This window comes from Neovison vison, chromosome 10 (assembly GCF_020171115.1).
Source record: "Neovison vison isolate M4711 chromosome 10, ASM_NN_V1, whole genome shotgun sequence".
Lineage (NCBI taxonomy): Eukaryota > Metazoa > Chordata > Mammalia > Carnivora > Mustelidae > Neogale > Neogale vison.
Window position 1 is genome coordinate 59,490,226 of NC_058100.1, and position 104,945 is coordinate 59,595,170.

General features: G+C 55.1%; 1 protein-coding gene across 2 annotated transcripts; it reads left to right on the forward strand.

The window, feature by feature from the left end:
• The first annotated feature begins 6,647 nt into the window (after window positions 1-6,647).
• On the forward strand, window positions 6,648-94,544 carry ITPKB (inositol-trisphosphate 3-kinase B). Of its 2 annotated transcripts, XM_044267392.1 has the most exons (8): window positions 6,648-6,879; window positions 8,178-10,311; window positions 81,331-81,430; window positions 82,626-82,839; window positions 86,572-86,776; window positions 87,933-88,034; window positions 89,355-89,426; window positions 91,337-94,544. In XM_044267392.1, exons 2-8 carry the CDS (start codon window positions 8,386-8,388, stop codon window positions 91,550-91,552), a joined length of 2,835 nt encoding a protein of 944 aa, XP_044123327.1. In that variant the 5' UTR covers window positions 6,648-6,879; window positions 8,178-8,385; the 3' UTR covers window positions 91,553-94,544. The 2 variants fall into 2 exon arrangements, with proteins under 2 accessions (XP_044123327.1, XP_044123328.1); XM_044267393.1 differs by lacking the exons at window positions 81,331-81,430; window positions 82,626-82,839; window positions 86,572-86,776; ... (1 more) ...; window positions 89,355-89,426; window positions 91,337-94,544 and adding an exon at window positions 40,151-40,201.
• The last annotated feature ends 10,401 nt before the right edge of the window (window positions 94,545-104,945 follow it).

The following is a 104,945-nucleotide window of genomic DNA, read 5'->3' on the forward strand; positions in this document are numbered from 1 at the left end:
CGAGCTGCCTTCCCCACCCCTCCTTGGCAGCAACACCCAGGAGGGCATAGCCAGCTCTCGATGGGCTCAGGGTTCTCCCCATGGGCTGGGGGCAGGGAGGGGCCTCACCACCCCATCCCTAGGAGCCCACGGGACTGATGCACACTCAACAGGCCAGTACATGAAGGTAGTGATGAATTATTGGCTGCCTTACCCAGATCATGGGGAAGGTGAGGGAAAAGTGAAGACGTTTCCAGAGGGCTGGGCAGGGGTGAAAGGCGATATGAGGACCCTTCCTTGTGTGTGGCCTTGGTCACGTTTAGCCTGTGGTAGATGGGAGAAGGTGTGGTGACCTCTCTTAGGGACACAACTTGGTCACAGCCATGCTTTGGACTGATGGCCTTTTGGAAACTTTGGAACTAAGATTTCAAGCAAGGAGTACAGGTAAAGGGAAGACTCTTCCCCTGCCTGTTCCCACCAGCCAAGCTCCATGGTGGACAGGCCTTGGGCTGCTTTCCTGGTGGTGCTGATTCCTTGGTTTTGTTTGGTTGGTTGGTTCATTTTGTTGGGTTTTTGGGTTTTTTGCACAATAATTTGATTGACTGCTTGATTCATCTATTGTTTTGATTTGATAAATATGTATAGATCGACTCTGTGTCAGGCTAAAACCTAAGGCTGAAGAGATACATAGATTGAGGCCCTTTCCTTGAAAAGCTCACTGTCTGGAAGGGAACAAAGGTAGGGAGATGAAGATTATCACACAGTGCATCAGATAGTTTTACAGAGTTACAGATGATGGGGAAGTGGAACGCAGAGATAGTCCATAAAATTTTATGAGAGCATCATTAAATGAAGGATTTAACATTTTACTCACAAAGAATATTTTGTGCCTAACACTGTGCTTGGCACTAGAATGGGGCCCATAACAGCCAAATGGAGGGCTGTACCTATCCACAGCTATGTTTTTTAAGAACCAGACTGGTCGAGTTGTAATTCACATACCATCAAGTGCACACGATCAACACTGTAGGATCTGGTAGTTTTCACTTGTGAAATCACCCCCACCACCAACACGGTGAACCTGGCATCACCTCCCAAAGTTTCCTTGTGCCCCCCTGCCTTCCTCATCTCCCAATCTGCTTTCTGTTGGTGTTTTCTAGAATTTTCTACAGATGGAATTGTACAGAGGGTGCTCTATTTTATCTAGCTTCTTTTACTCACGTGACCCTGTTGAGACTCATCCCTGCTCTGTGTCTGTCTATGGCTGGTTTCTTTTTGTTGACAAGTAGGATTCCCTGCATAGAGGTACCACAATCTGTTCATCCATCCACGTGTTGATGGACATTTGGGTTGTTTCTCACTTTTTGGCCAATCCAAATAAAGCTGTTGTGAATACTTGTGTACAAACCTTTATATGGCTGTATGCTTTCTTTCTTTTTTTTTTTTTTAAGATTTTATTTTTAAGTAATTTCTACACCCAGTGTGGGGCTTCAACTTACAACCCCAAGATGGGGAGTTGCATACTCTACTGACTGAGCCAGCCAGGGGCCCCTGGACATATACTTTCATTTCTCTAGAGTAAATACCTAGGAGTGAAATAATATCTATTTAGCTTTTTATTTTTTTTAAGATTTTATTTATTTTGATAAAGAAAAAGCACACATGCACGCACGCAAGTTGGGAAAGGAGCAGAGGCAGAGAGAGAAAGAAAGAGACTCTCAAGCTGACTCTTGCTGAGCTCAGAGCCAGACGTGCGGCTTGATCTCACGACCCCAAGATCACAACCTGAGCAAAATCAAGAGTTGGATGCTTAACCAACTGAGCCACCCAGGTCCCTCTGTATGTTTAGCTTTTTAAGAAACTGTCCATCTGTATTCCAAAGTGGTGATGTCATTGATATTCCCATTAGCAGCATATGAGAACTCACTTCCCCTACATCATCACCAGATACATTTTTCAAATAGGTGTGTAAGGATATTTAGTTGTGGTTTAAATCACAGTTCCCTGCTGACTACTGATGCTGAGCATCTTTTCAATGTGTATTTGCCACTTTCATACACCCTTAAAGGCGTGTCAGCCCAAATTTCTGCCCATTTTTTACCTTCTCTGATTATTGAGTTTTAAGAGTTCTTTATATATTCTAAATACTACGCCTCTAATCAAAGTGCACACTCTGAAGGGCATGTGGGTGGCTCTGTCAGTTGCGCCGCTGACTCTCGATTTCAGCTCGGGTCCTTTGATCTCAGGGTCCTGGGCTGAAACCCTTGGCTGGGCTCCACTCACAGCGGAAGTGTGCTTGGGGATTCTCTCTCCCTCTATCTCTTTCCTTGTTCGTTCTCTTTCTCTCTCTCAAATAAATAAACAAATCTTGAAATATACACTTTGCATATATTGTTTCCCAGTCTGTAGCTTGTCTTTTCATTGGTCTCAGAAGAACATCTAATTTTAACGTGGTCCAACCTGTCAGCTTTTTTATTTTTTTAAGGAACATGTTTTGATATCACATCCAAGAAATATTTGTTCAACTGAAGGTCCCAAAGATTCTCTCTTATGTCCTTATAAAAGTTTTATGGTTTTAGGTTTTACACTTAGACCTATGAGTCAATTTGAGTCAATTTTTATAGATGGTACAAGATATGGATTGAATCTCATAGAGATATCCGGTTGTTATAGCGCTATTTGTCAAAAGATTCCTTTCTCCGGGGCGCCTGGGTGGCTCAGTGGGTTAAAGCCTCTGCCTTCGGCTCAGGTCATGATCCCGGGGTGCTGGGATCGAGCCCCGCGTCGGGCTCTCTGCTCCGCGGGGAGCCTGCTTCCCCTCCTTCTCTCTCTGCCTGCCTCTCTGCCTACTTGTGATCTCTGTCTGTCAAAATAAATAAATAAAAATCTTAAAAAAAAAAAAAGATTCCTTTCTCCACTTTTGTATACCTGTATCAAATATCAATCCTCCCTATACATATCCGTCTATTTCTGGACTGTGTATTTTGTCACGTTTATCTATTTGTCTAACTTTATGCCAATACCGTGCTGTCTTGGTAATTACAGCTTTATAGTAATTCCTGAAATGTGAGAGTGGGAGTCCTTTCACTCTGGTTTTTTCCAAAGCTGTTCCAGTGAATCTAGATCCTTTGTATTTCCCTCTGAAACCTAAAATCAGCTTGTCAGTTTTTACAACAATAAAAAAAAAAAAAACTCTCTGGAATGATATTGATCAGGATTGTACTGATTCTGCAGACTAATTTGGGGAAAACTGACATTGTAACAATACTGAGTCTTTGGCTGATGCATGTGGGGTTTCTTTCCATTTGAATTTCATCAGTGGTGTTCTGTTGATTTCATTCTACTGTCTTACACCCCTTCTCTTATGGTAACACCTGTGTATTTCATAGTTCCTGATGCTATTATAAATATTATTCTTTTAAATTTTGATTTCTGATCATTCATAGCTAATCTATAGACCTACAATTGATTTTGACCTATTGATCTTGTATCCCGCAACCTGGCTGTTATGGGGTGAATTATGTGCCCTCAAAATTTATGTGTTGAAATTAATGCATCCCTGCATGTCTGGGTGGCTCAGTCGGTTAAGCAACTGCCTTTAGCTCAGGTCATGATCCCAGGATCCTGGGATCTAGCCCCATGTCAGGCTCCCTGCTCAGCGGAGAGCCTGCTTCTCCCTCTCCCTCTGCCTGCTGCTCTGCCTCCTTGTGCTCTCTATCTCTCTGTCAAATAAACAAATGAATCTTTTTTAAAAAATTAAATGTTGATCTTCTAATTCCTAGTACCTCAGAATGTCTCTGTATTTGAAGGCAATTTACCTATAGAGGTAATTTAGTTAAAATTGGGTGGGCCCTAATCCAATATGACTGGCATCCTCATCAGAACGAGAGAGTGGGACATGGATACACGGAGAGGATGGCCAAGGAGGGAGGCCTCAGAAGAAGCCAGATCTGCCACCACCCTCATTCAGACTTCTTGCCTCCAGGATTGTGAACCAGTACATTTCTTTGTTCACACCACTCGGGCCCTGGTACTTTGCTACCACAGCCCTAGCAAACCAATACACTTGCTAACCTCACCTAAAGCTTTGCTGTGGACTCCATAGGATTTTCTGCATAGACAATCGTATCAACTGTACCTAGAGTTTTGCTTCTTTCTTTCCAATCTGAAGCGTTTTATTTCTATTTCTCATCTAACTGCTCTGATGAGGGCTCCCAGTACCATACTGGATAGCAGCGGCAAGCATGGACGCCCTTATCTGCTCCTGGATTTTTCCATAGATGCCCTTTGTCAAACTGACGAAATTGCCTTTCTGTTCTTAGTTTCATGGCTATGATTTTTAAAATTCCATTTCTGGTGCTCGCTTCGGCAGCGCTTCTACTAAAATTCCATTTCTGTACTCCTGAAACAAATAATACATTGTATGTTAATATAATTAATTAATTAATTAAACAAATAAGAATGCAAATAAATAAATAAATAAAATTCCATTTCAAATGTGGGAAGATGGAAACCCTAGACAGCTAGGCAAACTTTCCCTACCGATACCTACAATGGTGGGTATTTAGTATAGAATATGGAGAAATTAGTCACAAGCACGGATGCTAGATCCCAACTGCACAGGTTTGAATCCAAGCCTTTGCAACTTGCCAGCTATGGGATTTGGGGGGGGAGATTACTGTGCCTTAACTTCCTTCACCTGTAAAATAGGAATAATCATAGTATCTTGCTCATAGGATTGTTCTGAAGATTATAGTGTGAACAGTGCGTGACTTCTAAGACTTGCTGTATGGTTTTTTTTCTCCCCTACATTCATTTAAAATTGTGGAAGACAACCAGATTCTGCTTTGGGAAGCAAGCCAGCCATGCTGACTTCAGATACGGGTTTTGTTCCATCTTTTCCCCAGTCCATCATGCTCTTGGTAGCACAGTTAGAATTTTGGACCAGAAGAATTGTTGTCTGGCTCTACCTCCAGCCCAAAGCAGGAATTCCTTCTGCGTGCCACCCCTGACCAGCTGTTGGCTCCCTTTCGAGCAAAAATTCTTCAGGCTAATTGTAGGTCCTGGAAGCCCGAATTTCTCAGTTCTGGGAAAGACTGATGATATCTAGCCATGAGGTGACAGTGAGATTTCCCAGGGACTGGGAAGCTAAATTTCCATGTTCACAGTGTGCACTGCTAGGTCCTCCAGTCGCTTCCACCACGACACCAGACATGGTGTTTGCTTCTTGTAGAACAGTCAGGAACCAAGTCCATAGAATGGGTCTCCTGGGAACTAGCAGCTCCTCTGGGAACTAGCCACTAGGGAACCAAATTAGGGTCAAGGGTTGGCCTGGCACCTCTGCCTTAGCAACTGCCCAGATCCCAAGTCAACACATGAATACAGTCTAGGTTCCTTTTATTTAGCCCAGCTGTGGGTGGAAGAGTAACAAGGCTCCATACTTTCATGGTGTATTTGGAAAAAAATTAGAAAGGACTCGAAGCATCTGATTCCCAGAAGCTCTTAGCTAAAAGATCTCTTGGTTTCAGATTTGACATGAGTCTTTCCCTGATTGAGCAGCAGGCTGTTTTGCTCACTGGAAAGGTATTGTTCCATAAACAGGCAAGAGAGGCATTTGCTACAAACAAAGTCAAAGTTTCCATCTAAATTTTAGCTAATAGAAATATAAGGACCAATTCAGGTTCTAGATTTTTAAATCTCCTGAGCCTGGCAGCTGTGTTTTCCCTCTTTGTACTAAATGCTGCGGTTTAGGATTTAGGGAATTATGAAGAACACACCGGTAGCAACAGTGCTCAAATGGGGTGGGTTTCCCTGCCTGGGAGTACTGACTGAGGCACCTATCCCCCTCCCCTTTTTTTTTTGCTGATGGCTCTCAAAAATGATCCAGCTAGAAGAGACTGAGCAAAGCATCTCAGGCTTTCTTAGCTTCAGGACTATTCTTTTTCTTAAAATAACTGAGCATTACATGCAAAACTATGTCAGCGTCCCATTTGCTGTGCACCTTCAGTAACAGAGAAGCGTGCAAAGTCCAGGCATGTTTATATGACTAGTAATTGCTCTGCAAAACCATCAACAGCTCACAGCCCAACAATCTTCCAAAATACTATGTGATGCATATTTAAAATCTGCAGAGTTGGGAGGGGGCGCCCACAAACTACCTTCTTTGAATTTGCATATTTGTGTATGAGAACACACATCACATTGATATAGGATTTGAGCTAGTCTTCAATGCTAAAAAGGTCCCCACGATTTGCTTTGTCTAAGTGCACACTCAAAACTTTATTAAAAACATTTTTCAAAAATAAGCAAGACATCAGCAAGGCTGGGGGAAGGGTGGAAAATGGATCGTATATCTTTTAACCCGCAGAAGTCAAAAGGCTTTTTTTTTGTTGTTGTTAGCTAACAATGGAAACTTTTTTTTTTTTTTAAGTGTTTCCCTTTCTCGGTCTTGCCAAGCAATAGAAAAAAAAAAAAAAAAAAAAAAGAAAAGAAAAGAAAAACTTGTTCCGCTGAGTTCAACCCCAGACGGGCTCACAACTTCCTTCCTGCTTTCCTCCCCCAAACCCCCGCCTTTCTCCCTCCTCCCTCCTCCCCACCCCCCATTTTTTTTTTTTAATCACACATTGAACAAACACTGAAGTAGCCAGAGCAGACACTGACAGGGGTAGTGTCTGCACGGCCCAGAAGGGCGTGCAGGGCCGGCCGGCGGAGCCTCCGCGCGATCGCCGGCCCCAGCCCGGGAGCTCTCCCCCAGCGTTCGCGCTCCCCTTTTTTGTCTTCCAGAGCTCGTTGTGGAGGTCGATCCTGAGCTTTTTCACTTTTCAAGCCATCTTGTTCCTACGAGGTCTGCGTCCCTGGGCCATATAGTCTGCTCGGGTCCGGGCAGCTGAGAAATTGCAGGTAAGTTTGGCGGCTTTTTTACTGCTCTCGCCTCCGAGCCCTCCCTCCCCTCCACTGCCAGGGAGCCAACCTGGGCGTTCCGGGTTCTGGAAAGACTGAGAGGTGGGAAGCGGGGACGCGGACCGAGTGTGAGCCGGGAGGGCGGCGGGAGCCGAGGCGTGGGGAGCGGAGGAGGGAAGGGTTCGGGGCGTCCCACCCGCTCGCCTTCCGGGCCCCTGGCCCGGCCGCCTTCCACGCGAGCACCGGGCGTCCCCGGCTCGGGCAGCAAAGCCGCTGGGCTGGCGCCGGGCGAGGCTGCCCGGGATGCGGATGAGCCCGGCCCTCGGCCGCGGCGCCCGGCGTTCGGAGCGCGGGCCGGGGCGGGGTGCCGAGCCGGGCTGCAGGCGCGCGAGCCCCCGGGTGCCTCCGAGTGGGCGCGGGTCCCGGAGCCTCAGAGGCAGCCGCGTCTTGGGGCACAGGGGGTGCGGAGGCTTGGCTCCCCTGTACGGGCTCACACACACACGCCTCCGCGGGGGGCGACGACAGGGGCAATTAGTACTGGTTCCGGTACAGGGGACGTGCAGCGCCTCGGCTCCGGGCACGCGCAGGCGCGCCCACACTCACAAAACACACTTGTTTGGGGACAGGCGACAAGGCCAGTGCTGAAAAATCCCTCGGCTGCGGCTCCGCCGCGCGCCCAGGCCCTGGTAGGCCGAGGGACCCACCCCGAGCTCGGAATCGGGGAGGTAAACGGCCGACGCGCAGGCGTCCTCCCGCAGCCCGGCGCAGGTAGCCGCTGGGGAGGCAGGTCCCGCTCAGGTTTCCCCCGCCTGGGTGCCTGAGGCCAGAGAGGGTGGAGCGGCAGATGCTGCGGCTCAGGGGCGGGCTGCCCTTCCGCTTCGAGCAGGGTTTGCTCGGCCAGAGGAGACTCGCAGACGGTGGATGCGGTGTCCGCACCCTCGGGGAGATCCGACTCAGCCGCGCCTGCACGCAGCACACTTAGGAAGCAAGTAGCCGTACGTGGGCCCCCGCCCGCCGTGTGGCTTTAGGGAGGAATCTTACATTTTGGACTCTGCAGGGACCTTTAAGCGCATCACACCCTGGGGGTGAGGGGTGGGAACGCACTCGGGAAACGCACACCCGCCGCTGCGCTGGTGTCCGCGCGGAGCAGCGTACTCCGGTCCCGAGAGGTCCAGTGGTCCCGGACACCCGACGTAGGCGAGCGGGCCGCCCCGCCCCTACTCCCGCCACCCCCCGACCCCGGCCGTCCCCCTCCCCCGCCCTCCGGGGTCCTGACTCTCCTTCTTGTGTCTCCACAGCGGCGCTGTCGTGTATGGAGCTTTGGGCCGGGGCTGAGCCCTCGGTGTTGCCCCTCCGCCCGCAGCCCAGGCCATGCCACCGCCTCGGCGCGCCCAGCCGCGGCCGCCGGGTCTCCGGGGCTGAGCCGGGAGCCGCGCGAGGAGGAGGCGCCGGCGGCGGAGCCCGCTCGGGAGCCGCGGCGGCGGGCAGCGCGGCGGACCCAGTACTATGGCTGTGTACTGCTATGCCCTCAACAGCCTGGTGATCATGAATAGCGCCGAGCAGGTGAAGAGCGGCGGCCCCCGGCCCAGCAGCAGCGAGACGCCCCCGCCGCCGGGGAGGGCCGTGTTGAGTCCCGGCAGCGTTTTCAGCCCCGGGAGAGGCGCCTCTTTCCTCTTCCCCCCCGCCGAGTCGTTGTCGCCCGAGGAGCCCGGGAGCCCCGGGGGCTGGCGGGGCGGCCGGCGCAGGCTGAGCGGCGGCAGCGGCGGCGGCGGCGGCGGCGGCAGCAGCAGCGTGGGCAGCCCGAGTTGGGCCGGCCGCGCTCGAGGGGACGGGCAGCAGGTGGTGACCGCAGGATCCCTCTCCCCTCCGGGGCCGGAGGAGACCCAGAGGAAGCTTCGAATCCTGCAGCGCGAGTTGCAGAATGTGCAGGTGAACCAGAAAGTGGATATGTTCGAGGCGCACATCCAGGCGCAGAGCTCTGCCGTCCAAGTGCCCCGCAGCCCGCGCCTGGGCAGGGCTCGTTCTCCCTCTCCCTGCCCCCTCCGCAGCAGCAGTCAGCCCCCAGGGAGGGCCCTGGCTCAGAGTGGGGAACGGAGGACAAAGTCGTGGGGGGAGCAATGTCTACAGACTGCAGAGACCGGCTCCTCCCGCCTGAGAGGAAGGGCGCTGGGCCTGTGCCTCTCAGAGGGCGATGAGGGAGTGGCACCTTTCCCCGGCCCCGCGGCCCCATCAGGACCAGGGGCTCAGGGTGCAGCGGATTCTGCAAGAATGGAGAAGAGGACCCCTGCCAGACCCCACTGCTCGCCCAGAGCTGTGGAAATCGACAAGACAGTCTCTCTGCCTTCCCAAACGCGCAGCTGCCAAGCTTCCGCACTGGGGTTGATCCACGTGAACTTAGGGATGGCCACAGAGGGGACAGCAAGAGCCACATCCAGTGGGCCACACCATCCACACGACCCTGACCTCACTGAGCGGCCTGAGAGGGCCCGAGAACTCGGTGGTGTGCACCCCCAGGAGTCTCTGGTGCAGAGACAGGGGCAGCCTCTGGGCAGCGAGACAAGCCCAGCCCCAGAGAGGGAAGGGCCCCAAAACGGGGAGCCCTCTGGGGAGGTGGAGAAAGGAGATCTGCCTGGTGGCCTGGGGGGCCCTGGAGTGCCTGAAGCCAGAAGGCCAGAGGACAGGACTGTGAATCCGCAAAGCTCGGAGCTTTCTGAGGCCCCCAACCGGGTCAGGCCACCTCCAGACCTGGGCTCCGTAAAGCCCGAGGTGACCCAGGGTGGGGCCCCCATGGTCGGGGAGCCTCCGCCGAGCTCCAGAGGAGTGGATGAAGGGTCTCTGACAACACGAGGCTTGCTTGGGGGCAGTTGCTTAGCACAGCCAGGGACACAGGAGGTGAAGGCAGGAATTCCCTTCAGGGGAATGCTGGAGACTTTGCCTTCCTGGGAAGCGGTGAAAGAGCTGAAAGAACCACCGTGCCTTCCTGGGGACAGGCTGGGGGTGCAGCCTGGGAGCTCTGGGGCTTGGCTGGGCCCCATGGAGGCAGCCCAGCTGGCCTGGACGTGTGGCACAGGGGTGCAGTCAGAGGGCACTTGGGGAAGCCCCCAGCAGGACGGAGCTGCCCACCCCAGCCTGGAGCTGCTCTCCCCAGATCAGAAGGATAAGACTTCCCCGAGAGAGGCTTGCAGCCCTAGCAGTATACCAGCGGTCATCATCACAGACATGGGTGCCCAGGAGGATGGGACCATGGAGGAGGCCCAGGGGAGCCCTCGGGGTAGCCTGCCCCTGAGGAAACTGTCCTCTTCATCTGCCTCCTCCACCGGCTTCTCTTCCTCCTATGAAGATTCGGAGGAGGACATCTCCAGTGACCCTGAGCGCTGCTTGGACCCCAACTCCGCCTTCCTGCATACCTTGGACCAGCAGAAGCCCAGAGTGGTAAGTTTCATTCTGAGATTTTCCGTCAACTCGTTTGCATGCCCCTGTTGTTACTTTCTCCTGAGTCACGAAGACTCCGATCAGGGCCCTGGGCCGGTCATAACTTCACCATCCTCTCCAGGTGTGTTTGCTGGGGAGGTGGCCGAGCACTGGCTGTGTATTCGGTAGCTGGGATAGTGAGTCAGTCACTTCACTTGCTACTTCTATGTACATCTTAAAAAACAATATTTAAGGTACATTTCTGGCAGGTCACCACTCCTTTCTCAGGGAGACAGTGTTGATGAACGTTACCAGAAATTCTCCGAGTCCCCGAAGATAGTGAACAGAGTTGCTGAGTATAGCTTTTGTCTGATCAGGCGAAACACAATTCTGTGATACTTTGGGGCAGAAGAAGACTGACAAGATCATGGAATTACTTTGGCTTCTACTCATGGGCCAAGAAAACAAGCCATGGGATTCTAGGAAAGGCTCCGAATCCCAGGGCTGTGCTGGGGCTGGGTGTCCTGGGTGAAGAGGACAGCACGATATTTGTGGGATCCTTGTAACTTAGATACAGTTTGATGGTATGAATTAAAACAACACCATGCTTTGAGCTATGCAATTTTCAAAAATAATAGAACGTTATATTTGGTTATATTGCCCAAGCTAGAGTTCCCTATGTGTATGCTTGCTGGCTGGTGTAGGTACATTTCAGATATGTTTTCAAGTGCATTTGTTTTAAGACTTTTTATTTATTTATTTGAGAGAGAGAGAGAGAGCACACGAGCGGGGGGAGGGGTAGGAGCAGAGGGAGAGGGAGAAGCAGACTCCCCACTGAGCAGGGAATAGCAAGTGGGGTTTGATCCCAGGACTCCGAGCCCAGCCACCTGAGCCACATTTGTTTTGATTGATCATACTGACATCTTGCTCTGGCCCTGGCAGGAGATGGGAGTTTATTTCTGTTACACAGTTAATCTCAGTCCCAAGCTGTTTTCACTCTTAGGAGAATGAGAGTGTCTTACGGAAGACATTAAGAGTTGACGCTAACACTTCTGAAAAGGTCTGGACTTTCTCTTACTTTTCCAGAGTATGGGGAATTTCCTAGTTCAGTGTGCAAGGGGAGGGGTTCTGGTGCTACGCTGGGGGAAAGTCTGCATTTTATTACAGCAGGTTGCCTTCTGACTTCATCTTAAGTATCAAATACTATGCGACTTACCGCAGTAACTCCAACTGCAGGTGCTCAGAACTTTGTTTCTACTTGGCCTCCTTCTTGAAGGTATTTTGGACCTCAAAGCCTGTCCCTATCGGACTCCCACTTTAGTAATCACAGTCTGAATTTTTGAACACTGAGCATTCCTGTTCATGAGACTCTATTTTATGCCGATGAAGGAGAGGCAAATGTGTATGCAAAATCTGGCCCCGATCAGCCCGGTGTTTTGTGACGGGATAGGGCTGTAGGCACAGGCATACTGGGTTGGGGGGAGGAACGGTGCACCCGGGATGGGAGGGACAGGCTTCTGGATGCAGGTGTGGCTCCCGTCTCTCTGCCTTCGTGCCCACAATTACAGGCCTGCTGGAGAGGACAGTTCTCGGTTCCACGCTTCCCATTTGCTTTTAAATCCCTGGCGCGTCGCTGGCATGGCCAAGTGGCTTTAACTCCTTCTCCAGCTTTCCATTCGGCCTTTCTAGGGGCGGATTAGCTGCTTCTATTGGCTGTCTCTCAAAGCAGCTTCTGTGTCCCAACCTTTGAAAAGGGCTGTTGTCTGGAAGTCAGTTAAAGGGGAGATCAATAAGGACAGGTGCTATTTTTTTCTTTTTTCTTTTTTCATTTGCTGGAGGGATGCCAACTGAGAGGCCAGATGGCTGAGCGATGTTCTGTGAGCCAGCAGGTCCTCTGGTAGAAATGAGGGCTGCCGGGCACCTGGGGGGCTCAGCCAGTGAAACCTCTGGCTCTGGATCTCAGCTCAGGTCCTGATCTCAGGGTCCTGGGTTCAAGCTCCTTGTTTAAAAACAAATAAAAATAACAAAGAAATGAGGCCTGCCTGTTGTCCACCCTTCCTCTCCCCTTTACAGGTTTTCAGACACCCTCAGAGTAGAGCCAGGGAAAAATCCCGGGCAGCGTCACTCTGAGTCACGTGAGGCTGAGGGGGTGCGCCCGTGGGGGAAGGGTGGGTAACCAACTGGAAATTATGGGATCCTAGGGACTTTTCACTGTTGGTTGAGTGCTTGCATGATAAGCCAAGTTTTCTTTTTCTTGTACAGCTTGTTATGGTGGAGCCTTATCTGTGACACCAAAACTTCTGCTCATTGGGTCAAAAATCCCTTGGTTACCTGATAATGATATTTGGTCTACAGAAGGCCTGACATCTTGATTGACTCGGCCTTCTGGTTGCAGACCACTCTGCGCGGTGTGGCTGGGGGACGCCCCTGCCGCCGCCCCTGCTCTTCTCCCACCCGGCTGCTCCCGTGTGGGGCTGCGCTGCGCTGCGCTGCAGGTACGCACGGCCTCACTGGCTCATGCGCACATGGGCTCACACGTGCTCACACTCACACATGCCCCCACACGTTCAGTCTCACAAGTGCTCACATGCACACACGCCCTCACGTGTTCATGCTCACAGCACTCACACACACGTCCTCATTCTGTTCACGCTCACACGCACTCACACGCACACACCCTCAGCCACGCCATGCTCACACGTGCTTAAACACACACACACATCCCCATGTGTTCACCCTCAGAGCTCACACACACCCTCAGCTGTTCCACACTCACACACGCCCCACGTTTTCACGTTCACACGTGCTCACACGCACACGCCCTCACCCGGACTTGCATGTGCTCACACATGCTTATACTCACACATGCCCTCAGTTGTTTCACACTCGTGTGCTCACTCACACCCCCACTTGTTTGTGCTCACATGTGCTCACACTCACACCTTCACCGTTCACGCTCACACCACCTAGACACACTTACCTGCTCACACACTTGAGTTCACCCTTGCCCCCTCGTGTTCATGCTCACAAGCCTCACATGCTCACGTGCATACTCAAATTCTCACACTCACACATCCTCGGGTTCATGCTCATACATGATCACTCACACTCATTCACTCTTAGTGTTCGCACTCACAATGCACTCAAGTGCTCACACTCATACACACTCACCCTCACGTGCTTGCACACCCACTCACACCTACAGGTTTGATATTGCACATTCAGCCTTCCAGTCATGCAACCAATCCCTGGCCCTCAGCTCCACACTGAGATTTTTTTTTTTTAATTTTTCCTTTTTTTCCCCTGCATTGCCTTTCCCTAGAGTTAAGCCTTTTGTGCCTTGTGCAGCTCATTTTTTCCTCCCGCAGAGGAGTGGCTGTGGGTTATACTGTACGGGCAGAGGTGACAGCCCAGGGAAGCCTGAAACAGGCTGCTTTGTTCACTCTCCGGCTGTCGGGTCCCCCTGCTGCTGCTTGCTGGTGGAAGCCCCACAGCCCAGGGACCAGAATCCAGAAGCCCTCTCTGTGGTTAAAAACAAAGTGCAAAGCAAGTTTTTTGGGATTGCACTCTGAAAATCACTTAGCCATTTAGATGATGCAAATGAGCCGTGGCTTTTTTACCAGGCGGGAATGTGGTCGGAAGCCTGGTCTCCCCACTCCCCCACCCCGCCGCTTCCACATGCAGGAGCTGTGCAGAAGTCTCACATGCACGCACTGTGCCTCCGGCTTTCTGCTCCTGATGAGCCTGACACACAGGCCCGGCCCTGAAGTCGAGCGCTCCAAGGCTTTGCACCTGTCTGTTTATAAAGGCTCACATGTGTGCTCGCTTCGGCAGCACATATACTATAAAGGCTCACATGTTTGAAATTCACTCGGAAGCAACTGTATTGCACGCCTTATGTCTGGGGCTTAAATTCACACACCTTCACACTTACTGCTCTCTGCAGTCTGAACAGAAGTGAATTGCACTTGAGCAAAGCTGGTGTCCTTGCTTGTCGTTCTTGAAGAAGCTACAAATCCCATCAGCACTTCTTGCCTTCCCTCTGTCCCTCTGTTAAGAGTACGCGGGCCTTAGGAACACCAGGCTTCAAGGGTCTGTTAAAATATGCATGCATCTTACCTAAAAAATAGATTTTATTGATTTACTTCAGAATTGCATTATCAGTTATGCGTACAGAGGCTAAAACAAAATGCTGGCCTACTTCCCTGGGGAATTCTGTAAAGAAGTATCATATAGAATTCTGGCCTTCTTGGTACTTATGATTTCTTAGGGGCTTTTGGAATTTCGTTTCCTTTGCTTTAAAAAAAAAAAATAGTGACCAGTTCTGTGTTTGTTTTGGGGTGTGTGTGTGTGTGTGTGTGTGTTTGTGTGGAAAACGAACTCATACATAGAGTAAAAAATTCAAACAGTTTAAAATGCTTTTACGTGGGGGCGCCTGGCCGGCTCTGTCCATGGGGCACATGACTCTTGATCTCAGGGTCATTAATTTGAGCCCAACATTGGTCATGGAGCCTACTTAAAAAGAATTTTTTTTAAAAAAGTTAAAACGGTTTTATGTGGTTTTGAAAAGTGTCACACTTGTTTTGGGTAAACCAAATGAAAATATAAAAGCCTTAGAGGGATATGTACCAAAAAATGGACGTCATGGTGAGAACCTTTAAATAGAGAATTCTTTTCTGGATGAGAATCTCGAAGGCTTGGACTGGTGGGGTTTGGTGTTCAGGTTATACATGCTGTTTGCTTGAGACGGGGCCCACTTTTTTCCTCTCGGTCCGTGGAGAGGATCTTTCTGACGAGGCCTCCGCACCTTTGCAGTCTTGGAGGACCCTGAGCCATCTAGGTGAGATTTCGGCATTCCTCTGCTCAGTTTAGGGATAAGAAAACCAAGACTCAGAGGCACAGAGACCCAAGGACAACCTCTGTGCCTCAGTTTCCTCTTTTTAAAATGTGTGTATTGCGCGAAGATGATCTCCTGGAGGTCTAGTTAACTCAGTGGTTGTAAAATTCTAGACTTGAAGTAAAATCCGGCATCTGTGAAGTCCACATCATGGTGTCAGAACGTGTGGCCTCTCTGACCCGAGGCCCAAATTGGGCACATTTAATTTTGTGCTTTTGTTTACAACCCATGAATCGATCTACCTCCCTTTGCCGGAAGATGGGTTCTTTGTTACATCACATTTCAAAAAGCTTACTTTATTTTGGCAGGTTTCAACGTAGTTAGCTAAAGGCAGAATCATAAAGTATTGGATGGAAAGAGTTTTAGATCTTGGTAGAGAAAACTGCATAGACTTCTGGTAATCAACAGGCAACTGATTCAGAATTAACTCAGGAACTCCTAGCCTGTGTTGTGGCCACACCGTCGGGGTGGAAGGTTCTCTAGTTTTGACAAGAGACAGAACCTGAGCATGGCAGGTCGTGCACGCCGGACCCTCAAACCCAGGACAGAGTGTGCCTTGCAGGGGATTTTTTTTTTCCTAGCCAGGTAGAATTGGCCCCAGGGAAAGATGTATTTTTCACGAATCGGGGAGCACACTGTTGAGGAAATCAAACACAACCAAAAGGTGAGCTCTTTGCATCCTATGAAAAGCCATGTAGAGTGCCAACTGCCGTTTGAACAACTGGATGTTTGGGATTTTGTATGTCCCGTTCTCCCGAGACCACGTGTGCCCTCTCCTGGGTCGGGGTACTGTTGACTTGGCGCTATCAGTGGTCTCCGCACATGGAGCAGGAGCACCCAGCATCGTAGCTGTCCCTCAGACCAGTGGCCCCAGTGCACCTGGTGGTAGAGACCCCACAGAGGTCCGAAGAACCCATTGTCTTCGTCCCAGGACCCTCCAGTCACACGAAACTTGCTACAGTTCTGATGCCAACCTTGAGTCCCACTGCAGGCCTCCCAGAACCCTGGTCATGCTATTTTTCAGGAGACAACTATTATTTTAAGGACGGTTCACATAGGGGTGCCTGGGTGGCTCCGTTGGTCTAGCATCGGCCTCCTGCTCAGGTTATGATCTCAGGTCCTGGGATCAAGTCCCGTCGGGCTCCCTGCTCAGTGGGGAGCCTGCTTCTCCCTCTCCCTCTGATCCTTCTCCCTGCTTATGCTCTCTCTCATTCTCAAATAGATGGATAAAACGTGTGAAAAAATAAATAAATAAAGATGATTCGGGTCTCCTCAGCTGAAAGACACCATGCATATCTATGATCCCATTAGGCAGCCGAGCCTCTGTTCTTGGTGTTAAAAAAATAACAAGAACTTTTCTACAGTGTATGTAGTTGGCGTAATACAAAGCTGAGTCTGGGAGAGGCTTTAAAGCTCATTTCCTCCAACACCCACGTTTTAGAGACAAGGAACCCAAGGCCAGAGAAGGTTCAGTACAGTGACAAGACCCATGTTTACAATTCTTCTTTTCGCTTAAAAAACTTGATAAGTGGATAAGCTCCTTACTCCCCCCCTGGGAGGGCCTCCTTGGCTTTAAACACAGCTCATGCTTTTGAAAGGTTCATCAAGGGGAGGGAGGGATGAGTGACTGAGTGACCATATCTCTGCTGCCTTATCTACCCACCAAGGAGATGCTGAACCATCTAGAAGGTGGAGAACAAAGAAAGGGGAAAAAGAACGAGGAAGGCGAGCTCATGGCTTCTCCCTGTGACCTTGTTGGCTTGGGGGTGAGGGTGCCCGTCTGCAGCCGGCCCACAGGTCCCATGGGAGGTGGAGAGAGCAGGCGTGCCCTCATGGGCCGCTGAGTGCCCAGCACCTCGCCTGGCCCGTGGGAGAGGCTCGGTAGGTGTCGTGGAGGTGGGATTGCAATGTCTGCCTGGAAAATCCCCTCGGGCCCCTTGCAAGAAACCCTCTGTAGCAGTCCTCGGATTGCTTGCGTCCCAGTCTAGTCCTGGGCTGGAATACAATCAGTTTCTCAAAAACTGGATTCCCCGGGCCAGCTGTGAAGAGATCACAGGCAGTGGACGTGGTGGGACATCGGGCCCAAGGCCGGCTGCCCCTTCTGGGTCTGGTTCCTAGAGTGGGTGCCCCTGGTTCCGTCTCGAGGATGGGAGTCCGGGGGGAGACCACGCCCGTGCTCTCGTGGGGAGGCGGACCCGGCAGGCCCTCTCCGTCCAGGAGCGACTTGTCCTAAGTCAGCATGCAGGCCTTTGACCGACTAACTGGTCGGGCATGTTTCTTGACAGTTCCGTTTGGAGCTGGCTGTTAGAAGTCGGATCTTTCCCCGCTGCTGAGCTTTACTTGAGCGTTTGATTGACTTGGTATCACTTCGTGGAGGGCCATTCAGTAGAAGGTTCCTCTGCAAGGCTCTTGTCAATACTACACATTTTTTATTTCCTGAAACGTTTGCTTCTCTTTTGCACCAAAACAGCTAAGTTTTACAAGGAACTAGAAAGCGCATAGAATGAGCCTCCGCAGTTCATCTTAATGGGGGAGGGGGGAGATAGGCTGTGACCCCCACCCCACCTCAGGATCTGTCAGAAAACTCCTCACCTGGCCTGGGCTGGTGGTGGTGAATTTTCAAATCAAGAAGAGCCTCCCTCGTGAAGGTCACTGTTATCCTGTTCATCTAGCATTTTACTTTTGTGGTAAGGTTCGGATGGAAAGGGAAAATGAAATGATACAGCATCTTGAACAGAGGCCTGGAGATTATTTCCGTTGACCTGGTGATTAAGATTAGGGGCGGCCCAATTCAGAGGTGATATGGTGTGTTACTGGCGTGGGGTGCACACACAGACACCCACTGAGGCCCGGGGAGCTCCTCCCATGGGCTCTCCCTTTGCCCAGGTTTGCAAAGTTGATCTCTGTGCATCAGAGAGCAGGGATGGGAGACTTGTGCCTTCAGCATTGGGGGCTTCGAGAGCAGTTTACTTTCTTCACCCCTTTTAAAGGGTCCTCTGCCTTCTGCACACACACACACCCCACCCCCACTACTTCCAATCAGAACAAATAAACCGATGGTCCTGTTTTCCAGGGAGAAGCTGTAATACCTTCTCTCTGATTGGCCTTTACCACTTTCCTACTCTGTGGGCAGGGAAGGAGGGATATGGTGGCTGGCCATCCCCCAGCAAAATCTGCAGTCTCTCTTGGTAGGCTGCCAGCTGGTGGGGCCTGGGCAGTTCCAGGGGGAGGTCACTGCACCCCCCAGGCAGTTTCCAGCAAGTGCTTTTCCAAGTTCACGGACATTCTTTCCAGGCTCAGCTCAATTTGTTTTCTTCTTCTCTATGGCAATTGATGACTGAGTCAAGTGTGTGAGTCTGCAGGATCTCCCGTGAAGGGCTTCCTCCAGAGTTGCCTGGGAGCTGGCCTTTGTCTAAGCCTCTGCTATGCGTGGGTGTGTCTGGTTGTGTCGTGTTTTTACAGGTTCACTCCCAAAAGAGCAGATCTAATACAGTGCACCTCTTCACGATGGGGAGACGGGGGCCCTGGTTGGGGTAGGGAGAGGAACTTGGGAGTATCACTTCTCTAATGCTTAAAATGCTTATCTAACCTGAATCTGCCAGCAGGAAACTGAAAAGGCCTGTGTATGACAATGTCAGAGACAGTTTGATCTCTTAACAATGTCAAGTGGAAAATCCAACCACAGCCGGTAGCTTGAGAAATGGCTAGGACGTCTTGTTGGGACGGCCAAGCCTCACACCCAGGCTGCTGAGCTGAGGGTAGGAAATGGGGCTGCTGGGGGGGTTGGGGTTTGGGAAACTGTTGGAAAATCCTCACAGATGCAGAAATGGCTAATGTGGGGGACAGTCTGAATGCCCTATAGTTGGTGTTTTATTTTAAGATTTTTATTTCTTTATTTGAGAGAAAGCACACGCACGTGTGTGCACATGAGGGAGGAGGGGCAGAGGGAGAAGCAGGCTCCCTGCTGAGCAAGGAGCCCGTTGCGGGGCTCAATCTCAGGACCCTGAGGTCATGACCTGAGCCGAAGGCAGAAGTTGAACCAGTGGAGCCCCCCAGGCGTCCCTGTAGTTGGTACTGTTAGTCTAAGACGTTTTGAATGCTGTATAGTTGGTATCTTCACCTCCTCCACCTTCCCTGCCTCCATCACAATGGTCATTAGCTCATTAGCATTGAGCACTTGGCTCATTCCAGGTCATTTAGCAGGTTGCCGGCGCAGGGCCTCCTCTGGAAACTGTTGGGCACACTTTGGGGGTGCAGGGTGCTAGAAGAGCCAGCGCCTCTCAGATCCGCACTGACCCTCTTTGGGCTGCGGGATCTTCATCTGTGAAATGGGTATATTGATTAAAGCCTTCCTACTTCGGGCAGTCTTTGCAAGTCTCAGGGGAGAACATTCTGAGAGAGTAGGATTCTCTCCCGCCTAAACTAGTTTTAATCGTGAGCACCAGGACAGTGCTTTGAATGCTTTCCCAAAAGAGGATGGATAAGGTCAGGCACTGCATGCGTGCAAGATGCCCCACGTCAGTGTGACTGACCCAAGACGTTGCTTGTGCCAGCGTCTCGGCCAGAGTGGATGGCGGACGAAGCTTCCTGCCCTGGGCCTCACTGTCCCGTGCACAGGTGGGGTACAGATGGGATGTAAGTTCGAGAAGCCGAGTGGGTGTGGAGGGGGCTGTGAGGCAGGGGTCAGTGTTCCCCAGTGTTCCCCACACTGAATCTGCAGGCTCTGAGCTCCTGCATAACTGAGAGGCAACTGTGCTCTGTCTAGAGTTGGAGGGTACATAATGGGGGCATCGATTTTTTTCCAGTACCACGCAATGGTTTTCTCTTCTGTGTCCTGAAAAGTGAAAGGGCAGAATCCAGCAAAAGCTAGAATTTTTCGAGCAGATGCAATAGTCAGCAGATAGTAACTGGGCATTTCCCAAGTATGACTGGGCCCTGGGCTAGACCTGGAAACCTGGGCACACAGGGGGCCACCCATACTGAGAAGCAGACATTTGTCCCAGCTGTGCAGAGGTCGGGCAGCCACATTCGGGCTCTGTCTGCAGACCCCTGTGCTAAAGAGAATGGCCTGGTGGATGCTCTGCCTGTCCCTGGGATCCTGACCTGGGAGGCAAAGCCGATGCCAACAGATAAACTTGAGAGTAGCGAAACTCAAGAACAAGGTGTATGGCCATGAATACGAGCATGTTCATTAAAGAGGAGCTAATACGTAGAGTTGGTGTTGGTGTGGGACCCATGCAGGGGCCTTCTGTGTGTGCCGAGCAGCCTGAAGGCTGCTCTGGATCCAAAGGTTCCAGGAGGTTGGAAAGGAAGAGGGAACATGCCCCCTGTGCCTCCTCCCCAAGCCTTAACACCCTGCACTGAACTCCACGAAGACCTATGCAGTACGTGGAAATGTGCCTTGAAGGGGGCCTCAGGAGACCACCCCCCCCCCAACTGACCAGAGGAACATGATCAGGAAAGCTTGGCACGGAAAGCTTGACATGGAGGGACATCTGTGTTTACTGAACTTGAATCTAAGCAAGGGCCCTGGGGCAGGCTGGGGTGTGGCGAGCCCTGGTGTGGCCTCAGGGCAGAGTCCCCAGTTTAAGTGTGATCTTTGAGTGTGAGCTTTGTGACTCAAGAGAAATCCCTTCCTTTCTGCCCCTCCATTTCCATGTCTGTAAGGTGAGATGGACGGTGCCACCTTCAGGTTGTGGGGAGGGCTGCTCAGGTGAGCACAGAAGTAGGACGCCGGGGCAGGAGAGCCTGCAGATCCAAATTCACACCCTCCTTCAGTCCCAGAGTCTGTCTCTGGGGGTGTTTCACTTCTCTGGGCCTTCTGACTTGTTGAGAAGATGCGGTGACAGGCGTGGCCTGTGGGCCCGGCATTGGGCAGGCGTGGGTGGGGGTCACCTCCGCTAAGGTGGGGGAGCCCAACCCCATCCCAGGTACATCTCCTGCAGGATGACAAAAAGCATCAGGATTTACTTTCCCAGAGAGATTTCTCCATTGGGGGAGAGACCTGGCTTTGTTACCAGGGGCTCAGAACTTGAAGTTGAAAAAACAACCCACTGCATTCAGCTGCTGGCAAGGGGTGTCAGGTTACTCCCCTGGGACCAGTCTCTCTTTATTCTGTCCCCTGCTCTGTACAGCTGCGGCTCCTGGGGCCTGGGAGGTCTCTGAACAAAAGTGATTTACTTGGCCTCCCCTGTGCCTTCTCTGCCAGTGGGGTGGGCACCTGCTTGCCACAGTGGGCTCTTTCTTGTGCCGTGGACCCTGCTGAGGCCTTGAGGACCAGGCCGGCGGGTCTTGGGGCCACTCTGCACTATGCCCCCCCTCCTGCAACTGGAGCAGAGGACAGCCTTCCTGGCACCTCCCGAGTCACACGGCTGCTCTTGGCTGTTGTCTGGGCTGATTTGTGTGGAGCCTGCTGGACTGCTCCTTGGGGCTGGGGTGGCAGACAGTGGCATAGAGGGGTCAGGCGGACAGACCCCGAGTATACCAGCTCATGTCGGAGCCCCGGCAAAGCCCGGGGGACCCTGTGTTGGCTCTGGTGGGACCTGGGGCTGTGTGTTGACAGGTCCCACAGAATAGCATGGGCCGTCCCTTGACCAGGCGTGGGCACTGTCCCAGGGACCCCTCTTGCTGAACACGGACTTCTGCTTCACTCCACACTGAACGCAGGATGTGGAAATCTTTCCTTCCCCTATGGCTGTAGTGTGGGGTGGGCAGCCTGCTTGGCTAACCCTTGGGATCCCCATCTTTCCTGCCTGCTGTTGGTCCTATGAACCTCCACATGTTCCAAGACGGCCGTGAGGCCTCTGGGCAGAGTGTCCAGGCACTCAACTGTCAGCTCCTTCGAGACACACTGTGTCCCCTTCTGGAACAATGGGTCTCTGGCCTGGCTTAACATCTTCCCTGGGCCCCAGATTCCTGGCTTTTGCAGGGATCCAGAGGCTGGCGTCTGGGAGGAATGGAATCACTGAAAGAGTTTGTTAGCCTGTGGCAGCCTTGACTTCAGAGGCTGCATGCAGGACAGTAGCTCCCTTATTGCCCCGACCTGGAAATGTACACGGCATCGTAATTAAGTTCCATAGCAGCCTGAAGCCTTACGGAGCAACGTCTGGGACCCTGCTTGCCTTGCGTTCTCACACGGCACATTGAAAGTGATTCTGCTACCTTGGGAGAGCCACCTCCTGCCCCACTGCAGGCCTCGGTTTCCCCTTTGCCTCTGGTGGCCTCTGATACCACATCCCCGGGGCAGGGAGGGGTGGGGGAAGCAGGACAGGCTCACCCAGGAGCTGCACCAGCTGGGAGCCCTGGGGTCTGTATGGGTTAGCCCACAGGGAAGTGCCCTGAGTGTGTTCCTGCCTGGCCTTTGGGGACACATGACACTGACTTCGGAAAGAGGATTTTTAAGAACCTCAGGAAATAGTTCACTGTGACCCCATGACCAGGTGTTAGAGAAGAGAATGGGAGTCCTCAACAGAGGTTTCGAAAAGTCCTTCGCTTCGGGGCTCCTGGGTGGCTCTTGATCTTGATTCAGGCCTTGATTTCAGGGTTGTGAGTTCAAGCCTCATGTCGGGCTCCATGCTGGGCTTGAGCTTACTTAAAACAAAACAAAACAAAACAAAACGGCCCATTAAGGACAGGCTGGAGGCAATGTGGCTCTCGATACTTCTTGGGAAATTCACTGGGAGTGACAACATTATTACAAATTCATTGTAAACTGACTGTGTGGTTAAAAGTGCTGAGCTGTCTTGGGGGACACAGTAATAATAAAATAAGAGCGGCTATGACTCCTGGCCTATCAGTTCTGTGCCAGGCTCGGTCTATAAATTGCTTCATTGAATTTCTATAAGGTCTCTATTTTCCTTCTCCCACGGCAACTGGACTGCGGATCCCCAGCACAGCTAGTAAGTGGCAGGCCTCGGCCCCCAGCTCTTCCTCCCTGCCACCTGTGGTCTGTCACCAGAAGGACGGAGGAAGCTGGTGCCCTGTGCAAGGGGAGGGCTCGGTTCAGATCTGGGCCCTGGGCTGGAGGGGGATCGGCGCCTGGCTGTGTCGAGTGCGGAGGGAGACGGAAGGGTCTGAGCAGAAGCCTTAGAGATGGGTGGCTGAGGGCATTCGGTTGCCTGTGCCTTGGACAGACCCCATCTGTGGGGCAAGAGAGTTGACTTCGCGTCGCTGCCCTGGAGTCATGCTTCAGTCTGGTTCAAGATCAATTTTCTATTCTCAGAGGTGAAACTAAGAGAGGATTCTTTTCCTTTTCAATGAATGGGCCTTTGTGCAAGAAACACAGACTCAGTTGATGGAACGGCTGCAAAAGGGAGCTTCTGGAGTGGCCTCGAAGTTCCCAGGCCCGGTGGGGAGGGAAGCAGAGAAGCCCAGAGCCGGGGCAGCGACCCCTGATGGAGGAGCAGGGGAGGGCACCACAGCATTCCAGATCTTTCTCAGGGACACAGGTGAACACCTGTCGCGGAAGCTGCAGACGTGCCAGTAGCACCTAGGCTGGAACAGGCAGCATCACATGGTGCTTCCTGCCTGCGGACGTCACTTCTGTTAGGAGACACGGGACAACCAAAGAAGAGAAGGCCTGCTCCAGCGGGGCCAGTAGGCAGGACAGGGGGCCCGGTGCTGCCGTAGGTGGCCGTCCCTGGGTTCCTTCCCTGCCAGAAGAGACCTACTCTGCGTGGCTTCGGTGGGCAGAGCTGCGTCTGAGGTTGTGAGCTTCTGGATGCCGTGGCTGCCCTTACACAGGGGAACTGCAGTGTCAGCACAGGATAGTGTACCTCTGTGAGCATGGAGAAGGTGCCCGAGGGGCGGCGAGCGGCCACCACAGGCCAAGTCCGGCCCCGGCAGAGTGAACACCATGCCCCAGGATGGTTCAGCCTTGCCCCACGCTCCTCGGAGACTCTGATGCAGCTGTCCCTCTTAGGAAGGGACTCTGTGCTGGCCGTGTGGCCATTACGGACATGCGCATCCGGGGTCCTCTGTGGCCATAGGCATTCTCTTCTCTGTAATAGGTGCGCATGAGTGCACCTGCTGGGCCATATGGTCGTCACGAACTTGCTCAGTTTTTGAAGAGTCTGCCAGACCATTTCCAGAGTGACCGCGCCTCGGTGGTTCCCAGCGACCATGTGTCAGCGATCCGGGTTCCCTGCATCACGCCAGCCTGTAGAGAGGCTACGGTTTTCTACTTTAGCTGCTCCGAAGCTGCATGGGGCTACCTCCCTATGGTTTTAGTGGGTTTCTCCCCGATGGCTAACGGTGATGAACATTCTCTCGTGTGCGTATCTGCCACCAGTACATCCTCTTCAGTGAAATGATCTGGCTTAAAAAAAAAAATTCCCCAGAGGTGCTGCAGAACACGGACAGGGTGTGTAAAGCCTTGTGCCTTTGTTACCTGCACCCACCCTGTCGAGGGAGCTGTGCCTCCTTCCCACCCCAGGGAGGGCATGTGGCCACCCCCGAGGTCCCGTCCTGTGCTCAACTTCTCTGACCTCAGAACAGAGTGGTGACCCCCAGCAGCCTCCCCTCTGAGCGGCCCCCCACTCACATCATCATCTCACGCCCCAGGGCCTCAGGATCCACCTCCCACTCCTCCCCTGGGGTTGTTTCACTGAAGTAAAGCAACAGCAGGCACCAGCAAGGAGCGTCTCCCTGGCACCTGCTGGGCCTCTCTCCCGGCCTCCCCAAGGAGAGGACAAGGGGCTGAGGCTCAGCCTCCCCTCCAAGCTTCCCCTTGGGTCTCTCCGGCTTGGCCTGCACTTGGGGTTTAGTTTTGCAACACAGTCGTGCTGAAGGTACCAGAAATGCTTCCCTTTTTGTGCTCATGAAACAGAAAAGAAAAAGTGCATGTATCCTTTCAAACGGCTCGGAACAGTGGTGAGCGAAGTCCCCTTTCCCCTATGGAAGCAGCACGGGCGGCAACGCCCCGCACTGTGGGCTGATGGGCAGTGTTGCTGGTTTTCTGCCTCCCACCTGGGAGGGGCTGCAGGAAGTGGCCTGGACTGTTAATGGGGTGGCTGCCAGCTTGAGGGCCTGCTAGAGGGTTCCGTCTCCGTCCAGTCTCCGTCTCCATGGGGAAGCAGGGCGGGGTGGGGGGGCGGGGAAGGCGGGTGTCGTCTGCTTTAAGAACGTATTTGCCTTTGCTCTTCTGCCTCGAGAAGGACCTGGGGTGTGTGAAACGCTCATCCTGCATCGTCCCTTTAGTGACTCCTAAAAAACAAGAAGGTGTGGCTGTTTCTTCCTTGGTCTAATGAAGTCTAATATTTGCAAGTCCTCCTTCAGTGAATTGGTACAGACACTCTGTCCCAAAGAAGGCATTGTTTTCCACGCGGGCTTAGAAGAGTTGTGGAGAACGAATGAGGAGTTTTACAGGAGGCCCTGAGCCGGGCGGGGTGGGGGAGATGGTCTCATGTAGGTAGGTGGTCACAGGCTTTCCACCCAGTCCCTGTGGCCTACTAGAACATTCCGGCACATCACAGCAGTCATTTGATGGGGCCCAAGATCAAAAGCAGCTGAATCACATGATGGTTTGGTTCAGAATCTTTTTCTGGTTTGGTACTTTCTGAAAGACTAGGTTTCATTCTGGTTGAACTTGTTCGATAGTCTTGAGGGAAGAGGAGGAAGAAAAAAACACCCTTGCTATGGTCCTGGTTCGAATTAAAATTTGATATTTGTGTTTGGTTTGAGGTCAAATAAATAAAATGCATTATGGCTCTTGGGGAGTCGTTCATTCTGATTCAAGTCACTTCTACAGATAACATCACAGTTATAAAATTTATTTCCCGTGAACCTGCAGTCTTCCGGGGTGGAGTGTGTCGGTCTCATTTCTTAAATATTCTGGTTAACTGGGAGTTACTGTAAATTGCCTTCATCCTTTGCAGTGAACTAAAAGCTACTGGATGCCCAAGCCAGCAGAGGTTTTGCTAAGTGCACAGACGTTGTCTTCTAGGGACCAGGAAAAAGGTTTTATCCACGACTTGGAACCAGGCAGCTTTGAGGAAAGGATCAGCTCTTGACTCGAATAGTCCATGGACATGTACTGGGTGCTGGCTGAATCTGGGTTGTGGTGGCAGGTAGGGATCTGTGTGTGAGTGGAGGGTAGCTCCTGCCTCCTGGGAATCTTTTTTTTTTTTTTTTTTTAGATTTTTTTTTTAATTTATTTATCAGAGAGAGAGGGGGGTAGAGAGCGAGCACAGGCAGACAGAATGGCAGGCAGAGGCAGAGGGAGAAGCAGGCTCCCTGCTGAGCAAGGAGCCCGATGTGGGACTCGATCCCAGGACGCTGGGATCATAACCTGAGCCGAAGGCAGCTGCTCAACCAACTGAGCCACCCAGGCGTCCCCTGCCTTCTGGGAATCTTAGCTCGGGGAGGAGGCAGATTGCAACAGCTCACGTGGCGCTGAGCAATGGGTTAAGTAAATGTCGAAAATCACAGTGATAGAACAAGCAGGACCCAAACTCGGGCCTTTTAACTGTAACAAAGAGTTTCTCAAATGTGGCCTGTGGACATTTGGGACCAGACAGGTTTTGATTTGGGGGAGCTATTCTGCACACCATAGGGTGTTTAACGGCCTCCCTCAGCAGCAGCCTCTGCCCCTGATTGCAGTGACCAGAAATGTCTCCACTCATGGGCAGATCGTTGTGGGTCGAAAGCTGGGATTCTAGAGCTTGTCCCATAACAAGCAGTCTACACTGCCTACTAGGGCAGGTGCTGCAGGACCATGTCCCTGTGTGCAGAGGGGTGAGTCCAGCCAGGGTCCCCGTCCAGGGTCCTGCTGGAAAGAGAGGACAGAGGCCACTCTCTCCAGGGCTGCCAGGAAGAGAAATGGCAGAGAAGTTTCTATTTGTGTGGAATTCTGGTGGAGTTCACTGGGGCAGAGAAAGGGGAACTATCTCCGGAGGAGAAGGACCGACCCCTCCACAGGCACAAAAGTGGGACCGACAGGCAGTTTTACGGAATGGCAGATAGTTTGCTGTGGACCCTCTACTTCCCTCCTCTTGCTGTTTTCTCATTCCCTCCTTTCGAGCCATGAGCCGGTTTCCAGCAGCTAGAGATTTCTTCCAGTCACAGGTCTGTGTCGGTCAGGACAAGCAAGGCTCTGCTGCAGTAAGAAACAGCTCCACAGTCAGTGGTTGCCAACAGCAGGGGTTTACTTCTGGCTCATACTGCATGCCTAGTCCGGGTCAGCTGTGTCCTCACTCTGCTCACCAGGCTGACAGTGCAGCCCCTGTCCGGAGCAGTGCTGGTCACCATGGCAGAGAGAGTGAGAAGATGGGGATTCACATGCTGCCTCAGAGAGCTTCAGCTCAGAGAAGTGGCACATTTCTTCGGCTCATATTTCTTTCTTTCCTTTTTTTTTTTTAAGATTTTAATCATTTATTTGAGAGAGAGAAAGCATGATCTGGGGTGGGGGAGGCAGAGGGAGAAGCAAACTCCCCACTGAGCAGGGAGCCTAAGCAGGACTCGATCCCAGGACCCTGAGATCATGACCTGAGCCGAAGGCAGACACTTAACCAACTGAGCCACCCAGGTCCCCCCCTTCTGCTCATATTAAGTTGGGCAAGCAAGTGTTGTGTCCTCACCTAACCTGAAGGGTACAGGGGCGTCGAGTCCTACCATGTGTCCAGGAGAAGAGCTAGAAATATCTGGGGGACAGCCCTGATATCCCAAAGCCTGTACCTGAGCCATGGGAGTGTGGGCCACTTGCCCTGGCTCTGAGAGACTCCCAGCTTGGCTTCAAAGAATGAATGGCCTGTTGCCAGACTCAGTGACAAACTGCTGAGCGAAAAGAGGAAAGTGGACCATCAGGATTCCAAAACAGTTTGATTTTCCAAATAAGTCAAAGAGGTCCTCATGGGTTAGGACCAGGTCGGGAGCCCTCGTTCTTAGAGTTACATAGTTGGGCGTGGGAGAAAGTGTTCAAGTAAACAGGGCCTGGATGCAGTGGGCTGTGTCTGTAAGGAGGGAGTAGTGGATCAGGACATCCGTGGTTACTTAGATCCCAGGTGCTTTCCCTGGCTGTTACTGTAGGAAACAGAACGGCTTTCAACCCAAGCCAGGGGTTGAGCAGGATGGCGTCCTTCGTGAACCATAGATTTACGGGCTGTTTTGAGATAGTAGAACACACTGGGTGTGAGCAGACGTGACTGACGCCCTTCAGGATGCTTTCAGAAGGCCTGAACAAATTCCTTATAAAACCAGGAAGCGTCTTCCTCGTTGGAAACTCATTCAGACCGTGACTCGGTCCCAGGCCCTGGAGTGTGAAGATAGAGACAGAGCCTGGCTGTGGTGGATCTAAAATGGGATAAAACCGGAAACCTGTGGGAAGGACACAGGCCTTGACACCCCTTGATAGGGGGCACAGAGGTCTTAGAAAAATAGAACTAAAAATACCAGCTGTTGGCTATGTCCCTCCCCAGTGACCCGCTCTCTCCAAACCTGGTTTCCACTCAATTTCTGAACCGGTTTTCACCACGCTGTGTAGGGAGCTAGGGCAAGTGAGGTGGACAGAAGTGGGGGCGGGGGTGGGCACAAGCCTTGATTCAAAGGGAGACAAAATTAGGAAGCCACTGTCTGGGAATTGGGAGGTTAGGGCATTCCAGAGATGGGAGGAGCCTGGAGCAGCCAGCTGGGTCCAGAGTCTCCCCCATAGTGGGGGCTTGCTGGAGCGTGCACGTGGGTATGTGCAGAATTGTGTGTAGGGGGTGGGCCTAGATGTGGATGCCTGTGTCCCCCAGGGAAGGGCTGCGGTGAAAGGTATGCAGAGGACCTGCCTGTGGTTTTTGAACGCTGCCCAAAGCAGGTTGTGTGAGCTACCCCCTCCTCCGTTGGGGACCCCAGGGCACCCAGGATGCCTCGGCTCCCTGGCATTTTCCACACCCCCAGTCTGTACTGTTCTTCTCTCACTCTGAGGGTGGCAAAGCAATCTTGTCCTTCTAGAAGCTTCCAAAGGCTGAGCAGGACCGGGTAATGGAAGACTGGAAGGAGCCTGAACAGACAGGTGGGCTGAAGGGCACAGGTGATGGCTGAACACAGGGCCAGGGTAGCCAGAGTGAGGCCAGCTGTCCCTCCTCCTAAACCAGTGCTCCCCCCACCGAGACCACTGTCCCTTGCACACCTTTGCTTTTGCAGCTGCAAAATGAGCACACATCTTCAGCTGAGCAGGAACTGTTTGCAAATGTGCCCGCTCTGGGAATTTGTTTCCGTCAAGAAGGCCCCCAAGGTGGCATTGTGGCTCGGCTTCCTTCACCTTCTTTGCCCACTGCCCACTTTGCATGGGGCCGCCTCGAGCACTCGCCTGCCCTTCACTTCTCCTGGGGCTGGGACTGTGCCCGCGGCGGCTGGGAGAGCAGGGATGCGGACTGCTATGGACCTCACCAGGGCCCCCCAGGTCCCAGCATCAGGCTCTGAGAAGGGCTGCCTCCCAAGCCTTGCCCACCCCCCGGGGTGGCAGGAAGGTGGTTCACCCTGCTCTTACCCCAGGCTTTGAGGTCTCCGGAAGACACAGGTACTAAATATAAAACCACGACGACTATCTCACTCTTGCTACATTTCCACCCTGGCGGCTTACTGTACATCACCGCAGAAATTTCCTGAAGCCTTTCTCCCAGGCCCCTGGGGCCAGGCTGGGGGGCACTTGAGACTGAACACCCCCCCTACCCCAGGAAGGCCCGTTGCACGGCTTGCTTGGGAAGAGGGAGGGGCACTACTTTCTAGAAAAACACCACCCTCCCACGAGGAAACTCCCAGTAACTGATCTGGGGGGACAGAGTGGCCCCAGACTGCGGTGAAGCCCCACCTTCCTCTTCTGGCCTCTGGGCTGGGGTAGGAAGGGGGGTGTGGCAGAGACCCGGGTAGGTTCAGCTCCACGCTCGAAGAGAAGATGGACGGTAGTCCTGAAAGATTGCCGTTGGCACTTGTCGCCTCCCTGACAAGCGAAGGGAGGTCCCCATGGGTAGATCTCTGTGAAGCTTCAGTGTTTCTCACGCAGTTTTCCCAAGTAGGGCGTTGTTGGCATTTGGGGCAGGAGAGCTCCGTACTGGGGCTGCCCAGCACCTGTGCGTCATCACTGTGCCCCCCTCCCCGAACATCCAGACGCCCTCTCGGGCTGGGGCAGGCGGTTTCTGGTTAACAGCCATAGCAAGGAAGTCTTTACGTTGGCAGGATCTGGAGAGGATAGCAGGCAGAGTGGGGAGACCTGAAGGGGTGGGGGGGGGTAGGTAGGCGAGGTCAGACTGAGCAATGTCTTATACCTGGGACAGGGTGTTGGCCTGATTTTTTTATGCAACGGAGCACCACCATTTCACCGGAGAATGTTTTGGGCTGGTTTTGTTTCTTTCCTTCCTTTTCTCTCTTTTCCTTCCTTTCTTTCCTAATGAGCAAGGTCACATTTGGGCTGCTTCCCTGGTATGTGGCCAGCACAATGCGGGCCCCTCTTGTCCAGGGCCAAACCCTTGGGGTTTAATGCTGTGAGGTCACTGTCTTGAAATTATTTTTTTTTTTTAAAAAGATTCTTTTATTTATTTGTCAGAGAGAGAGAGTACACAAGCAGGGTGGGGAAGGAGCAGGGGCAGAGGGAGAAGCCGGCTCCCCACTGAGCAGGGAGCCCAATGTGGGACTCCATCCCAGGACCCAGAGATCATGACCTGAGCCAAAGGCAGACGCTTAACCCACTGAGCCACTCAGGCGTCCCTTGAAATTCTTAATAATTCTTTGAATGTGTGTTTCATAAATGAAGTCCAGTGGCACAGGGGAGCAGAAAGGAGGCCCCTGGGCTCGGGCCCCAGCTGGCCCAGCGGCTGCTGATGCCTCACCAGGGCCCCGGGTGAGAGGCGGTTTCTAGTTAACAGCCATAGCGAGAAAGTCTTTACATTGGCAGGATCTGGAGAGGATAGCAGGCAGAGTGGGGAGTCCCACAACTGAGCCACAAACTGAGCCTCCAGTCATTCCCGCTCCAGGTTTCCAGCGGGAAAGGGGAGATGCCCTGCCCCTGGCCAGGGTCCCGGATGGGATAAGGCCCCTGGGTCCCTTGAGGGTCTGCATTCACCCAGAAATATCAAATAGCAAAGGAGCAACACTATGAGGGTGAGGGAGAACTTGCGGAAGAGAGATTTCTATTTGACGGCCCCTCGCAGCCCTCTCGCCTGCTCTTTCCTGCAGTTCCACTCGGCCTGGAGCTCGTTCACACCTGCAGCGTCTGCTTAGTTTTCCCTGCCTCTCTGGACAGAACAAAGGCAAGAGACGGCAAGGGATCACCACAGGAGGGTCCCTTCTGTTCTGACAGCCCCAGCCTCAGCCGCCTTCCTGGCCACACTGTTAGCACAGCATCTTCTCCAGGAGCCTGTGAGCCAGTGGCCAGAGAGCGTCAGGGCTGGGAAATTTGTCCTTCCCGGGACTTGGTTGCATTTGGGGGCCGGTTGGTCATGAATCTTCCATAGCCGGTGAGCTGCTTCTTCACAGGTACTTGCTGTGGACCAGCTGAGGGCTGGGGCTGGTGCGGGGCAGGATGCCAGAAGAAGCCCAGACAGGACCATAAAGCAAGGTTCTAGGAAACGAGGCTGGGCTCTCAGGCAAGCTCCATTCAGGGGTTGTTGGTGAGCAGGAGGATAGTGCCATACAAGGCAGATGACACAGACCTTGTCCTTGGTCTGGGAGACCATGGAGAAAGACTGAGCCCAGTCGGGGGACAGGTGAGGGTGAGGGACCCCCAACCCCAGTGCCACGTTTTGTGGCTCGTGGACAGTCTTGGGGGCTTCACATGTAGACAGGGTAAGGTCAGGGTAACATCAGGTCTTCTGCTTCATCTAGGACCTTCTTGGGGGATGCTGGATGTCAGGAGCCACTATGCATGGTTCCTTAACCTCCCAGGGTCCCAGGGATGCCCACCGCCCCTTCTCAATTCCAGCATCAACCACTTCTTATTTATTGCTATCAAATGCATCCCAGCCCTTCTGACACATTGGAGACCCCAGGAGGCTATACAGGCCCAGGACAGCCTGGATGCCAAGGGGGCCTTTGTCCCTAGGCAGGTACCGGGCAGAGAGCGACAGCTGGAGCAGAAGCACAGAAGCCTCCCACGGGGGACACATTTGTACCCAGCAGGGCCTCATCATTCATCTGCAATTCAGACTCCCCCAGGTGTCCTGTGCTCTCCCCGACAGCCCACTCTGGAGGGCAGTTGTCACAGCCTTCATGAAATGGGGGACTCCAGAACTGGGAGTGCTGGGGGTTAGGAGGTACCCTATGAGGGGGCCAGATGTCTGGGGACCTGCGGCCCAGTGCTGTCACCGGCTCACCATACTGTCCAAGATCGTCCTTAGGCCAGTACACTGGGGACATACGGGGCCTTTCCTTCTTCCACTGCCCCTCAGCTGTCCCCCAGGATGGGACCTGATGATGGTCCTGGTAGAACCCGTGAGGCCCAGAGACTGGAGGGGCTCGCTTCAGACCCCCGCCTCATTTGTGAAGATGCACCCAGCTGCACAGAACAGAAAACTGCCACTCTGCCATCTTGAACAACAAAGCAAACATGTTATTACACCTTCATGAGTAAGTCCCAGCAGAGGTTTCCCCCTATCCCAGCGCTGTGTAATCCGGGGCTGCTCAGAGTCACTCAGGGGCCCATGTCCTTTGCCTCAGCTGCTCTTAGGATTGCAGGATGGCCGCCGCTGGTCTAGACCATGTGGACACTGGAGCATCCTGTGGAGGAAGAGGAGGGGATGGCCCTTCCTTGCATCTCAGCATCTTTCCCAGAGCATGCCCTGGCAGGCACCCCTGTATCACACGCTGTGCCCGAGTCAGCCTCAGGCAGGAGAATGACTCAAGACCATTAGCACTTAGCAGTAGCTCAGGACACACATTTTCTGAGTTCCCTTGGGGGAGATAGAGGTGCCCAAACAAAATCAGATCCCTCCCTCCATCCCCCTCCTTGTCCTAGAAAGGGCTGGCAGTTGCACTGATTTTTTTCCCCCCTCCGGTTTTTTTTTTTTTTTAAGATTTTATTTATTTGAGAGAGAGAGAGAGTGCAGAGGGAGAGGGAGAGAAGCAGACTCCCCCGCTGAGCAGGGAGCCCAAAGTGGGGCTCGATCCTAGGACCCTGGGACCACAAACTGAGCCAAAGGCAGATGCTTCACCAACTGAGCCCCCTGGGCACCCCAGCACCAAATTTTTACCATGTACTTATGTGTCAAGCACAGCTCTGAATGTTTTCTATGGATTACTTGTAGCTGCCCATTTTCAGAGGAGGCAAACGAGCATCCAGAAACTCGGTGACGTCTGATTCCCAAGCCGGGGCTTGAACCTCTGCTGCTGCAGTTACGTCCTCGAGCTCCAGGTTGCCATCGGCAGCCACTAGCATTTTCATAAACGTTACCTTTCTCTTCTCCCCATGGTTGCTTCCTTGGGAAGTGTTCCACTTGGGGATGTTGTCCTCAGTGCCCAAGAACAATGAGCAGCCGCCCCCTGGTGTCCCCGTCCTCCCCGGAAAGACAGGACCAACGACGGGCCCATACGCAAAGTCATTCCTCCAGCACCACAGGCTTTTCTCTGTATCTGCTGCTGTCTGATTGTCCCTTCGAGTTTGTGTAATTCTGGAGTTTTCAAGTGGGACTCTCCATGCTTCCTTGCAATGACAGCCTTTAATGATTCCTGTGTAAACTCCTGCTGCTTCCCACCGAGCCACTGCCCTCCGGTAGCGACGGCGTGAGTTGCTGGCGTTTTAATAGAGCAAGCTCTCGACGGCTGTTTACAAATATTTTTCTGTTCTGTGGTTTGCCCTTAATATCTTGCTTTATTGGTGGCTGTGTTTCCGTTCTGACTTAACTCTGATAGACCTTTTTTGCCCCTTGTGAAATTGGTCTTCATGATGCTTTCCTGAAAGTAGGGACACACTAGTCTTTGAGGGAGATGGTTTTGACTCCTGTTTCTTATGCAGCCAGCCTTTGGGATGGGTTCTTAGAGGACTGGACTGGGCCTTGCCCTCAGAAGGGGTTTTCTGAAAAACCTCTCTTTGAATTCCCAGGAAGCACCGGGCTGCAAGCAGGTGCCTGGCTGTCAGCTAGTGGGCTCGTGGCCACATCCAGCCACCCCCAGTCTCCTGGCCATCTGCACACCTTGGCAGCAGGGTAGCGACCGACACACCCAGGTCCTGAAAGCCAGACAGAGTGGCGGCTGGAAACTTCTTGGAATCCTTGTAATTAGTAAGGGAAAAGGCCTGTTGGCTCCTGTGGTGTCCTCCTCCTCCCACGGGCCCCAACCAACTTTAGAGATGACATATAATTTGCTCGGTCACCTGGAACCCTCCACGGAGCTTTCTGGGGCTCCTCTGTGAAACCCAAGAGCTAGACCACGTCAGTGGTTTTAAACCCCCTTCGGCTCTTGTGTCATTCTGGAAAGTGGTTGAGAGTGGTGTACCCTCCCCTCTAGAGAAATGCATACTTCACAGACCGTTCTGCGGGCTCTTTTAGGACATCTGTGGCTGAAAGCCCATCTCAACTCCAGCTACAGTCCGTAGGCTTAGAACCCAAAGACTTGCTGATCTCTGAGCTCCCTTTCAGCAAGCTGTAGAAAGTTTCCAGTCAAGAAACCTAGGGATGGAAACGGGGGAAAGGAAGCTACTGGTATTTACTTGGAGGAAACAGCTGTCCAGCCCCCAAAGGGTTTCACTATCAGGTATTTGTTATTTGTTAGCTGTTTGTTATTTTTCAGGGTTGAGTTTAACTTTGTGATAGTGTGTTGTATCCCTGAACCTGACTTTTTAAAATTGGCACCCCCTCTGAACTGAAACAATTGAAATCTTTCAGGTTTGTGGGGCGGGGAGGGTGGGGGTGGGGCGGGGGGAGGCTTATGAATGCTTTTTGACCTTGGAGTCACAGAAAGGGGGAGGTGGAACGTCTACCCAGACACCCCAGCCACTATCAGCCTTAGCCCTCAACTGCTGGGAACAAGAGAGAACAGGCCAGTAGGGTGATGTTTTGTGAGTGAATGCGTGCTCAGGAGTTGGAAGAGAGGGCGGAAAATCTCTTCTGGTTGATCAAAGTATTTTCCCAGCACTTCTGGGCTTGGTTAAGAGGCTTTGCTTCAATTCCGGGGACTTTTCAAATTCCTGAAATGATCTGTTTGAGAGGGAGTTGCAAAGGGCAGCTCAAAGATCTGTTCTCAGGGTCAAGAGAAACCTCACAGCCTTGTTTCAGAGTTGCTGGAGGGGAGATACCCGCAGTCTCCAGCATCAAGGCCAGCCCAGTCTCTTGGAATAGGGGTGGAGGCAGTCACAAATACAGGTCTTTCTGGTTGGAGGCCGGAGGGATGTGCGCATATAGGCACAGACGTGCTTCGGAATATTTGGATTTCACTCAGGAAGTTGACAGGACACTGAAGGCAGGGGGAGAGAATCAGAGTTGTAAACCCTAATTTTCTCTTTGTGAAATCTCTTCCCTCCCCTCTCACTGCCAGGTTTCTGTAAAAGGTGGGGTAAGAAGTAGAGGACTTCACTGCTCAATCTTCTATGAAATTTTGGACCGATTCTGCGGTTTGGAGAGTAACTGGGTGCAGGGAGCCTGGGGTCTGCTTTTACCATAGTGACTGGTGGTGTGCTGTTTCTCTGAACATGGAACACTTTGGACCAAGCAGGAGTCAGGCTGTGATTCTTTTTAAGAGCCCTGCAAACAGTCTTGCTTGGTAGCTCTCCTTCCCAACTCTTTTTTTTTTTTTCCTTCCCAACTCTTAAGTTGGATGAGGCGTTTGGGTCACAGTGCTGTCAAGGAGTCAACAACTTTAAGAAAATGTATTCCAACTCCAGGTTTCAAATGAAAATGTATTCCAACTCCAGGTTTCAAATGAAGTTCCAACTCAAGCTGTCCCGTGTGGCCTGCAAAGGCCGAGGCCCTCACACTGGCCTGGGCACTGTGCTGCTGACTATCCATCAGGGAATGTTTAAGTAGCCAACAGTCTCTGGAAAAAAAAAAAAAGGCTGGAGGTTAAGGTTGCCAGAAGGATGCACTGTTTTGTTTCAAGCCAGTGTGAACTCTCTCGGGGTCCTGTTGTTTGCCTCCAGGACATTTGTCACAGTCTTTCTGTTTGTTTCTCCAGAGTGACACAATGTTGCATTTCCCCACAAAACCTCTCAGGAAGACGAATTTCATTCACATTTTCATAATGACCCGGGGGAAAAAAAACTAGCAGGGGTTTTTTCCTCCAGCTTCACTCCTCTAAGGATATGGGCACCACTTGGACCAGTTCTGCTGGCTCTTGGGGTGTGGTTAGCCCAGATGACACAATGATGTTTAAAAGAGTTAACGTATGCGGAGTTAATAATTGGTCATTGGTCTCTTGGGGCACGCTGAACAGATTTTTCTGAGGTGCTTGTGCTGTTAATGTTTATTCTACTCATTGGTTTCCTGGCTCCATATTTTACACGGCGAAGAATGTTGACTTCAGCCTAAGCTGGGCTTCTCCCAAGATCATGGGGGGGGGGGGCGTTGGGACTGGCAGTGAGCAAGCCTTATTCCTGCCCCCCGCAACGCAAATCTGCAGCCCAAGGCCTTTGCAGGGCTTGTGTGACCCGAGAGACAGGATCAGGGTTGTGGGTGCGCAGCTCTGGCCTCACTGGGGCTCGCAGCAGCACCCACCACCCACGCAGCCTCGGGACTCGGAGGCACTGGTAAGGACTCGTTGAGTAATTCGGCCCACGTGGCCTGAAACGAGGGGGCTGCTAGCCCACTGTCGGTGGGGACGCCACAGACATCTGCACGGCACACTACAAACATTGCGAGGCGCCCCAGACCCCGGAGGGGGTGGTGGCCCGGCCTGTCACGTGATCGCGGCCGGCGGCCGGCCGGCCGGCCGTCACGTGACCGCGCGGGCGCGCGCCCCCGCCGCCGAGCATGCCGGGAGGCGGCGGCGCCGTGCCGGCTGGGCTTCCGCGCGTGGGCGGTGGGACGAGGGAGGGGCGGGGACCGCTCGGGTTGGAAGGCCCTGGGGTTGCTGGTTGGCCCGCGTACCCTGACTCCGGAATCCCCGACCCGCGGAGGGCTGCAGGGCCGCAGGCCGCTGCTCTGGGGCAGGGGCGGCGGTGTAGGCGGGGCCGGGGGCTCTTCGCGCACCTGCCCCCTACCCGGGACTGTCCCCTGAGTCTTCACGGCCGCTCCCCGTGGCTCAGATGTGCCCGCTCAGCCCTCGGCTCTTTGTCACACCTCAGTGTGGAAGTTGCTGAAACAGAGCATGTTTGGCTGCGGGATTTTACTGTCGTGGCATTAAACCACCTCTCGCAGGAACACGGCTGCTCAGCTTCTCCCTCCGCGGGGAGTGATTAGAAAGGATTAAGGTCGTTCCAGTCCTGGTCCCTTGAGACCCGGGGCCGGGGTAAGGGCCAGTCGCAGGAAAATGCGCCCCCGAAATGTGCTCCCCGTTGGCTGCAGTGACCCAGCCTCCCCGCGGCCCCCTGTCCAGTCTCCCCGAGGGCAGGGTCCCGCTCAGGGGGCTTTACCGCCGCCTGCCCAGGCCCCAGTGCAGCGCTTGGGTTTCTGGAGTCCGCTGATGGCCCTTGGGCTGTGGTCTCCGTGTGAGTGTGGCCGGCGACGCCAGGTATCCTGCCTGTTTGCGGGACGGATCGTGAGGCCCTAAGAAGAGCAAGGTGGTTCTGGGGGTGCCTCACTGTGGTGCAATAGGGGGCCCATCGCCTGGGTCTGTTTGGAAGTAGTTTCCCTGCTTAACGTACACAAGGTGCAGGTGTTCCTGTTTCCTTCTGCTCCCAGGTATTTTCTCTGGTGTTAGGGAAGTATTTCCCGCCTTTTCTGAGCCTCACTGGGTGTGCAGGGAGTGTTAGAGGAGAGGGGGGAGGAAGATTTCTGATAAAAGGAGCAGTTGGTGAGGTGAGTGGAAATGGCTATTTGGCACTGACTGTCCAACAGAGCTCAGGAGTGTTTCGGTGCTGATGCTGTGAGGTCGGGTGGCAGGGTTCGGTGGATTGTGACATTGAGCCCTGTTATCCCAACCTGGGGAGTCTGGGAGGGCCCCTGCGGTGAGCTTGTTTCAGGCCCAGCCAGCAGCGGGCTTTGGCAAGGCTCCGTAGCCCTACTAATCCTGGCCACGCGGATACTATACTGAGCGGGTCTTCTGCATCTGTGGAGCTTAAGACCTGAGGTCCTCGGAGAAAATGGGAAAAGTCAACTTTTTGAAGTAGAGCCACTGGCAAGACCATAGAGCATCCAGAGCCTGGTCGGAGTCCTCCTGTTGGGCTGGTCCTTTCTTGGCAGAAGTGATCCTTCTTCTAGCATCGAGAGTTGGGCAGATCTAGCAGGAAGCCTCGCAGGCCTGCACAGACTGGCTTCCGATCCAAGTGCCAAGAATGTATGAGGTTCTTGGAGGTGTGTTCACTTGAAGAATCAGCTGGGGCTTCTCGAGAAGGCTTATCCCCATTTATGTCCACAATCCTGGTTTCCAACTGCCCCGCTGCTCCGTGGTTTCCATCACTGTGTCTTCTCAAAGGTGTTGTATGCAACCCTGTGATGCCCTGTGTGATCTAAAAACCCCGGGGGAGGGGGCGCACCTGGGTGGGTCAGTGGGTTCCAACCTCTGCCTTGGGCTCAGGTCATGATCTCAGGGTCCTGGGATGGAGCCCCACATCGGGCTCTCTGCTCAGCAGGGAGTTTGCTTCCCACTCTCTCTGCCTCCTGCTTTGCCTACTTGTGATTTCTCTCTCTCTCTCTCTCATAAATAAATACAATCTTTAAAAAAAAAAATTTTAAAAACCCAGGGGCAGTGGGTAAGCTGCAGGTGACTAACCTAGGTCCAAAGAAAGACACAGACCTGTAGAGGATAGTGAATTTCTTCTGACGCCCCTCAGCTTCTCCTTTTGTGTTCGTTCTCGCTTGCTTGGCTGCTGTATGGGCCCCCTCTTTGCCCTGTGCAGAGGAGGTTGTGTTCAGTAGGCAAGGCAGGTTAGCCAATGGGAAGAAGCAGCAGGCTCTGTAGTCCGAGGCTGAGTTTCCATCCTGGCCTGGGCAGTTACTAATACCATTTTAGGCAAGATACTCATCTTCTGTGATAATCTGTCCTGACTTCGGTCTGTGTAAAGTGCCTCGCCCACATGGTAAGTGGTACTGATTGTTTTGTTTTTACACGAAGGAGGCTGTGCTGCACCAGGTGCCGTGGGGAGTCTCCCAGCAAGGGCATCTCTCAGAGCCGACAGATGAGAACGGCTACCTGTTGAGTGCCCATTACATGCTGGGCAGCATGCTAAGTGCTCAAACATTGTAACTTCTGCAGTCCTCACAAAGGCCTTGTGAGGGAAGCATTGTTCACGTAACTCTTCTGCAAGTGAGGAAACAGAGGCAGGTTAAGTAGCTTCTCAAGTGTGAGAAAATTCTAGAATGTGAACATAGGCCACCTGGCGCCAGAGTCTGGGCCCTTAAGTGCTGTGTCCTCCTGTGCCTCCTAAGGCAGACTCTTAGATTCTGGAGTGGACGTCATCAGTGGTGCACAAGGGCCCTGGCGGCACCGGGAACCTCAGGTCCTGTTCCCAGGGTCCTGTTGTGCCCTCCTGTCACTCTGACCAGGACACTGCTCAACAGATGCCCCCTTGGGTACATGCCCTTTGGCTGACACTTTCCTGCCCTCCTGGTCTCATGGGTCCTTACTGTCGGCATGTTAGAAAGCCAAGGATGGGGGTGACTGGGGGGCTCAGGCGGTGAAGCGTCTGCCTTTGGCTCAGGTCATGATCAGGATTCTGGGATTGAGTTCTGCGGCCTGCTTCCCCCTCTCCCTCTGCTCCCCCTTGCTCATTCTCTCTCTCTCTCTCTCTCTCTCTCTCTCTCTCTCAAATAAAATCTTTTTAAAAAGAAGAAAGCCAAGGCTGTTCCTTATAGGGGATGGTGGGAGGGAGAGGAGGCCGAAGGGCCGTGCCGAGGTCACGGAGCCGGAGGAGACCAGGAGGCAGTGCTCCTGGCCATCTGCTCTTCCCTACGCCTTCCCCAGTGCAGCTTCCGGATGACTCCAGATTGATGCTGGCTTTCCAGCTTTTCCCTGAGCTGCCAAACTCAGACTTCTTCATCAAGTAAGGGCGACAGGCTGGATGAGGCAGCAGCCCGGGGCTCTGGCTGCAGACTGTCAGCAGATGAGTGAGTCCTGAGTCAGCTGAACGGAGCAGAAGCCAGGTCCGGAGCTGAGCGGTGAAAGCCTGCCTCATCGGGGATGCTGCTTTCCAGAACCGCCTGCCGATGATGCTCTTCCTCTTCCTGCTCTGACCTCAGTCAGCGGCTCCTTCGCATTGGGCTGGACCTCCCGGAGGAAGAGTCTTGCTTTGCCATTCTTCTCCAGCTGCTGGTGGATTGGTAATGACCCATTCACCTGTGAGGGAGCAGTGCCTGTCCCCTAGGCCTCTTGTCCTTTCCAGGCGAGTTCTAGCTGGGCCCTGCTCTGAGTCCAGGAGAGGCAGAAGGAAATGCAGAGGTATGCACCTTCCCACCTGGCGGTCCTGCCAGGATGAGCCCACGTGCATTTAGCGGAGGCTCTCGACCCCTGTGCCCTGGGCTCCCGGGTCAGCTGTGTTCACTCCAGAAAGGAGCTGTAACTGCTTTAGGGGCCCTAAGGAGCCCGGGACCTTTCTCAGCTTTTGCATCAGCCAAGATGTCCCAGCTGCCCACCATAAGCCAGCACCGTGCTGGGGGCTCTGGCTGGTGGGCAAGGTGGGTGGGCCCTCTGGCTCCTTGACAGTTAACCCCGTGACATTTAGGGGACAGAAAGCCATTTGAGCAGCCGATTGTCCAGACAACCCCAAAGTTGCTTTCAGCCCACAGAGCTGGCCTGCCCCTGGATAGCATCACGGGTGCGCAGTCTCCAGAGCGTCGTTCCTGAGCCCCACCCCTGGGGCTGCCCCAAGAGGGGGGCTTCTGCCTTTCGGAGACCCCTTAGCAGCCAGGGGTGAAGGCACATCTGCTGGCTCTTCTTGCTTGCCCTGACAGAGAGTCAGAGAACCCTCCCCTGGAGCAATCTCTGGAGAGATGCTTTAGCTCTCATGAGTGCAGGGAAGGCACTTTTGCTGGGGAGCGCGTAGCAGGGGCTGGTTATATTGGCAAATTCTGCCTTCCCTTTGGGGCTTGGTTTTGGGGGTTACTCTCCCTCTTGAGCGCTCAGAGTGAGGAGCCCCTCACCTCTCTGTCCTAACCGCCCAGGGCTGTGTGAGGTCACCTGGGAGAACCACCCACCACCCTGGCCCTTGCTGAGCTCCCTGGCACGGGGCATGGCTGGTTCCAGGTGTGTTCATGGCAGCCCGGTTTGCTGAGTTGGGTAATCAGGTGCAGAGGGATTCCCCCCACCTGACTTCAGGCCAAGGGGTGGTGAGAGGAGGAAGCCATTTCCCTCGCTACCCAACTCTCCTTCGCAGCGCTCACTTGCCTGAAAGGGGGACGTGCTCTTTCTCGTGTTTTCTGCACTGTGTACTTGGGATGTTTTCGGATTTGCTTCTTGCGGGGTGGAAAGAGGAAAGACACCTCATGTTTGTTGACTGTTGGCCAAAGACTAAATGCATCATGCCTTGCGTCGATCCCCGTCATTCGTCAGACCAGGAAACAGATCCCAAAAGGTTAAGTAAGTTGTGACGGGCACACAGCCTGAACTCAGTGGGTTTGTTCCTGGACCTACCCGCTTTGAGTTGCGTTTGCCTGTGTCTTCTGGTCCAATGGGCCGTATTTAGTTGCTCTCATACAATAACACCTCCGAATTCGAGCAAACCAGTTTGTTTAGTGTATGGTTTGTTCCCAGGAGGTCTGGATGAACGAACATCAGGATATGTCCTCTCTTTAATTGGGAACATTGTCCCCATCCTTCCTGTAGGAGACTGGCACCACTGAGTGTGATCGTGCCTGGGATATATTCCTGGGAGTGGGCACAAGGGGTGTCCAGCCCCCCTGAAGGAGATGGGGAAGCTACCCACAGTACTCAGTTCTCCTGGGGAGGCCCAGGCCACCTCGTTTCAGTGGTGTCTCAGCTCTCAGATTCTGTGACCTTAGTCCGCCCTCACCGGATGTTAACCTTTCGCGTTGTGGATGTTTCTCATTGCCGTTGCCGGCCCTGAATTCTCTGAAGGGAGTCTGTTATCTTTAATGGCCACTTTGTCACCAAAGGGACCCTGAGACACAGTAGCAACGTATGCTCCCAATGAGAAAATGGTGGTGTCCTTGGGAAAGAGAAGAGACAGTACAGGCCCGGCCTGCAGAGGGACTGACTTTCAGGGTAGCGACACATGGTCCCGGTTGGCGCACCGGGGCCTCCCGTCGTAACTGATGCTAGCTACCAGCGCACACTTGCCCAGAGCAGATCTAATTCTCATTTAATCCCATGAACAGAACTAGGAAGGTGGTATTATTGTATTCCATTCCTAGAAACGGAAACTAGGGCTCTGAGAGATTAAATAATTGGCTCCAAATCCCACTAATGGGTAGAGCCAGGATTTTAACCAAGTGTATTGGATTCCAAAGGCTCCCAGGTGGGACGTTCATGGGTGGGTATTGGGCTCAGTGGGTGCTCTGGAGGAGGAGCGGGACAAGCAGGGGAGAGGGCAAGAGTATAGGTGGGAATGAGAATTGGGGACTGGGGAGAGGCTGGAGTGAGGCCAGCCCTCCCCCTGCTCTGTTTCCTTCTGTCCCCCTCTTCCTGGTCTGGGGCCCTTTGCATTTCCTCTGCCCTGCCTTCTTACTTGCTTCGTCCTTATCCTCCCTGGGGTGCCTGCGGGCCTCACCCCCTGTTGTGGGCCCTGCCCGGGGTTCTCCACTCCCCGCCCACGCTTCTCCCCAGACCCCTCCCTCCCTGTCGCCTCTCTTCCTTCCTGCCATCTGTCTGCCAGTTTACTGCCCAGCGGCCTCCTCAAAAGGGCAGGGTGAGGCTGGGGCAGAGGCAGGCTCTCCAGGGGAAGTGAGGGGTCTGCAAGTGTCTGGGGGTTGGCTGCCGTGGGCAAGGGGGGCCTGGGTTGGGGCTGGGGGGAGATGCCAGGACTGCTGCCCGTGAGCTGGAGTCTGACCCCCGTCCCTTCCCCTGCAGTCAGCTGTCCCTAACTGCTGCCACACCAGCACCTTTGGGCTCTTTTCTTATTGATATTGGCCTGGCACTTCAGTCAAGATCATTCTGAGTCTTGGTTTCTACGATTTGTCCTATTCATCATTCCTCCCAGCTTTTTTGAGAGCATAGGAAGGAGTGAGCCTTGGATTCAGAAACTGGCCCAGCACCTTTTTAACTCTGGACCTCGACCAAGACCTTGGGTTTCAACCAGGGTGATTTTGCCCCCAACCCAGGACATTTGACAATGTCTGGAGACTTCTTTTTCCATCACAGCTGTAAGGGGAGCGCTACTGGCATTTTGTGGGGCGAGGCAAGGGGTGTAGCTATGCTAACCTTTTACAGTAGGTGGAGGAGCAAAGAAGTCCTCCCTGCAGAATGTCAACCTGGCAGACACTGAGAAATCCTGAGTTTAATGAGACGTGGCCCCCTGCCTTGGGAGGCTGGAATGAGGTGAGCTACACAAATGGCCTTGGAAGAACTGTGAAGGCCTCTTATCAGTCATGATCAAAGGCACTCCACCCCTGTCAGGACTTCTGCTGCTTATTCACCCATCAGGGGAATCAGCAACAGAGAGGATGACCAGGATTAGACTCAGCAAGGAACCTTCTGGGATCCTCCAAGAAGCATTCCTCACGGTTCCTAATGAACAATCTGGAATCAGCTGCCTCCAGAGTGTAGCTCAGATTCCTTCAAAATTGTGCAGCCGCACTCTGATGCAGAATCATGTCTATTTTCTCATGCAACTCGAGGAGATCCAAACACGTTCCCCGTGGTATTCTTTCTGGTTTTATAGCTGGCTGCAGAAGAAGAAATGAGATTGATTTGTTGAGACGTTTCCTTACTGAACCCATTTAGACTGTCAGTGAGTTTTGCTCTTCCCTATAAAAGTTCACAAATCACTTGTTCTATAATCCAACCGGCAGAAACTTCCAGAGTCCAGTGTAGCAAAAAGCAGGAGACAAATATTTACCCATCTTTAGTCTTCTGACTCTTCTCCCATCCTCCGCGCTGTCTTAAAGGCTGCTATCAATGGTTCTGGGAACACACAGTTGAGGTCTTTCATGGCTGCCCTTGAAGAAAGCGAGCCGTGTGTGCCAGGGGACCCACGGGGACAGGGCCTCCAGATGGTGTGAATTCTCAGAGCACCGGTATGGGGCTCTGTGGGGAAGTAGGGGTTGTCCAGAACCGGGGAATGGGCTAGAAACCAACCCCCGATGGGTACGTTCGGTCTGACCCATGCTGTCAGCCCACGAGGTTAGCTCGGAAAGGTGGGACTGGCTGCAGGAGCCTTCGCAGCTGTGGTGAAACCACAGATGGTGACCCTGTAATGGGGTCAGAATCCCGTGGTCATAGCCAGTGGGTGATCATGCAGGAGTGCAGAACGGACCTCTCAGAGGGCTTTGCACAGAGCAGTGCGATGTCCTGGTTTGCGAGACTTCCGTTACCAGTGTGTGTGTGTGTGTGTGTATGTGTGTGCGTGCGTGCGTGAGTGTGCATGAGTGTGTTGGGGGGGCATAACGGGCATCTCGTGATATCACTGCTTACAGTGGGTCCCTGTGAAAGGCCGGGTAAGAGCAGGCAGAGGTCTCTAGACCCACATAGGAAGTGGTTCTCAAGTGCAGAAATTAAACTCTGCCACCGTGCCTCTCAACGTGGGTCATCTCTGCACTCCCGGTGTGCTCAGGTGAGGCCTCTGGGTGGGGGCTTGGTGGAGGGGCCCCAGTAGCCCAAGGCTGTCCAGGCTCAGTGTCTCCCACCTCCACGCCCAGCACGCATTCAGTCCCCTTCTGAGCAAACAGGGCTTGGGGCTGTCCACCCCCAGAAGGTCCCCAGAAGAGTCTGATGCGGGGTGTCACTGTGACGGGCTCCGAGGTCCCCGCAAAGAAGCGGCACCCAGATCAGGACTAGACGCTGCTTTGTTCCCCAACCAGCCAGGCACTGCGACAGGTGGGCCCGGAGCAGCTCATCAGGGATTTTGCTGCTGTGCTTCCCCCAGCCCCCCACCCCCACCCCAACCCAGGTCAAGACCAGAGCTGTGGACTCAGGAGCCAGCTGTGGAGACTTGATTGTCTACTGATTGCTGATGTTCACTGGGAAAAGAGGAAAGGAGACATGAAAGTGTGTTCATGTTGATAAAAATACATAAAACAGGGTTGTTGCATAGAGACTGTTTCCTTCCTTCCTTCCCTCCCTCCCTCCTTTCTCACCTCCTTCCTTTCTTCCTTCTCTCCCCTCTTCCTTTCTTCCCTCCTTCCCTCACTCCTTCCTTCCCTTCCTCCTTCCTTGCTTTCCTTCCCTCCGATTAAAGAAGTTAACATGTTCCTGAAACCTAAAGATTTCCCTGGCTACTTTGGGCTTTGATAACTCTACAGTCAAGGATAAATCTCTTGAACGACAGGCATTTCCAGCTGTCTTTCCTGAGGGTAAGCCAGGAGGCGGTTTGAGGAAGCTGCAAGTGGACACGGCCAGCACGGGGAGCCCTGGACGAGGCCCGAGGTCGCAGGTTTCGGAGGAGCCGACCCAGCCTTGGCCGCGGGGTGCAGGGTGGGGAGCATCCGCACCGGTTTACGTTAAGGATTCCAGGCTGGGGAGCCAGAGCGCTTTCTGCTGAAACTTAACCCCTTTAAAAGTGATTTCCACTTTCTTATTTATTTAAAGAGGCTTTGGGACTTGTGTTTGTGAGATCTCTTCCCACCACCGCACGTGACTTGGGACGTAGCCCTGGGATGATCATGTTCTTTTTACCCAGATGGAAAATTGGTCTGGGCCGCAGTCTGTGGAAAACTTGGAAAACTTTGGGATTCCCCCCACCCCCAAAAAACCCCAAACCAACAAAACAAAACAACAAAACAAACAAAAACCCCCCAGAACAGCTCATTCTGAAAGGCCACGGAGCGTCCTAGAAAGAGTGTAAACTTCAGGGTCAGATGACTCATGGGGGATCCTAGCTCTCTGCCCAGTAGCGTATTGCTGAATTTCTTCTTAAAAATGTGACAATCCAAAAAAAAAAAAAGTGACAATCCCAGGGTGTGAAGGCTCCATGAGGAATAAAGGTACAGCGCCTTGCGCACAGTAGGTCCTCGATGAGCACTAATCCCCTTGTAGGCCTTTTAGCCCCATCTCCTCAGGGCTGTTACTGCTCCCCACTGGCCTTTGGTTACTAGCCCGCTGGGGCTTTGAGGCCAGAACATAGTGTTTCGGAGGCCGGCGGCGGGGGAGGGGGGCTGGGCCTTCAGGATGGGGGCCCATGAGAGCTAGGGCCGCTCCCCTTGCTGCTCCATGCTTGGTTTTTGGTTTGGGGTCCTTGAAACTTGAACTCATTCAGTACAATGACGTGGTGGGGAGAGAGGGGGCAGTGTAGACAGGGTGCTTGGCGTGACGGCGTAATTACGGGTTGGGTCATCCTCAGAGCAGTTTTCCGAAAGACACTGGCCTTCAGGTGAGCAGGTGTCTGTTCATCCTCCTCCATTAGAATTCTTGGCTCTGCTCCGCATCGGGCCAAAGGCGCCAGGCAAGGTGCTGCTTGGTGGGGAGGGCGGTCTGCTATTCTAAACCCTCCCCTTCCTGCCTTCAATTCAGGCCCAGGCTGAGGCATTCGTGAGCACTCGGGGGTTTCCTGGGGCTGTTTTAGCACACCCATACCAAGCCCTCCCCAGACCCGCTCAGCCACAGCCTGCGGGTCCTGAAGGTCCTCTGAAGGTCATCAGAGGGCTTATGGCCTGAGGCTGGGAAGGGAGTAGATGAAATTGGTCGTACAAAAGTGTCTGCCGGAACTCGGGGGGCAAGAACGTGCATCCTTCCCCCCAAAGAGAAGAAGCTAGGTTTTAAAAACCGTAAAATATACGTAACCTAAAATTAACCGTTTTAGGGAGCCTGGGTGGCTCAGTCAGTTGAGTGGCTGCCTTCAGCTCAGGTCATGATCCCAGACTGCTGGGATCAAGTCCCTCATCGGGCTCCCTGCTCAGCGGAGAGCCTGTGTCTCCTCCTCTCTCTGCCTGCCGCTCTGCCTGCTTGTGCTGTCATTCTCTCTGTCAAATAAATAAATTTTTTTAAAAAATTTAACCGTTTTAGCCATTTTAACCTGCACTTTGTGGCGCTGCATGCTTTCGCACCGTTGTGTAACCCTGACCACCATCAACCTCTAGGACCTTGTCATCTCCCCACACAGAAACCCCGGCCCCAGGGGTAACAGCCACCCTCCCCTCCCCCGCCGAGAACCACCATTCTGCTTCCTGACTCTGTGGCTGACTCCACGTGCCTCCCACGGTGGGATCACGCGGGATCTATTTTTACAATGGGTTATACTGCTTTTGGCCCAAAGGCCTCAAGGTTTCCCCGTGTTACGGCAGTAGTGGCCCTTCCTTCCTCTTGGAGGCTGAGTAATATTCCAGGGTGTGGGTGGGCCCCCTCGGGTCACCCACTCTTCTGTGCAAGGACACCTGGGCTGCTCCTGCCTTTCAGCTCCTGTAAGAACTGGTCTTGGTGGCCGATCTCCTTTATGACTAAGTGAGGTATGTGCAGATGTGTTTGGGGGCATGTCTGTCGACACTGACGGGAATAGGGCAGAAGAGGCCTGTTTCATATCTGGAGAAGCTCTCCCTGCCGCCTGGCTCGCGAAAGGCTCTTGACGAAAAGGTAAACAGGAGGCTCTTGGATGTCAGACTCGGAGTAGGACACACATGTGGCAGACTCCTACCCGGGGTCCCAGAGTCGGATGGAGCCCCCCTGAGCCAATCGGCGAGAGGGCAGCTGAGGTGGGCAGCTGGGGGTGGGGCGGCAGCCCAGGCCACCTCCAGCCCTGTCATTCCCAGCTTGGGTGACTCTGGCTAAGTGCTCAGCCCCTCAGCCTCTCAACCTCTGTGTTGAAGAGGACTTTTGTGCGTCTGTGTATCAAAGGCAACACACTGAAAGCCCACAGGCCAGTCGGTGCGTATTCAAAAAATCCAGTGTTTCTTTCCTCCTCCCTTCTCTGCCCAGAGCACGTTGCCGGGAAAGGTCGTGTTCAGTTGACCTCCGGACCACCAGGGCCTAAAGGGAACCCAGCACACAGTAGGGCTGCCACTTGAACACTTGGGAACATTATGCTCAAGGCTCTGTGCCAACCAAAGGCTATTCTACAGGACTTTGCAAACCGGTATTGAGCAAACACAGCTCCGTGGATGGAGGGCAAGACCTCCGAAGGGGACCGCTTTGAGGAAACTATTATATATTCAGATGGGTAGACTCTGGCTTGTTTGGAAAACAGAAACCTCATCTTGGCCCCATTACTTTTTTGGTCATTGTCTCCATGGCTGTGTTTTTTAAAAGATTATTGGTTGGAACTTTTAAAATAGGCCAGTTGTCAGATGTCTTGGCAAGAAAACCTATCCCGATGGCTTTAGGAATCTTCATAGAGCTAAACCTCTCTGCTCAGAGAGGGCTGTTTGGGTCGAGTCACAGAAACATGCCCCGAGGAGGTAGAAACGCAGACTGGGGGGTGGGGGGTCGTGAGCCAGGGGCCTGGAATGCACATGTCCCTGAAGTAGGGAGGCCTTGGGTATGGGGGGGATTTAATGGTTGCTCGCAGAAGCAAAGCGCATTCAGACCTTTCCCTCTGGACCCCATCCCCAGCCCACTCAAGGGCGTGTGTCTGTGATTGGACCCGTGGATCACCCCAGCTTCCATGGGTAGTCTGTGGCTCAGGCAGAGAGAAGGACAGGGATGAGGCCTGTGGGTGGGTTTCTGAACATCAGCTGAAAGGCAGAGGAGATATTCCTGCCTAAAAGCGCCAGCCTAGGCTGGACGGGCGCCGCAGCACAAGGAACATGACACCAGCTCTGTAGCCCATGTGTCCTATGGCCCCCTGGCAGCTGCCCTCGGTGGGGGGCTTCATTAGCCCTGGGTTGCTGAGGAAGAGCCTTCCTCTCTTCCCTTTGTGGCTTATTACCATCTTATATCAAATATGGCGAAGGAGGGGGGCTCTTCTCTTTCTCTTACAGGGGATCCCAAACAGGTGCGACTAGGCTAGCAGAACCTGGGATCTCCAGGAGTAGCTCTGTACAGCAGTGCACCTGTCACAGAAAGGGGGGTGCATTCTTGCCTTGGACCCCCCCCAAGGGCTGCAGGAGTCTTTGTGATAGAGACCTCACTGGCCCCGTCTGCCATTTCAGAGGGGCTCTGACTCACCGCCTAGAGCTGTCAGAAGAGTTCAGATTCTCCGAAGAACTGAGCCCATGTTTTTCCTTCCTGGCCTTGGACTTGGGCCAGACTTGGTACAGCTCCACTTTAGGTCTCTTTATCCAAGGGAAAGCTTAAGGGGTTGGGGACTTTCTGCTGTTTGTTGTTACACGAGACGGGGAAAGGTCATTGTAAAAACGCCCTGCTGGTCCTGGCAGACACCTGGTTCATGGGACCACTCTCCCCTGTCCCCAGATGCCTGTGGGAGTCAGTGAGTGCCCCAGGTTGGTGCGAGGACTGTGTCTTGTGACCTTGGTCTGCATTGCCTTGAGCAGAGAGCCACACACAGGGGGCCCTTGAAGCTGAGGAGTGACTGGCATGCTGTCCAGGCCCCCCGGCTGCATGGATCTGCTGCGGCCGCATCTTCAGGGAACTCTGAGCTCACTCGTGTGCCAGTGGCTTCCATGCATAAAGCTGTTCCGGGCGCACCAGGCAGTCTGCTCCCTAGGCTGGCGGCTGAGCTGGAGAACAGAAACCTGGCAGCTGGGAGTGACGCGCTGGTGGCGGAGGAGACCCCAGGCCCTCCTGGCCCCTCTCTTCGGCCCACTTCTGGCAGCCCTGTGTGGGCAGGGGGTGAAAAGTCTGTTTTCATCCAAGGATGGGAGCCGTATGCTCGTGGACCCGAATGAGCGCTCTTCACAGAGAGCTCATGGTTCTGCAGCCCATGGCCTAAGTCTGGGGCAGCACCCTACCCTGGTTTCTGCCTTCCCTTCTTGAGCAGAGTGTGGTTTGTTCCGCACTGAGCTTAACTTCAGCCCACGTACAAATGACGCTACAGAGAGATTCCTTTTCTAGGTTATTCCTTTTTGCATCTAAGCCTTCCTGCTCCCTGCGGGTTCACACTCTGGCACCCCAGCCCGAGGCTGACTGGTCCAGGGGGACCTTATTGTGGCACACAGCAGACAGGCGTCGCCGTGTACACCTGCCTCCAGCACCCCCCAAGACAAGCCTCGGGAGGGCTGGACACACACCCGGGCCCTTTGGGATAGCTTCCTCTGACACCGAGCCTAGCTACCTGCTGCATTTCAAGAAGGAATGCTAGTTAGAAGGCGCACGCCCTGAGATGGCCTTTTTGCATTGGGGAGGTTGGGAGAGTTCCCTGGCCAATGCGTTTAACGAGGTTTAACGTTGGCGTCAGTCTGTGCTGGGGCGGAGGGCACGTCACACCATAGGCTGGAGGAGGCTTGGGCCTCTCGAAGGGTGTGGAGGGGCGGTGCGGAAGCTCTGTGTTTCTGCGCCAAGCTGAAGGAGGCCTGGATGGGCTGAACCTTGAGAATCTGTCCCCAGTTCCCCAGAGCCCAAAGTGGACCCCCAGCTCCAGCTCAGAGATGCTCTTAGGGGCCCCGAGTTCCGTAACTGTGTCTCTGTGAACCTGGAGGGATTTTCCTATCTCTGGATCACTCACCATGACCTCCTTTCTGGTCAGTACCACTGGTGCCTGGAGGTGATATTAGACTCTCTAGGCGGCTGAAGAATTGGAGACCTTCAGCCGGCAGAGCCACTGCTGATCCCAGGGCAGGTGCTTCTGAGTTCACTGGTCACCTGTCTCTGCTGCCTCCCCATCCCGGCGGACAAAACTGGTCAGGATCCTGCGGCCTGGCTCTCCTTTGGGTTCTCCAGAAGTTCTCTGGTGAGAGGTGTGCATGGGCCTCCCGGAGCACATGGCTGGACTGCTCCCTCGGCCGAGAGCAACAGCCTTGCCCATGGGGAGCTGGTGCCTCTCCATCCTCGTCCCACTCCTCGCCCGCTGCCAACACCATCCTCAGCCCCCACCCCACCCCGTGCTCATCTGCCTGGGGAGAACCTCATCCCCCGTGCTGCCCACCAGCCCCTCTTGCTCCTTGTGCTCAGAAGCAAGCCCCTCACTCCCCAGACCTAGAGCCTCATGGCCAGAAGGGGATTTTTTTTTTTAATCTTCTACAGTGTGTTTGGACTTTTCGTTGGTTCATTTTACAGACAGTGATCTAAATACCTTGCACATGCTAAACGTTCCAGCTGAGCGAGCCCCAGGACCTGCCGTGGAGGAGCTGGGGGTGTAGTAGTCAGGGAGCTGTGCAATCAGATGCTGGGGCCCCGGGAGCGGCAGGGGCAGGGCGGCCTGGCTCTGCCAGGGAGGGGTGACTCCTGCCCTGGGCGGGCAGGGAGGTTCCCCAGCAACGATCCTAGACTGTGTCCCAGAAGCTGGGACAGTAGAACCCGGGGTTCAGTGTGGGCCTGGACTCCTGTGGCTGGACAGGGAAGGAAATAAGATTCCAAGTGGAAAGACCGCACAGCCCAAAGTCAAGGCAATGTGGCGGGACCGGGAAATGGTGAGTAGGATGTGGGGGAGACGTGGGGAGGGGGTGGGGAGCTGGGGCCTGCGGACCAGAACGGGTGTCCTGAATGGAGCACAGCGCGAATGGACTTTGGAGGGTGGCACTCCTGGGAAATGAAAACGTCCTGTGGATGACAAGGGGACACGTGAGGTTTGGAAGGCAACATCAACAAATCTAGGCAGAGAAAGGTGATCACTAAGGACAGGGACTTGGGGGTGCACCTCTTACGACGCTGTTCCCATTGAAGGACTGGTGCTGAGTCCTATCTTCCAGCGCCATCTCTGTACCTACCTCCACGTGTGGGGGTGGAGGGTGGGAGGCGGAGCAACCTGATGGGTGGCATGGGAGCTCTGGGGCCTCTGGACTCTGACCCCAGAGCTGCGCCTCTGGGTCCATTGCTGCCTTCTGAAAGCTCCAAGAAGAGCACAAGAAATGCCCTATGACAATGTCCTTTTAAGAGCATGAGCCTCTTAAAACATCCTCAGGCATTCGCTTGTGTCCCCGGGGAGGATAGCTTCCAGCTTCCTCTGTGGTGAGAAGGACTCTCTGTCCGAGGTGGGCTCATACAGATCCCGGTTCTGGGACAGGAGTGATTTCGGGTTTGTATGGATTGAATCTGTAGGCACCGTGGTCAGGCTAAAAACAATATAACAAAACAAGACAGAAACCTGAACCGGCTCCATTTTGTCATCCCCTCCCCTGCTCGCTGATCAGTGGGCTGCTTTGTGACTCCAAAAGCAGGCAGTCCATACAGGCTTCGGAGAGAGGACGGGGGTCTCCAGGCTGGTTGTTCTGCTCCCTGGCTGGGGCTCATCACCTCCTGGAGCCTTGTGCCAGGCAGGCCTGCCGCACAGCACCTGGCAACAGATGAGCAGGACTTTCTGTCACCATGACTTCCTTGGGGAGATGTGGGGGGATGCTGTTCTTCGTCCACATTCCCTTCCTGGGAAACACTAACGCTGGTTCTCCTTCATTTCACTTGGTCCTGTTCCTGAGAGTGCTGGTGTCAGTACCTTGTGCCAAAGGTGAGGGCTGACTACCTCTCTCTGGGCCCCTTTATTCTTTCTGTTGGAAATTTCCCAGAGACCAGAAAGCTAGGTGATTTTTCAGCACACCACAGGGTATCAACAGGATCCCCATGCCTTCTTGGGCCGGAATGGAACATTTTCCACTTTGGACCAGCGATATATAAACCCTCCAGCAAGAAGGTTGTTCAGATGAAAGCTGCCCTTGGGGGCACAGACTTTGTGAAGAGATTGATGGTTGGACTGTAGTCCTCCTACACCTGGCCTTGACCAGGTGGCTTGCCATTTCTCCTATGAGGGTAAGCGAGAGGCACGGAAAAGAAGGAACGATGTGTGACCCAAGTGCACACTTTTAGAACTGAGAATCCAACCAGCCACCTCTTCCTCCATCCCCCCATTTCCCGGTTTGGAAACCACACAATAAGCAAGGGAGAAATGGGCAGAGGGCAAGGGGCCATCGTATGGTGGAGAGCAATGGGTTCTTGGCATGCAGATAAGGATTCGAGTCCCATTTATGCTTTGACCCTGAGCAAGGGTCAAGAAATCTGCTGAGCCTCTGTGTTTTTATTGGTGAGTCGGGGCATCTCGGCCCCTGCCGTCACCTGCCTCACTGGGTTCTTTTGAGCATCCCCTAAGTCTACCACTGTGAAAGGAGAACAGAGATAAAGGAAAAGAAGAAAGAGTCACACATTGGCATCTGGGTCTATTGTGCTGGGGCTGCTCGGAGCACCAACGGGGAGCTGCTGTTCCGGAGTTGGGTTTCCCCATCCTCTCTGCCTTGGGACACCTGTCACAGATTCCCAAGTTCTAGCACTACCACCAGATTGGTCTGTGTTCGTAGGGAACAGGGGCCATGCTGCCATGTGGTGTGTGCCCCTCTGGGACCGGGCTGCCAGCAGAGCCTCTTAGGGCTGAGTGGGAGGGAGAGCGTGGGCGTGAGTCCCGGGGTAGACAGACCTGTCTTGGGCAGAGCTGTTTGGGGTGACACAATCCTGTCTAATTACCACCCACATTGGGAGGTAGAGCTATGGCCGAAAGCACTTAGACTCTCTCTAAGTCTACCTCCTCCTGAGGCTGATCTTGGACGTGGAGAGGGGACTGGAGGTGGGGAACCACATCTGGAGTGTTGTGCAGCCTGAGTTCCTGCCCTGCCCATCTCCCACACCACGTTTGGCTTTTTGTTGTTTGCACAGCTCCTCCCCAAGGAAGTGTGACTCTCCCTCCCTCCCAGTCCCCTTTGAAGGGCACGGTAGCCCTCGGCCTCCCTCCTCTTCAGACCAAACATGGACTAAGCTCCAGTGCATGTGGTTGTTCACAGTCCTTGGCAGCATCCACCAAGGACCTAGTACGTGCCAGGCAGCATCCTGGGATAGCTAGTTTTTCAAACAGTCCCGTGAGGGATATCTTATTGCCCCCATTTTACAGATGAAGAAAGTAAGGCTCAGAACCTTTCAGCGGCTTGGCCTCAGTCACACACTGGGCCAAGTGCTGCAGCCGGGATTCAAACTTCTGTTTCCTTGGCTCCAAAAACCTTTCTTTGCTCTCCCTTGCTACCTTGCTGGTCACTGCCAATCAACAGCAGTCCCTTGGGGCTTCCTCTGTTCTCAAGAACCCCGCGTGGCTTGTTGAATGTTTACTCACTTTTTCCTGGTTCTTTTGGGGTCACTGTGACCAAACACCAGCCCAGTGGTTCTCCCCTAGGAAACACGTGGGACCTTGGGAAGTGTGGGGGCCTTCACCAATCCTATGCCAGATTGCAGTCCCCACCACTTAAGTCAGAAAATCTGAGAGCGGGACCGAGGGAGCAGCGGTCGGAAAGCCCACAGGTGATGCACGTGTGTAGCGGAGGTTACGGACCGCTGCGCGCACCCACCCGTCTCTAGCTGGTGGTGTTCCTGTGGCTCCTTTCAGTAACAAAGATGGTGGCACCTGCCTGGGAGCCTTCAGCCAGCCTTCTGGGTGGCCTGCCTACCTGGCTACAAACTGTTTCAGATAGCTCTGCAATGAGTTCTTATTTGATGGTGTCTTTCTTCCTGTGAGTTTCCAAGCGGTATCTGAACTCCCAGCCCAAGCCTGGGTGACAGAGGCTAGGATATGGACAGTTGTTTCGAAGGGGGAAGTGAGGTATCGTCAGGAGAGCTGAGTTCTGCAGGCTTGCCAAAGGATGGTCTGCAAATAGCCCTGTGCTCACTTGATCCTTTTTCAGTGCCTAGGCTGTGGCATTTAAATATTGCAGGTGGGAAAGGGCAAAGCATGGACCCAGATGCACACGATGCAAAGCTATGTAAATTGGTTTTTAAAATAAAAGCCTGCATAATTTTTAAATCAAATCTTTCACCTTGATGGTGGAGTTCCTCTGCGTGGTGCAGGCAGTTGGGGGACAGCTGTTTGACATCAGGCAGAGGCCTCGGTTGGATCTTTGCTGCAGATTTATCCGTTTCTACACTTCAACTCTTGCGCTCTTGCCCATGGGTGTGTAAAGACAGCTGGGATTCAAGCTCTGGCACAGTGCCAGGCACACCATATGTACCCAACACAACAGGCATTCCTGCCCTTTCCTTTCCTTCCCATTTTCAAGATGCTCTGCTGTAGGAAACTTGCTAGCCAGCCCCATGGTGAATGAGTGCCCCTGAGCAGCAGAAGCCCCTTTCTAGGCCAGAGCATGATCCTCAGGCTGGGAAGAAAGTCAGCCAGCTTCTGCCGGGGTGCCAGCAACAGCCCATGGGGCTGAGACCTTCTCAGTAGACCCCCTGGTCTAACGTGGGGAGGGGAGGCGGGCAGACAGTTTTCGGACCAAGGTGCTCGGCTGTGAGGCCACCAAGGCATGAAATCATCCTGCCATCCTGGGCGAATTCTGGTGACAGGTCCAAGACCTTCAGACCTGGGCTGACCACTTTCTATCTGGGGATTTTTCTTGAGGCTATGGAGGAACACACCCTCTTAGCCTACTTGCAAGGGGTGTGTGTGTGTGTGTACACGTGTGTGTGTTGTGGGTGGGGTGAGGTCTTGCATTCACCCAGCACGAGGAGCAACGTCTTCCCTTTCTGTTTCTCCCACCGACAGGCTAGCTCTGGTGCCCAGTAGGTTTCAAGGTAGGAGGGCAGCGTGAATCCTCAAGGGAGAGAAGGCACTAAAAATGTCTCTTGGACAGTGGTTCCCTCCATCTGCCTTTTCTTGGGCTTGACTGCATCTCAACCAAGCTGAGTGTCTTCCAGGAAAAGTTCCTAGCACCGTGCTGGCCGCTTTACCAACGTCGTTGCTCAAAGGCCTGGGCCCCCTTTGTCCTCCCGCCCCAAAGTGTGAGATCTTGCTTCCTTTTTAACGCCAAAGAATCGTAGGTAACTTAGCACAGTGGCTCATGGTGAAGTCCAGTCTGCAGGGGCGCGCTCACCTGCTGTTCCTGGACAAGGACCCTAAAACCACCATCTGTCTCTTCGGGGGAGAGTTTCTGTACCTCCTGCCCAGACTCGGCTGCCCTCAATCTTTCCTACCTCCGTTTCACCTTCTGCCAAAAGGGATTTAAAACGTCGGTGCTGCCTCAGATCTCAAGAAATGCCACTTACATCTCAAGAAGCAGAGCACGCTCTCAGGGGTCGCGAGGATGCGGGCCCGCCCCTCACGCTCCGCTCCGTCCTTCGCCACGCCCCCTGCACCGCGCCACGCCTCCCCGAGCTTGCCACGCCCCCTGCTCGCCGCTTCGTCCCGCTTTCCTGCGCTCTGCCACGCCCCTCGTGCTTCGCCCCGCCCCGCTTCGGGGCCGGCAGGGCTGCGCACCCTCCCTGCTCGGAATTCGGTTTCCGGCCGGGTCCTGGTGCCTCCAGCCACCTGCGTAGGCCAGGAGGTGGTGGGTACCCGGAGCCAGCCGGTCCCAGGTGCGGACACGGGGCCCAGGTGTCTAGCTCAGTGGGAAGCACCAAGATCTGGGGGTTCCCGCATGTCCCCTTCACCTCCGGCATCGATTCGATGAACCCTCCTCTGGTTGGAGCACAAACACTTGACATTGGTGAAGACAGGGATTTCAGAAATCAGAAATCAGCCTTTTCATTCTCTCCGCAGCAAAATATAATTTAACACAATAACTCGTGAGTTTGTTCAAAACACTTTGTATGTCCACTGTAGATAACTGGATAAATCCAGAAAACACAAAGAAATAAAAATCACCTATACTCTGTTAGACATTTTTTCTAAGCACTGGAAAAATTCTTCATGTCAAAATGCAGTTTTAAGTATACTCTTTTGTGTCATTCTGATAAGGAAGAAAAGGTCCATTCTCTGATCCACTTTCTCCCTAAAAACCACTTCAAAAGGGAAGCAAAATCTGAATGCCGGTCAGTCCCCACAATTTAGCCTTTTTTGAGACTATCCCAAACCACGGAATTTCTGGGCCAGCCATTATTTGTGAGCTAATGTGGTTAATCCTTCCGTTTTGTGGACTGACTCTCAGAAGTGACATTACTTGCTAGGGGGTGCGGAATTAGCTGCAGACCTGGGACCCAGAAGAACCCGGGCTCTTCCCCAAAGCTAGGCTCTTCCCCCAACTCCAAGAGCACAAAATAGGACCCCCCCTTCCGATTGGAGATTTATAATAAAGCAACACGGAAAAGGGGAGAGGTTACATTACAAAGGGACAGTTTTATTTGGAATTTTGGTACATTCTAAACTCTTTTTACAAATGGCAACAAAGTGACATCTTGTAAAATTCTAAGTAGATGCTGACCCCCCTCTCCTAACAGCCCCCTCCCCTGTTAGTCGGAAACACCAGCAGGTCAGTGCATGGAGAGGCAGAGGGCTCTGTCTTGGAGAGGCACCCAGTTCTTTGGGACACATGGAGGGATTCCTGAAGAAGTTGGCCTGGAGCCTTGGCCTGCCCATGGGCCCGCTTCTGCTGGTCTGTCCTCTGGGCAGCCACCTTTCCAAATTGTTGGTCTGTCAATATTACTTCCCCCTGGGACTTGCCCCCTGGCATGCCCTTCTCTCCAGCATCCACTCTGAGCCTGCCGTCTCTCTCTTGCTGGGAGGATTGACTCCTTCATTGTTACTTCCTGGGAGACCTCACGGGTCACAGGAGAAACCTCCTTCTGGATAGCAGCTTGGAAGAAGGGCACTGTGAGGTGTGCAGACCATGTAAAAACCTGACCAAAGCCTTAGCCTGGCCTAGCTCATTTTGGAATAGCAGATACTGATTTTAAGGAAAAAAAAAAACACCTAGAAACCATCTAATGGGGTCTCACAGTGTCCCAAGCTCATTCTATAGACAGGGAAATGGATGGGACAAGCCCGCCTGAGGTCTCTAGGTTTCTAACCAGGAGACTGGGCTAGCTAGTTTCCCACGAAGGCTTGGCCCCTTCCCTTCAACACAAGCATCTGCTCATGGTTTATACTTTACTCCCTCTGGGGTGGGAGTCTAGGGTTTTGCACCACCATATTGGTTTCTATGCACAGGCCGAAGTCCATGTGATGGCAAGCTTTCATTTTTTGTCATTCAGTTTTGTTTTCTAGTGGCTGTTTTTGTCATGCTGAGTAACGGTCACTGGGGGATTGGTTCTTCTGCAAGATTTTTCGTATGGAGAATGTTAGTTAAATAACCTTTGTCAACTTCCATGCCCCGTGTGGGCTTTGGATAGGCGTAGAGGTGGACCCATCCGTTTAAAAACAGACACCTACCTCCTGACTGGCAGCATGTCTTTTTTTATTTTTTTTTAATTCCTTCATTTGATGTTTTCCCAAGTATTCGAGTAATGCCTGTACACGCCTGGGCTAGCAGGTGCACACGTGGGATACCCCTCGGGGACATGTACGCTGGTGACGCTATTCTCCCTCTCCTCCACCCTGTCCCTCTTAATCCCCGCCAGCCGTGTTCTCTTCCTGGGCAGCTGAGCTGCCCCGGGATTGTTTTCGCGTCTGTAACTCGAGGACGATACCTCCCCTTCTGTGAAGGAGGGAGGACGGTGTACCTAGCAGACGATACCTCCCCTTCTGTGAAGGAGGGAGGACGGTGTACCTAGCAGGTGCTCTGTCATTGGCGGTGGCGATGTGGGGGTGCACATTTGGGCTGCGGTTGGTTGGATTTTGCCCTGTGTGGAAGGGCTCCTTCGGCATTCCCACTGTTTCTCATTACTCCTCCATCCTAAGGACTCGGGGGCGGCCCAGAGCCCATCGGGGCGGGCAGGTGGGTGACCGCGTGAGGAGCCGGGCCCAGAAGGCACAGTGGGAGCCCATGCCTTGGCCTCCTCGAGCCACTGCGATGTGGGGCTGAGTTCCAGGGTTTCTGGTCGGGGAGGAGGGGGGTGCCTTGTTTGAGGCTCAAATGAGGTTAGAGAAGGAAGGAGTGACTACTTGAAGCCCCACCCCCCACCCTTTCTCCCCCTTCCTCCCTCTCTGGAGGAAACGTCAGATAGCTCCTCCTGCTTCTCTCCTGCACACATACCTCTTCTTGCCTTCTCTACCTTGACACAAAGGTCTCTCCCCAGCCCGGTGGCATCTTGCCTAGGCTGCTAATAATAGACAAGGGTAGATCTGCCAGGCCGTGAATCAGAAGGCCCGTCCCAGTTCTGCCCTTGCACCGGGATCCTGGCAAACTCTTGTGGGACTGACTTGGTAAATATCCTTTGTGAGCAGAATAGGCCTTTGTGTGTCCTGGAAACTCCTGCTCTCCCTCCCCGAGGGTAACACCCTCCTGGAAGGATGGTGGGGATGCCTTTGGCCTCGAGACTTGAGGAAAACAGAGCTCTGGGCTTCCAAAGCGGCCCCCCGGGGCCAGGAAAGGAGGGTTTGCAGATTTGGCCAAGGAGCAGCTGAGGTGCTCTGGGCAAAGAAGTGTGAACAGAGAGGACTTGCGAGACCACATTTATTTCAGCTCTACCTACAACGCAACACAGGACACCTCGATCCGTCCTTTTCAAGGCTCTAAAGCAGAAATGTGTGGAAGAAGAAAAGTGGAAGAATTACAGTTTCCCTATTTAAAAAAATGTCTGAAAGCGCACTTAGCACTCCAAGGTCTTGTTTTTGTGACTCGATTGGATAAACTTACTTAGAAATTGTTTAAGAATGCCTCTGGGCGATTAGCTTAATGTTTTTTTTTAAATCAAGGTTGGACCTCCATTCGTGAATGGATTAAATTAAAATATCTTCAGGTTCCGGGCTGATTCTCAAGGCACTTTTGCAAGATACCCGGCACCTGGTCCTTGTCTGTGGCTTACAAAGCATTTTCACAGCTGGGTCCTCCTCCCGTGGTTGTGACTGTAACCTTGGGAGGCGGATGGGGCCCGTCTGGTTGTCATCCCCATGTTACGGATGAGGAAGCCAAGGTCTGGGAAGGGTGAGCAGGCTGCTCAAGGTCATGCGGGGTCAGGGGCCAGAGTCAGAGCATGGGGAGGCCGTAATTACACCGTCCCCGTTGCCTTCGACATCAGACTGCTTCGCAGGTGAGCACGGGCCAGAAGCCTGTGTACACAAGGCATTAGGGAGGCAGCCAGATGTTCATTTTAATAAATGGAAACTATGACTCAGAGCTAGAGCCGGCCTGACCCTCCGAGCAGGCAAATTAGTCATTGAAGGGGAAGGCTGGTTGGTCTTGGGATTGGAGAGCATGTGGGAGCGGGGGGCCCGTGTCACTGAGTGCTCCCCGCTGCTCGCGCTCACACTCTGCTGAGCACACGCTATAGGCGGCTGGCCGTTCTGCAGAACTGTGGGCTGAATTATGAAGAAGGCTCAGCAGGCTGAGCTGGGGACGCAGTCCGGCGGAGACGGAGCTGAGGGATGAGCGGGGAGCCAGGCCAGCCCTCAAGAAAGCTTTCTGGAACCCCCCCCCCCGACTATATGCCTTATTCCTCCGTATGACTCTCACAACAACCGAGGATGTGAGCTGAGCGGTTAACAATATCACCGTTCGTAGAGAGGAAGTCGAAACCCAGAAGCAGGAAGGTTGAGTAATTTCCACAGCTAGTAAATGGCTGGGCTGGGACTCCAGCCTGGGTCCTCTGACTCTTTCTTCCAGAAAGGGTCCTGGCCCCTCCGTTGGTTCAGGCTGAGGGGAACAACGCTAAGCATTTTCCCAAGGGCTGAGATGTCTCTGGAAAAGAGCAGGCCCTGTGTCCAGGCCCTGCTCTGTGCTTTGGGGTTTGGGGGTAATTGCACTGAGTCTTGGGCACTTGGCTCTGAGGAGTGTTTGTGCAAGCATTTCCAAGTGTGGTGGCTTCTTGCACGCCGCTAGTGGAAAATTGTAAGAGTTCCATTTTCCTGTTTCAAGTGAGCGTTTCCCCTCCTGGGGTTACAGTAACCACATCCTCCTCAGCACCCAGTGGAACGTGGTAAACACCGGCTACAGCTGAGTATTCCCTTCTGAGTGCCTCACTGGGTTCCTTTTTTTTTCTCTTGTCTTTAAGTGCACAAACACACACACACACACACACACACACACACATGGTTTTGAAGGACTGGGCTTGTGTCTCTGTGGTTTCAAGACTTCAGGGTAGGGGCACCTGGGTGGCTCAGTGGGTTAAGCCTCTGCCTTCAGCTCAGGTCATGATCTCAGGGTCCTGAATTGAGTCCGCATCGGGCTCTCTGCTCAGCCTCCCCCTCTCTCTCTGCCTGCTGTTCTGCCTACTTGTCATCTCTCTCTTTCTCTCTGTCAAATAAATAAAATCTTTAAAAAAAAAAAAAAAAAAGACTTCAGGGTACCCTGCAGGTACCCTGGAAATGGGGACAGGTGCGGTTTTCACCAAGGTGTTTTGTCAACCAGCTTCATTTTGGCGGGGAGCTGGGTTGGAGTCAAGTTAGTCAGACTACTGAGTCATTCATTGGCGGGGTGGGGGAGGCAGGGGGCGGACAGAGGCATGTGGGTGAACCGCTGAGCACAGACGTGGTGGGCTCCTGCGCATGACCCGCAGGGGACACTGCGGTGGGTTTTCTGGAAGCGGCAAGGGGAGCAGAGCGTCAGGTAATGAGGAGAAGGAAGCAAACAGGGATTCTAAAGAAACTGAAAGCCAAGCGGGGGTGGGGGGTCAGGGGGAGTAAAAAAGTTGCAAGAGAGGCTGTTAATTTTAGGTATCTTTAAAAATACCTTAGTGCTTTAAGGGGCGCCTGGGTGGCTCAGTGGGTTAAGCCGCTGCCTTCGGCTCAGGTCATGATCTCAGGGTCCTGGATCGAGGCTCAGGTCATGATCTCAGGGTCCTGGATCGAGTCCCGCATCGGGCTCTCTGCTCAGCAGGGAGCCTGCTTCCCTCTCTCTCTCTCTCTCTGTGCCTGCCTCTCTGCCTACTTGTGATCTCTCTCTGTCAAATAAATAAATAAAATCTTTAAAAAAAAATACCTTAGTGCTTTAAAAGACCTATTTATAAGGGCTTGTTTGGGTCACAAGAATTTCTGAATCCCTCCTACCACCAGCCCCTCACCGTGTTGCTCAGAGCCTTTGAAAACATGGATTCCAACATGACAAACTTCTTGTGGCCCAGAACTGAGGGCCCCTGGCTCTGGGGGGCTGGCCAGTAAGCTGGAGGGAGCAATGGAGCTGAGGCACATGTGGTGATCCCACCTCTGACTCTCTGCTCCCTCGTTTCTTTTACCTAGAGACAGTGGCCCCAGGATATTAGCCTGGCTGTCATCTTGGAAGATTGGCTGCATTTTCCTTTCCCTCCCCTTCTGTTCTCCACCTGACACCATGACTGAGCCAGAACTGGAAGTAAAGCCCCTCTTTGTGTCTGTGCCTCAGCTATACACATCATTAAACAGAACAATAGAAAAGCAGGTCTCTAAGCCCGCCTGGCAGAGCTCACTGGGCAGATGAAGCTGGAGCTCCCTACAGCACTAGCCGAGCTGGAAATCAAAATTGCACACAGGCTTGTGGTGCTTCCTACTTTGTGCGGATAGAGAGGACGGAGCGGAAAGGACAAGAGATTCGAAACATATGCCACGTATCATGTACACGAAGTGCCTTTCGTGTTGCCCTATGGCTGTGTCGAGAGGCTCCAGACCGCCTGCAGAGCTTTGCACCGATGCACAGGGTTCGGGAAAATCCCTTGATCGGGAAGAGCCGAGGCTCTTTGAAATGCTTGCTGCCCCCAGATGGACCATGTTTGTCTGTCTGTCCGTCCTTCCGCGGAGGACTGTCAGGGACTTTGCTGTGCCCACTGTACGTCGGTCCAGCAGTGCGGACAGTGATCCCTTAGCAGACGCATTTACTGAGCTCTCTCTCGCCCCGTGTTTGCAGCTAGGGACAAGGTGAATCCCACCAGCTCTGCCCTGGAGGAGCTCACAGTTTTGGTGGGAGGGTTCTGCATATTCCTTTCAGCCCTCTGGGGCCTGCAGGTACTATGTGAATAGTGGGAGGGCCATCACATGACGCTTTCAGCTTTGTTACCCACTCCGCTCAGATTCCTGGGCTCCTAGAATTCTGCAGGGTTCCATTTCCGGAACAGTGTCCCGTCCTGACCTCATGGAACCTGCACAAAGGGGAAAAGAGCCCTGAGAAGGGACATTTTGGAGGGGGCAGGAATTTATTCATGTCACCTGTTTTTTTGTTTGTTTGTTTGTTTGTTTTTGGATGTATATTCCGTGAATTGTATAAAAGAAACTAACCATGTTGTAGATGTTTCGGATGTAAAGACAATGTAGGGTGTCTATCATCGTAATCCTACCATCATAACTAAACATAACGATTCTGTCGATTACTAATTAATCGGTCAATATGTATTCTGTCTTAATTCAAAAAGATTTGAAGGTGCTTCCCCATTTGTACAGCATAGTACAATAAATAGCTTAAAAAATCAGAGCCAGAGACCAAATAGTTTTGTCAAACTCAGTATAAACAGGGGCGCCTGGGTGGCTCAGTGGGTTAAGCCTCTGCCTTCGGCTCAGGTCCTGATCTCAGGGTCCTGGGATGGAGCCCTGCATGTGGCTCAGCAGGGAGCCTGCTTCCCACCCACCCACCCACCCCCGCCTGCCTCTCTGCCTACTTGTGATCTCTCGCTCTCTCTGTCAAATAAATTTTTAAAAAAAAATTTTTTTTTAAACCAAAAACTCAGTATAAACATGGTATGCAGACGTGCACACGAATATAGCTATTCTTACAAATTGGTGTGTTTCCTCCCAGCCTTTTAAAAGCATGTACCCGACGGGGTGCCCGGCATGCCTGGCCGGCTCAGTCAGTGGAGCGTGCTGACTCTTGGTCTCAGGGTTGTGAGTTTGAGCCCCGTGTTGGGTGACTTAAAAATAAAATCTTTTTAAAAAAATTAACTCTGTACGTGTTTTATGGCCTATCCTGCTTCCTCCCACTCTCCCCACCCCTCTCCCCACTGAATATTAATACAGACTTTTCCATGTGTCTTTCTAAGGCTAAGGACTTTAATGATCAGACCAAGGATGTGCCTGAGATTTACTTGATCATTCCTCTATTGTTGGCGTCAGGCTATTTTCAATGCTATTGTGAAATAAACAATGGCATCATTAACATCTTGGTGCTTGTAACTTTTTCCATAGTTCCTTAAGTAGATTTCCAGAGGAAAAATAGCTCAAGAAGGATTTAGGGATTTTGATGGCCTTCGACACACATCCCTGGCCTCTTCCTCCTGAGGGTCACCAGCAGGTATTGGTCCTTCCTGTGTGTCCTCCTCCCCGCCCCCGAGCCCTCCTGTTACTATTTTTCTGGTTTCTCACTAATTTCACAGGGAAAGAACACACTGTTGTTTTCACTATGTGTAGGTTGCCAAGTTTATCTCTTGGCATCTGAGGGGTTTTTTCACCCATTCGCCTGAGTTACATACAAAAGGTATTAAACCTTCTATAGTAATATATTTTATAAATACTTTCTCCAGTTGATTTGGCTTTTACTCTGGTTTGTTGGATTTTTTTGCCTTTGATCCTTAGAAGTTTTACATTTTGGATAGTCCAAGAAAGCTCTAGTACTGTGCTCCCTCGTTTCTGTCCATTATTCTAGGGACTGTGGCCCCAGGACATTAGCCTGGCTGTCAGTTTAGGAAATTGGCTGGGTTTTCTTTCCCAAAGCCTCGCCTTCTGTTCTCCACCTGATATCTCATCCGGGATGCTGAACCAGTGGTATTATCCTGCATACCTGGCACTTGGCGTGGATGATTTTTCTTTTTTTTTAAAGATTTTTATTTATTTATTTGACAGAGATCACAAGTAGGCAGAAAGAGAGAGAGGAAAGCAGGCTCTCCGCTCAGCGGAGAGCCCGATGCGGGACTCGATCCCAGGACCCTGGGACCATGACCTGAGCCGAAGGCAGCGGCTTAACCCACTGAGCCACCCAGGCGCCCCTAAATATAGATTTTATTTATTTATTTGACAGACAGAGATCACAGGTAGGCAGAGAGGCAGGCAGAGAGAGAGGAAGCAGGCTCCCTGCTGAACAGAGAGCCCGATGCGGGGCTCGATCCCAGGACCCTGGGATCATGACCTGAGCCGAAGGCAGAGGCTTTAACCCACTGAGCTACCCAGGAGCCCCGTGGATGATTTTTCTAACACTCTTCTCTCCTGGAAGACAAAATTATTTTCAGCAATAATCAAGAAATAAACCACATAATGAAGATGGCTAGAAAAGGATTGCAGACAGTGAAATTTTCTTTTGCTGAATTTTGTATATTTAATCATGCTGGTAAAACAAAACAATTGTATATGGTGAGGGAGGATAGTAATAGATCTAGTACTTGTTATTTTTTTAATTGAATTTTATTGTAATTCCAGTCTAGTTAACATAGAGGCTTATATTATTTGGGGGCATATAATACAGCGATTCCATACTTTATACAACACCCAGTATAATACTTGTCAAATACATAATGCATGTTTAGGACAAAGGGAGAAATTACGTCTATATATGGGTCTGTGGGAAACATTCTAGTTTCTATTTTGACTCTCCTATACATTTGTCAGACTTCCTAAGACCTGATCTCCTCTGCCTGTTCATGTTTGGTGGACAAAGCTAGTTTGCCAGACTGCCTTCCTTTATAGCGGACTGCAGAGCACCTCTTATTGATTTTAATTTTGAATAGTTTCCTTCCATGGAAGCAGGAGAAATACGAAGAGAAACCATCTTAAAAATGAAGATGAACATGGCAGAAATTCACCAATTGCCCCTTTCCCTAAGTCCGGAAATTATCCTACTGTTCCTGCCTCTGTTTCTCCGGGATTGATGCAACATTGCTGCTGATGAGAAATTTTAAACGTCCCTAAACCTGCAAGAGTGTCCTTGAACAACAGGCCACGGAGAGGGAGCCCCGGTCTGTCTTCTGTGCTCCCACCATCGATTTCTGGACTGCTCTGGATGTTCCAGAGGGGACTCTGGAGGGGATGTCAGCCGTGCTGAGTGGGGCCCCCTGCAACAGATTCCGAATCCTGTGACTTTGCCCCGAAGCGCGAAGTCTCCCTGTGCATCTTGGCGGTGGGGGGGGGGGCTGACTTCACACCTGAGAGCTCCTGAAGGACCTTCTGGGGGCGTGGCGTGCGGTGTGATTAAGGATAGCTAACATAGCTGGGAATTTGAAACTCACATGTATTATTAAAATAAAACAGTTAATGCAGCAGATGTATAGAATCAGGAGGCTCGGGGACAGGGAGGGAAGGCAGGTGGGCGTGTGTTCGTCCACAGTTGCCAGCTCCTGGTGATAACATTTCATTATAGTTTTGTTTGCCCTCTTCATTGCTTGCCTCTGAGGTTAAATGGCCTAGGGCTTGGTTCTGAGTTAAGCTGTTCTATATGGGCCTTTTTTGTTTCTCTGTTTTTTTGCTCAAGCTTTTTTCCCCAGGCCCAAAATTGCACAGACACACAGACACAGACACACACACACACACACACTCCTCTTCCTTGCCTTTCACAGTGTAGCTTAAGTGCCACCTTTTCCCAAAGGCTTCCTTAATCTAGTTCACGTCTCCCAAAGAAACTAAGTCCCCGTGGCCCAATGTCTGGGCCTCTGTAAGGTCACTGATGGTCCTGACCCTCTTGTACAGTTACTCAGCCCCGTGGACTGTGGCTCCCCAGGACACAGCATGGAACCCCGTACCGTACACATTGTGGGATTTGAATGGGTGCAAATCATCCCAACTAGCAAAGTGCAAAGAGGAGGCAGCTGAGCCACCAGATCTGGGGTTTCAGGAAAGAGTCCCAGGGCCTGCTTCTGTCAGGAAAGGGCCAGGAACCTGGGGCAGGGAAGGGGCACAGCAGTTTCGGAGGGAGGGCTCATGAAAGGAGGTGGCCTGTTTGTGGGGCCAGCGTGAGCCTGGGTGTGGGGAGACCCGAGTCTTGTCTGCTCAGCCGTGGTCTGGGTACACGGGGGTGCAAACTCCAGCTGCTTCTTACTCTGATGTGCAGAGTATCTCCCTGGATGCCTTTTGGGGGGCTCTGTCTTCCTTGTGTGCCCGAGCCCCGCTCCTCTCTGCTGCCAACTCTCTGCATTTGCCTCTTTCCCTGAAGTGCTGGTCCTTGGAGGCCACTGCCTTGAGCTCTTAACCTCCGGGCAAAAGTGAGCCTTCCTTCCCTGGCTCAGGAACACCCTCCTCACCCCATTCCCCCAATCTTAAGCCAGACTCCGGGGTTGGGCTGGGGATTCTGATGAGTCTCCACTTCTGCCTTCCCGACCAGGCTGAGTCTGGGGGGGCGCTCCCAGTGGTTTAATTACTGGTTGATTCCTGAGCCTGAGAAAGCAGTGTGCTGGGGCCGAGGGATTCAGGGTGGACTAGCCGTTTGATGCCCTGAAGACAGGTTCCCTCCACTGGAGGGGACGCTGCGGTACAACCCGGTCACGTGAGTCTGCTCGGAGACGTGCAGCACACAGACGTGCGAGGTCTGGGGCACAGGGGCCATGGAAGGGATATGGTGCCTTTGCTTCTGCACCAGGCCATGGAAGGGATATGGTGCCTTTGCTTCTGCACCAGGCTAAGGGACGTGAGGTCTGAGGAAAGCACAAGGAGGAGGTGATGCCTGGGTGGGCTTTTGAAGGATGAAGATTTCTTCTCTGGGCACGTTCCGTGAGGCGTCTCTGCCAGAGCAAATAGTCTAGAAGGCTCAGAAGCATTAAGCAGTCTGATATGTCTCAGCAAACAGGTGGTTTTTCTTCAGTATTGGGGGGGGCGGTGGTGCCTGGAGGGGCAGGCAAGAGCCCTCCGGGATCATCTGTAGGAGTCTGGTCTTTATCCTGAAGGCTTTCAGGAAGCCAGCAAAGGTTTGTTTGTTTGTTTATTCACAAGAGATGGAGAGCAAGAGAGGCAGGCAGAGGCAGGGGGAGAAGCAGGCTCCCCATTGAGCAGGGGCCCCAATGTAGGACTCGATCCCAGGACCCAGGGATCACAACCTGAACCAAAGGCAAACGCTTTACCAACGGAGCCCCCCAGGCGCCCCGCCTGCAAAGGTTTAAAGCAGGGAGGCGCCTGAAATTGACATGCTGAGATTTAAATTCTAGAAAGTTTTTGAGGCTGAAATGTAGAGTGCCTGCCTGGCGGCGTGGGTCATCCATGGAGTTGGCCGCTGGGCTGTGGATACTCAGAGGCATGGATCCCTCCAGTTTGCCCCTGGCATTGATTGTCGAGTTTTATGGCCAACATGTAACACGGGGCTTCCCCCTGGCCCAGTCCGACGCTATCATGTCTCCCGTCCCAGGCCAGGCCGCGGCTGGCAGTCCCCAGTGGCTGGTGCCCCGGTTCTAAATTCTGCTCTTACCGATGGGGGGCAGAGCCCAGTGAGGGCCTGCGCTGCTCAGCCGTGACTCAGTGTTGTTCCACTTCTCTGGCAAGCAGACAATGAAGTCCCCACCGTGGCGGCGTGCTCGGGTGGCTCAGAAGTCCCGGCTTCTATTTCAGCTCCCTTTGGTGACCACTGAGCTGCGTCGTGGGCTTCCACTGCCCCGCTCGCCTCTCCCCAGACCCTTCTAACCAGAGAGGCCAGTTTTCCTCAGGCATTATACTTGGATCCTTTAGCCCCGAATGGCCAGTGTCCTACCTTGCATATGGTACAGTCAGGTGTTCAGAGTGTCCCCTTGCTTTCCTACATCATCCTCCGTGAGGTCTGGCGTGGAGAGTGCTGTGCATTTCCTTTCTTTGTGCAGATGGAGAAACAGAGCTCAGCGCAGTAGGTCACAGGTCTGTCCACACTCACGGGACAGGCAATTGGACTACTTAGGACCAACAGAGGTCCTGAGCCCATCCTCGGCCCATCCCCTTCCTCTTTGCCTTTAAATCCAGCGGGTTGACGAACCTGCTGTCAGGTGCTGGGCAGGTGCTAATGTGGGAAGAGGGTCTGGTGACCCATCTCAAGGTGACCTCTGAGGTCTAGCTCGTAAGGATGCCACACCGAACGGTAGGCCACATATCACACAGATGGTTGGAGATCTGGGGTTTTGTGTGAAATGTCCTCATTTGTGTCAGCAACTAATTTCGAAAAAAAAAAAATTGTTGCCAAAGAAAATGACTACTGGGTAGCATCTCTGGGCCACATCATGTGGTCACGTGTCGCTAAGTGGCTGTACTCTGGGTCCGACTGAGGGCTGAGGGGAATTTGACCCGACTCCCCCAGGCGGGGCAGGGAGCGGACCTGACTTGGGGAGGGAAGGAGGAAAGAGTTTTCGAAGCTGCCGGTCCATTCACGACCTGCTGGCCAAGAGTTCCATGCAGAGCCCAGCCACCAGCATTCCCAGGCCACATACTCTCCATTCCCCTCCTGGGTCACCCTGAATTCTGGGGTTCTTTACTGCTTTCGTGCCTTCCTTCCTTTTCCCAAGATTGAAGTGACGACCGCTTGAAAATATTTTCTTTAATTGGGTTTTTCCTTAGTGACCTCGCTCAGAGACAGATGTGCCCTAAGAATAGCCTTGAAAGTTAAGGGGAAGAAGCCAGCCAGCTGGTCCTGTTCCCTAGAAGCGATGTCACAGTTCCTAAATGTGGGCCATCCCCAGAGGCCTCTGAGGGGCCGAGCCTGCCAGAGGTCTGTGGCCACGGTGAGCCTCCGGAGTCCCTCTCTGTGGGACAGAGTCCTTCCCGGTAGCCCTCGGTCGCCGGGAGGACAGATTTCCCACCTCACGGAGGACACTCTGTCTGACTTTCTCCAGGACACCCAGCGGAGGGCAGGTGCGGGTCACACCAGGGCTGCTCTCTGCGCTTGCTCAGCTCCCTCCTCTTGCCTATGGCCGGAGCATGGGGAGACAGCGCCCTGTCTGCCCGGAGCAGCCGTCCTCCAAGCGCCTCTCTAGCTCCTCGGGTTCAGGGCCAAAGCCCTCGGCAGGAAGGATTTACTCAGAGTCCGGTGGTCAGCCTCTAGCCTTCCAGAATTGATGTTTCAGATGACCCACTCACGTCTCTGAAATCGTGCTTTATTGCCCGCAAGTCAGGAGGAAGGAGAGAGGAATCGGAGAGAAATAACTTTTGCAGGGGGCTGTCGTGTAGCTCAGGGTGCAAGGGCTGTGTTTCTTGGCCCTCTGCTCTGTGACGCTAGGGGAGAAGGCAGGAGCGCCCGCAGCTGTGGGAAAACCCATGCGAGCTGCCGTTAGATATCTCCATATAAACTAAATGCAAACTCACTGTAGCTTAAAGCAAAAAGTGAAGCTGACCGTTTGTGGGTGTCCCTGCTTGGGGAGGGTGGGAGCCCCCCCACTGCTGTTGGCCCATGCAGGCCTCCAGGGGAGGAATTTGAGGCAGGACCTCCCAGGTCTGCCCTCCGATTGGACCTTGGGCTTCTCTGGCACTGGGAGGCCGGGGGACTCCCTGCCTCTCCCCGCAGACTCGGGCTGCCGGGAAAGTGCTCAGTAAGCACTCAGGGCCCATTTGACAGAGACGCACGGGGAAGGGCAATGAGTCAGTCTGTTTATGAAAATCACGCGTACCAGCACAGACGTCAAGATGACCCAGGGGACAGCCGTGTTCTGAGAGCTGATGAGTCTGGCTCATACTTGGGGGTTCGCTGCTGCGTCTTTTCAGCAACCTGTTTCCTGTGCCTGCAGTGACGAATGCGTGAACAGATGCACTGTGGCTCCAAGGAGCCCAGCTCTGTCCTGATGGGCTCCGGGAGGTAACAGGAGGCTGCGGGACTCAAGGAGGGATCCAGGGCTGGGTGCTTCTTTGGAAACAAGCTTTGGGTTTCTGACCATCATCTCTGCAAGCCCACATTCCCGTTTGCTGACCACCGCTTAACCCCAGGCAAATCCGTGGGCTCTGTCAGAAATATGAATTGTACCAACGCATCTTGCTTGCTTGGAAATACGTCCTAAATACAGCTCAATATTTGATGCTGCGTGGAAGTTCTCGTGCGGCATTCCTGAAAAGTTTCCGTCTTAGAAATTCCTTTCGTGGGAGTTCCCAAAATCTGGCTTCGGAGTTAGCCCAGACTAAGCCCCTTTGCAAATCTCTTACGAGCACTTTCTGGATGCTCAGAAGCTACTTAGAAGGCAGTATTGTGTCCATGAACATTCTTGGCCCAGAGAGGGCAACCTTTAAAGATGTTATATATTTATTTGAGAGAGAGAGAGACAGAGAACACGAGGGGAGGGACAGGGAGAAGCAGGCTCCCCCACTGAGCAGGGAGCCCCACTGGGGCTCGATCCCAGGACCACAGGATCACAACCTGAGCCAAAGGCAGAGGCTTAACCTACTGAGCCTCCGCAGATGCCCCCAGTGAGGTCACATTTTAGCAAGCTGAAGGTCGAGGAAACCTTCTGCTCTGTCTAGTGGTGTCTGATTCATAACCCAAAGAGTTTCGATCTCAAGGTATCTCCAAATTCCCGAGAGTGTGAGAGCCCCTAAGCCAGGAGGGCTCTGTTGGTAGCAGCACTGTGCTTCTGAGAACTGCAGGGACGGACGATGACCTTTTAGATCCCTCAACATTGTACAGAAAACCTCCCTGCATTTTCCTGGCCATCTAAATGTCATACCCCCATGTGGGACAAAAACGGGCAGTTGAGCTCTGTTGCCCAGTGGAGGCTTCCGGAAGGAGCAAAGAGACTTCTTTTAGACCATAGTCCCTGGGGGAGGGGATCGGAGAGCAGAGTGTCCGCTGGGGACACAGGCTGGTGGCTCGAAGGCCAGGCTGCCTCTCACTGTTGTCTCCAGCACCAGGCTTCCGAAGGAGCAGCTTCTGGGCCTTCTGGACTTCCAGAAAGTCTGTTGAACGCCAGCCCAAGCTCCCCCAGAGTTCATTTTGAGGCAGGGAATGGGACCATTGTGGGGACCCACTTCCTGCCGGCCGTGGCCTTCACCCTCTGCATGTCCCTCATGGGAGGAGGGATCCGAAGGCCTGTGCTGCGGAATAGAAGAAAAGGGGCCCAGGACATGCGGCTCACGTCTGCTGAGCCAACATGGAGCCTCTGCCGTTGTTTTATCCCCCAGAGAGGCGCCCCCTGTGGGACTCAGAGACCAGCCCCCACCCGCGGGAGGTGTGCTGTCATCACATCACTAGGTTACTGGATGCTGGGTCTGGGGCCCGCGCTACGCGCAGGGAGTTTCATCCTAAAAACCTTCCTGCCAGGCAGGTGGGATTCCTATTCTGCATTTGAGCTGGCAAGAGGCTGCTGACCCACCAGATGCCACCAGCCAGGAATGTCAGCCTCTCCTCCTGGCTCTATGCAGCTGGGAGGTCGTAGACCCTGGAGCCAGGATGCCTGGGTTCTGATCCTGCTTTTGCCACTCACCCGCTGTGGAACGTGGACAAGCTGTGTCCCCACCAATAACCTAGGAGAACGAGAGTCCCTGTGCGGTGCGTCGAGGCACTGGTGTCCCACCGCCATGATGCTTACCGAGCCTGGCGTCTGGCCCTCGTACTCAGTACCTATTAGCTGCTTATTCCATTCCTGGCACAGTGCACATGCCGTGAAGCTGGCCTGCCCCCACTAAGATTGCTTAGTCTCCTGGAGCTGGGAAGGGGTTGAGGGCCTCCAGCGCCCCCAGGCCAGGGAAGAAGTGGGAACAGGTGTGTAGGGCCAGGCTGGCTCCCCCACCGTGAGGAATTGCCCCCCTCCCGTCCCCCGGGGGCACAGGGAGCAGGGAGGGGGGTGCTGTGTAGCTCTACTCTTCCTTGCTGAGCAATGAGGACCTTCAGGAAATTTCCACCCTCTGTAAATGGGCTTTGTGTCTTTGCATTTTACCAAAGTGAAAATAAGGTCTCTGGGGAAGGGTGGGTGAGGCTGAGGGAGGGAAGGGCCCTGGTGCATGTCACAGGGGTGTGCGCCCCCCCCCCCCCCCCGCCAGCTGGGCAGAGCCCTGGGTGCCCTTTCCCAGAGGAAAAGCTGAGCTTTGTCCACTGGGAGGTCAGCTACTGGAGGCTGCCCTCCCCCACCCCAGGGCCCTTCCTGGCCTGGCCTCTCCCCATTTCCTCCTATTGTTGGTTCCCAGCCCCCAAGGTCCCGCAGCCTGGCTCCTGGTGTGAGAGGTGCACTAGTCCTCTGTGCATTCAGAGGTTTCCCTCTACCCCTCCCTCCCTCCCTCCTCTGTCTCCCTGTGTGTGTCCTTCCCCCTCCATCCCCCACTTCTCCCCACTCCTCTGTGTTTCCTCTAGCCCTCCATTATTATTTTTAGTTCTTAAGAGGATGAAGCCCAGGACGGAGGAGAAAGGAGGAGCCAAGTTAGTGACCTTCCAGGCCAGAGATGGAGCCTTTATGGGCCCTGCCTGGTAGGGAGTGTTAGGAACATTTCCATTTTGAGCAAAGGTACCTCCATCCCTGGCTAGCCAACCAAGGCTGAGCTGGCAAGATTGCAGGTCCCTGGGACGCCAGCTCCTGCAAAGCTAGGAGTTGGGGAGGAGGGCGGGTCTGGAATGTGCACTGTTAGGAGAGCTTTCTTTGCTGGGTGGACTGACCTGAGTGAAGGGGAGGGGGCGCTCCTCCAAACCCTATGTGGAGATGCTTCTGGAAAAATTCAGGCCCCAGCAAGTGGATGGGAGAGGGTGGGAGAGGGCCGGAGAGCAGGAGTGTGGACACATAAGGCCCGAAAGGCTTCTGGGAGTGGCAACGTGTTTATGGGGGGCCAGCTCCCTCCTGTGGCAGCAGGGGGCATTCGCTGGCTGGGCCAGGGCAGCCCCCCTGGTTGAGATCTGGGAGAGTCACCCTGACGAGGACTCCTGTGTGCCAGTCTAGGCCCAGAAAGTGGGCCTCTTGTTGCCACTGGAAGGAGGGAGCTCACCAGGAGCGCAGAGCTGGGCAGCCATTCAGGGTTCTCCTGGCTTCGGCCAGAATGTGCTGGAAGGCACTGAGTGGCTGGGGCAGCCCCCCGCACACAGGGTCAGCAGGGCCAAGCTCACATCAGGAGCGTCTACTCTAAAGCAGGAGCTGGAGGTCCCGACCAGGTCCTCCACCCAGAGCCTGGGCTCAGCGGCCCTCACCATGAGAACCCTGGGCCAGCTCCCACCTCTCACGCCTGCAACAGCCGAGGTGGCAGGCCTCTGGGACTAGAGAGGGCTGCCCGTCCTTGCTGTCCAGCCCCAGCCCAGCCGCCCATTCCACACTCCGGGTACTTAATCCACCCTCCATTGCCGGCTTCTCCGAAGGGCAGGCAGGAAGAGCCATACCCCGCCATGACCTCCGGGGAAGGTGTTCTGAACCGCCGCCCCCCCCCCCAGCCTGGAGAACGTCACGTGAGGAGACGGGAATAAAAGAAAACATTCCTCAGGTCTTTTTGCAGAAGTCTTTTTGCGTTTGGTTTTTAGGGGAATTTTCTTGTTTGTTAACGTGGGGGATGGCGGTTGGTCTTAAAGCCCGGACTTATTTTTAGCTGGTGCTACCTGCCCTGCCAAGTCCTTGGGCTTAATTTTTCCGATGGCTCGGGGTCTTGGTTTTGGAAGATCTTCCCTCACCAGCCCCCCTCCGCCCCCAGGCACACAGCTCACCGCTGGCGGGGACGGCTTTCGCTTGGGGCCCCAGCCAGGTTTCTAAGCGGGGCTCCAAGAGAGAGCCGTCGGGTCAGGGGCCCCTACCTGCCCGGGCATGCCAGCTGCCTGCTCGGAGGCTCTGCCAGGGCGAATACAATGAACAAAGTTGGCTGGCCTGGGCCTGGGAGCAGTGCGGGTTTTCCCCAGCACAGAAGGGAAGGATCACCAGGGAAACCCCAACTGCTGTTTCAGAGAGACCAAAAGAAGAAGGAAGAAAGAAAGCATTCTTCCAAACATGGACACCTCAGTGACTTTCGCTCAGCCTTTTGCAAGAGCAAAACAAAGGCACTGAGGCAGAGAGGGCTTTTCCCTGGGTTGTGGGGGGAGCTGGTCTCTCGCCCTCCCCTCTCAGGACTTTGTGAGGTGGGCCTTTCCTAAGTGTGTGTCAGGGAGGTGGTGCTGGGAATGCACTCAGAATGAGGCCCAGTGGGCCTGTCTGCAAGGTCGCTCTGGGGACAAGAGTCCTCGCTGTTGATCTGAGGCTTTGTTAATTGGGGGAGCGGCTGATAGGCCCAGAACAGGCAGAGAGGATGGGGAGCAGGGTGGGTGCTGGTTAGCCTGTTGGCTGGAACAAAACAAAATTCTCTGAATTAAATGGTGGGGACCAGGAAGCTGTGTGACCTTGGGCAAGTTCCTTAACCTCTCTGAACACCTGTCCTCCGGTGCAGAACAGACATGGCTGGGTCAGTGTGGTGAGGGAGGAGACATCAGTGATGTGCTCAGCTGGTTTAGGACCGCTCTCTAATGCGTGTGCACCCACACATAAGCCCCAACCCCCAGTCTCCGGAAGTGTTGTCTTGGAGAATCCCAGGGTCCAGAGAAGAGCCCCTTTTCTGACATCTTCAAGATTTCTCCTCGTCTCTCTTACCCTTAGAACAAAAGCAAGTGGAGACTATAATTATCGAAAAAGAAAAGTTAGCCAATGGGCCAGACTATTTCTATAAAAGGGAAGTGCTGAAGGAAAAAGCAGAAAATTGGGGGAACCAATTCAGTGGGAAAAAATTAACAAAATTCTGTAAAACCCCTTTTGTTAGAAAATGAAATGTGCGCAGCAATCTCACTGCTTACCCCTCAAATGCTATACTTTGGGGCACCTGGCAGACCTCTACATATGTGAAATGGGGTGATTTGGCAACTTTGCTGATTTTCTGACCCAAAACCTGGTGTCGGTGCCTGGGTCCGGCTGTCCCCTGAGGCCAGGAGCTCCCAGCAGCCGGGAGCACCTAGGGGGAAGCTTCTTGAGCAGTGAGTCACACAGTTAGGTTCTCTCCTTGCCCCCTGGCAACGATTTGACCTGCTGGAAGCGCCCAGCTGGGTTCTTGCCCGTCTGCCTTGCCTTGGAGTGAAAACTAGTTCAATTACAAAAAAAAAAGATACAGAAGAAAAAACAAAATGAACACCTGAGGTTGTCTTGTCCCTTGAGCACCTGCACACCTGTATTATCACATCCTTGGTCCTCCCCGCCACCCTGTGGGGCACACCCTGTGTGGGCAGGCAGGGCACATGTCACGTTCTTGAGCCCACTTTGCAGATGAGAACACTGACGAGGGCAAAGGGTCCAGGTTCAAACACTTGCTCGCTGCCACGGCTGGGAAGTCCACAGCTACCTGGGTACCTTAGTTGGCATCGGGGGGCTCTGACCACGGTGCGAGGGGGCAGACCCAGCCTCTCGCATGCCTGTCGGATTTGGTCTCCCTCCTCCGGAATCCTGTATGGCTTGGCTCAGCCTGCAGGCCGGGCTGACCAGGGTGTCTGCTCAGGGACCCCCCCTGCTAGGGAAAGCCTGGTGGGGCCAGGGGCCAGGGGTCTGTCCCTCAGGAGGCTCACACTTGTCCAGATAAGAGCTGGTGTGCATGTGTGTGCAGGGAGGGCCTTCTGGAAACACCCAGAGGGCAGGCTTCCAGGGCAAGGTGGGTCCGATCTGTGCTGATTTAGCGGAGTCCTCTGCAGTCATTCTTGAGGAGAAGTCCTGAGGGCAGAGACCGACACCCTTGCAGGATTCTGTGGGTGGGTGGGGAGAGGTGTGTGGAGCCCTGCCTGCCCGCAGGATCTCCCTGGCCGGGGAGAGTACATTTAGTGAACTGCTGCTCATACTTCCACGGGGGGATGGGGGAATGGGGGGTGCCGGCTGCCTGAACGTATGCAGCCCGTGAGGCAGTCCTTGGAAAAAGGAGTGTCTGCCTCCAGTGTCACCCCCCTTTCTCCCCACCCTACCCCAGTTGCTGGCTGCGAGGAGCAGGCCCTAGAGGGCCCCGGCCTGGGCAGCTCCTGTGAGGGAGGCTGGGCACTGGGCTTGAACACTTCCATGAGGTCCACTCTCCGCCCAGCACATGAGAAGGAGGCCACCAAGGAGGACAGAGCAAGGCCAGACCCAAAGAACAGGCAGGAGGGGAATGAGTGCTTTGAGCCCCCAAAGAGAGTCTCAGGCACTTACAGTGGAGCCCTCCCCTCCCCCCAGCACTGAAGAGCAGCCCATGGTCAGGCCAAGGCCGAGCAGGTCAGGGCCGAGCAGGTCAGGACCCAGCAGGTCACCTGCTCCTGCCAATAGGCTGAGCAGTTGGCCCCCACAGGAGGCAGGGACAGCTTCCCAAGTGGGAGAGCTGGGTGGCCACAAAGTACCTTGAAGAAGCCCCAGGCTTGCTTCGGGCTCAGCCATCCTTGTGTTGACAGTCTTATGAAGTTCTAGACAAGGAATCCCATATGTCATGTCCTTGGTCCTTTGTGGGTGGCCTGGCTTCTCCCCCCCGACCCAGTCCCGCTCTGGGTCCCTGCCCCCTCCTCCCCTCGTCGCTCCTTCCTCCTTGTCTGCTCCGTGGAAGACGAAGACCAGACTCCGAGGTGATCCTGGTCAGCCCTTCCATCTTTCAGAGCCAGTGCTCCCCTGCAGCGTAAGCGGGCCCTCTGGGGGAGCAGCCAGAGAATGGTGTTTCCCCAGGAGCCACCAGCCTCACGGGGAGGCTCGCATCAGATGCTGGCCAGGCTGCCTCCCCTGGGCTCGGGCCAGGGACCTGTGGCCCCACTGGCTAGGGGACCATGTCCGCCCTGGGCGCTTGGGGGCCTCTGGGCTGCTCCGGGCCCTTCTGGGGCTAGGGCAGCCTGTGTGCTTGGAGGCTGAATGAAGGCGTCTGCCCGCGTGGGCCCCCACCTCTAGAGAGCAGCTTCGCGTGTGCCAGACATCCCCGTTCCCCCCGGCCGGTGATGCAAGGCGCTCGAAGTCTGAGCTGCTGGGATTGCCTGGCTGTGGTGCAAAGGCTCGTCTGGGCTGGGCCAGGCTCAGGCACCAAGAGGGTAGAGGTCTATTTTCAGAGGTTTTCCTCCCCCTACACACTGCGCCGCATTCTCTGACCCGTTTCCTCTCCCTGGCCTGGCAGGTGCGAGGGGACGGAACTTCCTGGATTGATTTCCAAACATCGGACATCTCCAGGCCTCTCCCCTCCCCTGTCCTGCTGGTTTGGGGTTTTTCCTCCTAAATTGCAGCCGGAGCATAGAGTGAGGCCCCAGCTCTCACCAAGCGAGGTACAGCCTGCAGCAGGTCCCCTGCACTCATGGAGGAAACAGAGCAAAACCCAGATCATTCTTATTTGACCCGGGGGGGTGGTCCGCGAGGGGTCTGTGTGGCGGGGTATCACCCCCCCTCGGTAAACCGGCACCATTACCTGAAAGAGCTCACTTGGGTCAGCTGACCGCAGAGTCCAGGCGAAAGCCTGCCCTGGGGCACTGCACCTGCTCGGCTGGGAGGGCCTTGCGTAGTTCTTCCTTTCCTGTGAAGGGCTCCCAATAGCATCCCAAGTGCAGCCCTCCAGCCCTGGTCAGATCTGGGACGTATCTGGGGTTTGAGTGCCCAGGTACAGCGTGTTTCCCGAAGGCTCTGGGCTCCTCTGCTAAAGGAGGCTCCGAAGACTCACCCTGAGCAGAGCAGCTCCCTGACCGCCCAGGGGACCCATCTTGAGGATGGTGGGGGCAGGGGTGGGCTGATTCCCGCCATCTCCCGGCTCTCCCATGGCTGTGGCCTGCACGGTCCTTTCCCAGCCCAACTGCCACCTGCCCGTGCTTTCTCTGGGTGGTGCTAGTCACATTCGACACCGCCTGGGTGCCCCCAGCATGCAAACCCACAGGCAAGAATGTTCCACCGCCCTCGACCGCCCTGGGCAGACTTGGTATGGAAGGACTCTCGTGGCCTTGGCCCTTTTCATGGGAGAGGCAGCTTCCTCATGCCAGGAAGGAGCCTGAGCAGAAGAGCTCAGCATGAACTATTGAGGAGCCCCTGCCCCCCGAGTCCCCCCTCCTCTCTGGCTCAGACTCTCCCACACATAACCCATCTTCATGGAGTGGCTTTTGCTCCTGCTATCAGGGGAACGCATGTGCTGATCCCATCTGACAAGTCAGGGGGAGGGGTCCACCTGCCTCCCGCGCACCATCACGCTGCCCTGCTCCAGGCTTCCCGGCCCAGCCTCCAGAGCTGGTGTCGGCCGCTCACCCTCAGCCCCTGCTGGACCCAGCTGTTCCAGACAGGTTCCATCCCACGGGCCTGCAGGAGCCTTCTCCCCCAGGTCTGTCCCCGCCCTGCCTCTGTCGGTCACAGCCTCCGTGAAGGCCTTCCTTCCCAGCACCCACCCATCTTGGCATGCCCCTCGCTAGCCATGGGACCCGTCCTCCCTGGGTTGTCTATCACCACTGCACCTACAGATATAATGCGAGGTGACATATTGCCTGTGGGGGACGCCAGCCCTTGACGGTCCAGCTATGCAAGGAGCCTGGGGGACCAGCGGCCCCTCTCTCAGTAGGTAGAGGAGGACTCTAAGGCCCCAGAGGGGCAGGGAGGGGCGGCGCAGGGTGGGTTTAGTTGTCCCTTGGTGGGAAAGTGGCATGGGGTGGGTCAGCCCTGGGCAGGGGACGTGTGTCCTCCTGCTCCCACGCTGCACCTGTCACACCCCCGGCCCCTGCATGGTGGCTGGCTGTGTGCTCTGGCTTGACCGACCTCAGCGTCTCCCCCACGGGCCCATCAGGCCACCGCCCGGCCTGTAAGGAGGTTTTTCCGTTGTTGCCCCCCCCACACTGCGCTGTCTGTGCCGCCTTCTGGGTGCTGAGATAAGTCACGCCTCTGCCTTCCTTAGCCTTCTTTGGTGATCTCCATCAGAAGGATCTAGAAGATCAACCTTGCCAGTGGAGGCCCGGCCCTTTTGTCACATGGCCTGGCGTAAGAATAGACTAGGTCTTGGTGGTGGGGTGAGGGTTTCTGGCAGGTTTAGTAGGGAGGAATTCTTCTCCTTAAACAGATTTTCACTTGAAGGCCTGATGACAGAAGCAGCTGAGTCTCGGCAAAGAGAGAAAACCCGGGGCGGCTGATTTAACCTTGAATCCACCTTGGCCGCCCGCAGCCTCTGCAGGGATGGGGCCCCCGTCCTCAGGATGACAGCTGGCGGCTGTGGGGCAGGGAACCAGGACATTTCATTTACAGGGTCCTCCCAGCCAAGGTGGGAGACCTCCTCCTCGCCCCCCGCCCGCCGCAGAGCTCCTAGCTTCTCCTTCCCCTGCGCAGAGCCCCGGAGCCCCCCGTAGCTTCGTGCTGTGGTCTTGCTGGCTGGGGACTCGCTTTCTCAGGGACCTGTGGCACTGTTCAGCGCAGGTCCCCACCCCCCTCTAGGGATGCCTGTGTTTGGGGCCCGTGATCTTCCCATGGTCTTCCATCTCAGATTCTGTCCCAAAGTGAATGCGGGGCTGTGTGCTTCTGGAGAAACATGGATTGTGGGGGAGAAGAAGACTTTTGTGAGGCAGGCGTGTGAGATGGAGGTTTTGCAGGCCAGCTTCATTCATCACTGACTTCCAAGGGTTCGGTTCTACCCGTGGACGGGATAGTGATGGCCCCACATGCTTCTTGCAGAGTAAAATAAGGTGCTGAGTCAGTGTCAGTTCTCCTTTTCATGCAAGGAGCCCCTCGGCTCCTTGTCCACGGGTGTGCACGCACGCACACACACACACACACACGTGCACACACAGGTTTTATCTGAGAGACACCCAAGAAGAAGTACGTTGGAGAGCAGGGACTTGCAGGCACATTCGCCCCTGTGCTCCCGGGCCATGGGGTGCAGGGTGCCTTCCCCAGGGACCCTCCGCAAAGTCTCCCTTCAGGTCTGTTGCAGGCAAACAGTGCCTCTGCCGCCGCACCCACAGGTACAGTGTGAGGTGACACAGCCCTCTCTCCTCTGCCTGCTGGAACGCTGAGGCCATTTCCTGGAGTCCTGGAGGGTCCAGTCATGCAGGGAGCCTGGGGGACCAGCTGCCCCCCCCCACTAGGCAGAGGAGGAGCCTGAGGCCCCAGAGGAGCAGGGAGGGTAGGGTACAGGGTGGGTTTAGTTGTTCCCTGCTGGAGAAGTGGAAGGGGGTTGTTAGCGCTGGACAGGGGACATGTGTCCTCCTGCTCCCACGATGTACCTGTCACCCCTTGCCCTAAAGGTGCCCTTGCATCTGGGCCTTCTGCTGGGCAGCAGGCCTTGCCAGGCTCCCTCTGACAGTGAACACACCGCATGGGTGACAGAGGAGAGGTCCTCGGAGCCGCCAAGGGCACCTGCCCGGAGGCTGTGCCGCTTCTCATCTGGGGGCCACCGGCAGCGAGTTACCTTACTTTGAATTCATCCTAACTGGAAAGTATTTGTTCCCTTTCTAATGGAGACTTTTCTGTGTGCTTGTTTCTAGAGCAAATCATGGAGGAAAATAAAAAACATGGTTCACTGGTCTCCCTTTGTCATGTCTTTCAAGAAGAAGTACCCTTGGATCCAGCTGGCAGGACACGCAGGTAGCGGCACGCCCCTCCCCCCACAGCTTTCCTGCCGGACTGCTAGCTCCCCTGGGAGACACCCAGAGCCTGTGGGCAGAACGGGTCTGGTCCTGCACACTCCCAGGGACAGAAGCTTCTGGAACAGCTTCTCTGAGACCCCAGCGTGTGCATTCTCAGCCAGACTTGCCAGGTGTGGCCTGAGCCCTGCCTTGGGGACAGCTGCCCCCTCCAGAGCCCATGCCACCCCTTCCCCAAACACATGCATGTCCCCTCTTCCTCCGTCCCTGTCATCTTCGGGCTTTCTCTCCCCGTCTGCCTGACCTCTGCCTGGACTCATCAATAAAACCTGTGACATCATCAGCCCTGCAGCTTGACCACTCCTGCATCAGCTGGGACAAAGAGGCCATACCGAGCGCTTCATTGAGCGCCTACTGTATGCCCAAATCACCTTAGTCTTGGGGGTCACAACATTCTTAGAAACACAGTCTCTGTCCCCCATCTTATAGGTGGGGAAGGTACAGGCAGGTCACCCCTCAAACAAAGGAGGGTCCTAGGTGTAGCTGGCCAGGGCACCTGCCAGCCACCAGGGAGGAGGGACTTGTCACCCCAGAGCCCGAGAGCCGGCCAGTCCACAGGTAGGGGGCCTTTGGTGAGCACTGTCCTTTGGGGAGGTTTCGGCGGCTGCCCCAGACTTGACCCTCATGACCACAGACCAGCATGGGATCTGACATTTCCTTTATGTCCCCAACACCTGGGCCCAGCCCCAGGTGCTTGGACAGACGCCTTCCTAAATAAACACTCCTTGACAGTGTAACTGAGGAGCACTGTGCAGGTGGGCAGTGCCTCGGACCCCCGCTTCTCAGCCAGTGTCCCTGTCCCAAGACTGAAGCCGGCCCTCCCAGGACTTCCGTCCTGAGACCAGAGGCGCTTCATCACCCAAGAAGCAGGACCAGCAATGGGTTAGGGGTGGTCACGGGAACACTAGAGGTACGATGGGGCCCTCCAGCTGCACGTGCCGGTGTCCTCTTCTGATAAGGAGCCTGTGGTCAGGGAAGCCAGGGAACTGGCTGGCCGCCGGGACCTGCGTCCACGCCCCCAGAAAGGCTTGTTCCACAAGCGGGGACCCTGGGGGCAGCCCCAGGAGACCTTCCTGGGGGGCTGGGGCCTGGGGGTGGGGGGTCAGGAACCAAGGGCCTCCTCCCTCACCCCACAGGGAGCTTCAAGGCGGCAGCCAATGGCAGGATCCTGAAGAAGCACTGTGAGTGTGAGCAGCGCTGCCTGGACCGGCTGATGGCCGACGTGCTGAAGCCCTTCGTGCCCGCCTACCACGGGGACGTGGTGAAGGACGGAGAGCGCTACAACCAGATGGACGACCTTCTGGCCGCCTTCGACTCGCCCTGCGTGATGGACTGCAAGATGGGTGTCAGGTGAGCCCAGCGCGTGCGCGGCAGGCTTGGGGATCCGCGGGGACCACGGGAACCCCAGCCCTGCCCCAGCCCTGTCATATGGCATGCAGAGGAGATGGGACCCTGGCTTTGCCCCTCACAGCCTCCTCCCCTTTCTAGAGCCAAAAGCTGTGGGGCCGGGAATGGGTCGGCTCCGTGCTGAGCTAGCCTGGGGAAGGCAGAGAGAATTGCCTGCCTCTCTGGGCAGCAGGGGTGGGGGTGCTGCTCGGAGTAGCAAGGGGGCGCCGCATAGGGAGGCTGGGGTAGAGGCCCTTCCTGTGACTCCTGTGCCCACACCCGGGGGTAGGGAGAGCTTGTTATTGGAACGTGCTGGCTTGCCAGCAGAGACGTGCGCCTGCCCTTCGAGTATAAGGGGAGCCCAGAAGCTGCTCCCTTGGCGGACATGGGGTGCTCCAGGGGCCCCCATGTAAGGCACAGAAGCCGTAAGGGGGCACATGGGCCTGTGCATGGAATCGGGTCCGAGCCCTGGCATCTGCCCGGGGAGACAAGCCAGGGGAGGACTCGGGAGGGAAGGAGACAGGAGGAGCAGCCAGGAGCAGAGAGGGCCCGAGACCATGCCGTCTGCTGCCTGGGCCCTGTCTTGACTGCATGGTGTCCTCGTCCCTCTCAGACTTGGACCATTCTGTCCCAGGAGTCCCCGAGCGGCTCCTTCTGTCCTGAAAGCCCTGTCCTGCCTCCCAGGAGCCTGACTGGGCCCTGGCAGGTCTGGGCCCTGGGGCCTATGTTTGCTTTGGGTGGCGGAAGCAGATTTATTTCTTCCAAGGGGAGAATGCGAAAGACCAGTGTGTCTGTATGTGTGTGATAGAGACCAGGGCCAGGGAAAAAGCCCCGTTTCCCTTCCCTCCTCACTCTTCCTGGGACTGTCAACTGAGTCAGACCCTGCGGGCTGCATTCCTTCTGTGTTGTCCCCAGGAAGGGACCAAGGTGGGGGAGGTCCAGGCCCCACTCCGCTCTTCCGTGTCCTGACCACCCTCCCTCCCTCTGTCCAAGGCCCTCACTGCTCTGGCCCACAGGAGAAAAAAAAACTGTCCCTCCAGGCACCACGTGGCCACTGCTCTCCCCCAGAGTCTTATTTCTGTCCCAGGAAGGCCCTTGCAGCTCCAGGGAAGACGCATAAATATTCCGATGAGTTCACTCCAACCGTGGCCAAAGAAAGTATAGCCTGAGGGAACAACCTGCGGCTAGTGGGTCCCGAAAGGCTGCCCTGTGGACCTGTCTGTTCCTCGGGAAGCTGCTGGGGACAGGGGCCCCCCTCCACCTGAGGCTGCCTTCTGTCCCCTGAGTACCCCCATTGGCGGCCCCAAGGCGGAGGCCGTGGTGTGGGAGCTGAGTCCGCGTGGGGTGGGGGGGTTCTCTGCAGAAAGGGTCCTGCCTCAGCTTCTCCTCCCTGCTTCACAATGCCAGAGACGGACCCCTCTGCATTCCTGCCAATCAAAGGCAGGGTCATGGCCCAGATGAGCAGGGGTCACTGATGCCACAGGGGAAGGGGACCCAGCAGGGGCAGGTAGGGCAGCGTGTCCAGACCAGGCCCCAAGGGGGCTCCATGGCGCCCTGTGTCTCTGCGGGGACTGCGCTGCCTCCCCAGCTCTGTCCATCCAGAATCCTTGACCTCACCACCTCCCCTAAGACCAGCAGTCCGTGGCCACTCCCAAAGTGTGGCCCGTTCTTGCCAGAGGGAAGAGGCCTGAGTCCCTGACCTGACACGTGGAGACTTAACACAAGGAAGAAGCCGGCTGGCCGATCAGCAAAGGCAGCCTTGGCCATGGTGGGGGCCTAAGGAGCAGGTGACATGGGCACCTGCAGTGTCCTAAACCGAGGGCCTCACGGGGCTGGGGTTCCACATGGACATAGGCTCATGTGGCTCTGGCGAGTTTTCTCAAATGCAACCCTGTGGTCCTGTGTGTTGTGTGGCCTGCCAGGCAGAGTCAGAAGCGCCCTTCTGACAACCAAATCAGGCTGGTGGGTGGAGACTGGGATCGTCCACAGCTTTTGAAGCCATTAGTGGCCTTAGCGTGGAAGCTGTGGGTTCCCCACGGACTCACTGCCTTTCCAAGGGGTGCCCTGGCCTCCATATGGTTGCCGGTCCCCCCTGCAGCTGGCCTCTGCTCCCCCCTGTGAAATGGAGGTGTCGCCTTCCCCAGGGCCAGTGTCAGGGAGCATGGGCCCCACTGTCTAGCTGCTGACCATTTCCTCTGCCAGAGGGTGAGCAATTCCACCCCGGGGGAACTGTGGGGTCTGCTTTGGAGAAAGCCCCAGTCAGAGGAGACTGAGAGCTGAGGCTGCTTCCCGTTTGAGAAACTAATAAAAGCTCTTCGCAAAAGTAGAGCCCCCCACCCACCCCACAGGCCCCCAGAGGACACTCAGGAGCACTGGGGATGGCCAGCCCGCTCCAGCCACTCAGCACGCACACACAGCCACACACAGGCCAGTGGGACTCCACACATCACTGGCCCGGCCCTGCAGGCCCAGCGGGGTGTGCATGCACGGGGGTGTGTGAGTGTGCGTGCATGGTGGGGGGTGAGTGTGCATGCATGAGTGTGTGCGTACATGGGGGGTGTGCACATGAGAGGAGTGAGTGCATGAGTAGGTGGGCAGGTGAGTGCACACGTGAGTGTGTGGGTGAGTGGGTGTGAGTGTGTGGGGTGTGTATGCGCGTGTGGGTATGTGGGTGTGAGTGTGCACACATGTGTATGTGTGTGAGTGCATGTATGGGCTGTGTGCACAACGGAAGGCCATTTAATGACCAGGCCCGTGTTCACAGCCGGGGACTTGATCTTTCCTTGTATCTGATACAGTAGTTCTGAAACCTTGTCCTTCAAGGACCTCACGAGTGGATGTGCCGTCTGTTCTGGTCCCGCTCGGAGCAGATGTGACGGGCAGTGGCTGAGCAGGGCCTGGGACGCCCAGGGGTAGGGGGTCCGGACCTCAGTCACAGCCGCCCACCTTGTGGGCAGCCCCCACCCACAAGGGGCCACAAGGGGCCCGCGCAGAAAACCTCCCTCGCGGCAGCTCAGCACTGTGACTTCTGTTTCAGGAAGGCTCGCAGGCAGCCATGGAGCCAGGGGCGGGGGAGAGGGGTGTGATTGGGGAGCAGGGGTGCATCTGCATACGCCTACGTGTGCAGTGGGGGTGACTGTCCACCTCATTCTGGCGAGGGGGGGTGAGGGATTCAGCCAGTCCTGCCCCCACTGCCATTACCCCGCCAGGTTGAGCCGGCAGGCGCAGACCGGACGGCAGGGCAGTGTGCAGGTGTTGGCCATGTTTTCTGGGGCCCATCGGGCTGGGGGCTCCAGTGTGAGGGGGCACGGGTGGGTGAGGCAGGCTGACCCAGTAGGTCTGCGATACAACACGGGCCATGGGGCCCCCAGGCTCCCCGTACCGGCCATGGGCTTCCCCTTCCCCCACTGTGGGCCTTTCAGAGGCCACCTTCTGGCCTGGCCTTCGGACCCAGGAGCGGGGTGAGAGAGCCAAGGATGTCTAAACCCTTCCTAGAAGGGCAGGACCTTGGGTTCCTCCAGGCTTCCCCAGTGATGCTGGCGTGGGGTACCCCCTTCCCTAGGCAGCCCCAGTCTCCCAGCCTGAGTGCACGTGTGCCTCTCTGGGCAACCTGCCTGGGCTAAGCTGAGAGCTGCCCTCGGGCGAGGCTGGAGCTGCGGTCCGGCCAGCGGTCCTCATCACCCCCCTCCCACGCAGGACCTACCTGGAGGAGGAGCTCACCAAGGCCCGGAAGAAGCCCAGCCTCCGCAAGGACATGTACCAGAAGATGATCGAGGTGGACCCTGACGCCCCGACCGAGGAGGAGAAGGCCCAGCGGGCTGTGACCAAGCCGCGGTACATGCAGTGGAGGGAGACCATCAGCTCCACGGCCACCCTCGGCTTTAGGATCGAGGGCATCAAGGTGAGGCCCGCAGGCACCCAGCTGAGGAGGGGATAGGGGTTCCAATGTGCCCCCGTGGGGTCGCAAGTGCACAGGTCGTGGTTCCCACGGCCCTGCTGGGTTTCCACACTCGGCCCACTCTGGGCCCCAGCGTCGGGGTTGGCTCGCTGGAAGCCCCCAGCCCGCCAGCTGCCTGACGGCAGAGAGCACCTCTGCAGAGGGTCCCCTGGGCACTGCTCTGGGGTGAGAGAACCACTCGCCCTTCCCCCTGTCCTCTGAAACAAGCATTTTCTTTCCTTTCTGCAACCAGCCCTCGGACTGGCTATGAATTTCATGCTCGTCCCCCTCCCCGTAGTGCTCATTTTTCTCTCCTTATCTGTATGAAGCGACCCCCCAATCCCTCACCTCTCCCTCTCCAGCTGGATGTTCTGACCTCTGGTCACTGTCCGGCCAGCGTCCCCACCAGCACTTTCCCTGCCTCACCCCTCCGCTCCCCCAGAGACGGGCCGTCCACCTGGCTGTCTGTCCCTTCGCCCCAGCGCCCTGCTTAACCTTTCCGAGGCGACCACGTTGCACTAACCGGCCTGATGGTGCACAGACCCCCGAGTGTGGTGACTCCACGTGGGGCCATCCTTCCTCAGCCTTCGTCCCCAAGAGCAGAGCTCCTCCTGGGGGAGCTAAGCTCCGTGCGCTTCCCTGGAACAGCCTAGAACACACATAGTGCCAGGATAAGAAGAGGGAGCCATCTCCTGTCCGGGGTGGGCCAGGGAGCAGAGACAGCATCTTGGCCTCCAGGGAACCTGCGATAAAGGATCTCACATTACAAAGGGAACCTAGCTGACCCTGGGGTTGGAAGCCCCTGTCTTCTGTCTGGACAGCAGGGACCCGCGGGCACTCGGGTTCTGAGGGCAAAGCCCCGAGTGTAGTGGAGACCCGTCCTTCTCATCCAGCCCCTGCTGCCCACGGCCCCACCCCTCCATCCCTGGCCTGCACACCCCAGGCCTCCCCTGACCCTGTGATAGTGCGGGCGCCTGCCTCCCTCCCCAGCACTTGGGCACCACAGGGTCTCCATAGCCCCATGAGCTATGGGCATCCTTGGGCTGCCAGGTGGGTGAGCGCCCTGCCAGCCCCCGAGCCCTCTGCTGACACCCCTGGGGGGCGTCCTTGTCCTTCTCAGAAAGAAGACGGCTCCGTGAACCGGGACTTTAAGAAGACCAAAACGAGGGAGCAGGTCACCGAGGCCTTCAGAGAGTTCACAAAGGGGAACCGCAACATCCTGGTAAGTCAGCCCCCCACCACTCCCGGGAGGGGCTAGCTGCACGGGGACCACCCATGGCCCCCTAGGCTTGCCTAGCCCTGGACCGAACCGGGCCGCCAGGCCCACATGCCGGCCCCAAACTCCCACTGGGCAGGTACAGAGGAAGTTGACTCGGTTGCCAGCCCCATTTGAGGGTCACCGGAGGCACTCAGTGGGCTCACTCTCTCCCTTGCCATCCCCTAACGGCGCTGGGGACGGTTCCCTCCCATGAGAGGATTGCTGCCACTATAGTCTCAGCACCTGCCAACCATTGTGGGCTCACCAGATCCGCAGGGCAGTCTCCTGGGGCGGGGAGAATTTCTTGTCCCCACTTCACAGGTGAGGGACTGAGAGGGTCAAAGGCCCAACTACAAAAGCACAGAGTGGGAACTCACGTGCAGGCCACTGCAGTAGTAGACAAGCTAGACCCATGGCTCTGACCTCTGGGGTTAGGACCTTGACCCTCCAGGCAGAAGTAGGGTGTACTGAACATCCGCACCCCATGGGAAAGGTGCCCTGGGACAGACCCAGGTGCTTTGGGGATATGGGCCCTGGAGCCCCCAGGGACAGGTTCCTTCTGAGCAGGGGTGGACCTGGACAGCGTTATCTCTGAGCGGACTCCGAGCTGGCTGCACTCGAGGGTCTCCCTCCCTCCTTTGCAGGCCGGATAGGCTTCCCTGAGGCCCTGGCAAGGAGACTTCGGGCATGGGGTGCACCCCCGAGCTCCTCCACGGCCCGAGCCCCCTGTTTGCCTGCCACAGAGCACATGCCTCACTCTTGGTGGTGCTAAGCCTGGGCCGTGGCCTTCTGCAGGAGGAGGGCGTCGAGGGATGTGGGACCCTGCATACAGCGGGCTTCCCCACAGTCCCTGGGGACGGCAGGCACCCCAGAGGCCGGCGCAGCTCTGTCCACATCCGAGGGCTGCACGGAGAGGCCCCTGGCAGAGGCTCCCCACTTTCCCTTCGGAAGGTCACGGGCACGAGGTCTGTGTTCTGGAAGGCCCCATGGTGGCCGGGCTGTTTGGAGGCTGCCTCCTCACTATTGGCCTTCCAGAATGACTGTCACCACGTGTGAGAACTCGTAGGAGCTGCACGGCTCAGCAGGGGCCTCCCCTCCCTCCCCTCCCGCTCACAAAGGAGTGTGGATGGACAAAGCGGGGCACCAGGAGTCGGGCTGCCCGCCTCGCCTGGGCCTGGGGCTTGGAATAAATGCTCAGGGCAGAAGGTCCCTTCCACTCTGATACCTGGCAAAAAGCCGCCCCACCCCCAAGTGTTTAGAACTCTGGCCATTTTCTGTCCCCAGATCGCCTACCGGGACCGGCTGAAAGACATTCGGGCCACTCTAGAAGTTTCTCCCTTCTTCAAATGCCACGAGGTAAATACCGGGCTTTCCTTCTCTGGGTTGTGGCGGCAGCCTTTGGGTCTGCCCACCTGAGTGGTGAGCACACCTCCCACACTCATGGGCCTGCTTCTTCTGGAAACCCGAGGGCAAGTATTAGGACCACGCAGCCAGAGAGGCAGGCTGCCCGGGATTGGCCAATCGCTGCCGGCAGGAGCCCCGTCCACACGTGTCTGCCCCAAGCTCCCTGGACAGACCACGCAGAGCTGTCCTGCCTCAGGGCTGTGGTCATCCATCCTCCCACTGCTTCCTGCCCCACCTGGCTCCCGAGACTTCCATCCCACAGGCCCCCAGGTCTCAGGGCAGAGCCCCCAGAGCTGCCGAAGCAGCCCCCCCATCACCACCAGAGACCTTTGGGCACCACCCTGAGAGCCTGGCTGGAACTTTCCACCTGTTCCTGCTTCCACGTCTGTATGTCTGCGGGGGCAGCAGCCAGGGAACCCAGACACCCGAGACAGAGTTCCCTGGGGGGTTCTGCAGGACCGTGGGGTCAGAGATCCCAGGCCTCCGGCCCCTGGAGTGTGCACGCACACATGTGCACATGCACACGCCGCACACGCCTATGCACGCCGCTCCCCGGAAACGGTTACTGCCGTGGTGAAGCAGGCACCCCACGCTCCCCACAGCCTTGCAGCTCCTTCCAGAAAGCAGCTTCTGTCAGGGTCTTGCACGGAGGGAGCCTGAGCCTGAGCCTGAGCCTAAGCCTGAGACCGGCCCACAGAGAGGGCAGCGGGGGCAGCAGGTAGAACAGGAAATGGGTGGTCCCAGGACCCCGGGCGCTGGGAACTTCCCCGGGGGGCGGGGGGAGGGGTGGGCAGGCCCTGCCAGGCCTCACAGCATCTTGGTGCAGGTGACGAGGCTGGCCCTGCTTCTGAACACACAGCCCAGCTTGCCCTTCGATTTTATCCCTAACTTGTCCTTCGGTCAGGGTGCACCTGTCCCACCTGGTGGCTCTGGCAGGTGCCTGGGTAGGACTGCCTGTGAGGAGGGACTGCCCAGAGGGCAGACAGGGTGGGCTCTGCCCTGAGCAGCTGCTCTTGGCCTAGCCATCCCCAGGTTGCCCTTTCCTCCCCTACTCCACACTGAGGCCCAGGATGTGCAAGCCCTCTGCCCCTCCCAGGGCCTCTGGATCCCCAGCTCGGTAAAAGGTCTTTGTGCGGCCCCACTGGAGCCTCCCTTCCCCTCAGCCTGCTTGCCTGCTCCAGAGGGCACGGGCTGTGCATGGGCCTCGGAACCCCAGGACCTGCCCACTGGGCCAAGGGACCGCACTGCACCACCCGGGACCTGGGAGCTATAAGGACCCCGCACCCTCTCCCCAGACTCTCTTACTTCCTTCGGCCCCACACAGTGATCTGGGGGAGGGTGTGGGGAATGGATTTGTATTTGGGAAAGTGCCTCACTCCATGCAATTGCTCTGAGCCAGAGCCAGGTGGGGGGGGGGGGCGGTGTCAGAGCCGGGCCATAGCAGAGACCAGCCCCAGAGGCCCTACCGGGCCTCTCTGCTCAGGCTTTGCCTGGGTCATGCGACTGGAATGGGGGTGGTCTGGGCCTCCCTGCCACCCTCCTGAGGGGCTGTGTGTGCACTGGACAGGTCTATCAGGAGGTAGGAATTGCAGGGTAGGACCCCAAGCTTTAGCCGTGGTCTGAATAGTGGGGGCAAGGGTCTGCCACCCCAGAGATCCTCCCTGATGCCGCCCACACGGAAGATGGTAGCTGTCCTGGTGGCCGGCGTCCTTTGCCCCCTGCTCCGCCACCCTGGGTGGGCTCTGCCAGGTGGGATGGGTCTTCGAGCTCTGGGCTCCTCAGCACTCTGGCTGCAGGGGGCGAGCTCTGGGGGCTCCAGCGCTGCCCTCCCCAGCTCCCCATTCGCTGCCCTTTCCCCCCAGGTCATCGGCAGCTCGCTTCTCTTCATCCATGACCAGAAGGAGCAGGCCAAGGTGTGGATGATCGACTTCGGGAAAACCACCCCCCTGCCCGAGGGCCAGACCCTGCAGCACAACGTGCCTTGGCAAGAGGGGAACCGGGAGGATGGCTACCTCTCGGGCCTGAACAACCTCATCGACATCCTGACGGAAATGTGCCAGGACGATCCACTCGCCTGAGGCCCCACGGACCCGCATCACCACCCCGTCCCTTCCTACTCCTCCGCTTCCTTTCTCCTTTCATTTCCCTTTGCGTCTATCAGGGTGTGAGCCCCAGAGCCGACCCTCCCGAACTGCACTACAAGACACTTTGTAGAGACGAGATGGAGAGTTCCAAGAGCAGATGAGAGATTTTCTGGTCACTTTCCTCATGAAGGGCTTGGAGCTGGGGTTTCTATATCTGTCTGTGCGTAGGATCTCCCAACAAAAGAGGAATGCCCAGACCCGGGCTCGGCGGCCTGGAGGGCAGCTCTGGTGGGCTGAGGTTTGGAAGCAGACTCAGGTAGCTGTGGCACTTACTGGTGGGTCACTAACCCAGGAGCTAGACGCAGCCTCTAGATGCGTCACCTGCGGGGACCTGCTGCCCCCTGTTGGCCAGTGCGGTCAGTGCCACTGCCAAGTTCAGCCTGTATGTGTGCCATCCTCCCCCTGGGGGGGCCGGGATGAGGGGTCGTTGTAAAAATCTGGGCTTGGGCAGGTGCCTGGCTGCGGGCTGCTGGTCTTGGGGCACCAAGCCACTGGGAACTGCGTGTCGGCCATTAACAGGCCAGGGGCGCGCACAGACGGTGTTGGCCTTCTATAGGCACCCCACCCATCTGGTATTGAAATCCTCCAGCTTTGGGCCAGACCTGGGAGTCAGGAGATGTTCTCCGACCCAGGCCTTCGCAGGAGGGGGCAGGCAGGAGCTGTATTCTTCCATATGATTCTCGTCCTCTGAGTTCAGAGGACACTCCACACACCTGAGCTTCCAGGGATGTTCCCTAACCACCCAGAGCCACTTGTTTCTCCAGCTCCCTGCCTTGCAGTGGTAAGGTCAGGGGTCCCGGGTGGGGCGGGCCGGGACACAACCAGCCCCAGAGGGAGAAGACAGAACCTACAGAGCACACTCCCTGTACATCCCTTCACATTCACACCCCCACCATCTCCCTGGCCTTCTTTCATGAGATCAGGCCCCCAGAAAGTTCAGGCAGGCTCTGGGGCAGTGCTGGGCAGGGAGGAAGCAGGTTCCTGGCTTACTGGCCTCCTCTCCCCACTAAAGTAACTCTTAGTGCCTGAAGGGGTTAGACCCACATTTTCCAAATGTGGTGCAGGCAACCCCCAACATAGGGGATGGGAGACGGGGTGGCATCTCTCCCTGGCGTCTCCAGGTTGCTTGAACATGACTGGGGAACCCCTAAACTGTGTTTTAACTTTCAAGCAAGTTACGTCTCTCTTCTGGAGAAGAATGTAAAATTGGCCTGACTTTGTAAGAACAAAACTATCAGCTCTTTGGCCATGCAGAGCTGCGCTCCCCAGGTGCCTTCCTTGGCCCATGGATGTATGGGGGCGGGGGCAGAATTGAGCTCTGACAGGCGGCAGGTGCTGGGGTCATTTCCTCCAGAGGGACCAGTCCAGAAGTTTCCTGGGCTGCCCCCTGTCACCCCAGGGTCTCTGGAGGACCTCTGACCTCCCTCTAGGACACCAGCATTTCCCCTTTTCGTGCTGGGTGTGTGACGGTTGGTGGGGGCAGAGGGCGGGTCACAGGAGGATGTTTAAGTACAGTTTTGTGTGTGTTTTTTTTTTTTTTTAAAGGAAATCCCTTCTAAACTTCCTGGCTTTTGTTGAAAACAGTGGTGAGCTCCAATGTGGGGTATGCTAAAGGTCACACCCCCGCCCAGCTGAGCACAAGAGGTCTCGTGACAGCATGTGACCCTCTGAAGGCAGGAGCACCACAGCCAGCTCTGGGCCTCCCTCTGGAGCTGGAGTCACCTGTGGCTCAGAAGGGGCCTGGTGGTCTGTGCCTTGGCAGTCCTCTGGGGGAGGGACATCGTCCATTCAGACCTCCAGATTCCAGATCCCAGCGCTGTGGGCTGGCCAGAAGTCGCCCGCCCTCGATCTATGTAGAAATTTTGCTAAAGCAAATGAATGCTCTGAACAGGAAGTGCGAGGGACCAGCTTGAGCTACTTAAGAGAACAAAATTTCCAAGCACTTTAAACAGGCACCAATTGTTTGCGAACGATGTGCTGAAATACAAGGGATGTGTTTATCAGAGGAGGTCTGCACTGCTGATAAGTCGGCTACAGGTTGCTTTGGGGCACGTTCTATCAGCGAAAGTGGTAGTTTTTTTGCGATGTTATTCTCTTCCTTAGGGCTTGGGGTTCTGTATGTACTAAATAACTCTCCTCTCCCGCACCTCTTCTCTCCAACTGGCGTGCCCCCTTCCCTGCCTCCTCCCTGTCCTAAAGGAGAAGATGGATCCTGAGTAGAATTTCCCGGAACCCTTCCCTGCCCAGCCCTGGTCCCCACAGGGACACCTCGGATTCTGGCCGCGCAGGTGCTGGGAGGGCAGGGCGAGCGAGGCGCGTGCACATGGCGCACAGGTGCACGAGCGGCTTTCCTGCCGGCTCCTCGCTGTGCCTCGGGTGGCGGGGGTGGTCTCGGAGAGCAGCATGCTTCACGTGTTCGCGGAAGGTTTCTCTTGCCTTTAGTGTCGTGTAAGAAGTTTTTAAGTTATATTTATTTTTTCCGGTTTTTTAATTGCACAAAACACTAAGACTGGGAGGCTGGATTCTGTGTGTCCTTGAAAGCTGTGCCTTCTTCCTGAACTTTTCCCACTCGGTGGAAAGAGCCCGGACACAGCACTGCCCCCCCCCTTCCCCCGCCCATGGACTCTTTCCTCTGTTCGCTGTATCTAGCTTTGAGTTTGCCCGCATCCAGTCCACCCCGTCCCCTACACCTCCCCCACGTGTAGAGAACCCAGGCTGTCGGCTTGGGAAGAGGCCAGGGGTTCCCTGCCCACCCCCAGTGCCTTTCTCCTAGAGAAGACCACTCCCCAGAGGGTTCTCCTTCCCTCTGCACCCCTTTCTCCGTGACACCTTGGAGAAAACTGTTACAAACCACCCACCCGCCCAGTGCCTGTCGAACAGACCGCGTCGCTCTGTACCTTCCTGAATAAAGGCCCGAGACACCACAGTACCAGCCTCCTTGCGGTCCTTTGCGCCCAGAGCCCTGGAGAAGCGTCTCGGGGTGGGTGGGGGACTGCGCTCTTTGGAAACTGGAAGATCGCGCTGGGGCCCCAAGAATCCCCCCAGGAATGGGGCTCAGATTGGGTAACGTTTCGATCTGCAAACGATTTAAAACAGGCTTCAGATCCAGTCTTTACAGCCTTGTCCACAAAACCTCTGAGTAGTTAGTCATTCAGTACACAGAATGACCACTAGAAGGGATCGTCTCCCACCCCACAGCCCAGAGGACTAGGGGGAGGCCATTGCACGTGGAGACGAGCTCTGTGCAAAGTGGGGAGCTGGCTGCTCGCCTCTGTGGTCTCCTTTGATCCCAGTTCACCTCCACCAACATTGCTCTGCAGTCTGTTTTACAGAGGGGGAAACTGAGGCCAAACAAGGGACCTGGGCAATAAATGGGGAGCAGAGATTTGGATCCAGACTGCCTGGTTGCAGACCCGATTCTGTACTGATTGCTCCTGCTTGGTGAGCTTTCTCAGGCAGAGAGCCTGTCCTGTCTCTGCCCTGCCTGTGTCCCAGGCTCTCAGCACGGGGCTTGGCCCTCCCTGGCCTCCCCTGTCATTCCTCATTGCAAGGGCTGCTTACTCTCAGAAGGCAGTAGGAAATAAGCCTCTCCTCCAGGTTGCTTCCTGGAGAACCTAAACAGAAAGAAGTACAGTCTTGGCTCCAATGTTGGCCCCTTGGAGAGGGGTGAGAGCCCCGGGCAAGAGTGAGACACCCCAGCCACCATCTCCCATGGCAACGGTCCCACCCTCACCTTCTCAATGTTTGCAGCCGCCTGTGGAATTTAGACAGTGTCCACACCAGAAGGATGTCACCCTGAAGACGGGGGCTTACCCCTGGGGACTGGTGTTTCTTCAGCATCTCGCTGGGCCCAAGAAAAGTGCTTAGCCAATGTCTGTTGACGGGGACCTCGAGCACTGTCGGTGACCACGGCGGTCAGATACATGGATGCCCTTCCTTCTGCAGAAGGACTCACCACCGTTGGCTGGCGAGGGCTCCCTGGCCCCTGGGTTTGCGCCCCCTGTGGCCGTCCCTCCTTTGGGTCTTACTCTAGACCTTGTCATTGCCCTGACTGGTCAGGAGGCACCCCGCAAATGCTTGCTGGAAGGCGTGAGCGTCAGTCCCCTCTTCTACTCTCAGCTCTGTCCTCTGCGGCACCGCCCCCCCGGACTTGGTGATCACGCCCCCACCCCAACCCCTCTAATGTGAAACCCCGCACACCTGTGTCCCAGGCCTGCCGCTCCTCCTGAGCCAGGACTTCGCTGCCTGGTCTCCTCCAGCACAGTCATCAGTGGGACCAGGGGCATCCGGGCCCTCTCAGCTTCTGCACCCTTCCTCCTGCCAACCAGGAGCGGACCCCACATCCCCCAGAGGTCCAGCCCTAGAATAAGGACCCCAGGCCATGGCGGAGGGGCGGAGGAGAGCCTGGGCACTGCCAGGGCACGTGGACATCCACTGTGGGGGTAAAGAGTTGTCTTCCCTCATTTAATGGGGTCTTGGGTCTTTCTGCCTGCTTCGGACAAACTCCCCTGGCCAGGCTGCCTGCTGGCCCAGAGAGAGCTCGGGGTCTGCTGCCCACAGGTCCCCCAGTAGTCTGGGGTGTGGGTGGGGGGACAAGGCACTCCAGCAGGGCAGGGGAGGGGGTGGGGCTCCTCTTTATCTTGTTGTGGTGGTTCTCACCAGGATCCCTGGAAAGTGTGAGTCTGTTCTCCTCAGGTGAGGATCGAAGGTCTGTGCCCCACCAGGTAAACCCAGCCCAGTGATGCTCCTGGGAACCAGGGCACCAACCATAGGCATCTCTGTGGACCTACTGGGCTCTCTGGGAAGGGGACTTGGGTCAAAACTCTTATTTCATGGACTCTGTAAGCAGAGGGCCCTGGTGGCATCTCGGATGGCATTTTGGGCATTAGCATCTGCATAGACCCGAGAAGACTGCCCCTTGCGGCTGTAGTGGGAAGTGCAGTCCCTTCCAGAACTAAGTCATAGACAAGACTGTGACTTAGTTCTAGAGAGACTATGACCCAGATCCACAGGGACCAAAGGCCTGCCCACACCTCTCCTCCCCGGCACCTCATTCCCATTAATGTCAGAGGAGAGCTGTGGGTATGGGGATACCACCCTCTTACTTCCACCAGCAATGGGGCCCCATTGCCTTCAAAGCCACAAACAAGCCAACTAGTCTCTACGGTGAACAGTTGTGCTAGGACCATCCCGAGCCCTGGGAAACCTGATGGCCAGTCACCCTATTGCTTTTCCGGTCTCCTCTGGCACCAACCAGCTCAGCCTGGGTTCCCTAGAAACCAGGTAAAAGCTGGCTTTTATCAAGGAGAGCGATCCCAAGGGGCCCGGCATGGTGGAGGGTGGAAGGTGGTGTGTGGAACAAGGTTGGGACAAAGCAAGGGGCAGAGTCAGCAAGCGTAAGCCACCCTCCCAGCACCCCCAGCTCTGCCTCCCACTGGCTACCCTGTCCACAGGACCTCATCTCATGCGGGCAGCACTGCTACTCGGGTGCCTGTGTGGGTCAGCGCAGTGATGGTGAGGGCAGCAGCCGAGGCTCTGACCATGAGAACAACACAGGCCTTTGCTGGGCTCCTCTGGTCTGGGGTGCTCTGGGAACCAAGGGAGACCGGGCTTTTCTAGTAAACACCAGAGGGCAGTGCCCATCCTGCTCCCCGCCCCTCACCGGCCAGTCCTCCATTCTGTCCCTTGCACTTCCCTGAATGATGATCTCACCCCCTTACCCAGTTGGGCAGGAAGCTGGGGTCCCATCAACCTGCGAAGTCTGGTGAGGGACAAGAAACTGGAAATAAGGAAGCTCCCTGCAGGTCTGCCCAGGGTTAGCAGGGGCGTGCCCAGGCTGTCTCCAGACCAGGGACCCCCAGGAAAGCCTCCCAGAACAGTTTGAAAACCTGCGGTTGATGGGAAACCTGCTGGGGTAGGGGAGGGGAGCCAGGAGACCCAAGCCTGCCTCTGAGCCATGGCAGGGCCCCAAGGTCACTGAGGGTCTCCACTAAAGTCTGGGGAGTAACTTGGCTTAACACAGTGGTTTCTCACCTTTGGGGATCACAGATATGATATGCTTCAAATAATTTAAAGGAAGCGATGAACCCTTTTCCCAGAAAAATGCCCATAAGCATACACACAAAGTTATATAGGAATTCAGGGACTCCTGGACACCCCCTTCCCCCACCAGCCCCTGGATAGATCCCCAGGTGGTGGGCAGGTCTGACTTAAGAATGCTTGGTTTGGGACACCCAGGTGGCTCAGTCAGTCAAGCAGCTTTCTTCGGCTCAGGTCATGATCCCAGGGTCCTGGGATCAAGTCCCGCATGAGGCTCCTTGCTTGGTGGGGAGCCTGCTTCTCCCTCTCCCTCTGCTTGCCACTCTGCATGCTTGTGCTCTCTCTCTCTCTCTCTGTCAAATAAATAAAAAAAAAAAAAGAAAAGAAAAAAGAATGCTTGGTTCATCACAGCCCTTCCCAGTAGGGGAACGCTCCCCACCCCCCTCCCTGCAAGGGTGTCTCTGTCATCAGAGGCCTGCCTGGCAGCTGTTCCCCTTTTCCCCCTCCCTTAACGATTCAGACTTCTGAAAGGCATCACCTTAGAACTACGGCCCACCTATTTTTGTAAATAAATCTTTATTGGAAATAGCCATGCACATTTTTTATGTACTGTCTATGGCTGCTTTCACACCACAACGTCAGAGCTGAGTAGATGCCCCAGGCATTCCGTGGATGCAAAGCCTGAAATACTCACTGTCTACCCTTTTACGGGAAAGTCCTCCAATCCCTACCTCACGCCGACCACAGCCATGGAAAGAATGACTCCCTACCTGGCACCATGCTAGGGGATTCATGACTGTTACTGCAATTTTTATAAGAACTCTGGAGCTGCTTTAACCCCATTTGTACATGAGAAAGCAGAGACACAGAGAGGGTGAGGAACTTATTTAAGAACACACAGCTGGTAAGCGATCGACTCAAGCCCTTTCCACGACCCCATGCAACTGAGTCTCCCCACCGAGCAGCAGGGTTGGTGCAGGCACACGGCTGCATCGCAGGATTTGGGGAGTGGCCTGTGGTCAAGCCATGGGTCCTGGTGACTAGAAACCTGACAAGGCCCAAGCCACGTTGGTCCCAAGCATGGCCCTCAGGGGGGTGAGGGCTGATCTGCAGAGCCCAGGCTCTGGCTTTGGCCCCCACAACAGGCAGGACCCGGAATTCCACCAGCCCTAGAGGATTTGAGCTGGGGGTGTGACGGCCTGGCTCAGGAGCTCTCTGGGAAGCGCTGTCTTTTCTAGACTCCAGGTGACCCTGTAAGCGAGCACAGCCCCCCGCAGCCTCCCTTCCCCCAGAGACCCTTGCACACAAACAAACAGAGTTATCATTGTCCCTGACACCCCCCACAGACTGCCAGTTCGCAGGCCAGCTCACACGCCCTTCCACTGAAAGACAGAAGCTGCATCCTGTTCTATACAGACACCAAGACACATGTGCATGTCCTTTCTCTCTTTGCCACCACAGCCGAGGCCAGCCCCTGCTCGTTCATGTGCCAGGCACAGATGGGCCCGAGCAGGGAGGCGGGAGCAGAAAATCCAGCAAGAAGAAAGATTTCACACCTCAGCTGGATGTGAAGGCTTGCAGTTCTGGGTTTTTTTCAACAAGAAAAAAACTAGTCTGATGTAATACTGATAATAAAAACATGAGATGGGAAGCGCTTCCCCCAGCACAAATTTATTTTCTCACAGTTCTGGAAGCTGGATGTCCAATCTCAAGGTCTGGCAGGTTGGTTTCTGGGGAGGACCCGTTCCAGGCTTCCTACTGATTGCCCAAGGCCAAGGGCAAGTTCTGCCACGGCCAGCTCATGCAGGGGCCCCCACCCGTCTGAGCAGGGTGCTCCACTACACCCTCACGCGGCCCGCTCTGCTCCAGACACAGTCCCACTGCACAAGAATGGGGTGGCGGTGGGGAGGGGGGGACGGGACACAAGGCAGCCCCCGCCCCTGTTGTGCACTAACATGGCAGACTGTTTCCAGCTCCACCTTCCATCCCGAACCTTCCAAACTTGTGAATGAGTAAAGCGGTTTGGGGGTGTGGGGGTGGGGGGAGTGCGTCGCTCAGTTCTGTGGTTTTCAATGTGGCGACACGTATTTGGGTTATTTTAAAAATAGTTTCTGCAAATCATGGGCAAACAGTATCTCACTGGGACAATTTGCTGTCGGCAGCAGCCCTGTTTTACTTCAATGGAAAACAAGTGCCCAATTTTAGTCATGCTTTCTGAGCACACGTGCTGGAGGGAAGTCGGGCCTGCCGCCCACGGAGGCGGCTGTGCGGCTGTGGGGGAAAGGGCCCCCTTCTGGACAGCCTTGAGCAGGACAGCCTTCCAGGAGGAAAGGAAGAGGGGCAGGAGCTCATTCACGCAACAGGTCGCTTGGTGGCCTTGTCCAGGCCCCCCAGAAATACCCCAGAACATCCCCCTAGAATTTCCCTCACCTTCCTGGCTACCCCCAGACTGTGGTGTCTCGGTCCTGCAGGGACACAGTGGCCTTGGCAATGACATCGGAGTCCCCGACAGCCAGCGCCCATACCGTACCTCCCAATCCTCACCACTGGCAGGTGTGCATATAGTTAGTGCCATTACCTGTGTGGTGTAAATTCAGAGACAGGAGCAAGGTCATGCTGCTGGCAGAACCAGAGTCGGGATCAGAGCCCTTGGTGTGGGTGGACCAGTGAGTGGGCTTGTGCCCAGCCCTGGGAAGAGGGTCACGTTGGGGGTGGCAGCACAGGGCAGGACACCTGACCCCCAAGAGGGACGAGGACCCTTCAGAGAGGCTTTGCAGAGGAGGTGTCCCCCAAGGTCAATTTATCCAGAATTATCTGGAAGCGCTGAGGGGTGGAGGGAATCACATGCTGCAGGCACCAGTAGGACGCATCTGCCATCGCTGCAGGTGGTCAGAGGAGGCTCCGTGTGGGGTCCCTGTGGATGTGAGGCTGGAGGGGTGGACAGGGCCCCCCCCCACAGACTAGGGCGCCAGGGTGGGGCATGCAGCTGTCCTCAAAGGCTCTCCCAGCAGGGCACGAATAGAGGGCATGTGGGGGGAACCCCCTGGCAGCCAGCAGCCCGGGGGAAGGTGAGACTCAGTGAGGAGGCTTGACCAGAGGAGCACAAGGTCAGGCCGTGGGCTGCAAGGGTGTGGAGGGGTTTATGGGTGCCCCTCTGTGCTGGCTATGGCTGTATGGGGGGGAGGGACACTTGGGGACACCCAGTCTGAGCCACTGTAGGCTGGGGTGGGGGCTGGGGCAGGAGAGCTTAGCTCCCAACTGCCAGCCGGCTAGAGGGGACAGCCCCACGGGAACATTGGGGGCGGCCAGATGGGCAGCCTGGAGTCCCAGAGCGAGTCCCCGGGAGCCCGAGTGGGACAGTGCTCACAGTACCCCATTCAGCGACAGAGTCAACTTCAGAGTCCTGCGAGCCGTTTTCCTTTCTCTCTTAGTTATCGTTTTCTGTGTCTCCAAACTATTCTCCACCGGCATGCTTTCGGATCAGAACTCTGCGCATGTGTAAGGAAGGAGTGGGGTCCAGCCACTCCTGTGGTCTCCCCATGTCCTCCCACACTCCTGCTCAGCCAGCTTGCAGGCCCCTTTCCTCATCCCCAGCGTGCGGGGTGCTGACCCTCCATGCTGCACCCCTACACACACACACACACACACACACACACACACACTCCTTGACAACCAAAATGTGTAGGCTGGGATTCCTCCATCAGAACAGGACTCGTCTGGAAGCCAGGCCTCCTGAGTGGTGGTTGGAAAGGGCCACAGGTGTTTCCTGAGCAGAAGAGAAGGGGAGGTGGATGGCAGACAGGCTGATTGTCCTGAGGGGGACAGAGAGCACTTCCCGCTCCCCTGTCTTACCCTCTGTCCTGAGTTCTGGCGAGATCCGCAGGGACTCACAAGTACAAGTGGCTGTAAAGTAGGGCATGGCCCAGGCAACATGTCTCTGAGAGTTCTTCACATCCTGCAGAGGGATGTGGGGAGAAGGTGGGGAGCCCCAGTCTTGGGGGACTTTCATTGAAATTTGTGACCATTTACTTGGGAGATGGTGGAGGATTTCACAGAAAAGGTAGACGGTAGAGGGCGCCATGCTCCTGAGATTTTGTAGTTCGTCAGAAGAGCGGCCGTCCACATAGAAAGTAATTTTCAGCCAACAAATACTTTTAACTACTTTTTTTTCTTTTAAGATTTTATTTATTTATTTGTCAGAGAGAGAGGGAGAGAGAGCGAGCACAGGCAGGCAGAGAGGCAGGCAGAGGCAGAGGGAGAAGCAGGCTCCCCGCCGAGCAAGGAGCCCGATGTGGGACTCAATCCCAGGACGCTGGGATCATGACCTGAGCCGAAGGCAGCTGCTTAACCAACTGAGCCACCCAGGCGTCCCTTAACTACTTTTTTTAATCTTCCAAAATGTTTTAATGAATACATATGGCTATTGTGGTGGAAAAGATACATTTACTAGCTCAAGTTCACAGAGCCGAATTCTGCAAAATCCAGAGGACCCCCTGGGTCTGGAGGAGGATAGAGAGGGCGCATAATTGGCAAGGAGTGAATCTGAAAGCAATCCAGGGAGGGGAGTCTTGGGCTGGAGGGTGTCCCCTTCTCCACCGGCACAGGAGTCTCCAATCCAGACTCCTGTCAGCTGGAGAGAGACTCTGAGATGGACTCTGACCGAACGCTTGGGGTGGCCCCTCCACAGCACAAGCCACCCCAATTTCCACAGCTCCAGGCCCTGGGAAATCTTTGCAGTTTGGTGACCCCGAGCCACGGCAGCAATGAGGACCGGCACACAGCTCTCCCCATCTCTGCAAGGTGCAGCTCCGGTGTGGCTGCCATTCCTGCCCCCAAATGACCTGGGGCCCTAGGGGGCCCCATTGAAGGACCCCCCCCCGGGGGGTCTCACAAGGAAGCCAGGGCAAAGCTCTTACGTGAAATGCTTTCACTGAAATTGCGAGATGTTTTGGAAACCCTGTCGAGCCTCCAATTCCACCACCTTTCCTGAGGCTTGGCTGTTCATCTTCTTCCAAATGTTTGCTCTCTTTCTGTCTGGCTGGCTTCTCTGAGACCTAAAATTCTTTGAGCCCATAGGCCTGTTAGCTCACGCTTATTTGCATGGCTAAGTAACCAACACTTCGGACGGGCAGGAAGCCAATGGAAACAAATCCTGTCTCTATAGTAGGTACAGAGAAGACTCTGCAGAAAATAGTTTCCATTTTCGGGAGAAGGGGGCAGGTGTGTTCATTTGGCAACTGACCGCTCCTAATTCCACCTTTCCTGTGCCTGGAGCAGGGCCAGGTGGCACAAGGGAAATAAAGCTATTCTAGGACCTGGCACCGTCTCGGGGAGCGTTTCGTGTCTGAGAACCCCAGTTCCCTCTGCAAAGAGACTTGGGGCCTGGTCCTTGCTTGGTGGGCAGCCCAGCAAGCCTGGGCAGCAGGACACCACCAAGGGGCCAGGATGGTGGGAAACCCCCCCAGGCCTTTGCGACACCAACCTCAGGGTTCAGTTTTGGCATGGGCTCAGAGTGGACGCTCGGTCTCAGTCCTGGGACTTTCTAATGTTCTAACCAGAGAGCAACTCCAGGCATGCTCCAGGGGCCCTGGCTGTCCCTGCATGTTCCTCGGGCATCCACGCCTGCCATCAGGGTGAAGGGAGGAGAAAGGATTTCTACATGTGTGCTAACCTGTTCTGGAACTCTTTATATGGAAAAAAAAAAAAAGTTTTAATTTGCACTGTTGTGCATGTATATAATTTTTTCTTTCTTTTTTTTTTTTTTTAAAGTTTTGTTTATTTTTAAGTCATTGCGGGGCCCAAACTCACAACCCGGAGATGAAGAGCCACCGATCGAGCCAGCCGGGTGCCCCTACAATTTTTTCTTTAAATACTGTGCCCCATTACAGGAGGGAGCAGGTGGAGAGGGAAGGTGGGAGGCCGGGACTGGGGAGGAAAGCTCGCAATGTCTAAGGGCCCAGTCCCTCGCTGGTCACCTGCGGATAGCAAGTGCGCGTGTGCCCAGGTCTGGTGCATGCCCATCTGGGTGTGTTTGTCCTGTGCAAAGGCCAGGACTGTGTCAGTGAGGACAGAGGGTCCCAGGAGACTCTCTGGAGCAAAGATAGCTTTAGGGCTTTTTGTTATTAGCCCCAGTTTGCAGATAGGAAGGGAGGGGCACAGGAGGCAGGAGGGCGGGGAGCACAGAGGGCTGGTGGTGAAGACTGGCCTCCGGGAGGAGGCAGGACTGAGACCTTCTCTGCCTCTCCGCACGCTGGTACCTTGTCTGGCGTCTCCAAGAAGCAGGAGCCGTGGCCAGAGGTGCCTTCAGGCTTATAAACTACAGCCCCAAGACCGAAGAGGACAATCCCCAAGGTCTCAGGAAAGCTTTCCATCTTCGCAGGCTCACTCAGTGAGCGGGATGAGGCACTGGCTGGGCTGGGATGGGGTGAGTCGAGCCATGGGCAGCGTCCCTCCAGCAGAGCAGAGGGGTGGGGGGTAGAGCAAGTGAGAGCAGTCTGTCTCTCCCCGGGGTGAGAGGGTACCCCAGGGGTGCTGTTCTTGAGCTCGGCCAGGATTTGAATGGGAGGGGTGAGAGCAGGTGCAGATCCTGGGGACCCCCAATGCTCAAAGCAGTGACACTGTTTTCTTGGTGATAAAATCCATTCATTCCACCTCAGCTTCTTTGAAAGATCCCGGATATGTTTTGCAGTTCCCCAGAAGCCAAGAGCAGAGGCAAGATCTCCAGCCCCTGCCCTCTGGGATCCCCTTCCTGACCCAGAACCTCAGGAGATGTGGACAGCATCCAAGTGTTCTCGAAGGGCTTATTTCTTCCACCAATGACACTCAGTTTTGAAAGTTTCTTTGCCTGACAGGAAATCCCCACGGCTCTGATGCGAAAGACTGCTGCACGCTCCTGCTGGCCCGGTAACTCCCCACAGAGCCAGCTTCTCGGGGCCTGAACCCAGGGAGGGATGAGGAGACCCTCCCTCTCTCCACGGCCAGCCAGGCCTGCATGTCTGTCTCGAGGGGCCCTGGGCCCAGGCTATCCAGCCGCCCCGAGCCGTGAACCCGCACCCCTTTCACACGAGCGGCCCTCACGCTGTCTCCTCGTTCTCTGGGGCTCCCCTCTTCTCCTCAGTAACTCCTGGCTTCTATGTGAGAAGCCTTCAGCCACCCGGCTGGAGGGTCTTCTCTGAAGGCCATGGCCAGTCCATGGACCCAACTGCGGCCCTCCCGGCACCGCCCCCGCAGGAGGAGACAGGCAGGTCCGAGCCTGTCCCTGAGCCTGGGGTTCTGGGGAGTAGATGCC

What these genes read in the sequence shown, in the direction of transcription:
- ITPKB (XM_044267392.1), top strand. Translation starts at nt 8,386, where the DNA reads ATGGCTGTGTACTGCTATGCCCTCAACAGCCTGGTGATCATGAATAGC. An exon ending in CCAGCTGGCAGGACACGCAG is followed by an intron (nt 81,431 to 82,625) that starts GTAGCGGCACGC and finishes CTCACCCCACAG; the next exon opens with GGAGCTTCAAGGCGGCAGCC. An exon ending in CCTTCTTCAAATGCCACGAG is followed by an intron (nt 89,427 to 91,336) that starts GTAAATACCGGG and finishes CTTTCCCCCCAG; the next exon opens with GTCATCGGCAGCTCGCTTCT.